We start from the raw sequence: 133,974 nt of genomic DNA, 5'->3' as shown, positions 1-133,974 counted from the left end.
TTACCACAACGCTTACTCTGCATCCGGTGCCCACAGCTTGCAACTCACATCTTTTCCCAAATAGGTTTTTGATACCAATTTCCAAAATTTGCTCTCCTTTTTTGCAGGTTATACCGACGGTAAGGATTAAGAATTGACACCGGGAAAGTCTTTACCATGGTATTAATTTATTTCGGAATTTAACATGTGAAAAAAAGTTAAATAAAGTTTTTCAAATATATTGACTGCTTTCTTGCTTCTGAATGTTATTAAAAAGGTATCAGATGAGTATTATTCCATTTTCTTTTGAAACGACTGCAAAAAATGATAAAGGGTCAGTGTCAGATAAATATTAAGGTTTTTTTTTGTGTTTTACATGCATACAAGCTAGGAGTTTCCAGATTGGTGCCGGTTTAGACCAAGTACTTTTTGGGTTTATATTTCACTGATACTCCTATTTCTAAGCTTTTCCTTAAATATGTCATTCTTGCCAAATACACCTAAATAGATTTCTAAAGGTGTCTCAGTGAAATATTTGGAGCAATCCCCGCCATCTCATAACAGTAGTGATTGATCCAAAAAGCGAATTTCTGGGGCTATTACAGGGTGATAGTTTCAGAAAGCAAATGATTTTGGGAGAGTGTTCCCATAGCTTAGATAACTTAGATTTGACCATATAATTGATTGATTTATCACTATTTTCAATAGTTTAAAAACTCTACCAAAATCAAACACAAACTCAAGCTAGCTATATTCCATTTGACATGAACTGGATTCATGGACGAGAGGTGAATAAACATGTAAAATTTATTGATGAGAAACAACATTACTTAACACCTTGCACGCACATGACAGGTACAGCCTATGGTCCGGCAGGTCTTTTTCACTTTAGGGGTTCACCCGCTGGAGACTTCCCCGTCCAGAGACCAGCAAAAGAAACTGCAAAGAAGAAAGAAGGGGTTAATGATCGGTGACTGTCTCCTATAGCCTCCCACCACCAGTCCCCCACGTAGTTCCATACTCACCCCAGATTTGGTTTTAATGAATGTGCTCGCACATGACAGGTACAGCCTATGGTCCGGCAGGTCTTTTTCACTTTAGGGGTTCACCCGCTGGAGACTTCCCCGTCCAGAGACCAGCAAAAGAAACTGCAAAGAAGAAAGAAGGGGTTAATGATCGGTGACTGTCTCCTATAGCCTCCCACCACCAGTCCCCCACGTAGTTCCATACTCACCCCAGATTTGTTTTTAATGAATGTGCTCGCACATGACAGGTACAGCCTATGGTCCGGCAGGTCTTTTTCACTTTAGGGGTTCACCCGCTGGAGACTTCCCCGTCCAGAGACCAGCAAAAGAAACTGCAAAGAAGAAAGAAGGGGTTAATGATCGGTGACTGTCTCCTATAGCCTCCCACCACCAGTCCCCCACGTAGTTCCATACTCACCCCAGATTTGGTTTTAATGAATGTGCTCGCACATGACAGGTACAGCCTATGGTCCGGCAGGTCTTTTTCACTTTAGGGGTTCACCCGCTGGAGACTTCCCCGTCCAGAGACCAGCAAAAGAAACTGCAAAGAAGAAAGAAGGGGTTAATGATCGGTGACTGTCTCCTATAGCCTCCCACCACCAGTCCCCCACGTAGTTCCATACTCACCCCAGATTTGGTTTTAATGAATGTGCTCGCACATGACAGGTACAGCCTATGGTCCGGCAGGTCTTTTTCACTTTAGGGGTTCACCCGCTGGAGACTTCCCCGTCCAGAGACCAGCAAAAGAAACTGCAAAGAAGAAAGAAGGGGTTAATGATCGGTGACTGTCTCCTATAGCCTCCCACCACCAGTCCCCCACGTAGTTCCATACTCACCCCAGATTTGGTTTTAATGAATGTGCTCGCACATGACAGGTACAGCCTATGGTCCGGCAGGTCTTTTTCACTTTAGGGGTTCACCCGCTGGAGACTTCCCCGTCCAGAGACCAGCAAAAGAAACTGCAAAGAAGAAAGAAGGGGTTAATGATCGGTGACTGTCTCCTATAGCCTCCCACCACCAGTCCCCCACGTAGTTCCATACTCACCCCAGATTTGGTTTTAATGAATGTGCTCGCACATGACAGGTACAGCCTATGGTCCGGCAGGTCTTTTTCACTTTAGGGGTTCACCCGCTGGAGACTTCCCCGTCCAGAGACCAGCAAAAGAAACTGCAAAGAAGAAAGAAGGGGTTAATGATCGGTGACTGTCTCCTATAGCCTCCCACCACCAGTCCCCCACGTAGTTCCATACTCACCCCAGATTTGGTTTTAATGAATGTGCTCGCACATGACAGGTACAGCCTATGGTCCGGCAGGTCTTTTTCACTTTAGGGGTTCACCCGCTGGAGACTTCCCCGTCCAGAGACCAGCAAAAGAAACTGCAAATCCAGCTGCTTGTAGGTCCCTCCAGAAATTATCAAGCAGGAATAGGCTGCGGAAAATAAAAAGGGGTTAGTGACACCTCACAGGGCCCAAACCCTCCCCTCCTTCCCCCAGGGGGAGCGATACTCACCGGGTAACTGCACAGTAGCCCATGGGAAAGGCATCACGCACCCACACCTGCCAGCAGCCCTCACACATCAGGGGTTCATCCGCTGCACACAGGATCCCGCTGCTTGTAGGTCCCTCCAGAAATTATCAAGCAGGAATAGGCTGCGGAAAATAAAAAGAGGTTAGTGACACCTCACAGGGCCCAAACCCTCCCCTCCTTCCCCCAGGGGGAGCGATACTCACCGGGTAACTGCACAGTAGCCCATGGGAAAGGCATCACGCACCCACACCTGCCAGCAGCCCTCACACATCAGGGGTTCATCCGCTGCACACAGGATCCCGCTGCTTGTAGGGCCCTCCAGAAATTATCAAGCAGGAATAGGCTGCGGAAAATAAAAAGGGGTTAGTGACACCTCACAGGGCCCAAACCCTCCCCTCCTTCCCCCAGGGGGAGCGATACTCACCGGGTAACTGCACAGTAGCCCATGGGAAAGGCATCACGCACCCACACCTGCCAGCAGCCCTCACACATCAGGGGTTCATCCGCTGCACACAGGATCCCGCTGCTTGTAGGGCCCTCCAGAAATTATCAAGCAGGAATAGGCTGCGGAAAATAAAAAGGGGTTAGTGACACCTCACAGGGCCCAAACCCTCCCCTCCTTCCCCCAGGGGGAGCGATACTCACCGGGTAACTGCACAGTAGCCCATGGGAAAGGCATCACGCACCCACACCTGCCAGCAGCCCTCACACATCAGGGGTTCATCCGCTGCACACAGGATCCCGCTGCTTGTAGGTCCCTCCAGAAATTATCAAGCAGGAATAGGCTGCGGAAAATAAAAAGAGGTTAGTGACACCTCACAGGGCCCAAACCCTCCCCTCCTTCCCCCAGGGGGAGCGATACTCACCGGGTAACTGCACAGTAGCCCATGGGAAAGGCATCACGCACCCACACCTGCCAGCAGCCCTCACACATCAGGGGTTCATCCGCTGCACACAGGATCCAGCTGCTTGTAGGGCCCTCCAGAAAGTATTAAGCAGGAATAGGCTGCGGAAAATAAAAAGGGGTTAGTGACACCTCACAGGGCCCAAACCCTCCCCTCCTTCCCACAGGCGGAGCGCTACTCACGGGATAACTGAAACGTAGCCTTGGGATAGCAGCCACGCAACAACAGCGGCAAACAAAGAACCGTAGAAAACCGAAGGAACAACGGCAACAGGCCAAAACACTAACGTGCCCAAACGGAACTCTAGAAAACATAAATTAATGAAAAGTGTCAAATATCATATAACTAATCAAACAAGCCACAAACTTTGGACTACAAATACTCACATTGGGCAAAATATGACCGGATGAGTCGAGCTCTCGCATCCACTCGTTCATTCATACCGGCGAGCAAAGCTGTTGAAAGGTCCCCATGCCGGAAAACCGCAGCATCCACGGTCACCGGCAAACGGTTTGCAATGCAAATGTTGTGTAAAATACAACAAGCATTAATTATGCCGCAAACCTTTGCCGGTGAGTATAAAAGGGCTCCGCCGGTCATGTCTAAACATCTAAACCGGCTTTTAAGGACACCGAAGGTTCGCTCAATTACTGCCCTCGCTGTCGTGTGAGCCCTTTGGTACCTTTCAGCAGCTTCGCCCACAGGATCAGATAATGGGGTCAGGAGCCAGTCCTTATTGGGATAACCCGCATCACCTATGGAAACCAAAAAAAAAAATATTACATTATTAACAAAGTCTGGATTTCAGGACAAATCAAAACCCCCCCCCCACAGCCAAAAAAAAACATACTACTTACCTAACAGCCAGCCGTCCGGCATTCGGCCGTGCTCGAAATCGGCATACAGGGCGGACTGGCTTAGAATGAACGAGTCGTGGGTCGACCCAGGAAAACCCACAAGGAGGTTGGTTATTTTCATTTGGTGGTCGCAAACCACCTGAACGTTCATCGAGTGGAAGTGTTTTCGGTTCCGAAAACATTCCTCTGATGAACGCGGTGGTTTAAACGCCACATGGGTGCAGTCGATCGCGCCCAAAACACTGGGAAACTTCCATTTTGAGAAAAAGCCAAATTTGATCTCATTCCATTCGCTGTCTTGATCAGGAAATTTAATATACTGGGTCGTTAATTTGCGGAATGCCTTTATGACCTGTGCTATACAGCGGGAGAGGGTTGGCTGTGAATAACCGCATGTTTGGCTTAAAGTGGGCTGGAATGTGCCCGACGCAAAAAAATGCAACGCACCCAACAGTTTCTGGAAACCGGTGAGTGCGTGATTGCCCCGTTTCCGTGCTACCAGGTCTGGCTCCATGAGATCGTACAGCATATGGATTGCCGCAGACGAAAGGCGATAATTAGAAATCACCTCCGCCTCGGTGAGATCACCCAGTTCACGCCGAGTACGAAAGTGGCGTGGACGTGGGACTGAAACCCGCACCGACTCACCTAATGGAGCTATCGCCGGAATACTAGTGTCATGTTCCATCATATCTACCTCCTCCTCCACACTGGCATTCAGCATGAAAACAACAATAGTATCCCTGAACAGCTCCATTACTGTAGTCAGTGTTAAAGAAATTGCAGTGAAATGCAAAAAAACGCAAATTACCCTACAAAAACGTTTCCAATACAGCAGACTGCAAAAGCTGTGTAATCTCCTCAAAGGCCAAACGAAGGAGTGAGGTGGGGAGGAGAATCATGGGTAAGTGAGGTGCACCATGGGTAAGAACAGTGCGTTGTGGGAGTAAAAAAAAAATACCAGAAAAAATTAAATATATATTGGTATAGCACTTCTACGACCATCACATCACACAAGGGCAGCAAATAATATTATATTACACTTGCAGAGTGAAATTAAGCACTTAAAACCAATTATTTCACAGGATCCTAAAAAAGATCACCATAAAAAGATGACGAGGGACACTCGGTGAGGAACGGCGATATGAAACAAGAAATAAGAATCGCCAACTTCACATTGAATACACTTTTGGCGATTCATGGGTGATTCCCGTCGACTACCGGCGAATCCCCATGAAAATTCCTATAGACAAATACCGGCGATTTGAAGAGAAACACATTTGGCGATTGGTGCTTCATTCACCAGTCGTCAGCGGCGAATAGACGACGTTGAATAGGGTGATTCGCTTATACAGCTCATAAAATCGCCGTCAGCCACGATAAAAACACAGAATCGCCATAAAACTTGGCGATTCTGGCTCATTGAATACCGCCCTATGAGCGGGAGTTGGAGTCCACCACTATGGGCTGCCGTAGGCTAAATATATCAATCTAGTGATAATTAAACATATTGAAGTATATAAAACTATTTTCTATCGAAAGTCACGAAAACAAGTAACAAGAAAACTTACAACTAGCATTGTGGTATAAGACCATAGATGTCTAGGTCTCCTAATCATTAACATAACATATGAGTCAACAAACAAGTTAAGGCATGAAAATGGGCAGATCTCACCATATGGTGAATGATGTCGGTCTCCCGGAACAGCAAAAGAAAGTCCAAACGAAACGAGGCTTGTTACTCCGGTGATTTCATTGTGTAACTCGTGGGGAGATGCCTTGTTTTTTTTTCTGGCATTCCATACCTCCCGCCATGGATGTAGTCCGTGAGGGTTTTCAGGTGTGTCAATCGATGGCATTGGTGGGTCCCACGGGGGGAGTTTAAATTCCTGAATCCCCAGGCAGGCACAGAATGTTGAAAGTTCCGAGTGATCATGAAGGACATGGAGTTTTCCAGAAGAGAATACCTGTAGGTTGAATTGGAAGCCCCATCATTATTTTAATTGGCGAGTGCACAGAGTTTCATTGAGGGGTTTCAGGTTGCGTCGCTGTTGGAGGGTATACCAGCACAGGTCCTGATAGATATGTATGGCTGTACTGTTGAAGTCCACTCCATCTTACAGGCGAACTTTTCTCATAATGGCCTCTTTTTGTGAGAAGCAATGGAGGCAACAGATGACGTCGTGTGGATGATCAGATGAGAGACCTTTAGGGCGCAGTGCTCGGTGGGCTCTGTCAAAGTTTGAGTCCAGAGAGGATTAGGATGTCCGCAGGCTACTTTGAGCGGGTCCGGCGTGCATTTCTGGGTCTAGAACCCGGGTCCCAGCAGCCAAAATCTAGGGCGAGTAGGCTGCAGGCTGTAACTGCCTGTCAAAAGGCCCTCCGGCTCCACTGTCGCTTGCGGATGGCCTCCGATGGGGTAGGCTGGGTCGGGGGGGTCCCTGGTGTTATGCTGGTCGTTGCGGCGGGGTTCTTTGGACGGTCACCCGCTGCAAAGCTCAAATCCCAGCCGTGATCACAAATTGAGGCCCCGGCTCTGGAGATGCAGGTAGGCCTCAATCTGCAGAAGCCCCTAGGGAGGGCTTCCCAACACTGCTACCTCCCACGACTTGCTTCTTGGGGGGGGTTGACGGTGAGCAGGCTCCGGGGGATCAGCTGGGTATCAGGAAGGGGTTCTGTCTGGGAAGTTAGTTTGGGGTAAGCTTATGTGGGAGCATAGGGAGGGTGCTTCTGACCGTGATGGCTGCCAGGCCACGCACCTTCCCTGTGGAGCTTTTGAAATGTGTTAGTTGGTAATGAGTGCACCTGAGTACTGTTGACTGTAAAGGTGCATACAAACGGTACAATGTTTTTGACCAATTTTGTTCATTTCGGCCATTCTGAACGAAATTGGTCAAAATATCTTTCAGTGTGAATGCGGCGAATGACGAGTGATAAAGCGCATACCCGCCAGTTGTTCATCAGGATTGTTCGTCAACTGTGCATGCAGCTCAATTTGGATATGTTTCAAAAGTAACCTAGAAACTGTACCTAGATCTTTTGTCAACAGCTGTCATCCAGGACACTGGGTTCAAGGGAAATTGGTCATCAATGTCTTTCAACGAAATTGTTTAAAAAAAAAAAAAAAAAGGGTACTTGTGTATTAGCAAAGCGCCCACTACACAACTTTTAGTGGGCTATTCTGTGTAGTGAAATTGCATTGCATGGCATGTTTTCGTGGCATGCGATGCGATCTCACTAGTTAATTTATTCACTGCTCAAAACTTATGCGATCGCATGGCACGTTTTCGTGCAGTGAGATGCGATCTCACTAGTTAATTTATTCGCTGCACCCTGACCGCGCATCGCATTACACTCAAAATCGAATGCGATCGCATGCGATTTTCTGTGCGTTGCAATTTACCACAAAACCTCCCAGTGTATATGTGATGCCACAAAACCCCCAGTTTATATGTATATGTGATGCAATTGTATTTTTCACACCCCCACTATCCACGTCACTCCGAAGCGTGGCGAGCAAAAGTGTTATGCATCCTCCCGACCTTTTCATACCCCCACTATCCACATCAGAGACGTGGATAGTGGGGGTACATGTGGATTACTTTACATGTATTCCGCGTCCCTTTGTGGTGCTCGCCACGCTTCGGGCTCGCTGTGCTCGCCACACCATATAAAATCAACTCCACACCGACGTGGCTAGTGGGGGTATGACAAGGTCGGGAGGACGCGTAATGCGTCTGCTCGCCACGCTTCGGGGTGAGGTGGATAGTGGGGGACACATTCACACCTGCCATATCATACATCTGACACCGTAATGACGACATTGGTTAACTGGAATTTACTTCATAAATTAAATAATTAAATATCATTAAATAATTCAATCACATTAATCACAATAAATAATAACAATATTAACAATAAATTAAGTAGAACAACATTAATAAGAACAAATCATGAACAAAAAAACTTAATAAAACAGTTACTCTGCCTTAGGAAGCAGCGAAAGTGCATGAAGCATATGCTCTAATGCGTTATCAGCTTCCAAAGTCTTCCGCCACATGAAGTCCTTCAAGTAGGACTGTAAATGGTGGTGTGCTGTGCCTCTCCGGCGCTGCTTGTGCCATTTGCATGTACGGGACCACAAAGTTATACCTATTATTTACTCGAGCATGTTGATATCCAGCCTGTTCCAACTGCTTGGTACTGCAGGCCTGCCAGCAATCTGAATAAATTGTTGTGCCCGGCTCAATGAAATCATTTATGGCCGCCATCAGACAGGTGGCATCCCGTTACGGCACCTGAGTAACGAAGCACTCACCACTTTCCCTTGAAATACCTCCAAAGATCCATTGCTCACAAACAAACTTTCATCGACCTCCACAAACTTCCTGGGACCGCCAATATGCCGCTGGGGCTGTGCCATAAGGTCCACGGGGCAGGCCTCCCGCATCCAATGATTGTAGAGGACCGCAGTTTTATTAGATATCTGCAACTGTCGCTCACAATAATAAATAGATGTGAGCTCCTCTGCCCAGGAATAGATTAATCTAATCAAGGTAAGGAAGGATAAGCGGCACCCCGGAAACCATTGCGCCACTTGTAGGCTCACCTGCTTGCGGCAGGATTTTATATGGCACCGCCACATGCTCTCTTTCACTGTCAAGCGCATAGGCTGCCCGTTACTGCAATTATTCTGCATGAGCGGCAGAAAATTGTGCTGCTGAAAGAAGAGAACAGCCTCCTACTTCGGCAAGCTGAACATATTTGTGACCGGTACAGCCATTTCTGACACTTCTGCAGCTCTGTGATGCAGCCATTCCTGTCGGTAATTTACCTCAGACTAAATCTGACAGGGAGCGGGAATACTACCTCTGACTGACTACGCATTTTACGTTTCCTACGCTGATTCTGAAAGCACAGTTACGCTAAATGTGTTACAGCCACCAATATACAAGTACCATATTAACTAATCGCATCGCACGGCACTATAACGGGACATGCGATTTCAGTACGCTAGCATAAGTATGCTAATTGGGCACCTGCTAATACACAAGTACCAAAAATTGTACCATGTGTATGCAAAAGGAGGCCGAGTAAGACGCAATGCGCTCAAGGTATAATGTTACTCCGTATAGCTCTGCTGAAACAAAATAAAATCGGACACACGGTTTAGCAAGATATTAAATTTATGTTTTTTAAAATTGGGAATATTTACATGACGACACAATAATTAGACAATTCGACACAATAATTAGACAATTTTTTTTAAAGAAAATAAATGAATACATATAAAAACTGATTAGCAATGAGGTAGCGTATTAGTGTTGGGTCTCCAGGTTTGATGTATCATATAGTATAGATATAACCTGGAAGGAATCAATGGGGCAGATGTATTTTAACGGCGCTTAACGCCGAAGCAGAAAGGGGCATCGACAAGATGTATTAACCTATTGCCTGCCAAAGCGGGGGAGCGCTAACTCCCCCCTCTTTGCGATGTCTCCTCCTGGAGATAGCGCATCAGTTTACACTGATGCGCTGTCTCCTATCCCCCAGCCGGCTTGACTGGGCATGCGCGGGATCTTGCTGCTCACGTGAGATCCCCAGGGCAGCCCACAGTGATGCTGACCGTTCATACATTCGGCCTGCTATTATTTAGATAGCAGTGCCGATATGGACAGGGGTGCATTATTAAAGAGGTTCCACAGAGTAGGGGGTTGATAAGCCGGGTAGTAACACCAGTCCTTAGCTTGTAGGAAAACACACATTTGTTAGTAATTGGCAGTACTTGAGAGGCAAAAGGGTAAGGTTATTAACAGCCTGTATGGTAGCGCAGTTAGAATTTCCACTGGCGCAAGCCTGGTTTAATGCTCACTGGTGATGATCATGCATCCCACTGGTTGATTTTCCAATACCCTGTAGGGAGCCGTTAATTGTAGTAACGGCAAGTAGCCATCCACAGTGCCGGCATCCAGGACTGTGCACAGTGGAGGAATGGGGAGCTGCTCACTCTCCCCAGTGATGGCAGCAAGCCCCGCTGGCAGATGTTTAGATACTCCATGGGGCGCCGTTAACTGCAGTGATGGTGGAGGACCACACACAATGCTGGCATTCTAGACCGCGTGTAGCAGGAGGAGGGGAAGCCGCTCACTCTCCGGTTGGGCAAGAGCCGGAGTGGTCGGTCTGTGATGGTAGTGTGTACTGACAGCAAAAGTGATTCAATATCGGTAAGAGGGAGACCCAGCGTGCAGTTCAAAGTGACGTCGGCGCGTTTCGTTCCCGTAATCAGCTGGGAACTTTCTCAAAATATTTGATGTGTGAGCATAGGCATACTCACATAGACGCATGCAGCAGCTGGTATAAAATCTGACCTCCATTTATTTTCTGTATATTTACATACCGTATTTCATTAATATTTTATTTAGCGCCTGGTCTGGTGAGACCACACCCACCCTGTCTACATATCCCCATTTCTTTTGTACCATGTGTATGCACCTTAACTGTGAACTGTTGATAGCGCTTAAGGACTGGAGTTTGCTATCCTTAGTCTAAATCTACACAAACACACAATTACTATACCCCAGGTAATTCTCTTCTCAAGAACTAGACTAGCCTCAATATTCACTGCAGCCCTAGACTTAATCTCCAGCCTCAACATACAATTTCATTATCTAAAGCTCAACCACAACACACCAGACCGGCACACAAATGTGATCCTACACTGTTCCAATTCCACACCTTCTTTATTGCCCATGCATTGGCTCCAAAACTCTGTCTTTGAATTAGATAGCTATATGAGACTTCCTCTTTTTTGCATGCCTATCCCATAAACTAACCACCTTCTATAATCCACAATCAACCCTTGGAATCATTGCTTTTATTGCACCCTGCTACCTACCCTATTAACTATGTTTCTAAGTTCTTTGGTTATTCCTTCTGTATCACATCTGCCCTCCGCCTCACCTGTTGAAACTGTTTCTCACAAGCAGCACACTTATCCTCCTTTAAGCACGTGCTTTTTTTCTAAAAAGATCAATTTGAACAGTGTTAGTGCTTCACTGAAGTATAACTAATATATGGATACAGCTATATGTAAAATGTTTTAATACAAATACCTATCATTCACATACAGTGGGGATCAAAAGTTTTGTGAATGATCTGGCCGCCCACTACTCCATTTGCGTAGAGGGCTATTCACGGTAGTGAAATTGCATCGCATTGCATGTCATATTGTATGGCATGCGATGCGATTTTCCTATCTAATGTATTCACTGCTCTGTGTCAGTGAATCCATTAAAAAGATGGGATGCGATAAAAAATCACATCGCATGCCATTATTGTATGGCATTCGATGCAATGAGATATCGGTTCTTATGGAGCATAGAATAATGCCATTTAATGGTAAAATGACATAATGTCATTTATTTTGCCCCCCCCCCCCCCCCCCCCCACACACACACACACACTTTTTAATATGCAAAAAGAAGCCAAGGAAAGATGGAAAAACCTCCAAAAGGCATCAAATTACAGATTAGACATTCTTACAGTTTGATTTTATTTCCAGCATTTACACTTTCAAAATAACAAAACAAAAAACGACATCTGTAAAAGTTTGGTCATCCTGCAGAGTTTATACCTTGTACTGCCCCCTTTGGCACGTATCACAGCTTGTAAACACTTTTTGTAGCCAGCCAAGAGTCTTTCATTTCTTGTTTGAGGTATCTTCGACCATTCTTCCTTACAAAAGTCTTCCAGTTCTTTGAGATTCCTGGGCTGTCTGTGACGCACTGCTCTTTTAAGGTCTATCCGTAGATTTTCAATTATGTTGAGGTCAGGAGATTGTGAAGGCCATGGCAAAACATTCCATTTAGGCCTCTTGATGTAATCCACCCTGGATTTCGAGGTGTGTTTAGGATCATTATCCATTTGTAGAAGCAAGCCTCTCTTTAACTTCAGCTTTTTCACAGATGACATCAAGTTAGCGTCCAAAATTTTCTGGAATCTTATTAAATTCATTTTTCCTTCTACTTGTGAAATGTTCCCTTAGCCACTGGCTGCAATACAACCCCAAAGCATGATTGATCCATACCCATGCTTAACAGTTGGACAGAGGTTCTTTTCATTAAATGCTGTGCCCTTCCTTCTCAAAACGTACCAAAAAGTTCTATTTTAACCTCATCGGTCCACAGAACTTGATTACAAAATGCATTGTCTATATGTTAATTTGCAAACTTCAAATGCTGATATTTGTGGTAAGGACATAGAAGAGGTTTTCTTCTGATGACTCTTCCATGAAGACCATATTTGTAGAAGTATCTCTATATAGTGGAATAGTGTACCACAACTCCAGTGTCTGCCAGATCTTCCTGGAGGGCTGTTCTTCCTGGAGGGCAATCCTGCGAGCTGTTCTATCTGATATTTTTCTTGGTCTTCCAGATCTTGTTTTAACTTCCACTGTTCCTGATGACTGCCATTTCTTAATTACAATTCTAATAACGCTTTGCTATCTTATAGCCTTCTCCTGCTTTTGAGCGTCAACTATTCTCAGTTTCTACACAACTGCTTAGAGGAGCCCATGGTGCTGATTGTTGAAGCAAGGTCAGATGAGTCTGGGCTTTTTAAGATTGACATCACCTGGTCTTTCCAGACGATGATTGAGAATAATCCATGATACTGCCAGGTCTCAGCTATCCAAGGGGGGAAGTGCATGCTATAAACTCTGCAGGGTGCCCAAACTTTTGCAGACGCCATTTTTTTGTTTTCTGTTATTTTGAAAGTGTAAATGATGGAAATAAATCAAACTTTTTTTTTTACAAGAATGTCTAATCTGTAAGAATGTCTAATCTGTAATTTGATTCCTTTTGGAGATTTTTCCATATGTCCTTTTCTTCTATTTGCACATTCAAATTATTTTTTGCCTGGGGTGCCTAAACTTTCGCTCCCCACTGTATATGCATTGCAATGACAAAATATATAAAATATGTACATCAAGAAGCCTATCCAGGGAAATGTTGTAACTGTACTAGTGGACTACTTGAGAATGGTGTCCACAATTAAAGTTATTTGGTGGGTTAGGCAGTGTCCTCACTGGATGCAGATGACGGTACTTGGAAAAGAATGCTTCCCCTGTATTCACTGGTCCAGTTAGGCAATAAGTATGGGTCCTGGGTGGGAAACCAAGGCTAGGAGGTCACAGAGCTTGGAGTCTTCCCTGAGTCTTCCTACCAAATGCTTTCATAAATATACCTTTATACTTCAATCTTAGGTACTCTACTTTATCCGATCTATACTCCTTTGGAAACTTTTTGTCTTTGTCGATCGGACTCAAAGGGTCTTATAGCTTCTCCTTCATAGTGGATTGATTTCCCATAACCTTCCTTGGAAAATCTGCATTTTAGCAGCGAAACGCATAGGTTCTTGCCCACCACTTACACAAACAGAAGCATTCACCCGACCCAAGTCCAGAAGTGGTCCAGTGGAGAATTGCAAGCTGCACCATCAAGCTAGCGGCAGCCATTCCTTCACCGTGGCCATCACAAGTTTGGGGGTACGCCACCTCCTAAGGACCCGGTAAAACTCCATACAGCCAAGGAAGCACCATCTCCTACTACTCACTGGACTCAACCACTCCATATCGATTCGGACTTCCCCAGTACTGGTGGACTCAACTAAAGGGTGACTATTCATATGCTCATATAAGTGCACTGAGCAGATATAATGACTTTTTAAAAACCCACTTTTATACCGGTTTCCCCTACTAACTGCCTTTTTTTATTGCATTTATTATGTACCAATCATTTGTGTTTGATGTTGTACTTATCTATTAAATATCATTATCTTTTATTATAAAGCTGTTATATTATACTCGTGGTCTTAGCGCAGTTATACCCTTCCTGAACCTTTCTTTACATCATTGGGAGTGACTACCCATTTATTTTAACTGCTCCTCGGTAAAAGCACACTCATTTCAAAGCGCCTTCTTTTGATATCTTGATATCTATTTTGATTTCCCATAACACCTTCCAAGGAGTTACATGAGCTCTCCTGTGAGGGGGGACATTGGAGAGACTCTGAAACTAGAGGAATGGGCTTCAATTTGAGAATCCGTTGACAGATTTATCTGTATCATAATTAGGGAAAATGCCTTTAAGTGCCTATAACTGTGGTACACTTACCACTGCGAATACACCACTAGCTAGAGGTTGAATATCCCTTATCCAAAAATCTCTGGATCAGAAGAATTTTGGATAACTGATTATTCCATATTTCAGAATAGTTTTTTTATTTCCTTGATGTATCTTGCATTTATGTTGTTCAAACACATGAAATACACACATATATTTTATTTGTGCATAAAACAAGGTTTCAAAACATGAAACAAAGTTTGTGTACTATCTCAGACACTGAATTTGAATGCTAAGCAATAATTTTCTTACACATATTTAGTGCCAGTTATATATCATGTCCTCAGTAATGTTGTTACAGATGTGATGTCCCCAGTAGTGACATTACATACCATGTCCTCAGTAGTGCTAGTTACATATCATGTCCCCAGTAGTGCCAGTTGCATATCATGTCTTTTACATATGTCCACAGTAGTGCCAGTTACACATGTAATGGATACTCAACCTGTACATACATGAATCTTTGCACGGGTTGACAGGAATCTGCTATTCTTGGATTTCCTTACATGCATCTCACCCACATTGTTAGCACTCACTCTTTGCTAACTTCGTCAACAGTTTTCCGCCCTCCCTTCTTTTCTTTACTATTAGTGTCAATATTTCAAGTTGATATAGGGACTGTGTGCAATTTGTTTCCCTAGACTAGAGATGGGTGTACATTGACAGGAGCCTATAACCAGGCAAAGAAACTTGGTGCCGCAGTGGCAGTTCAGACTGTGCGCTGCCAAAATGGCTCAGCAACTAGTCGTTTCTACTGAATATTACTAAAATAACCTTCACAATGTGGTAACTGAACAATTATATGCACAAAAAAGTACATCAAACTAAATATGGCAGTTTGAATAAAAAGTATATATTTTCCCTGTCAAAGTAAGAAACAGCTCCGTGTAATGTATATCAGTGAAGGGAAAAGGTGACATAATGGTATAAAGGAAGAAAAGAGAGGGAGAGAGTGATAAGATACAGAGAGAGGGGAAAAAAAGAGAGGGAGACAAAGACTGATTTTAGGAAGGGAAGCAAAGGGACGAAAATTCATATATGACATGAGTATCATTAGAAATAGAATTACATTCTTAGTTGTCGGGTGTTAGGAATAGGAGAGATAGAGGGGGCTTTGGATGATTCTTGAGGGATAAATACAATGTGGATTCTTTAAACTGTAACAAAGGAACCAAGTAGCAGTAATATTAGAAGTGTTATGTGAGGGAAAGTATATCAGATCCTCCATTTCCATGTAATAATTATTTTTTCTAAACCATTCTATAATAGAGGGGGCTTTGGTAGATCACCAGTGTACCGGTATTACAGCTTTCACCGCATTGTTAAGATGTCAGAGAAGAGAATTATTATACATTTTAGTGTTAACCGATGAAATGTTGAGTATCCAGAAGCCAGGATCTTTTCTTCTAACTCCCTTCAAAATAATCTGCGAACATTAAAGAAATAGTAGACCAGAGAGGAGTGAGGATCTAATATTCCCACCATATGTGTATAAACATCTTCAGGGCTGCATTACATCTCCTGCATTTTTTTTTTAAACTTTTGGAAACATCTTGTGTAATTCTATTGAAACCCAGTACCATCGATAAACACTGTTAAATAGATTTTCTAGGGTGTCTAGACCAAGAGCTTGCCTGAGTATTGCGGAAGACCACTTTCCAATCTATTTCCTGGACCCATCCCATGCACTTCCCTTTCCCAAGTCCCTGTGAAGGAGGTGGGAAAAGGAAAAGCATTTTCTATAATGGTAACATAGAGTTGAGAAATAGTATGTGTAGGGGATTGAGGGTCAACACAGAGACGTTCAAAAGAATTTAGTGCTCTATTTCAGTTAGGAGGTAAAAAAATGACAAAGTTGGAGATATTTCCAAAATTAAACTCCCTTAAGGTTCCATGAATCCTGTATGTCTGAAAATGAGGGAATCCCTTATGAGTCCACCAGTTCACCTATTCTGAATATCCCTGCCTCTGAACAATTTCTGAAGGAGGAGATTTGGAGACCCGGAGAGAACCTATGATTAAAAAGATAAGAAGTGAGGGGAGAAGAAATCATAGAAATATGGGGAAGTGTATGAATATGTTTCCATAACCTGAGAGAAGGGGATATTGTCAAATGATCTACCTTAGGCAATAAAGGCAACCATGGCATAATGTAGATCAGGCATTCCCAACCACGGTCCTCAAGGCACACCAACAGTGCAGGTTTTAGTGATATCTAGGCTTCAGCACAGATGGTTTAATCAGAATCCCTCAGATACTAATTAAGTCACCTGTGCTCAAGCCTGGATATCTAGAAAACCTGTACTGTTGCTGTGCCTTGAGGACCGTGATTAGGAATGCCTGATATACAGATACCCAGAGATTTGTATCTTTTGCATGCATCCATTCTAGTACTTGGTTCAATAAAACCGCTTGGTAGTAACTAGGGATATGAGGACGTTGTATACCTCCATTGTGTTTCCGCCTAAAAAGTATATCGTATTTGAAATGTGGAGATGTGTTTCCCCAAACAAAGTCATGTATAAGTCTCTGAATGGTCTGGAACCCTACTGGAAGAATATGTATAGGGAGAGTTTGAAGCTTGTACAAAATCTTAGTTCGTTTTGACAATATTTATCAGATGACATTGAGGCTGGGTACTTTCTGGATCCTTTTCTGGGAGAATGAACTTGTTGCCAGCTATCTCTCGGAACCTGGAGTGATAAGATTCCCAATCAGCAAGACTTATACGCTGCATATTTAATGATGATAGAAAGTTCGTAAGGTCTTCTGGCTTGTATAGGGTAAGTGGTTTCCCATTATGGGTGACCTGTAAGTGAAATTGGGAAACCCCTCCGGTATTTCAAACCAAGTTTACGTAAGGCATCGGTGAGTTTTAAGGTACGTCGTTGCTGTAAGGTGGACCAGGCTAAGTCAGGAAAAAGTTGATTATTGTCCCCGTTGAAATCTATGCTGTCAAGTTGGCGCATTTTCCTTAAGATGTCTTTTTGCGTATAGTAATGGAAATAATGATATTTATTTAGCACTTTTCTCCTAATAGGACTCAAAGTGCTTTACCATTGTCTTTACAGCTCAAAATTCAAAACAAGCTTAGCATTGGATGTCAGTGAAATTGCATGGCTTATCTTTGGACAAACCTCTAGGTCAAAGAGCATGATGAGCTTTTTCAAATTTCATTTTGTCAATATTTCCCCAAAAATCTTAGAAAGAGCATCTGTCTAGCTAGACTGTGGAACGTCTTCCGACAAGCCCTCTCACCCTAATATAATTAGTCTGCCACGATTGTCCAAATCTTCAACACGCGATTTCAACATATGTATTTTAGCGGTTTGGTGAGAGATCACGTCTTTAAGTTGGTTAAAGATGCTAACTGATGTTGATCTGTGTTTCTCTAGAGAGTTAATGTGCATTCCACGGGCAGACATGCCTGTTTGATGGTGGAAAGTAGGCAGATTTCCAAAGTCTAGAAGTCTTGTTTTTTGTAGGGAGTGATTTGATGTGTTTAAGAATCTAACTGATCTCTTTATTCAGATTGAGTCTATAGGGTCATCATATCTCCAGAGGCAGACGGTACATCAGAGGACATGGACAGGGCAGGTGAGGAGGGTTGAATTTATCAGGAAACAGGTCTGAAGTTGGAGTAGTTAGGAACTGTTGCATATCAGATATGCAGCCACTTATGTGTTTTGGATCCCATCTGGTTTAGTTTTGGATCTTTTGATTCTTCACCATGGGACTAATAGGTGTAACAAAATTCCAGCAGTCTAGAATTACAAGAGGTGACACACATCTAATGATAAATAATGCTTATAGATGGAGCATCCCCATGGGCCGGCCCCCATGTGCCTCTAGGTAGCCAGTGATGGCATTATCTGGGCATTCACATTAAAAAGCAGTGAGTGACATTATTGGATAGAGAGCTCCTCCCATTGAGCTAGGTCCCTATGAGGAAAATTGCTTTAAAGGGGCAAGTGAGACTTTGATGGTCAATAGGCCTCACTTCTTCTTGTCCTGCAGCAAGCAAGTGCCAAACAAGCCTTTTAATTAGTAGTGAGAAGGGGCAGCAGTTTAAAAATGCTACAGTATGCAGGCAGATATTCAAACATCCTCTCCTGTTATGTGTGCGATGCTAGAAAGCTACAGCCAAGATGGCCACCGCAGCCTCTCCAGGGAGAGGAATAGTCTGGGCTCAAATCCCTATTCAGCCCAGGATGGGGGAGAGACAGCCAGCCAATATGTGGAGGTCGGAGGGGGCGGCTTACCTCTCCTCATTCTCCGGGCTTCAATCCTTCGTCAGGACTGTTTTCAACAATGTTCAACATCTGACCTTGCTGCTTTGCCACTGTTGGAACATATCCAATGCTGTTTTTATCGTCTACATATTGTAAGTGTGGACATTTTGCACTATTTGTGTTTTCTATTATACCTCACCATATCACATGTATTGTGAGAACGGGAGCTTGCTTGACTGCTAAGACATCTGAATCTGCCATTTCACTGAAAATAAATGGTGATATAAATTTTATTATTCTTAAAGGTTATACACTGTGCGCTTTGGTCTTAATTCACCACCTGTGTGTTGTGATGTTTTGGTGTCTTTTGATATAGCTGCACTGTGTCTTTAATCACGCACATTTGTTGTAAACTCCATTTCTTTTACACTATCTAAGTTTGAAAGAACGGCAAGTGACATATGCTTACAAGTGGCACAACTGAAACGGCTATAACAGCCAGGTGGCTTAAAGATGGTATTGGGTGGTCTGGAGACCCCCATTCCAGTAATATCATTTTTCATTAACCAATCTTTGATATTAGCACCTCTTTTAAATGCTGCCAAGGGTCTTAAAGTACGATGCCCAGGTAGCTCATTATCAGTTTTGATGATCGGCCACAAGGCATTGGTCGCATGTTGAGGTATCCGTGCGCACTATTTTGACTGTGAGATTACTTGCAGCCCTCTGTTGCCAAAATTAAAGAGCAAAACACCCACTCGTTGATTGGACAGGTTTTGGAATAAGTAGGTCAACAGAATTGGCGCATGTAACTCAACAGTGGATATGTGAATAATCTGGACCCACAATGGGGATTGTAATTACCAAAAAAACAATTTTATTATACAAAAGATAACAATAAAAGTGCAATTGCATAAGTGCAAATGCAAGGAGAAAACAATGCAGTTTTTAAAGTGCAATAGGCTTGATGGGGGTAGTCTGAAGCTAGCCCACCGCACCACCCTGGAATGGTGAGATAAAGATTCAGACTACCCCCGTCAAGCCTATTGCACTTTAAAAACTGCATTATTTTCTACTTGCATTTGCACTTTTATTGTTATCTTGTATATAATAAAATTGTTTTTCTGGTAATTACAATCCCCATTGTGGGTCCAGATTATTCACATATCCACTGTTGAGTTACATGCGCCAACTCTGTTGACCTACTTTTTCCAAAATCAGTACACCGGATATATGTACTTACTTGGTTGATTTACTGAGATCGCTCTATCCTGCTAATACTTTGCTCACTATTTGCAGAGATATTGGACATTATATCCATTATTGCTCCGCAACCTTTAGGAGAATACACCACCCTCAATTACTGTATTCAAAACAGACAAAAGCCTTTCATTTACACTATTAAAGCAATCATTGAATGTACCAACATCAATTTGGGTTTTGGGGCACCACGTTGTGTGGGTACTAATATCCTTTTTAAACACATGTTCGTGTCACTAGTGTATGTTTGTATTATGTGTCTTTTATTTCGCTACTTATTTTAATAGATACTGTACATTATTAAAAGTTACGTCTTACTGTGTCAATCTCTTAGGTGCACCACATAGGGACAATTATTTTTTCCTTTGCACAATTATTTTGCCTGAATATATGTCCAGTGGTAGCACACCCCTTAAAATAAAAATAAAGATATACTTGTTATCTCATGACTGATATATTCAGGAGTCCACCAACCATACCTTTACCATCACTACCCTGTGCAATTAACTCCTTTTTCTCTCTGTTGCATAATATACTACAAATCTGAGTGCATGAAGCAAATAAAACACAGGATTTGGTCGTATTCTGTTCAAAACATTTCAGCGTGCAGCCCATGGTTAAGAGACCCTGACAATCTACAAATTCTTCATCTAGCATATATGCTCAGCACCCTATTACATTGCAGTTCTATGTAATCACTTCCCTGCTACAGATGGGAACATCTATAGAAGGCAGGCTTGTAAGCCACACCTAACTAGCCATGCCTATTGCCTAGTTGGGGGTTAGCTCACAACACAGCTAGGTGTTTCTGTGAGTCCTTGCACATTTAACTGTACAGATTTAGACAAAGGCATTTGTAGAGCATTTGCATGAACTCAAAGATAGACGACCAACAATAGATGCTGCATTAAGTTATGTGTACATATATGTATATGTGGCTTACATATATGTATGACCAGGGTGATACACTTGAAGGACCTTATTCTGATTGCTTCGGTCCTCAGTGCATTCGCATGGAGGACCGATGGTGTGCATCTGCGCAGACGCATTTCTGTGCAGATGCAGGGTGCGTGCACACACTGCAAACATTCTGTGCCTACACAGCGGGTGAAAGGCACCAGGCAGAGTCATTAGCATATGAGAATGCCCAGCGTTTCATGGCCGTTCCCATGAGAACGCTGGGCATTCTCATGCTAATGAGGCCGTGAAGCTGGAACGGGCAGCTGACATCACCGGATGTTTACAGACAAACATCGAATGATTTCTCCCCGCCTGCAAATGAATGATTGGAAGGCGTCTGATTGACTTGCAAGACTGCAAATTTTGCATGCCTTGCGAGTCAATCAAAGGTCCCAAGTTTCCAAGACCCCTCACCATAGTAAACACCTTTTTAGTTTTGTAACCATTCTTCTTCTTGGATATTTGTCTGAAAGAAAGATGACAAACCTGTAGGGTCACAGTAAAGCCCAGAAGCTGTATGACACCAAGCTACACTCGGTCAAGGTAAGATCCCTGGGAAATAATAATTACAGCGGGAGGTGTCAGACACATTGTCAGTTTTATTGATGGGGGCCCCCACCTCTCTGGCCCTGCGAAAAAGGAACACTTTACTGGAACCTGTTCAGGATTAAAGTGGTTCTCCTGCTACAAGACTATCAATACATCTATCCTGGAATTGGGTGGCCTTAACACATGTGAGGTATTTGTTATAGGCTCCTTTTACACTGTATTCCAGTACAGACTCTTAGAGGTTGATGCATTTATGTACTTTATATGTTGCTGTTTCTATTGGCTAATGTGAATGGTGAAAGGATACTTTGAATTAAAGCTGTAAATACCATATGGCTTTTGGATATTCTGTTTCTTCCTGCCTATGATGCCTATGGAAGAATGATACCTTCTTTTCATTACAGAATAGTGTAGTGCATCCACCCACTGCATGCATAGCAGAGTTTAGCAAAGCCTTATGGGTTGTACTGTGCAATTGCGATTCAAGCTTCAGAACAGCTTTTCCAATTAGAAGAGCTGACCTTTGTGGTTTGAGAACATTCAGGTTTATAACCTGGGCGTTATTCTTTCTCTTTTGTCCATCCTGGTGACACAGCTCAACCATGGGATGCAGGAGGGTCTGCAGGAGCAAGGCACTTATGCTGACATCTTTGAGAGGCAGGCTCCTCCCTTCTGCATCCCAGAAATCCTTAGTTCGTTTTAGGTTTCCACCCGAGTGGGTGCTGTGGTGTTTGGCTGCATTCTGCATCCGTTTTGTGTAGAGTAGCTAGGTGTTTTTTATTTTATTAATTTTCACTAGTTAGTGCAGGCACAGTGTGTTACTTCCACAGGAAGTTTATACACACTGGGAGCGCAGCAGAGGCTGACAGAAGCGCATCCTGTCAGCTCTCTGTGTGCAGAGGGGCGCTGTCTGCCCTCTCTGCACAGCGCTTCAACCACCTTCTAGTGAGGTTTACTGGGCCCCGGGGTGAGTCCTGAACCAGCTCCCTGCTTAGGGGGGGTCTTGGGGTATGGACCCCCAGCTATGGCGGCCACCATTTTAAGGGGTTTATAGGCAGAAATCCATAAAAGGAGTTAAAGCCTATTACAGTCCATCGCAGCTGGATGCTTCCAAGTGGTCCCAGAAGGAGGTGAGGAGAAACACTGGTTGGAGCGGCTGAAGGGGGGAAAAGGCGCCAATAGGCTTCCTTCCCCGCTGAAGCCAAGACTTGGTCTCTTCTTGCTCTCTGTTCTGGTGCCCTTTCTCTCCACACAGAGTATGTGTGTGAGGCTGGGGAAGATGGCACCAAGTGTTGGCCACATCTGTGACAGCGAGAAGAGCTCTCTGGCTTAAAGCTTGGGAAGCTGACGGCAAATCCATAAAGTCTCTAGAGGCCTTGGCTTTTAAGGGAGAACTGCTTTTTGGGGCAGAACTTTAGTTTAGTTTAGTAAGTCCATTATAAAGCTAGCCACGGGGGGAAAGAGCACTTTCCTGCCCACCACTTCTAAACATTCAGTGTCCAAGTTTGGGGCTTTTAAGCCGTCCTTTCCTTCCTCCTTTCGAGGGGGTTGCATCTAACAGAGGACAGGCAGGAAGAGGAAAGTTTCCAGCCAGTAAGGGGAGGGCACCCAGATCCCGTTTCGGGGCCTTTGCTAAGAAACACCCATCCAAGAGTGAGGATAAGTCCTCTGCATGACGGGGGGGGAGACTCCCCATTCTGGGTTCAGAGTGGGGGGGTCGCCTCCTGCAGTTTCGGGACAGGTGGAACATCTCCACCACGGACCCTTGGGTTCTCTCCATCATTTCTCAGGGTTGCAGAATTAATCTCAGCACCCCCCCCCCCCCCCCCCCCAAAGAGATTTCTTCCAACATCTCTGCTGCGGGAGTCTCGCTTGCAGAAAGCTCTCTTGGGGGGCGGCAACGTCTCTTCTCGAGAAGGAAGTGGTGGTCCCGGTAGGATTTTATTCCATTCTTTTCTTGGTCCACAAACCAGACCCATTCTAAATTTGAATTCTTTAAACCTGCACCTGTGGGTGGACCATTTTCGCATGGAATCTCTTCGATCAGTGCTGTTAAGTATAGAGTCGGGAGAATTTCAAGCATCAGTAGACATCCAAAATGCTTATCTTCATGTGCCTATCTGCAAGGAACATCAGTCCTTTGCGATAGGAGAGACTCATTTACAGTTCCAGGTTCTTCCTTTTGGCCTGGCCATGGCACCGAGAGTCTTCATAAGTGATGGCTGTCATGGCAGCGTCTCTCAGGCTAAAAGGGATAGTGATTCTCCCATACTTGGATGACCTCCTGTTCAAGGCGGAGTCGGCGGAGAAGTTGCAAGAACATCTGGCGTTTGCAACACAGTTTTTCCAAGACCATGGGTGGTTGTTAAATTTCCCGAAGTCTCATTTGACACCCACACAGAGACTTCAGTTTCTTGGAGTGATTTTGGACACACACCTACATTGTGTGTTTTTTCCAGAGTCCAAAGCGGTGGACATTCGCCAGTTGGTCCTGTTGATTCTGCAGTCCCCAAATACAACAGTTTGGCAGGGAGTGAAACTTCTAGGCAAGATGGTGGCAACCTTCGAGACACTGCAGTTTGTGAGGTTTCATTCAAGAACCTTTCAGTGGAACATTTTGTCCTGTTTGTCAGGGAATTCAAAGACCATGAAACAGGAATGGCTGTTGCTGTCTCAGGAGATAAGGGATTCCTTGAACTGGTGGACAGATCTGGAGTGTCTGCAGGGCGGTGGTCCTGCACCTAAGGTTGCACGGTCTGTGGTCCAAGGAAGTATCCAGACCGCCAATTGACATTTTGGCGGTCTGGAACACCCTTCGGCAGGCAGAGGACCTCCTGAATGGATCACCGGTACGCATTCAGTCGGACAGTACCATGGCTGTGGCTTACCTGAATCATCAGGGCGGGACTTGCAGCAGGCTGGCAATGCAGGAAGTCTCACGGATTTTCCAGTGGGCAGAGGGGAACGTTCCTACTCTGTCGGCTGTGTTTATTCCTTTGATCTAGAATATAGAAGCAGATTTCCTCAGCAGGGCAGAGCTACATCAGGAAGTCTTTCAGGAGATAGTGACTCTCTGGGGGCTCCCAGAGATAGACATGATGGTGTCCACACAACACTGTCAGGTTCCCAGGTTCTGCTCTCGGACCAGGGATCCGACCACGTGGGCAGTGGATGCCATGACAGTTCCATGGTGTTTTAAGCTCACCTACGTGTTCTCTCCATTTCCTATGATTCCTTGGGTCCTAAAGAGAGTGAGGACGCAGGAGGTTCAAATCATACTGATTGCACTGGATTGGCCTAGGAGGTTGTGGTATTTAGACATACTGAGGTTGTCAATGGACTCTTGGTGGCTTTCTCTTTGGTCGGACTTGCTCAAACAAGGACCGTTTCTGCACCTGGACCTAGCTCGTCTCAATTTGACGGCCTGGCTTTTGAAACCTCCTAACTAAGGAAGAAAGGTTTTTCGCAGGCTGTTATCCAGACTATGCTCAGGGCTCGCAAGCCTGTATCAGCTGCAAATTGCCATCGTGTTTGGAAGATCTACATCAGGTGGTGTGAACGACAGAAGGTACACACCTCTAGGTTTAAGGTCACTAGACTCTTAGAATTTCTCCAAGATGGGTTTTCAGCAGGGCTTAGCCTGCAGTCTTTGAAGGTACAGTTGTAAGCCTTATCCATTTTCTTTCAGAAAAGGGTAGCTCTTTTACCTTTTTGAGTCATGAGGATTGAACCCCCATATAGGTAGCTAGTGGCGCCTTGGGACCTGTCTTTAGTTTTGTCGGTGTTATAAAAACCTCAGTTTGAGCCTTTAAGGTCAGCTGACCTTAATTTTCTTTCTTGGAAACTTACCTTTTTGTTGGTTATAGCTTTGGCTAGGCGAGTATCAGAATTGGGGGCCTTGTCTTGCAAGTCTCCGTTTCTGATTTTCCATGATGACAGGGCTGTTCTTCGTACAGTACCTAAGTTTCTACCTAAGGTAGTGTCAAGTTTTCATTTAAACCAGGAGATTGTGCTCCCGGTGTTTTGCCCTCCTGAGGAGGCTAGAAATAGGGACACGTTGAAGAAACAGGACATTGTTTGCGCTTTGCGCATCTACGTCGAAACAGTAAAGATTATTTGCAAAACTGATTTGCTTTTAGTACTATATGATGTACATAAAAGAGGGTGGCCTGCTTCTAAGCAGACCATTGCCAGATGGTTAAGGTCAGTAATTGCTTTTGCCTACACTAATGTAGGAAGACCTATTCCTTCAAGGATTAATGCCCATACCAGCAGAGCAGTTATGAAGGACTGCCACCTGGTCCTCTGTTCATACCTTTACCAAATTCTGAAGGTTCCATGAGTTCCACAGTCTAAATTTTCATATTCTATTATATTGTAATATATTCATCTTCTTTCTATCCTATTGTAACCTGTTGCTCAATTTTGACATTTAATTCATTTTATCTATATTTTTTCCAACATTGTATTTCATTTTACTCATTCAGTATTATTTTCTCTTATCTTTGCCACACATTTATTGCAATCTGTTTCCCTCTTCACGCCTGCTCACATTTGCCTCACTTCTGACCTTCTCTGTTCCCTTCATCCTCTCACTTGTTGTTGTTTCTTACTTAATTGGATTACTCAATCAACCTGATTTTACCCACTTGTCTCCTCTCTGACAGTAGTTCCTTGCCTGTTACCTTCTCTCTCACTCTGTTTTCTACCACATCCTCGCAAATCTACTACAGACGCTGTCTGTCCTCCCAAATCCCTCTGTCTGCTTTCACTAACCTACCCTCTCACCTTCAGTTCCTCATGGCTGTTAATCTCTCAACTTCAATTTCTCCAACTGCTCCTCCCCCCTTCCATCCCATACCTATCCTGACCACTCGCCCCCGTATCCCCACCCTCCCAACGACCCCCCCTGCTTCTGCAATCCCAAAAACCTTATCCACATAAATACACAACCCACCCCCCCCCCTCTTTCCTGTGCACTATGGAACGCCAGATCCATCTGCAACAAACTCCCTGCCATCCATGACCTATTGATCTCTAGAGCATTCCACTTCCTTGCTTTCACCGAGACCTGGCTCTCCACCTCTGATTCTGTCTCTCCAGCTGCTCTCTCCTACGGTGGCCTCTCTTTCTCTCACACTCCCAGGCCTGACGGTCGCCAAGGTGGCGGTGTGGGTTTTCTCCTCTCAGCCTCATGCACCCACAGTGTCATTCACCCTGAACCCTCTCTCCTTTTCTCCTCCTTTGAGTCTCACTCTATCCGTCTATACTACTCCTACCACCTCCGTGTCTCAATCTACCGCCCCCCTGGCCCTATCTCCCAATTTCTTGACAACTTTGCCACCTGGCTTCCACACTTCCTCTCCTCTGACCTGCCATCTGTCATTCTTGGTGACTTTAACATCCCCTTGGATAACCCCGCTGATCCTGGCACCTCCAAACTCCTCTCTCTCTGCTCCTCTCTTGGCCTATCTCAGTGGACTACCTCTCCCACCCACATCCAAGGACACTCCCTCGATCTCGTCTTCTCCTGCTCTTGTTCCCTTACTGACTACACTATCTCGGCTTTTCCTCTTTCTGACCATCACCTCATCTCCTTCTCCCTCACTGCTTCCCCCTCTCCCACCCCCCCTCCCAAGCGCATTGTCTCACGGCATAACGTCAACACACTTGATCTTGCTGCCTTCTCAAACACGCTGTGTCCTCTTCTCGCCCTAATGTCCTGCCCGAACCTCGCCGCCTCCCTCTATAATGACACCCTATCTTTGGCATTGGACTCTGCCTGCCCTCCCTCCTCTATCCCCCTTCGATGCTCCAACCCCCAACCATGGCACTCACCTATCACCCGATACCTTAAAAAGTGCTCTCGCACTGCTGAGCGCTTCTGGAAGAAATCACGCTCCCTTGCGGATTATCTCCATTTCAAATTCATTCTTTCCTCCTTCAGCTCTGCCCTTGCTCTGGCCAAGGAATCCTACTTTAAGACCCTCATCCTTTCCCAATCATCCAATCCCCGCAGGCTCTTCGCCACCTTCAACTCCTTGCTCTCCCCCCCTCCTCCAGCTCTTCCGTCCTCCATCGTAGGCACTGATTTTGCTACCTACTTTTCAACCAAAATCTCCTCTCTCAGGACTGCCATCACTGCTGCCATGACCTCACCCTCTCCCTCCTCCCCTCCTACATCTCCACTCCCTTTCTTCCAACCCCTGTCCTCATTTTACCCCACCACTGCTGCTGAAGTCCACTCTAACCTTCAATCCGCTTCTCCCTCCACCTGCCCGCTCGATCCTATCCCCTCCAATATTATCCGTCGTCTCAGTCCGTCAGTCTGCTCTCACCTGGCTCACCTCTTTAATTTTTCTCTATCCTCTGGGATCTTCCCTTCCTCCTTCAAACACGCTCTTGTCTCCCCAATTCTCAAAAAAACAAATCTGGACCCCAACTCTCCATCCAACTACAGGCCCATCTCCCTCCTCCCTTTTGCCTCCAAGCTCCTAGAACGTCTGACCTATAATCATCTCCTAAGCCACCTTACTGCTAACTCCATTCTAGACCCCCTCCAATCCGGGTTCCGCCCTTTACATTCCACTGAAACTGCCCTGACCAAAGTCACTAACGATCTACTATCGGCTAAATCCAAAGGCCTCTTCTCTATCCTCATCCAGCTTGATCTGTCGGCTGCCTTTGACACTGTTGACCACCCTCTCCTGCTCAACACCCTCCGCTCCTTTGGCATCACTGGCACGGTCTTCTCCTGGTTCACCTCATACCTCTCCGATCGCTTCTTCTCCGTCTCCACTCCGAGCTCCTCCTCTCCTACTACCCCGCAGCCAGTTGGTGTTCCCCAAGGGTCAGTCCTTGGCCCTCTCCTCTTCTCCCTCTACACCACCTCTCTGGGCACCCTCATCAGCTCCTATGGTTTTCATTACCACCTTTATGCTGATGATACCCTAATCTATCTCTCCTCCCCCGACTTATCCCCATCACTCCTGTCCAAGGTCTCCGAATGCCTCACGGCCATCTCAGCCTGGATGACCCAACACTTCCTGAAACTAAACATGGCTAAAACTGAACTTCTAATCTTCCATCCCCCGAACAGCCCCTCTTCTCCCACTATCTCCATCAGCATTGGTGAAACCGAGATCACGTCCACCGACCAAACGCGCTGCCTCGGTGTCATCATTGACTCCTCCCTCTCTTTCACCCCTCACATTCGTGCTCTCTCACAGTCTTGCCGCTTTCACCTACGCAACATCTCACGCATCAGACCATTCCTCTCCACTGACGCGACCAAAATTCTCATTCACTCTCTTGTCATCTCCCGCCTTGACTACTGCAACATCCTTCTCTCTGGGCTACCTCTCACCCGCCTCGCACCTCTCCAATCCATTCTTAACGCTGCTGCTAGGCTCATCTTCCTCTCCCGCCGCTCTACCTCCGCCTCCCCCCTCTGTCTATCTCTTCACTGGCTCCCCATTCCTTTCCGAATTCTCTTTAAACTCCTCACCACCACCTACAAGGCTCTCTCCTCCTCCACAGCTCCCTACCCCTCTTCACTGATCTCTATCCACACTCCCTCCCGTCCTCTTCGCTCCATCGCTGACCGCCGACTGACCTTTCACCTCCTCCCACTCCCGTGTCCAAGACTTCTCTCGCGCTGCCCCCCTGCACTGGAACAACCTCCCGCCACCCATCAGGCAATCTGATTCCCTTACCTCCTTCAAGCGCTCCCTCAAAACCCACTTTTTTCGACTAGCCTATCCCTCCTCCTAACCTCTTTTGATCCTCCTATCCTGCCTCCGTTCCCCTCCGTTCCTACTTATCCTATTGTATTTCGTTCGTCCACCCACCTATTTTTAGTATGTTAACTCTTATGAGTAGGGTCCTCCTTCCTCACGTACTCACCCTACCTCATTACCTCACCTGTGCTCCTGTCCTGTTCTTCCCTTCCTCTACTTCATCTTCAGTCTCCTCGACAATTTTGACACCTACTTCTGAACTGATGCTGATTTTAGTTCTACCAGCTATACCCCTATTTATACTGTATTTTTCAACACATCCTGTACGTTACCTTGTAATTTTTTTTTTTGTTTGCTATGTACGGCGCTGCAGACACTTTGCGGCGCCTTATAAATAAACATACTACTGCTACTACTTCCACAGCGATCCCTCCCTTACGCTCAGTAAGTTTATACCGTTCATGTGTTGTCATTGGTTATTTTGATTGTGCATATTAATATGTTCAGGCGTTGTACTGAGTAATGTATCCTAGTGTGCTTAAGCGGTTGAACTGTGGAATTCTGGGAGGCAGAAGGGAGGAGCCTGCCTCTCAAAGAGGTCAGCATAGGTGCCTTACTCCTGCAGACCCTTCTACATCCCATGGTTGAGCTGTGTCGCAAGGATGGACTCAGAGAAAGGGATTTGAACGGTAAGTTCTTACAAAAATCCCCTTTTGCATGGGTGGGGGACACTGAGGAGATCTGATTGGATACCTATTGAGAAACTATGCATAAAGAAGCCCATTGAGGGAAAAAAATAGTTTGGGGCTTGAAGTAATTTTACAAAAGCATTTTACTTTACAGATCAATTGTTTGCTGTAGTCTGCTTTGTGTCACCAATAAAGCACATTTCAAATCTTTGTTTTTATTTTTGTGCTTTTATGATACATTCCTGCAGTTTTGGATTCAGTGTGTAATAGATTTGTGTGCAACACAGCCTAAAACAATCACTGGAATTGTCAGGAAGTGAAAAACTGTGACCAGAGCAATTTGTACTTCACAATTCCTGCATTGCTCCATACTTTTTTGCAATATGTGTTTACACACATTACGTAATATCTATGCAATGTGGGTTTTGAAAACAGTAAATGTTTAGTAATACATTAATTAAAACATGGTTTCACTAGTAGTTACTAAAATGATGGTTAAAAAAAATGTCCACTCAACTGATCCACATGACAGGCTTCTGGTGTTTTTAATCAAACATTTTCGTTGGGCAGTATTCAATGCTTTTTGGGAGCTGTGACATCGAGCAGTGCTGACTTGTTGTTACAGCTTGCAGGTCAGTATTCACTGACCCCCTGCACACACCTTTTCCACCTTGCTGGGTTTTTACAGCGGCATGGAAACAGCATGTGTGGCTGCTAAAACTGCAAGGCTTGCGGCTACATGCAGCGGGCTCCCTGCAATAGCCACAAGCCTCACTGTTTGGTGGAATCCTTGCTGTCCTCGCCGGCCACATTGAATACAGCCCATTGTCTAATACTAGGTACACACCTGTTAAAAAAATAATTATAGAGATATATACCAGCACTGATCAAGCTGCTGTTTTAAGTAGGTGCAAGCCAAACATTAAAACAAAGTTTAAAAATAAACAGCACTGCAAATACACAGGGAGAGTATGGGCCCTATACACAGGAGGAACATATTTTGCAAACACTCACCATCAAATGGTTTTCCCCATGTTTGCAACGTTGAGTAAGCCTTCAATTAATCAGCGATACGATGGCTGTGAGTAGATGGAGGCTGCTGCTGACCTCAGTGGTCCTCTCTCCCAAAGGTTAGTCAACGCCTGCTTTTCTCAGTGCGCTCCCACTCACCTTGCAAATGGCCATCTGTGGCTCGGGTGTGGTATGGGACTCCGACAGTCGGGATCCCGACTGCCGGAGTCAGACAGCATGGCGAGCGCAAAAAAGCCCCTTGCGGGCTCGCTGCGCTCGCCACGCTGCGGGGACGGTGGCTCGCTACGCGAGACACCTATTCTATTCTCCCTCTATGGGGGTCGTGGACCCCCACGAGGGAAAATAGCGGGTGTCCGTCGGGCACCCGGCTGTCGGCATTTTGACAGTTGGGATCCCGACATCGGGTAAATGACTGTCGGGATCCCGTCCGGCACCGTTGTGGCTCATGGACCATGCACATACGTGGTCATTCTGATGATTGTCAGGGCCTTGAACATTGTTATGCACATTACACATTATTCCGCACACCGTAATGCCCATATCACATTATGCCACACTTAATGACCACAGGTTGTGTTTCTTACACAAGGCCCCCAAAAGTCGTACTTACACGTTGCTCCCATTCCAGCCCAGTCTGGCATCTTCTGCCTTCACTGCTGCTGTAGGGAGAGGAGGAGAGCAGAGCACCTGCTGTAATGGGGAGAGGAGGAGAGCCCAGCACAGAAAGCATCCCTGCTCCCCTCTTGGTGAGTCCGGTGGACATTTCAAATTTCAGAGCTTGTTGTGGTTAACTGTGTCTGCCTGTCTGCAAGCTTTAATAGGTTGGAGGCAGCTTTTGAAATGTTTATCGGCAGAGAGCGGACATCAGACAAAGCTGACTGAAGTGGTAGAGCAACAGTGACAAGAAGGAGCAGCTGGGAGTGGACAATGGAGGTAAGCAGATGGCAATGGCCAGGAAAGGGGAACTCATAGGTGATAGGCAACAAGGAGCAGCCGAGCAGGTAACGCTGCCAAATGCACTGTGGGTAAGGCACCACTGGCACTTACCTAGTTATGGCCCTGATCCTGGCAGGCAGCACCAGTGGTCGAGTTGGTCTGATATTTTATATTATTTATTACGTTTCTTATATAGCGCAGCATATTCAGTTGCGCTTGACTATAGGAGACCGTGGTAAAACAAACTGAATATTTACAGACAGTCAAATGCTTCAGGCTTACAACCTATATATAGGGATATAAGACCAAACCAAAATTGAATGTCAAAATGTACAACCTCAAGATTGGTATTTAGAACAATTAGTAGAAGTATAATCACCTATCTTCTTAAACGCACCAGGTGAGCGGTAGGCTATATGGATAATAAAATAATGAATCTACTAACACACAGGGAGGGCTCCCAAAATCTCAGCTCAGTGGTCATCATGGGGAGGGCATAAAGATGAGTACACACTGCTAGATATATCTGCATATATAGCTACAGACTGGGCAGAGTGTCCTCCACACACATTTCCTGATCCGTCGGGACTGACATCACAAATGGGCAGGGGTATTTGCATGCGCCTGCCCACTCAGCTGTCAATCACCGATGGCACAAGGTGCGGCTGTATGGTTGCCCATACACATAGCACAATCTATGTGTTGCACAGCCAACGTGATATATCTGGGAATGACGCCATTCACTGATATATCGCTTGTACACACTGGCAGGTGGTGCATCAATGTATCGGTATTCAAACAAATGGCTGATATATCAGTAAGTGTGTACACTCCTTAACTCAAACTCACATTTACACTTAAGATAAGCAAAAGCATCTGATCAATAATAAGAATTAAGGTCATAAAAGAGAAATAAATAAATTTTCTAGTAGCAGCCTAAAAAGTATAGTCTTAAGAGGGGACAAGGAGATCAAGAGAGGGCCATAACCAAACTGGGCACGCACAGCATAGCTGTAGATCGCAATAGAAAGTGGAGCTCTCTAATCTGAAACATTTTTCAAATATATTTTATTAAGGATTTTTTTATATAATATGACAATAGCAACATAACATAAAAAATACAATCATCGATACAAAAGTGTCCAAGAAAAGTTATCATAAGAATTCTATGCAAATGTTCATGAAAAAATGACAATATTAAGAATGACAAGGGGTAAAACACACAAGACAAGGGAGAAGACAAAGAGCAAAAAGGCACACCAAGCCTATGGTATAAGGTAACAAGGGCATGATTATCATCAGAATTGAGGGTGAGACCATTTACAATATTCACATAAGATGAGAAGGTGTACAGTTAAACCGTGGACGGACGGTGTAATTGCCTTTTTCTCTCATACAGACGTAAAATCTCCAAAACAATTGCTGGTCCCGCAACCCTTCAGGATACTTGATTTCAAGGCCAACATGGAAATTATCTTTATATTTTTGCTTGTCGCTCATTAAGCATCTTGATTTTGTGATTTTATTTACATTTACTCCACTGATTTATTTATTTAATTTTTTTTTTGGGGGGGGGGGGGGGGGGGGCTCAAATGTTTTTTTTTTTTATTATTACACCATAGTTGTTTCCATAAGAAATATAACTAGATATGTTACACTCATTGTAAACAGCATTGTGTACATTCTGAAATTACGCCATAGTTATAAAGTTATTTCCCAAATGTCATTCACATTTGAAGAAGTAGGAAAAGCACTGTGGTCATAGTCTCATTTTAAGCATATCATTGTGTACAGTTAAAGGAAGTTATTTCAGAGGTTGAGATATATACCTTATACATACATGCAGTAAGCTTTCACTATTGTCAATCCTGTGTCCTGTAACAGAATCATGATCAACTCTGCAATGCAAATCCTTGGAGGGCTTCTCCTCATCTTAGCATTTGCAAACTGCAAGAAATATGAAAAATGTGAACTTGCAAGGGCTATGAAAATAAGCGGACTTGATGGATTCAGAGGTTACTCACTTCCAAACTGTAAGTACTTTTTGTTAGTGCCGACTTCAAGGTTTTAGGATACAAGGAAGTGAAAACAAAAGATTTACTGAGAAAGGTGGGCACACACACACACTACATATATTTTAGACTACAAAGCAAGGGCGTAACTACCATAGGTGCAGGAGGTGCAGCTGCTATGGGGCCCATAGCTGAGAGGGGCCCACTTTGCCTCTCAAAGTATAATGTGCTGCATACATTATTCAGCATTAGGTGATGAATAGGGGCCCTTACAAACTTTTGCGATGGGGCCCACATGTAGCTAGTTACGCCACTGCTCCAAAGACTGTATTAACACTTTCACCAACATTTAGGGGCTACTCTTAGGCAGGTATTCAATGACCTAATTCATCCTGTACAGCAAATTCTGTTTTGGATTCGCTGCACATTCGCCGGGTTCCGGAGGGCTGGTGCATTCGCTGCCAGCCCTTTTTCACCCCCTATTCAACGCCTACCTGCCTGCGCCGGACACTGTGGGGATAAAGGACGACTTGCAGGGACACAGGGAGAGCCCCCAGAGAGCTGGCAGGGGACTGGGATAAGGAGCTGCTGCACTCACTGGTCCCGATCCTGCATAGTTAATGATCGGTACCAGTGTGCAGTGAATATATGAATATTAATGAGTGGCTCTCAGCCCCCTGGTGGCGAATGTGTAAAATAATTTTTTAAATATATATTCATGTGCTGCAAGCACATGAATAAAAATAGCATGCCCCTTCACAGAAAAAAAAATCAGATTTTTTGACACCCCAAAAAAATACAAAAAACGCTTTATTTTAAAAGATCACATTGCAGTTCTCCTAAAAGAGATGAATGCAAAACGGTGAATTATGGCAAAAATCACTGGAGAAAGCAGTTCTCCATTTGAGCATTGAATACACTCTCAGGCAAATTTTACTAAAAACCCCATTGAAAACCACCGTAAAATCGCAGCGAATCGCACACAGAGAATTGGCAGACATTCGCTGTTCACTTGCAGCGAATTGTCTCCATTCAATAGGGAGAATCGTTTTTTCAAAGTAAAAATTTGCCGTTAGCCCGGATAAATGCGAGATTCGCTGTATACTACGGTCAATCTGAGGCATTGAACAAGACTTTTCTTCAGGGTGTTTAGAACAGACAAACCTATAACTACCTCAACATCAAAGTAATGCGAATGGTGAATGCGTTAGTAGTCTTTAAAACTCTGGGTGACATTTCATAGAATGCGATTTTATCGCACTTTTAAAATCACCTATTATCGCACTTTTTAAAATCACATTTTTGCCACGAATTTGCATATTTAATGAGGTGCGTATTCCGGAACAAAAAGTGCGATTAAGTATGATAATGTGTGATTTTTAGGAATGAAACTGTGCGATTTTTAGGCATGAAAATGTGCGATTTTGTGTTTAGAAAAAAAATGGCATGGGGTTCCCCCTCCTGAGCATAACCAGCCCTGGGCTCATTGAGCCGGACCTGGTTCCAAAAATACAGGGGACAAAAAGCATAGGGGTCCCCCGTATTTCTGAAACCAGCCCCGGACTCTTGGACCGGTCCTGGTTCCAAAAATATGGGGGGCAAAAAATCTTTTAAATAGAGTATATAAGCTGAAACATGAGCACTGTGACTGGTTAGCCTTGGACGGGGTACCTGGAGGAGTGGGGATCCCCCAATAAAGGGGTCCCCCCCCCTAGGCTTCACTCGTCCAGGGCACACATACACACACCTCACTTTTACACCAATATACTTACCAATCCAGGGTCCAGCCCTGGTCTGGGATGCAGTAAAAACCCCGAGAGGGTCGAAATCCCGAATGGGTCAAAATACCGACAAGGTCAAAATACCGACATTTAAAATCCCGACAAGGTCAAAATACCGACATATAGAATGTACAGGTGAAACAGTCAACATGTGTCGACAGTTTGCAAGGTCAACATGGTTTTTTTCACAGTTTTTTGACCCGGCATGTGCCGACAGGCGGTATTTCATGCCCTACCATCCACTAGGGCGTGGTAGGAGAATAAAATAGTGTGCCGAGCGCAGCGAGGCACCGCGCCCGAAGCATCGCGAGCGGAGCGAGGGGCCGCGGTTCACTTCCAGCTGTGTCCATGTCGACCGTTTTGACATTCGGTTAAAAAAACAGTGAAAAAACCCATGTCGAACTCCCGACCTGTGGACACAAAGTCATGTTGACTGTTTCACCTGTACATTCTATATGTTTGTATTTTGACCAAGTTGGGATTTTAAATGTCGGGATTTTTACCTTGTCGGGATTTTGTCCTTGTCAGGATTTTGTCCTTGTTGGTATTGTGACCCATTCGGGATTTTGACCCTCTTGGGATTTTGACCGTCGGGATTTCATACCGAATCCGCTGGTCTGTGTGCAACATTGCCGGCTCACCCCGCAATGAGAGCGGGGTGAGCCGGCTTTCTCCGGCGCAGCTATCACCTTCTGTAGTGCTGTCCCAGCATTACAGAGGCTGACAGTGTCTTCGGCTTATGCGTCTCCATGGAGATGCATAGCTCAGCCAATCAGGGCTGAGCTATGCGTCTCCATGGAGACGCATTGGCCAGTCAAACTCTCAGCCTCTGTAGCGCTGGGACAGCGCTACAGAAAGTGATAGCTGCACCGGAGAAAGCTGGCTCACCCCGCTGTCATTGCGGGGTGAGCCGGCTATGCTGCAGACAGTCCAACGCTGGATCCTGGATTGGTAAGTATATTGGTGTAAAAGTGAGGTGTGTATGTGTGTACAGGGCCGGTGCAAGAACGTTGGGCACCCTAGGCATATAAACCCAAATGCGCCACCCCCCCTGGCGCCAAGGAGGGGGGGGGGGAGTTGGGCAGGCAGCAAATTACTGCTGCGGCTGATCATCGGGGGGGGGGGGCTAGGGTGAGCCAGCCGCCTTTTACCGCTGACCGGGGGGGTGCGGGCGCAGATTGCCGCTGTCCGTGGCATCCAGGCAGGGTAGGGGCAGCGGCGGGTGCCACCTGCAGATTAACTCTAGGGGCCACCCACCGAACAGGAGCTGCCGCTGACCAGGGGAAGGGGGGGCAGTGGCAACCAAGCAGGGTGGGGGGCATCTGAGCAGATTAATTCCAGGGGGGGGGGGGCGGGGTACGCTCACCTGCTCCTTCCTGGCCTGGTACTTTCCTTCCAGGAGGCGCTGCTGCTGCTCGCATGTTGGAAGGCGGCAGGCAGCTCACTACCGCCCTCCAGTGGCTGGCGCCCTAGGCAAATGCCTAAAGCTGCCTAGTGGTGGCGCCGGCCCTGTGTGTGTGTAACATAAAGTTATACTTCTGTGTGTGTTTTCTTTTAACATTCTTTTTACAGGTGGAGTACAAGTCCCAGTGGGCCCATTAATGCCCCGCATGCTGGGACTTTTGGTTCGCCAAGTCCCAGCATGCGGGGGAGGTCTGCTGGCACTTGTAGTTCTCCTGCATAAAGCAATGTTACGTATGTGAGATTTAACACTATCAGGACTTCAGCCCTGGACAGGTGACGCCTGGGGGGACCCCTTTATTGGGGGGGTCCCCACTCCTCCAGCTACCCCGTCCAAGGCTGACCAGCCACGGTGCTCATGTTTCGGCCTGGGGGACCTTATATAAAAAGTGTCCCCCGGCTGTGGCATGACACTGCGGGCTGTTGGAGCCCGGTGCTGGTTTCAAAATACAGGGGACCCCCAGATTTTTTTGTCCCCTGTATTTTTGGAATCAGGACCGGTCCAAGAGTCCGGGGCTGGTTTCAGAAATACGGGGGACCCCTATGCTTTTTGTCCCCTGTATTTTTGGAACCAGGTCCGGTTCAATGAGCCTGGGGACCCTACGCCATTTTTTTCCCAAAAAACACTTTAACACATTTTTTAACACAGGACCATGCACAGTTCTCAATGATCTGTGCAGGGATCTGGCCAATTCACGTATCAGAACCTGGTCTAAATGTTTGGCGATTTTTAGACACATTTTCCTGAAATTGCATCTCATTAAATATGCGATTTGTATACTTTTCAATGGGAAAACATCTGGATGTGAGTTCCGGCGCGACGAAAAAAACGCACTTTCAGAAAGTGTGATTTTGTGGCAAAATCGCTGTTTTTCGCATCTCATTAAATATGCGAATTAGGGAAAAATGCGGTTTTGGCAGGAAATAAATCACAAAAATCACATTTTCGCATCTCATTAAATGTCACCCTTTGTGTATTCCCAAGAATGTCTTCTGTGTTTTTTCTATTTTCTATGGTTCTAAGTCTGTGTACACATGGGGCACTAGCTGAGAGATTTTGACTAAGCATTTTGCTTAGTCTAAAGGTCCATACACACTGGGCGACTATGCTCAGTGTGTATGGACAACGATGATCGCATTCATCTCTGGGGGGAAAGCCACTCAGTGCATACACACTGAGCGGCTTTCCCCCGGCCCAGCGCCGATGGAGGGGGGAGGATGGCGTTGTATAGTGGAGCGCTATGCAATGCCGTCCTGAAAGCCGCTAATCTGCTGGTATAACCAGCAGATGAACGGCTTTCCCGGCGATGCTGCGGCTTTCCCGGCGATGGGCGGCTTTGAGCTGAGTGCCGCTGAAACCTGCTGTTTTGTTTGAATTTCTGCTCAAAGTCACCCAGTGTGTATGGGCCTTAAATCACAATGTCGCTGCTGGAGCTAAGACGGCAGCCATCCCCAGCAGCAGCCCATGTGTACAGCCAATATCTAGTCTTGTCTATCTGTCAGGGCGATCGCACCACTGCGAGGCCGCGCATTGCTTTCACCCGCTGTGTACACATGGCGATTCAGCCAAACCTAAGCAATTTTGACAATGCAGTCTCTTATTCCAGGATCTTGACCAACTTTTTTTTTCTGTAAAGCTGATATAACAACTAGAAGACTTTTGCATAGTCTTATGTCTACTATATGCTCCCATGTATCGCAGAGTTTATATATGCTCCCAATTATCACAGAGATACTATATGCTCCCATTTATCACAGAGCTACTATATGCTCCCATGTATCGCAGAGATAGTATATTCTCCCCGTTATCGCAGAGATACTATATGCTCCCATGTATCGCAGAGATACTATATGCTCCTGTTTATCGCAGAGCTACTATATGCTCCCATGTATCGCAAAGATACTATATGCTCCCCGTTATCGCAGAGATACTATATGCTCCCATGTATCGCAGAGATACTATATGCTCCCATTTATCGCAGAGCTACTATATGCTCCCAGTTATTGCAGAGCTACTATATGCTCCCATGTATCACAGAGCTACTATATGCTCCCAGTTATCACAGAGATACTATAGATACTATATGCTCCCAGTTATCACAGAGATACTATATGCTCCCATTTATCGCAGAGATACTATATGCTCCCAGTTATCGCAGAGATACTATATGCTCCCAGTTATCGCAGAGATACTATATGCTCCCAGTTATCGCAGAGATACTATATGCTCCCAGTTATCGCAGAGATACTATATGCTCCCATGTATCGCAGAGATACTGTATGCTCCCATGTATCGCAGAGATACTGTATGCTCCCATGTATCACAGAGCTTGTCACTGATTGCACGCACCAAACTATGATTAGAGAGAGGGACCACTTTAAGGGAAAAAAAAATTCTGGTACTAGGGCATCATTGAATTACTGTGTACAAGCAGTGTGATTGTGTATGGATCATTGGATAGACAGCAACTAGGTTGACATGCATTAGGTCGACATGCAGGAAGGTTGACATGGGGTTAGGGCAACAGGGTCATTAGGTCGACAGTCAAAAGGTTGACATGGGTTTTTTCACTTTTTTGTCCCGATTTGTTGACACAGTCGACATGGACACTAGAAAAGTGCATTGCATCCCCTCGCATGATTTGCCGCCCTCGCCATGCTTCAGACACAGTGCCTCTCTACACTCTGCACACTATTTTCTCTTACTGCCCCTAGTTGGTAGGGCATAAAGTACCGCCTGTTGGCACATGTAGGCTAAAAGAAAAGAAAAACCCCATGTCGACCTTTTGACAGTCGACCTTCCCCATGTCGATCTAATGACCCTGTCGACCTAACTCCATGTCGACCTTCGTGCATGTCGACCTAGTGACCATATCCTGTTTGATTCCATGTAATAATTGTGCATACTTAATGCCACCATAATCTCTACAGGGGTATGTACTGCATTCTATGAGAGCTCATTCATCACAAGCAGAACAAACTTCAACAGGGGTGACAACAGCACTGATTATGGCATTCTCCAAATAAATAGCCGTTGGTGGTGTAATGATTTCAAGACCCCCAGATCTCGCAATGCTTGCAATATTAACTGCAATGGTAAGTTACTAAAAGTGCAATGTTTGACCTTTTATTTTTTTTCCAAGGTTTATGTAAATTATGCTATAGATGTTGCAGATCATGAATATAAGAAATATTAAAATAATATATCTTTATCTACATGACTGGTGGCAGATATTCACAGGGCCGGCACCACCAATAGGCAGCTCTAGGCATTTGCCTAGGGCGCCGGCACCTGGAGGGCGGCAGTTCGCCCCTCACCCCCAGCGAACTGTGTAAAAAACTTGCGGCCCCGGCGTCCCTGCAGTGCTGCTGGAGTGGTCAGGGGTGTCCGTGCCGCAGGGGTACCTGCGGTGCCGTCGTGTGTATAAAGCTGGCTGCGGCCGGCGGGGTCCCTGTACTGAATAGAAAATAAGTAGCGATATGCGCGCGGCTGCGCGGGAAGCTATTGTGTATTCTATTGTATTTCTACAACCAGGTTCGGCTCAATGAGCCCGGGGCTGGTTATAGCCAGGCTGCACGCTGTTTACTTATTTATTTATTCTATTTTATTTTTACATAGAGAAGCATCGCACGTATCTCACTGTTCCCTGCAATGCTGGTGGGTCTTACATATTTGGCTGCCAAATATAAATGACTTTGCCATTGAAAAATATGAATCTGGAGAATACGGCAGCTTTGTCAATTTGCTGTATTCTCCGTTTGTATTTTTGTCCGATTGCGGAAGATCATAGAAACATAGAATTTGGCAGATAAGAACCATTTTCCCCATCTAGTCTGCCCCTTTTTTTATCCTTCAGGTAATCTCAACCCTTTTTGATCCTTATTTCTTTGTAAGGATGTTCATATGCCTATCCCAAGCATGTTAAAATTGCCTCTACCACCTCTGATGGGAGGCTATTCCACTTATCCACTACCCTTTCTGTGAAGTAATGGTTTCTAACATTTCCCCTGAACTTATCTCCCTCCAGTTTCAGTGCATGTCCTCGTGTTCTATTACTTATTTTCTATGAAGAAAATGTCCCTCCTGTACTATGTTAAAACCCTTGATGTATTTGAAGATTTCTATCATGTCCCCCCTTTCCTTTTAGTCTTTCCAGGTAAGTTTTGTGATGTAGGCCATGCACCATTTTAGTTGCCCTTCTTTGTACACTCTCTAATGTATTTATATCCTTCTGGAGATATGGCCTCCAGAACTGAACACAATATTATAGATGAGGTCGTACCAATGACATATACAGTGGCATTATTACTTCTTTTCTTCTGCTACTGATTCCTCTCCCTATGCAACCAAGCATCTGACTAGCCTTCCTCATTGCTTTCCTGCCTTTAAGACACTTGATACTGATTGTGCCTGTTCGTACACGGGATTGGCCGTAATTGGCTTTCTTAGTAAATTTCCCCTTTCATAATCAGTATTGTATTTTTTTTTACAGCACTACTGTCCGATGATATCACTGAGTCTGTGAGATGTGCAAAACGTGTTGTGAGTGATCCAAATGGCATGAATGCATGGTAAGTAAGAGATGATGAAAATAAGCAGAAGACTGCAAATAGATAACCCCAAATCCTATTATACAATATAACTAATCATATGTCACATTAATATCAATAAAATGAAAGATAGCTAATGCTGCCCATACACTTGTGAGATATTGTATACAATCCTTCGATTTCGATCTTATCTGGCCAAGAAATCGAATGATTGTATGCACAAAATGTGTACCATTCGACGCAATCTGCGGCCACGCTGCTTGAATGTTGCGTCTCACGGTCTTATGTGCTGCACATAATATTTCTCGAATTGTATGTGCGGTCGAATGCTGTTTTGTGCGCATGCGATTTTTCTAAACGGCGACGTGCGATTCTTGAAGAGTTCTGGACACTTCTGGCCCCTCCTCTTTTTATATCGAACGGTGCATTCGATAAATCGCGTGATCGAATGCAAAATCGAATGCACTAAAATGCTTTTTTCATGCGATTTATCGAATGCTGGGCTTCAAGGGAAATCGAGATTGCATCGAATGCAATCGCACAAGTGTATGGGCAGCATAAGGGTTATAGACTTATTATTTATTATTATTATTAATATCATTTTTTCATTAATACACAGCAAAGTGTGCAGTGCCATAAAGGGTAAAGAAAAAAACAAAAGATAACTAGCAGGGCATAAATACAAAACATAACTGTTTAATATAACAAATAAATTCATAGCATTAGTACCTATGACTACAGATCGTTGAGGACAAAAAAACAAGGACCTCTTAGGGCTACTACTGAAGCTCAAAGGAAAATGCAGTGGAAAGATGAGGTTAAAAAAAAAAGCGGTACTTGTTTCCTAGCACGGCCACACCGATTTACATCGGGGTTGTCGTGTCGGAAAAATCGACCGATTTTGGACCCGATTTTTTTTTTTTAATTAAATGTAAATCGGGTCCCTGGGACCCGATTTTACATTGGATTCAATGTAAAATATTCCCAACCCCCCCAAATGTCACGGCGTACACCCCACGATAGACGCCAACCCGAAGCGTGGCGAGCGCAGCGAGCCCGCGAGGGGCGGCGGTGCGCGTCCTCCGACCTTTTCATTCCCCTACTATCCACGTCGGCGTGGAGTTGAGAATAGAATAGTGTGGCGAGCGCAGCGAGCCACCGAGCCCGAAGCGTGGCGAGCGCAGCGAGCCCCGCGAGGGGACGCGGATACCTTCACAGGTAAACGCGTCCCTTCGCGGACTTCACAGGTGTCCGCGTCGCCACGGACACCTGTGAAGCCCGCGAGGGGACGCTTATAACTGTGAAGGTATCCGCGTCCCCTCGCGGGGCTCGCCACGCTTCGGGCTCGGTGGCTCGCTGCGCTCGCCACACTATTCTATTCTCAACTCCACGCCGACGTGGATAGTAGGGGAATAAAAAGGTCGGAGGACGCGCACCGCCGCCCCTCGCGGGCTCGCTACGCTCGCCACGCTTCGGGTTGGCGTCTATCGTGGGGTGACGACGGGGACATCTAAAATGTGAAATGGGTCATATTGGCCCATTTCACATTTTTAACATTTTTTAAGGATTTCAATGTTAAAAAATCTTTTAACATTGAAGCCTATGTAAAAATCGGGGGCATCGCGTCGGGACCTATGTTAATGGTCCCGACCGACGCGATGCCCCCGATATTTTACCTTTCCCGACACGATTTCAATGTTAAAATATTTTTTAACATTGAAGCCTATGGGGAAATCGCGGGCATCGCGTCGGTCGCGTCGGGACCATTGTTAACGGTCCCGACCGACGCGATGCCCCCGATATTTTGTCCTAGCCGGCCAAATGGACCTGATTTCAAAGGAAATCGGGTCCATCGTATGGATCGTGTACCTTAACTAAAGGTACACGATCCATAAGATATGTGGCCGTGCTAGGAAACAAGTACCAAAAAAGCTACTAGAAACATATAAGGAGTCGCACCAGGAACAATTTCACTCTTCTATTAAACAAGTTCCACCAGTAGAAATGACCACTCCTGCCTTCTTGTCAATGAGATCTGATTTGTGTGGGAATCTTTGTCAAGAAATTCTACTGTGGTGCAAGTCTATAGATAATGCATATGTTTTGAATAGTTTTTTATATACCATTTTGTGCTTGCATTTTCTTTAACTATTTGGATTTTTTTAAACTTTATATGTAAGAAAACACTTTGAAAACATAGGGTGTGTCCCTCTTGGTGGATTTTTTGGGCCGTATTCAATTGTCATATTGCACCTGATCTCCCATCCAAAACGTCAGGAGACCGCAGGGCGATATATAATTGATTTTTTTTTTGCGCATAGGGGTTAAACCCAACCAGACTAATGAACACTCATACATCATGTCCAAACTAATGGGTGCTCAAAAGGGTGACTTTTCATAGATTTCAGGTCGACACCCTGTCACCCAGCACCCAGCATTCCAGGAGATACTAGAGATGGCGTGTGACACTCAACATTCATCTCCCCATGCATTGCCTTCCCTCAAAGCCTGCTGGCACCAGCGCCACTCCCTCCCTCCTGATGATGGAGGGAGATGATGGTGTGGCTGAGAGATGATGCAGGAAGGAGATGATGGTGTTGATGAGAGTTGTTTTATATTGTAGTGCGAGACAACAGACAATGTTAGATCAATGGTAATTTCTTATTGGTTACAGTAAATTTCATGCAAATTTTATTGTGCTGACATACAATGTCAAATAGCAAGCCCTAATAAATACTTCTTCTTCTGCAGGGTCGCATGGAGAAATAATTGCAAAGGAAGAGACTTATCCCAGTGGGTTCGAGATTGCAAACTTGATACTGCTGATGTGTAATTTTTAAAAGTGATCTTCCTGAAACTACACACCATCTTTTTTAGAAACAGCAGTTTCTGCATAATTGTATGAATTTTTACTATGATTATCGTCCAATAAGGACAGTGTATGGCCAGCATATGGGAGCCGCCATAATCATCTCTCTCTCGCTCTCTCTCTCTCTCTCTTACTCACTAACTATTTATGTAGCTATAGCAACACTTTTGTTTTCTTTTTTTTTATTCAAATTTAAGCTTTCACACTTTATATGCTTTTATATGTAAAATTCAGAAATGTGTAAAGAATACACAGGATATCTCCTCTTTTACAGTAATATAATATGACTCATGCATACCTTACATAATAAAATATATGCTTGCCTTATATACAAGTAGAATCAAGTACTTTTGCTCCAGAAATTCACCTTTGATGGGATAAAATGGGATATTGGCTGCAATTTCACCTAGGTTACATGATTACACGGGAACTAAAATGTTTATGTATTTACAGGGGAGACTCTTATTCATCATGAGTTTTATCAGAGTAAATTCACATTCAGTTAATTGTACTCTAGTATATTGATAAGAATTCAAAGAGAAAAAGCTTTTCAATTACAGAAGTCCTGACTAAAATATGATTGGACTAAAGCAGTACATACATGCAATACTGTACTGCACATGCAATTTTCTATTAGTGCTGTCACAGTGAATGGGATGTAATGAATACACAATACAAATTTATAAGTGGAAACCCTCTAGCGCTAAAACATGCACATTGGTACTTTCCTTTGCTGGTATGGATACTCCTATATAGACCGGTGTATGGTATGGATCGTCCTTGTACACCGGTCTATATAGGAGTATCCATACCAGCAAAGGAAAGTACCAATGTGCATGTTTTAGCGCTAGAGGGTTTCCACTTATAAATTTGTATTGTGTATTGTTGTTTGGAGGAGTGGTGACTCCTCAATAAGTGTTTTAAGACCCACAAGCTGCTGCGCCCGAGGGTGATCCAATAATTTTTCTTCTGTAGGGATGTAATGAATGTCTAGATAATATTGTTATGGTTTCAGAAATTGGGAGTTCATGAGGTTCAATCTGTTATTATAATCTGTGATTATAGTCAAAATCAATAGGAAGTCAGTACAAATCGCACCGTGATTGCCCACCCTCGATCTCGATTCTATACCAATGTGTTGCCCTGCAGCATGGGAATGTGCAGCACAGTCTATTTCTACTATGTTTGAACAAGGGCGATGCCCCCATTTAGCCCCCTCCCACCCAGTCGCTATGCTGGGACCCAGCAACTGCTATCGATTTATCAAATCAATATCACCATCGGCCGAATCACACCATGTGCACACACCATTAATGTTCAGTGTGTGGGGGAAATTTCCAAAGATTGAATGGCTACATATGGGTGCATTCGTACCCATTCATTCTTAAATATGGCCAGATCAGCTGTTTGGCTTATTTACGATCAGCCAGATTATTTGCCATTTTCATGAATGGCAACTTCAGCTGAATTGGGCTTTACGAATGAGTAAACCATCGATATGACTCGGCCGCATATGGCCATTAGTTCTATCATGGTCGGCTCATTTGTAACTAAGGGCCTTATTTTGGTTCATTCTTTCTGACAAAATCCTTCTTAAGGTGCGTACACACGTACAGATTTTCTTTCTGATCTATCTGGTGGGAACAAAAACCTGGAAATGTATGGAGCATATGACAATCAAAAATGTCCACCCAAAGGCAGGAAAACAGAAAAAAAAATCTGCTTTGATAAATTTGTTATATCAGAACGATTAAACAATTTGTCTGACTGGTCACTGTCTGTTTTCAAGTGTTTGGGAACAATTTTTTGATTTTCAGTTGCTCCCAGACATTTCCAGGTCTTTGTTCCCAGCAGATCGATCAGACAGAAAATCTGAACGTGTGTACGCACCTTTAGATGGGCAAAACCATGTGCACTGCAGGTGGGGCAGGTGTTAATTGTGCAGAGAGAATTAGATTTGGGTGGGGTTTTACTTCAAAGTGAGATCTATATTGCAGTGTAAAAATAAAGCAAGCAGTCAGTATTTTCCCTGCACAGAAACAAAATTACTCACCCAAATCTAATTCTCTCTGCACATGTTACATCTGCCCCCCCTGCAGTGCACATGGTTTTGTCCATCTAAGAAGGATTTTGTCAGAAAGAATGAACCAAAATAAGGCCCTAAGTAACTGCACGGATAGAGCAGTTACTTAGAGAAACGTTTTATACAAGTTAAAACCCGGGGCTGTCCCCGGTGCATACTTTCTTTTGGTGTAAAAAATAAGAATACAATAACACCTTTTTTTTGTAATCTTCAAGGTCCCTTATTGGAAATATTTATTTCATTTATTCTTGGTGCTAGGTCTTTTCCATGGTCTGTATCAGTGGTTCCCAAACTCGGCCCCAAGGACCCCCAACAGTGCATGTTTTTCAAGTCTCCAGACAGAATCACAAGTGAAACAATTACCTCCTTTTGTGTTAGCGTGTAATGAGTACACCTATATACCTACCAGGTGACCTGAAAAATGTGAACTGTTGGGGTCTATAGGATACATGCAGCTATAATAAACCTGTCAATGACCCTTGGTAATCTTTCATTGGGATAAAAAATAAACATGTCAATCTTGTGGAACAACAAGATACACGCGGAAAGGACTGCAAGACAAATTTGGACAGTACAGAAGTATGACATGATTGCCCATTTCGGCTACTCCCCCATCTCATAAATTTGGTGAATGGAATTATATTGATGATTTTTTAGTATAGAACTTACAGAGTTCCAGCACTCAAGGCTCTCACTAGATGGAGGGGTACCTTCATATACCCCTTTCACACCACACAAATACCCCAGGTCGATCCTGGGTTATTGCCGGGTTGACCTGGGATGGCATGCGGTGTGAAAGTGCCATGTTGAATATCCTGGGTTCAGCAACCCAACCTGGGATTTAGGGTGGCCAATCCCAGGATCGGGATCGGCGGGATCCCGGGATTTGGCCTAAAAAAGTCCGGGATTTCAATCCCGGGATTGGATTATTCAATCCCGAGATTGGATTATCCAATCCCTGGATTTTCGGGATTAGACTGCGCATGCGCAGTCTAATGCCGGGCAGCGTCTGAGCACTAGCTCAGACGCTGCCCGGCTCCCGAATCCTGACCCCTGCTTGCAGCGATGCGTAGCGTGACAGTAGAGGTCACGCTGCGCAGCCTTCTGCTGTGCACGCCCCCTTCCAGTCTCCTCCGCACGTCGCCCGCCTGCCTCTGCCCGCCCGCTTCCTTTCCGGCCTGCGGCCTGGCTGCTAAGAAGGAGGTGCACGAGCCTGGAGGCACCGTGCACCTCCGAACCCACTCCCGGCCGGCCACACGCTAATGTAAGTAAATGTGCGGGTCGGCCGGTGTGGGGGTGGGTATGTGTGGAGCAGAACTGTATTAGGGATGCCAATCCCGGGATTGAGCATTTTTCAATCCCTGATCCCGGGATTGAAAAAATGCCCCGGGATTGGCATCCCTACTGGGATGTAAGCAGTGTTATTACAGGGTCGGACCCGGGTCAAGGAACCCAGGTCCCTTTCACTTCTATGGAGGAGGCTGCAGTGTCACCTCAGTGCTGCCGCCTCTCCTGCCCCGCCTGACACACCGCTGCTCTGCCCACCCCCGTGGATGATGGCAGCAACCCGGCAATGAGCACCAAACAGCTCAAGTGCCAGGTGAGACCCAGCATTTGCAATATGAAATGGGTAGTGGTAAAATAAATAACTTTTAGGCTAAAGATTTTATTCTCGTGTTTGCCTGATGTGAGTGATCAAATAGTCTCTATAAAGAACTGTGGAAAATGTATGCACTTTATCTGTTAATAAATAATGGCAAAATTCCAGAGTAAACCTTAGAATTATCCATGGAGGACAAAGGACCCTTGGTAATTAGCGTAACCCTTCCTCTAGTGCCTACCACTTACCGACACGCAGCCCGGGGGGTGGGGGGCTTTGGGGTAAATAATCAAAAGTCCAGAACAATATAAAACATTTAAAAAGATATGTAGGCAACCTCTATGGGAGTACCAGATCTGTGTCTAATAAAGTGAATACATTTATCAATTTAATACTATCACATACCCTAATGGTGAATGTATGTTGTACTGCCATAAATTGCCTGTACATTTACACAAATATAGCCATAAGAAATATAGGTCTACACCAACTAGACGACAAGCTTTGGGTCGACACCACCAGGCCGACAGGCAGCAAGGTTGACATGGGTTTAGGTTGACATGGGTCAAGGTTGACATGTGTCTAGGTCGACACGGGCCTAGGTCGACAGGTCATTAGGTTGCCACAAGCATTCGGTCGACATGGGCTTGGTTGACATGGGGTTTTTCACTGTTTTTAGAGCTGACATGTGCCGACAGGCGGTATTTCATGCCCTACCATCCACTAGGGCGTGGTGGGAGAATAAAATAGTGTGCTGAGCACCGTGCCCGAAGCGATGCAAGGGGATGCGGTGCACTGCAAACTGTGTCCATGTCGATTGTGTCAACATTCGGGTAAAAAAAACAGTGAAAATCCCCATGTTGACCTTTTGACTATCGACCTTGCCCATGTCAACCTAATGCTTGTGTTGACCTAATGTCCTGTCCACCTAGACCCATGTCGCCCTTGCTGTCTGTCGACCGAGTGGTGTTGACCCAATGCTTGTTGACCTAGTTGGTGTAGACCTAAAAACCCACACCCATAGAAAGGAAGGTTCTCCCATAAAGGACAGTATTTTTATTTTTAAATCGCTGTGTTAATGGTTGTGTTTCACATGTAATTTTTTTGATGTGGTACATGGTCATCTCAAGAGTGCATGAATTAAGCTTTGCATCTATATTTGATCACTATTGATTTAATGTTTTTGGATGTCATTCTATCATACTTGCCTTGAAAACTAGTTTCAGGGAGATTATAGGTGGCAATAGAATTTTGCAGAGCGCCCCAGTGAGGGGGTGTTTCATACCCCTCCCAAAGGGCGTGTCTAGTTCCATATATAAGGAGATTGTGAAAAGAGATTGTGAACATGACACCTAGAAGTGTGGGTGTGTACTGCTACATCTGAGAGGAATCTTTTAATATTACTTACATATGTAGATGTGTCTGGAGTTGGTCAGTTGGAGCTGTCATACAGCCTGCCTTCGGCTCGCTCTCAGGATAACCCTTGACGCGTTTCCCCACCTTTTTAGAACACCTGAGCGACTTCCTCAGAAGGTTTAAACTCTATTGCCTTTAGCCTCTCTTAAATACCCAGCCGTTTCCGCCTTGCGACTGTTATCCAGGTATTTTCCAAGCCTCGATTTAGTTTGAAGCGCTTGCGCATTATCTTGTATTTTATCCAAGCCTCTTTTTCATTCAACTGTCCTGTGTGTCAGGACTCATTTTCAACTGTCTTTACAGAAGTCTTGGATCTGCTTTATACACATAGGACACCTCTATTCACTGCTATACTTTTAAAGGTATATTAACATTAGGAGATTCGGCATATAGATTTAGCAGTTTTGTGTCCATCATATAACGATAGTTATCTACATTAAAAATTAAAACCAACGTACCAGTACTTAGTATATTTCAATATCGAATAAATTTTATTTGGTTTAATACTTTGAAAATGTCACCACTGATCTTAAAGGGCATTAAATCGACCACTAAAAGTCCACAGGTCTTAGGTCGACACATAAAAAAGGTTGACATGTCTTTAGGTTGACAGGGTCATTACGTTGACACAAACATTAGGTTGACATTGGGAAGGTAGACAGTCAAAATGTCGACATGGGGTTTTCACATTTTTATACCGAATGTCGACACAGTCACACATGGACACCGAAGAAGTGCACCGTGTCCCCTTGCATGGCTCGCCATGCTTTGGGTTCAGTGCCTCATTATGCTCTGCTTCTATTCTCCATCCACATCCTAGTGCAGTAGTCAGGGAATGGGGGAAATTACCCCAAATGAAATTCCTGTGGGGTAATGGACGTCGTGCTGCCGAGACATGGCCGGGCATGCATATGAATCTATGGGGGTTATTCTGGTTCATTCACAAAGGCAAATTCCTTCTCAAATGGACAAAACCATGTGCACTGCAGGTGGGGCAGATGTAACATGTGCAGAGAGATTTAGATTTGTGTGAGTTATTTTGTTTCTGTGCAGGGAAAAAACTGGCTGCAATATTTTTACACTGCAATATAGATCTCACTTTGAAGTAAAACCCCACCCAAATCTAATCCTCTCTGCACAAGTTACATCTGCCTCACCTGCAGTGCACAGGGTTTTGTCCATTTGAGAAGGAATTTGCCTATATGAATGGCCAGCTGTGTCTCGGCAGCGCAACCATCCATTACCCCAGGAATTTAATTTGATTGTATATAGAATCTATATATAAAATCTATATGCATTGCTGGCTGTGTGTTATAGTACCAGTACTGTAATGTACAAGGACCTGACGCAGTGCAGTGTGTACAGTATAACATGCTTCGGTACTTGTTTCCTAGCACGGCGTCCATCGCATACCTTAACTTAAGGTATGCGATGGGACCCGACGGACCCGATTTTCTGGCTTTTTTTGAGGTTTCCCGACAAATGTAAAATCGGGTCCATCGCATGCCATTATAATGGCATGCAATGCGACCAACGCGACCGACCCGGTTTTACATTGTAAGCATTGTATGTAATGTTAAATTCCTATGTAAAATCGGGTCCATTGTATGCCATTATAATGGCATACAATGCGACCAGTGCGATGGACCTGATTTTACATAGGAACCAATGTTAAATGGCCCCCCATACCCAATTTTTTATTGTATACCCACCCTGATGGGTAATTTCTATGTCAAATGGGGGGCATTGATAACGCCACCCCACGATGAATGCCAACCGGAAGTGTGGCGAGCGGCAGCGGTACGCATCCTCCGACCTTTTCATACCCCCACTATCCACGTCGGCGTGGAGTTGTTTTTACATAGTGAAGCATGGCGAGCGCACGCAAAATACGTCTGAAGTAATGCGCGTCCCCTTGCGGAGGTCACTTCGGGCTCGAATGGCTTCGGGCTCGGTGGCTTGCTGCGCTCGCCACACTATATAGACTCAACTCCACGCCGACGTGGATAGTGGGGGTATAAAAAGGTCAGAGGACGCGTACCGCCACCCCTCGCGGGCTCGCTGCGCTCGCCATTCTTCGGGTTCACGTTGATCATGGTGTGGCGTTAACAATGGAGGGCATACAATGAAAAATGGGGTCTGGGGGGCATTTAACATTGGGGCCAATGTAAAATCGGGTCTCAGGGACCATTTAACATTGGTTCCAATGTAAAAAATCAGGTCGGTCGGGTCAATCGCATCGCATGCAATTTGGTTGCATGCGATGCGATTGACCCGATTTTTGCAACCCAATTGCATACAATTAAAATCGGTGGCGTTGTGCTAGGAAACAAGTACCTATGCTTCTTTGCATGATGCCCCGGGCCCTGCCTCCAAGTACGTCCGCTTCTTCAGTAGAGTCGACTAGTTGCTGCGCCATCTCACCAGCACATAGTTTGTACTGCCGCGGTGGTGCCCAGTTTTTTTTGCCTGGTTATAGGCTCCTGTCAGGGTATACCCATCTCTAGTCTATATCATCTTGAAATACTGACACTAATAGTTGCCTGGACATCACATTATGAATGGCTATACCCCACACAGCCTGGCAGCCATTGATTCGGATGATTTCCATGTATGGCTGTGTGTGGTATAAATTTTGTACCACACACACCATATATGGTAATAATCATCATCATCAATTGCTGCCAGGCTGTGTACCATACTAGCAGGATATATCATCAATTTCTGGGGATACAGTGTGTATTACAATTATATGATTCCTTTCAAATCAAGGGGGTTACGTCGGTGTATCTAAGTATATTTTGGGGAAAAGGTAAAAATATTCCATGACCCCTGCCCCAGTGAATGGTAGGGTATGAATTACCGCCTGTTGGCACATCAGTAAGAAAAAACCTGTGAAAAACCAATGTTGACCTTTTGACTGTCGACCTTCCCAATGTCGACCTTAAGCCATGTTGACCTTTTTCATGTGTCAACTAAGGCCAGCCGACCTTGCATGTCAACCTTTTCACTGTCGACCTAGTGACCGTATATTGTAGGATTACCACCCGTCCAGGATTATTCCGGACAGTCCGGTAATTAAGACCAGAATCCTATTCCCAGACTATACAAAGTTTGGGAATAGGCGGCTCATGTTCATCTCCAGGCCAATGAGGCCCTTATTCCATGCTTGCCTACACTTCCGATTGGGGGGGAGCTTGGCAAGATAATAGGCCAGCCAAACCAGCAAGGACAGGAGCCCTGACAGCAGAACAGGTCCCTCACCTGAAGTCGTGGCAGCAGCAGCGGTCTATCCCTACCCTCCCACACTCCTGCTTGATAGAAGCTGCACGCTGGAGGGGGAGAGACAGGGAGCTAGTGTGGAGAGCTTCTGGTGGGAAGACTGTCAGCTGGGAGGAGAGGCTAGGGGTGGGTCAGGAGTGCTCAGTCTGCAGGTAAGTGCATGTGGTTCTCAGCAGCCGTGTGTGTTTATAGCTTGGCATTGACCCCAATATATGTGTCTGTAGGTGACCCGTGTGTGTGTGTGTGTACGTATAGGAAGATACTATCCCTTCACACGGACACATGTGTGGATATATAGGTGATCCCTGTATGTGTGTGTCAGTGTAAGGTAGCTCTGTCCCCTTTGTGTGTGTAGGCTGACACTGGTCCCTGCATGTTTCTATAGGGACCCCTGTGTAGTGGGGTAACTATAGAGGGGTGCAGGGGTACATTTGATATGGGGCCCTGCAATTTCTGGGATTTGCGAACCCAACAAGTAACCCCACTGCACCGCATTTCCCCCCCCCCACCACCGTGGGGTCTGGGGGAGGCAAATGTGCTGGCCCCTAGCAGTTCACTAAGTTTTCTGATCACTCATATTGTAATCTTATATGATTTGACCATTATCAGCTTTGTGCCTTATTTGTAGATTAATAGCGATACTCACATATCCATTGTTAACTACACCACACCAAACCATATAGCATGCCTTGTTTTAATTATATTAACATCCTGATGTTATTTATGTATGGACTGTAGGCAGGGTTGCCAACCCTCCCGGAATGTCCACCAGGGTTGCTGACTTTAGGGCTGCCCTCTCTGGGAGAGGGCAGCTAGCACCAGGAGATAGGGGGCGGGGCTGACCGCTGTGATGAAAAAGGGGCGGGGCCAGATGCGGATCTCAACAATTTTTTTTTTAATTTCAGCAGTATACGCTCACCGCTGCTTGTGCCATCTCTCCCACTGCCGCTGCTCCTGATCTCCATATTTCAGGCCACTGTGTAATGAGTAGCTGCTGTATCCAGCGCTACTCACAGAGCCCCGCTGTGGCTTTCAATTACATAATAGGTCATGACATTGCGCTTGTAAGACCCAGCGCTTCATGACTTGGCCATATGCAGTCCGACTTTTCAGCTTGCAGGCTGAATACCCGGGAGGATCCTGGGTATTTCTGTGAGACCGGGAGAATGGGGCAAAAACCCGGGAGACTCCCGCACAGCGTCTATTCAGAGGCGCAGTGGCCGAAAAGGGGGATGCAGCCTAATTTGAATAGCCGTGCCCTCATTTGCATACACCACACCCCCTTTTCGGGCGCTTCAGTTGAAAAAGTTGGGCGGTATGCATTTGGCACATGTGCAGCTCATTAATCAGTAGGTGTATAGTGCAATAATGTGTAATGGACATTAAAGTGTATGTAGTTTAATGTGTATTATGCCCCTTTCAGACCGCACTTTGTAAACGGTATATTGCCGTTTTTTTACCGTTTTAAAACGGTAATCTGTGCGGTCTGAAGGGTGCAGGACCCCTTAACCGTTTTACAAAAGCCGATTTTGTAAAACGGTTAAAATGGAGGGTCCTACCCGTTTCAGACCCGGTATTTTTGCATCAAAATCGGGTCTGAAACGGTATTTAGGACTCAGCCAATGAGCTGGGTCCTAAATTCAGAGCAGCGAATATTTAATGAGCACTCATTAAATATTCGCAGCACTGGAGCCGCCCCCCGCGCGTGTCGCCCCCCCGGGCATGTGTCGACACCCCCCACGTGGCGCGTGTCGACACCCCCCCCACGCGGCGCGTGTGTCGACACCCGCCGTGCAGCCGGTACCTTCATTGTGTATCCCGGCAGTGAAGTATGGTCGGGGAAGCACTTATGAAAAAAAAGCGTCTTTCAGAAAATGGCTGCCCCATAGGAAAACCTGTTTTAAAAAACTGTCTTTCGTATGGGGGCAGCCATTTTCCGAAAGTCACTTTTCTTATAAGAAAAGTGACTTTCGGAAAATGGCTGCCCCCATACGAAAGACAGTTTTTTAAAACTGGTTTTCCTATGGGGCAGCCATTTTCTGAAAGACGCTTTTTTTCATAAGTGCTTCCCCGACCAACTGCAGTGCCGGATCACGCAACGGAGTTACCGGCTGCACAGGGGGGGGGTTGTTAGCCCTGGGGTGGGGGGGATTTGGGGGTGTTAACCCCCGGGGGAGGGGGGGGCGGCGCGCGCTGAAGACTGGCTTTGACCCTGTTTTTGGAAAGTTTCCAAAAACGGGTCTGCCAGTGTAAAAAAAAACGCACTTAAACGCAGTGTTGCAAGTAAGGGGGTACGGCGTGGTACGGAGTACCTGTAAGAAATATGTTGCAGGTACGCAGTACCACTTACCCTCTGACCCACTGTCAATTCTATTTTTATTTTAAGTCTAAATATAATGCATCCGCAGCCCGCCCACCCAGTGTTATGATTGGTGCTTAATGCAGCTACCGGCTACTGCTGATTTAGCCTGTCACACTGACAGGCATCAGTGGCGCTGACAGCATGAAGAGCAGGCTCCACAATTGTAAGCACAAGCTGCCTGGCTCTCCCCCAAGCAAGAGCCAACCCACCCCCAGTCATTCCCTGTTTCTCATTCACTGTCTCCTGATGCCACGCTACTATTGTCGTTTAGTCACTTCTCTAGCTTTGTGTGACCACGCCCCCTCACGATACATGGCCACGCCTGATTTTTGGTGGAGGCTATCAGTACCACCAAGAAAAAAATTCTACTTGCACCACTGCTTAAACGGTAATATACCGTTTAAGAGATGCGGTGTGAAAGGGGTTTTTCCTGGCAGACCCGTTTTTGGAAACGTTTCCAAATACAGGGTCAAAGCCAGTTTTGCGGTCTGAAAGCAGCATTACTGTGTTTGGCATAATGTGTAAAAGGTATTATGGTGTGTGTCATAATGTAGCCACTCCCCTAGCTTCATGTACCTAAGCCCCCTCATAACATGCAACCACTGGCATTTGAATTGTGACACCTGCAGGGTGTGCTACCAGTACCACTGAGAAAAAAATTCGGTACTTATGTAATATCTGGACTCCCGTTTTTCTTATGAGACCGCGTGCGCTCGCCACACTATATAAAATCAACTCCATGCGTAGTTGGATAGTAGGGGTATGAAAAAATGGGGTGCATTTAACATGGGAGCCCAGATAATACATAAGTACCAAAAATTCTACTTGCCCCACTGGCTAATACTGGCCCCCTCTGTGTTTGGGGTTGAGATCATTGGGTCTACTGCAAGTTGGTCGACATGGGACAAGGTCGACAGGTCAATATGTCGACACAAGCGTTAGGTCGACAGCCAAAAGGTCGATATGGGTTTTTCCCGTTTTTTTAGTTTCCAGGGCAGCGCATCCTTCCCGCTGCGCTCGGCACACTATTTTATTCTCCCACTACGCCCTAGTGCAGTGATTTTCAACCTTTTTACCTTGCGGCACACTAAATAAGATTTTAAAGTTGCCAAGGCACACCATGAGATCCCCACAGGGCAAAACACATTGGCCCCCACAGGAAAAAACCAAACCTATTGCCCCCCATATAAAAAACAATATCACTGGTCCCCACAGGTAACACAAATAAAATACATTGGCCCTTTACATGAAGAGAAGATACCAGTAAATAACAATTGAATTGGTGGTGGCTGTAAACTAGTTTGGGTATCTATAGAACTCGAGGCACACTTGAGAACAGCTCAAGGCACACTAGTGTGCCACGGCACAGTGGTTAAAAAACACTGCCCTAGTGGATGATAGGGCATGAGATACCACCTGTCGGCACGAACCCGGGTGACTTAAACAACCTCCACAGCCTCCCAACAGTGTGCAGCTACTGTGTATAGCTAACAACGGCGCATTTCGCCGATGCCTGCCAGACGCTCCCTCGAGATGATAATGTCATGATCTCAACAGTCTTTGTCTGCAGGGAGCAGCGGCAGATCGGGTGTGGTCATGTCTGGTGTGCACAACTGCACGGTGCAGCCAGGATAGTGTGCCGCATGAGCATCAATTCCTGCGGCCTCCCGGAGTACCGGGTGGCAGCCGCGCCCGCAGCAGTAGTCAATAAGTAAGCCACATGACATTGGTGTATTTTCCTGGGTGTATTATATCTGTGCCTTCTGCGTCACTCTGCATAAGTCATGGGCTAGGAAGAATAAGCCAAATGAGTGCAGATATAAATGTAACAATAGGCACTTGAATACATGTATTACAGAGGCTACACTGACTTTTCTGAAGCGGTTATGCCCACTTTTTTGGTGCATGGTGATAACAGCCAGCCAGCCAGCCGTACAACGGGCATTACGTCAGCGCGTGGCACCACCCCTTGCTTCAGTCCTGGGCGCACCCGCTGCTCTGACAACGGGGAGGGAGCCTGGCCGGACCGTACCATTTTCACCAAAAGAGTAGGAGGGGTCGGAGTACTGCGGGAGGTTTGCATCGGGAATGCGCTAACGGCCAGAACCGCTGAAAATCCTGGACTGGTCCTCGCAACCGCCGCTGTCTTCCCGGCACTGTTTGGTCGGTTCCCGCGGTGCGTGACGCTGGCTCTCCCGTGAGCTGCCCCTGCCCCCTCCCCGGCCGCCTCCCGCTGCTGCAATATGTTCAAGAGGATGGCTGAATTCGGGCCGGACTCCGGTGGGAGAGTTAAGGTAAGGGGGCCGGGACCCTCCTGCACATCCAGCCGTGGCAGGGTTTCCGTGCCTCAGTGGGCTGTGCCCGGGGCTTGTCTGCCCAACACTTGTGCAGGAGCCACTGCTACTAGTGCCGTGTTCTCGCTGCGATCTCTTTCTATGTGCAGCTGGCACTGTGCGTGTGCCCGGGCCCTCCATCCCCGCGTGCGGGGGACCCCCTGACTGTTGACTAGATAAAGAAATTATATTTCTGAAATCTAGTACAAAAAGTATGTGCACTTAAAGGTGCCCATACACGCACTGATCCCGGCGTGCGTTCTGGGCTAAAATAGCATTGATTCGCATTGCATGACTTGTGCATACAATGTGATGAAAAGCAAGTACAAAAAGTATGTGCGGGACTATGTAAAAACCGGACCCGTACCAAACTCCGGACCGCCGGACAGGACATCAAAATCTGCAGTCCGGAGCTTGAAAGGTCCGGTCCGGGGGGGTGTCTTGTCGGGGGGGGGGGGGGGGTTATGATAGCTATCACCAGGGTCATGGGGGAGGGGAGATTAACAGCCTCCCGGTGTGGTCCGGACCGTCCGGTTTTTGCTACATGCCCGGACCATACAGGGAGGCTTTATTCTACCCCCCCCCCCCCCCCCCCCCTCCTCCTCTACCTGGTGAGAGGTGTCACAGGCAGCCCCCCGGACAGGACACCCCCCGGACTGGACGCTACAAGCTCCAAAATTCAGAGTTTGATGTCTGGTCCGGCAGTCTGGGGGTTTTGTCCTGGTCCGGGTTTTACCCATACCCAGTATGTGCAGCACTAAAGCTGCCCATACACGGTCCGTTTAACAGATCCGTTCGGGACTTAAATAGTACACATCGCATGCCGTGTGCATGCGATGTGATGAACAGCTAGTACGTGCAGCACATACTTTTTGTACCATATGATGAGATGCGCGGGAGCGCGCATCTCATAGTACAGAATGGACGGTCCGGGAACGGACCGTCTATGGGCAGCTATACTTTTTGTACTGTGTGATGAGGTGCCGCGGGAGCGCGCACCTCAAAGCACAGATCGCACCGCCGGGTTCGGTGTGTATGGGCACCTATACTTTTTTGAGATGTGTGATGGGAGCGCGCATCTCATTGCACCCAGCAATGGAAATCCTACTGCTGATGGTTTTTCAAATATCAAAAATATTATCTATGCTTTTGAATGTAAGAAGGAAACTTTCATCACTGAGAAACACCTTGATTTTACTGTATTTTTCTTTATAGGGAATTACAATTGTAAAACCTATAGTCTTTGGAAATGTGGCTCGATATTTTGGTAAGAAAAGAGAAGAAGATGGCCACACTCACCAATGGACTGTTTACGTGAAACCCTATCGTAATGAGGTACCAGTAACACAGCTTATCTGTATTTTGTTTAGGAAATCTTACTATAACGCTGATGTAGACTCAAATGCAAGTTAGATGGGTACATATATGTCAGTTGGGCACCCACTAAGCTATTTGCTTAGTTTTCCACGACCCCTCGCGGGGCTCTCCACACTATATAAGATCAACTCCATGCCGACATGGATAGTATGGGTATGAGCGTACTAACTATAGTGGGCGCCCAACTAACGTGTAATAACGTTTTGTTGTGTGCACGGACATAAATGTGTATATTTTCTTTCTGTCAGCATACAAAGCTTTAATTCCCTAGCCTTCCTCAATATCTGTGATCACCTGCCTGTACTTGGTCTGCAAAAGTCATGATTGCATGTACCCATAACTCTGCATAGCCTGCTATACTGCTGACATACATGTACTGAGTGCGCCATTACAGCCTATGTACAATTTCTTAGGTGATTCTTGTTGTATGTGTCTAAATTGCTTTGCCCATAGACCAGGGGTTCCCAATCTTTTTCTAATCACGGCACCCTAGAGTATCAAAATTTTTCAAAGGCACCCCATGGCCCCAAAAAATATATATCAAATTAAGTAGATTGTGTTTAATATGTGCTTCTTAGGTTCAGTTATGTGGTAAAGCGCAGGATTTGGTTCTGATTGTACACATTTTATGATTGGCAGCCACCAGCACTGGTTTTGTCCAGAAATAATTGATCATAAATAATTTGATCGGTCCTGGACAACCAACCCGAGGCACCCCTGCAAGTGTCCCGGGGCACCCCAGGGAGCCTAGGCGCATAGTTTGGGAACCACTGCCATAGACTCTTTTGTGTTTGTTTTTGCACTGTGCATGCAAACTGTTCAGTACAAGATCCATCCGCAAAACTGTAGATATAGGCCACTAATATACTGTACTGTAGGGTGGGTCTTCCCACAGCTAATGGTGCTGCTGTTTCTTAGGGAGTCGTCAATTCACAAACCACAAAAACAACACCCACAATAGAATAAGCAACGCTCAAATAGTTGATGCAATGCATAAAAACAGTATTTTAATAAATGGGCTAATACAATATATCTAAAAAATTGCTCAGGAACTTAACTGGCACTTCAAGGTTAACACCTGTACTGGATCATATAGGCAGGTCCGTTAGAGTAAGAGTATATTCCCAATAGTCGTATATTACCACACTGGTCACCGCTGGAGGAAGGAGTCTGGAGAAAAGTTCACTAGGTTCAACATCCAGGTGTATAAGTGGGGTAGCTTGATGAGTGTGGGGCAGCACTGATGGTGTAGTGGTTAGCATTACTGCCTCACAGCACTGAGTTCATGGGTTTGAATCCCACCATGGCCTTAACTGTGTGGAGTTTGTATATTCTCCCCGTAATTGCATGGGTTTCCTCCTGGTACTCCGGTTTCCTCCCACAATCCAAAAATATACTAGTAGGTTAATTGGATCCCAACAAAATTACCCTAAACAATGTCTGTATGTGCGTGTGCGTGTACATGTGGTAGGGAATATAGATTGTAAGCTCCACTGGGGCAGGGACTGATGTGAATGTTGAAATATCCTCTGTAAAGCGCTGCGGAATATGTATGCGCTATATAAGAAACTGTTAATAAATAAATGAGTGATGGTACCATATAAATGTCCAGAGAACGTAGCAGTCCTTGTCGATCGTTCCTGAGAGCACAGTTCCAGGCCTTTAACAAAATAGCTTCCTGTGAATAAGTACACTTAAGGTGCCCATACACTAGTAAGATTTATCTTCAGATCTGGCTGGTTGGAACAAAAACATGGTTATGGATGAGTGACAGTTTGTCAGTTTTCCAGCATTTCCAAGCAAATGGTCAACTGTCATTTGCTCTCATCCATAACCATGTTTTTGCTCCAACCAGACAGATCTGCAGATAAATCTGCGTGTGTATGGCCACCTTTACACTGGTGCTTTTGTAATTGTGAAATGTTAGGATTATCCCAAAATTTTTCAGTCAATAGTAGATAAAGAATATCCACTTGGAAACCTTGTTATAAACAAAAAAAATGTATAGACTGTCACTAGGCAATATATTTTGCGGTGTTTTACAGTTGAGGTGGTGTCCCTATGGAGGTAATTTAAAGTATTACGGTGAGTCCTATTTATTCATTTATATAATACATATATATCACTTATTTCAGGATATGTCTGCCTACGTGAAAAAAATTCAGTTTAAATTGCACGAGAGCTATGGAAATCCACTAAGAGGTAATTTTCATCTATCTTTCAGTGCGTGTGTGTGTTTTTTTTTTTTTTTTTTTTTTTTTATTATAAATAAATTGACCTTTTTCTATTTTAATTATAGTGGTAACAAAGCCTCCTTATGAAATTACGGAGACTGGCTGGGGAGAATTTGAGATAATCATAAAAATATTCTTTATTGATCCAAATGAAAGACCAGTAAGTATTTCCCCAATTACATCACTGTGTTCCATACTCCTATACGTTTATGGTGTATTTTACATGCTTACATACATGTAGGCTATACTTTGGCGGCATTGTGTAAAATATAGTGTACATATATAGTACGGTCCATAAATATTAGGACATCAACACAATTCTCATATTTTGGACCCTACACCACCACAATGGGTTTGAAATGAACTGTGTGTGTGTGTATGTATGTATGTATGTATGTTTATATATGTGTGTGTGTGTGTGTGTATATGTATATATGTATGTATGTATGTGTGTGTGTGTGTGTGTGTATATATGTATATATATATATATATATATATATATATATATATATATATATATATATATATATATATATATATATATATATATATATATATATATATATATATATATATATATCAGATGTATCAGTCTGGCACTCCCGGGGTGCTGGTGCAGCTGCCGTGGGTGCCCTCTGGCAAGGGGGAATGTAGATCTCTGCTGTAGTACAATCAGCGGCACTCCGACGGACTGGTGTAAAGACAATTTATTGCACAATGGTGACCGACGTTTCGGGGACAACACTCCCCGTTTTCAAGGTGTACAAGACAATATGATAAGGAAAATAGGTACCTTAAATAGTGTGTGAAGAAAACGTGAACCCTCCTCTCAGCGTCCGTCTCCGGTGTTCAGCCCGGCTTCCGCCGACTTCCGCTGACGTCACCGGGTGTGGGGGGATTGTTTCCCTACATCCGTGCCCCGGTGACGCTTCTGGCGTCTGCTGGTTACCTAGGTGATCCGGCGGACGGTATCTGCATAAGAGAGTGTGGACATATTTAGGAGAATACAGATGATGCGTGAAATTATTGTTAAAATATGACATAGTGTATCTGGCCTGGATCAGGCATTATATATATAAAGTGCTAATAGTGCTGTGTGAAAATAATAACATCACTTTAAAAGCAGTACGGTGGTTGGCACTCTGTCCATGTTTCTGCTGGTCAAATTATTATGGTTATAACTCAGATAATGAACATATGGTTACCCAGGATTGGCTAAGAGTGTATAGGATTATTTAATCTATAAGAAAGATGGTTGTAGCAGTCCTGGTCCGTGGTGAATACTTGCGTGAGGGTGGTTGGGTAGAAGGGGGGGGGGGGGGAAGAGAAGGGGGGAAAAAAAAGGGGAAAAAAAGAGGAAATGGATGCGCAAGTGGGGCCGACATATCTGTGTCGGTTAATCCAGACGAGGTCTTCAGAATAGAGGTTTTGTATGAGGTTTTATAAAAAGATATTAAGGGACAGTCTCTCATTGAGGCCCACCGGGCTGCAGGAATCCAGCATGAAGATCCACTTCGTTTCCTTGCGAAGCAGGATTCCTTCTCTATCACCGCCTCTTCTGCTCCAGGGGACATGGTCTATGATGATGTGTTTTAAGTCCGACAATCTATGTTTCATAGCCACGAAGTGCTTGGCCACGGGTTGATCCACTACCTTGCCGGCAAGTGCGTTTTTTATAGCCGAGCGATGAAGGGCCATCCTCTCCCTCACCGATCTTATGGTTTTACCCACATATAATTTGTGGCAGGGGCGTGTGATTATGTAGACCACGTGGGTGGACTGGCAGCTGAGCACGTGTCTGATCTGGAATTTCTGGTCGCCCTTGGAGTTGGAGAATTCCTTGCCGGTGATCATGTGGGAGCAAGTTGTGCACTTCACACATTTGTAGCATCCCGGGTTTTTTTTGAGGAAGGTGTCGGGCTGTGCGGTTTGTGCAAAGTCGGAGATATCGTTGTGCACCAGAAAGTCCTTCAAATTTTTGCCCCTGGTGTAGCACGCCATTGGTCTAAGATGTTTCAGACCAGGCAATTCACCGTCTGTGGTGAGTATGGGCCACAATGCTCTGGTGGCTCTGGGGATGACAGCACTTGTGGTGTTATATTTTGATATCCATGGAAGGGTCTGTTCTTGAGAGCGAGGAGTTGGTTGTAAGAGATCTTCTCTTTTCATCTGTAATACTTCCTCTTTCTGTTGCAGTAGCCTTCTTTTGTGGTACCCACGTGCTTCAAACTTGGCAATTTGTTTATCCAGCTCCATCTTAGTGTTGTTCGGGTCATTGCTGATTCTGGCCACCCGGATCATTTGTGACCTGGGTAATGCCTTTATCAGGGCCCGTGGGTGGTGGCTGTTATGTTGAAGCAAGGTGTTCTTGTCTGTGGGTTTTGAGTAAACTGAAGTGCGGATCTTGCCTTGGCTGATGGACACTTGCACGTCAAGGTAGTTTAAAGATTCTCTCGAATATTGTGAAGTCACTTTGATAGGTGATTGTCTCTTATATATACCTATATATATATATATTTTTCGAACGTAATGGGACAAACTAAACAATCCTAAATCAAACTTTCACTTTTTAATACTTTGTTGCAAATCCTTTGCAGTCAATTACAGTCTGAAATCTAGAACACATAACCATACGCTGGGTTTAATCCCTGGTGATGCTCTGCAAATGTCTTCAGTTCCTGCTTGAAATGTATGCTCAATTGGATTCAGGTCAGGTGATTGATTTGGCCATTGCATAACATTCCACTTATTTGCCTTAAAAAAACTATTTGGTTGCTTTAGCAGTATACTTCAGGTCATTGTTCATCTGCACTGTGAAGTGCTGTCCAATGAGTTCTAAAGTATTTGACTTAATATGAGCCGATATTATTGCGCAAAACACTTCAGAATTCATCCTGCTGCTTTTGTCAGCAGTCATATTATCAATTAATAAAAGGAAACCAGTTCCATTGGCCGCCATGACACTAACACCACCTTGCTTTACTAATGAGGTGGTATGTTTTGGATCATGAGCAGTTCCTTTCCTGTTCTATACTCTGTCCATAAAATGTTGTTCCAGAACTGTAAAGGCTTTTAAAGATGTCTTTCCTTTTTTTTTTTTTTTTGAGGTTCACCAGTGGTTTACATCTTGTGGTGAACCCTCTATTTTCACTCTTGTGAAGTCTTCTCTTGATTTGTTGACTTTGACACATATACACAAACAACCTGGAGAGTGTTCTTGATCTGGCCAACTGTTGTGACGTGTTTTTTCTTCACCAGGGAAGTAATTCTTCGGTCATCCACAATAGTTGTTTTCCACGGTGTGTTTTGGTGTTGCTGAGCTCTCTGGTGCGTTCTTTCTTTTTAAGAATGTTCCAAACAGTTCATTTGGCCACACCTAATGTTTTTACTATCTCTCTAATGGGTTTCTTTTGATTTTTTTGCCTAAAGATGGCTTGCTTCACTGAAAGTGACAGCTCTTTGGATCTCCTATTGAAAGTCAACAGCAACAGATTCCAAAAGCAAATGTCACACCTGGAATTAACTCCAGACGTTTTACCTGCTTAACTGATGATGAAATAACGAGGGAATAGCCCACACCTGTCCATGAAATAGCTTTCGATTGTCCCATTACTTTTGGTCCCTTAAAGTGTGAGGCACATATAAAAACCTTTGTAATTCCTACACTGTTCACCTGATTTGGATGTAATACTCTCAAATTAAAGCTGAGAGTCTGCAGTTAAAGCACTTCTTGTTTGGTTCATTTCAAATCCATTGTGATGGTGCATAGAGCCCAAAATATGAGAATTGTGTCGCTGTCCCAATATTTATGGACCTGACTGTACATGGCTTGATTATACCCTGCAGTACTTCCCTGTAATGCCAGCTTTTTTTAAATTTCAGGGTGTCTCACCTACCCATTTTTAAAAATGTGCTCTCACTGAAGTGTCCCAGATTATTTTAGCCATTATCTTTTTCTTTCATATCTTTCATAAAATCGTTCAGTGCGTATGCACAATGTCGCTCAAAGGGAATTGTTCCCCAAAGTTTTTCGTCTTTTTCATATCTTCTAGTGTGCATGGTCCTCCTATATTCATACCTCCCCAGCGTGTGCCAGGAATTTGGGGTCATGGCCTGCAAATCGTGTTGCTCACGTGGGGCCAAGCCCCCTGTTTTTGTCTCTGGGGGGGTATGGCCAGCACTCTGTGAGCTCCTGGCCATGCCCTCAGCCCCTCAGTCTCCGGGAATAGACACTGTGTGCACAGTGTCTGTTGAATGCTGCTCTGCTCCAACATCACTGGGCAGGGGGGGCTCCTGCCCACCAATGTGGGACACTGCTGGCCTCAAGTGGGATGTGGGACCGCCCCCAAAAAAGGCTATGGTCCTGTGAAAATCAGAACAGTTGGGAGGTATGCTTTATTGATAACTGGCATACAACTCATTAGTGGAAATTTATTAAGATGGGCAACCAATCAGGTACTATCTATCTTCTAGAAGGTTCTAAATAAGTAGATTCTGATTGGTTGCCCATAGCAGCCTCCCATGTGAAATAGAACTCCTGTCTTAGTAAATTTCCCCCATTGTATCTGTAAACCTGGATGGAGATAGATATAGAAATTGTAGGGATATCTATATATTATATATGTCCTCCTATTTTATTTTCAGAATACTCATTTTTCTACTATGATTTCCCCATGGCAGCCATTACAGTGTGATGACTTCCCTCTCCTACCGCTTAAGCAAGACGTTTTCTAGGGACTGCACAGTTACTGGTTTATTGCCCTGTTCCTCCTCTTCCCTTCTCCTAGTTTAGACTAGAGAAGTTTGTTTTGTTTGTTCTCCGGGACTTCCCTCATGTTATTCCCAGCTATGCTCTTCTAAACCGCTGTTCTTTACTACACACTGAATTTACTACATTTGGAGTGTGGCCTCCTAGAACCCTGCCCACTGTCATGCTGCTACTTAGGTGGGACCAAACAGGTACTTTGGTTACCAGCACCCTTCAGTATGCATAGTGCGGAGAGTGAGCTTCTTCTGTGCCGAGAAGTACATCATCGGGAAACCAGGATGCATGTTACATTATGGCAGTTTTTGGTAAGCAGGACTGATCCAGGATAAACAGCATCGTGAAGTTAAGATGATCAACATAGAAATCCCTGTCTTAATGGGCAGACAAGGATTTAGTGCAACATCACTCTCGCAGCCCCAGTTTTAATATTAACAGCAGATGCAAGTTCTTCAGGTTAGGATGCTCATTGGGCAAGAAAGTTGGTCCCTTAAAGAAAAGTTAATGTTTATACAAGGGATGCAAGAGCTGTTTGAAAAGGCAATAATTTGTTTTCAAGATAAGTTGAAGGGCTAGATCTCGGATTTTCTCAGGCAATTTAACTGTGGTTTAATCAAAAAGGCGGTACCAAGGGCTGTGGGAGACTTCAAGTAATAAGACTTGGCAGAAAAGCATTTAAATTTCATTAACCTGGGAAAGAGATTTTCTCAGCAGGATGCAGATTCTTCCTAGAGAATAGAATTTGCTCACTGAGGTATTTTAGTGCATTGATGGCACATTTTGGTGATCCAGAAGTAGATCTGATGGCAAAACACTTAAATTTAGAGGTTAGAATCTTTTCTAGATATTATCTACCCAAACCAAGAGGAGTGGATGTGTTCTCCAGAAGATTGATGTTCTCACTGGGATATGTGTTCCCACCTTTTCCCTTAATTGCTCCTTTCTAAAGAAGATAAGTAAGGAACTAGCAGACACACTAGCAATTCTTCTATACTAGCTGGGGAGAGTTTGGTTCGTGACAGGAATGATATTAGCAATACAGGAGCTATGGGAATATTGACACTTACTTGCTCTATCAAGAACTGATATTCAATCCAAATCTGCCTGTCAAAACTCCATTTGATGGTGTGGATGTTGAGTCAAAAGTTAGAATGCAAAGGCCTGTCTGATCAGGTAATCCAAATTATTTGACAATAAAGAAAGTTTCATCACAAACATATTATAAAGTATAGAGTAAGTTTATTGAATGGATGGGATCTGTTTCCAACCTTTATACAAACCTAAACATCAATGGTTATGCAATTTCTGCATGACTGGTGTTTATAAGGATTGGCGGTTTCACCTATAAAGTGGAGATTGCAGCCCTAAACACCCCCATACACAATAGAAGATCCCCGTCGATATTGGTGGTGGTGCATACACACTTGCTGATGCCAGCTCCAAAGTGAGTGATGGCCGTGCTGCCACTGTACATCATTAACGACCCACTCCCTCGTCCAATCATATTCGGATGAGGGAGACCTTGTTAACGAGGACCTCCCTCGCCCAAACATGCTGGAAGGGGGAGGGGCTCATCAAAGTAATCGTTATCTTCTAATGTGTATGGGGCTCTAATTAAAATATTCTGCCAGGCCCTTTAAGGAGGATTTGTCCACAAATTGTTGGGATTTGAAATTAGTCCTGAATGCTTTGATGGTATATACGTTTGAAACCATTACAGGACGCTACTTTCAAATTTCCTACAACTTTTCATGTATTTCCTGTGGCTATCACTTCAGCAAGAAGTGATAGCCACTTAATGAACTACTATCCTTATAGGTGAAGGAACATTACCTTAATATGAGGTGGATGAGGTGATGTTGAAAAGTAATCCAACCCTTTTGACCAAGGTGTCTTCATTTAAATAGTATATTCTCAACCTTCTCTCCTCAGCCGAAAGATTGAGCCAAAAAATGTAATATGCTCGATCTCTTGAGAGAGGGAAGCATTTTAGGAAATCTAAACACTTATTTGTCCTTCTTTGTTTTGTTCAGCAAAACAAATAGAAATGATCACCTTTGTGTATTTGCAGTAATTTCTTCGGGAACTAGCAGAATTTTCACTCCCTCAACCTGGGCAGTGGAGACCTCATGGGCTACGTAGGTTCAGGCATCAATGAAAGATATTTATGTGGCTGCCCCTTGGTCTTAGTACACACATTTATGTGACCGCCACTATGGAGGTCATGTCCTACAAGAAGCTCTTGCACAATAAATAATATGATGTCAGCATATATGTGGTAGTCCTGCCTGTTTTCCCTTCCTATATTTTGCTTTGGTATATCCCACTGTTATGGCTGCCATGGGGATCGTGGAAGAAATTAGCGAATTATGCTATCAGATAATTCCATTTCTTTAAAGATGCCCCATGCCCTCCCATTGTATTGTTTCCAGGGTCCTTTGAATGGAGACACTCGCAAGACAAAGGGGAAGGGGAAGAGGAAGAGGAGGAGCAGGGCTAAATACAGCAGGTGGGTGGTTCCTAGAAAACTTCCTGTCTTAGCTGTAAGAGAGATGTTACCATATAGCAGCTATTATAATGGGATATCTCCTAAAGAAGTGCTTTATCGGTGAGTATAATTAGCTAATTTGTTTTTCTCCATTTAAAACTCCTCAGGTTACCTTGTACCATTTGCTGAAGCTGTTTCAGTCTGACACAAATGTGATGTTGGGGAAAAAGACCGTTGTTTCAGAATTCTATGATGAAATGGTAAGAATATCAGTTTTTGCAAGATGTTTTCAGGATATATTTCTGTAGATTGTTGAACTTTATCTACAACAAAAATACGTCCATCTGTCCTTTTATGTATGCTGCATGGGAAGTTAGCACATTGGTCCACTTAAAGAGAAGCAGAAGTAAAATAATCTCTCCCCATTCCCTCTCATAGCACCTGTAAGGAACGCTACCATTGTTTACATTTAAGCAAGGTCCCAGGCCTGGACCTTCAAATTACCTTTATTGGTTAAGTTCTGTCCATTTTGCTAAGAAAAATAAGTGGTCCTTCTTTGCCACAGAGATCAGTTGCTATGTCATTACTGGGACAGCAAAGAACATGTTTAGCATGTTACAGTAACTGAAAAGGTCTGGGGCAGTGGGAAACTGTTGTCTGTGATTTTGTAAGGTCTCGTACACACATGGCGTCCAAGTGGGTCCTGTTCAGCCGGACCCGCTTGGCTGGAAAGGGGGGAGGGGTCACACACAGGTGAAGCCGGATCCTGTAGAACAAGATCTGGCCACTGCCGACCGGATTTCAGGAGGAACAGTGCGGCACTGTGTTAACACATAGCCTTTGGAAGATGTAAAACAGTATCACGTTCCGATGATTTTACTTATTAGTATATGAAACAGATATCTCTTTTTGCTGTTGTATGGAGAATACTTGGCATGTTATCTGATAAATTGAATATACACTTGTGGTCCATAGATTATTGAGTGGCTGCATTTATGCACCTTTTTAAATAAGCCTGTGAAGCTTAACTGTTTGTTATCACCTGTAGATATTCCAGGACCCTACCGCCATGATGCAGCAGCTTCTGACTACATCCCGCCAATTAACCCTTGGAGCATATAAACATGAAACCGAATGTAAGTCTTGTATAGCAAGTAAAATACCATTTGATTGAATATAAACAAATTCCCTGATATTGGGGTTTTATATAAAACTAAGCCATTGCTGAAGTTAAATTTTAATGTGATTTTCCCTTCATCCATGGGGGACACTGGACAATAAAGTAATAGATGCTTGTTGATCTATATTCCCTTGTGAATTCTGAAATAATGATTTATTGGTAAGCACAGAAGTCCTGCTGGATGCTTTATTTGTGTCAATCCATACTTTCTTTAATATCTAGCAGAAAAAGTGAAAACCTAAAACACCAGAAAAGACCTCTGTTGAAGTACAGTAAATTCCAGCACTGGCTTTTTGGCTCATTAGCAGGTGGTGGCGTCAGAGGGTGCAGACAGTTTTTGAAAACAAATAAATAAGTTTTGGCATGATTGCTCTTTCTTGAAGATCATTGTAAGTCATATAAAACAATGTCTGATCTCTAAGGGTGATGCAACTTCTTCTTTTTTTTTGTTAGTTCCAGATTTGGAGGCAAAAACTAGAGAAAAAGTTGAGGCAGCCAAGAAGAAGACCAGTTTTGAAATCTCTGAACTAAAGGAGAGATTAAAAGCCAGTCGGGAAACTATAAACTGTTTGAAAAATGAAATAAAGAAACTTGAAGAAGATGATCAGTCAAAAGAAATATAAATGACAGTTCTTGCTGAGCGTTATGGATGACTGGACACAGACAGATTTTTTTTGTTTACTGTAAATATTTTTTTTTAGAACTATTTACCAACTAGTATTTACTTTTTTGGATTCTACAGACTTTATTTCTTGTATTTGATACCTTATTTTTTTTCTATACTTGTTCACAAAGGAGACCCCATGTAGACATGCATTAAAAGCAACAAAACCTGTCTTTGGAGAGAAATAATCTAATGTATGTTATTATTTTGAGTTATGGGTTTATATTTAACAGACTTTCTGTCAGTGTTCATTGACTGAATTGCTCTTAATCATTTCTTGCAATTCAAGTCTGGTATCTGGTTTGGTGTACTGCTTTTGATTATTCCAGGATGAAAGGCGAGGTATATGTATTTTAGAATTGCTCCACTCACCGCATATTTCACAGCCTATTGCCTTGAGGATAAGACACATAAGGCCAGATACCATCCATGAAACGTCTTACATCTGTTCCTACCAGTGCAATACAAGAGGAGGGAGCTCGCACTTGGCTGATGTGACCTATAATCTATATCATATCCTCTTACTTGTCTGTTTAATGTCAGGTGTAGGGGGTTTTGTATGTCAGGCTTAATATTTTACATATTAGATCTTGAGCCTATCATGTTACAAATGTAATCCTGTTGGTGGCATGATGTGGTCAGAGGACTGTGTATAGGAAATAATCCTATTTTTTTATGTATTTCTTAAGGGTTCCTGGTCCTACAGGGTCAACATCTGGGTTGTAGGTGGATCTAGAGGACTGGACCCAGATTATTCTCCAAAGCTTTAGGCTTCCCAGCATGCCTGGCTCCTTTCCAGTATAACCCCGCCTCCAAGCTAGGTCACTTAGTTTTTTTGTTGGTGCCTGCAGGAAGCAGGTGCACCAGTGCTTTTCTCCTGGGATTGCCTCGATTAATCCCAATTTATTATTATTATTTTTTTTCTAGATTTTACTTTTTGTATTTCTGTTTTTACACCTCCTGTCACCTCCCAGGGGCGCACGCAGGCATAGTGGATGGAAGAGGAGCCCAGTGCAGCACTGCCAGAGGGTAAGCATTCTTTCAGAAAACAGAAATCACTGTCCCCGCTGTGGCACTTAGGAGATGGTCCACAGCGCTGCCGTGGACACTGCCCCATGAGGCAGGAACTCCACTAGAACAGCAGGGCTATGAGCGTAGGCTGCAGATCAAATCCCCATAAGGGAAATCGATCTCCATTTTCAGCAGCCTCCGTTGGGGGAAGTTCTGCACGGGGGGAGGCAGTGCTGGCCTGCAGTTCCTCCCTTCAACTTTAGATGCCAGTTCACATTAGTGCTCTTGCCAACTAGCTGCAGGTTTGTGCCCTCAGACACTGGCAGCCATCTTCACAACGTTGTACAGGCTCCTGGAACACTGGGCACAGTCTCCCCTGTAAAAGTGTAGCCTGCTGACAGGTTTTTACTGCACTCGCTGTCCTACCCTGCCACTGGCATATGGTGTAGTTGACCTATTTACAGTAGTTTGTACTTTTATATTGTACTGATATCGTGTGTGTGTGTGTGTGTGTGTGTGTGTGAGAGAGACTGACTGTGCTGACTTTACTGTCCTGCATTTCTCCTGTGTATATTTTGCTATCACTGTGTTCACCTGGGACCAGGTGTACTAGGAGAGTGGTAAAATGTCATACCACTCGAGGGTCACTGTCAAGGCATAGAGCCTCACATGTGGCTAGTATCCCGGTTGTTGCTGGCATGTCTAGTAAACAGGAATATTAACTGGCAGCTTCCCTGTTATCTGTTAAGCACATTATGCATGATAGCCTCTGTATGCTAATTATTCTAGGGGAGGCAGAAGTTTGAGGAAGATATCTCCTGAGGGGGAGGAGGATAGATCTGTGACTGTGGTTAATGTTACAGAACAAATAACCACGTTACATGCAGTACCTGTGGCAAAGAAAATGGATGTGTTTAAGTCACAGAAAGTGGTTAGGTCTTGAGTTTCCACACGCTGATCACCTTATAGAAGTCAGAACGGAATTCTGGAAAACTCCGGGGGGAAAAATTCCCAGTGCCTAAAAGGGTAGTCTCCCAGTATCCACTCTTGGTAAAGGTTTGCAAACCTATGCAATAGTTACGTGTGAATCGCCGGTGGATTCACACGTAACTTGCCTGGTTAAAGCTTCTGTTTTACCTGTCACTTCAGCAGCTTGAAACAGTGTCAGAAATCTGTGTTTAGCCTAATCGGTGCAGTGTACATGTCTACTATTGCAATGTCTTTAGCAGCAAAAGCAGTGCAGGATTGAGTTAGTCATTGAGCCTGAACTACTGGTGGATGTGTCACAGGAGTGTGTATATTACACGTTAAGGAGGCTGTTGCATAGAGGTGTTACCCTTCTCAGGGGAAGTCCTCTTCGGAGAGGAGCACTATAAGATTGTGGCCTTTCTGGCGGTGGCCAAAACAGTTTTTTTTTTTTTAACTATCTTCTACTATTACACACTGGTGAAAAAGGTACTACCTTTCATCCCTAACGATAGGCTAAGGTTTTTGGCTGACAGGCTTGGCTATTTTTGCCGGATCGACTTAAGTCTAGACAACCTTGGTCAGCTAGACAGCCTTCTAAGCCTGACAAAACCACTGCCTGACAGTGTGGGTTTACCTCTGGGGGACTCAAGGGTGGGAGGCTGATTTCTCTACTACACACAGGAATGGCTCAGGACAGCATTCGATGCCTGGGAGAGCGAAGTTGTGTCCTTCAAGGGGCGTCTCTCTCGACAGTTTATTCCAACACACCTTCCAAAAGATCCACAAGACTGCTTGCTTACAGCAAGTGGTGGAATCTTTACTTCAGTCCAGGGTGATTCTACCGGTGCCTCCGCATCAGCAAGGACAAGGTTGTTACTCGACCCAATGGGTCCTATAGACCCATACTAATTTTGAAATCTATAAACAAAATTGTGAAGGTGTCAAAATTCCGCATGGAAACTGGAGGACCATAGTGTTGGCAATGGAGTCAGGCGATTACATGGTATATCTAGATATCCAAGATGCCTATCTGCATATTCCCATTGTTCAGTCACATCAGTGGTTTCTCTGCTTTTCCATCCTACTTCAGAATTACCAGTTTCAGGCTCTCCTGTTTGGGTTGGACACAGTGCAAAAGATAATGGCTGTCATGACTGCTTCTCTGAGATTTCATACTTGGATGATCTCCTGTGGCTAGCGACCTCAAGGGAGACACTACTCCGCCACCTTCAACTTACCAGGGACTTTCTTTTAGAGTCATTGGTGGCTGATGAACTGGAAAAGTCATCTCTGGTTCCGTCCAAGCAGATGTTACATCTGGGAGCCCTGCTGAACTCCAATACCCAGTGGTTAATACCACCTTTGCACAAGTGCCAGCGGCTATAGAATACGATTCACCAGTTTCTTCCACTTCCTAGAGCAACGTTACATCAGGCCATTTACATTCTCAGCCTGATGGTGTCGATATTCGACATGGTCAAGTGGGCGCAATTTCATTCCCGCCCATTGCAAAGGCTGATTCTGACCAGGTGGGACGGTCGGCCTCAACACCTTAGGTTTCAAACAATGTGCTTCACAATGACAGCATGGTCATCATTGATCTGGTTGACCAACAAAGTTCATCTGACAATAAGATGACCCTTTTGGATTCCATAGTGGGTTTGGTACTTATATGTTAGTTGGGCGCCCACTAAGCTATTTGCTTAGTTTTTCACATCCTCTTGCGGGGCTTGCTACGATTCAGGCTCGGTGGCTCGCCACACTATATAAAATCAACTCCATGCCGACATGGATAGTGGGGGTATGAGCATACTAACTATAGTGGGTGCCCAGCTAACATAAGTACCGTGGCTTCTCTTCACCACAGATGCAAGTCTGGGGGGGCAGTAGTAGAATCCCGGTCCTTGCAAGGCAAGTGGACTCTGACAGAATCAAGATTGTTAATCAACATATTAGGACTGGGAGTAGTCTTCAACACACTACAGTCTGGACATGGACCGGTCTGCCCTGCAATCAGACAATGCCACCACTGTAGTGTACATAAATCACTAAGGAGGTACAAAGAGCGTATAAAAGCCACAAAGGAAGTATCCATACTTTAGTGGGTGGAGTGTTATGTACCAGCCATCTCAGCAGTGTTCCTCCTGGTGCTTCTAAATTGGGAGGCTGACTTCTTAAGTTGCCAGGACATATACTCAGGAGAGTGGTCCCTACACCCCAAGGGATTTCTGATAATAGCCAAGAGATGGGGAAAGCCAGACGTGGATCTCATGGCGTATCGCCACAACCACAAGGTGCTGCTGTTTAGGTCCAGCGATCCTTGCACGACATTCATAGGCTTTCTGTGGATCCACCATTTCAGCTGCCTCCATGACAGGATCTGCTCATTCAAGGTCATTGCTTACATCCGGACCTGAATTGGTTAGCTTTGATGGCGTGGCACTTAAGATTGCTGTCTTAAAGAGTAAGGGTTTCTCTGACAAAGTAGCTAAGACTTTGTCATAAGCCAGCGTCAGAACAAATTTACTATAGGATGTGGCACACCTATTTCTTGGTGTAGCTCTAAAGGTTATGATACCAAGGTGTTTAAGGTTGTGAGACTATTGGCCTTCTTACAGCGTGGCCTTAATATAGGCTTGCATCTGGCATCCCTTAGGGTACAGGTCTCTGCTTTGTCTGTATGGTTCCAGAGACGAATGGCATCATTGCCAGATATACGTACCTTCTGAGATACTCAGGCTCCAACCACTCTACACGCCTCCAGATTCTCCCTGAGATTTGTTCAGTGGTTCTTAAGGTTCTGTCTAAACCTCCATTGGAGACATTGTCCTTGGTTGACTTGAAATGGCTAACCACTAAGGTGTTTTTGCTGTGCTAGGAGGGTAGCAAATTTGAAGCTTTATCCTTTCACTCCCCAGTCTTGTGTTTTACACCTGATCAGGGCTGTCCTGCAGACAAAACCTTCACATTTGCCTAAAATAGTCTCAAATTGTCATATTAATCAAGAAACTGTGGTAACAGCACTTAATTCTTTTAAACAGTCTTTGGATGTGGTGCGGGCCCTTAGATTTGGTTTGATTCACATAGATAGACTATTAGATGCTCAGATTCACTTTTTGTGTCTATGTGTTTCACAAAAAAAGCATGACCTGCTCAAACAAATGTTAGACTGCTGGATTAGACTGGTCATTGCTCATGCATATGAGCAGGCCGATTTCTCTTTACCTACTTCTATTTCAGCACACTTTGTCTGTGGATCGCTCGTGAGCTGCAAGTCATGGCGTTTCTGATGAACAGTTGTGCAAGGCGGTAACGCAGTCCTTGGTCTATACATTTCCGAGGTTCTATGCCACATTTGCTTTCCAAGATACTACTTTCAGTTCTTTTTCCGATCCCCCAGGCATCTTCCAACCCGTAATTATACAGCTTTGGGACAGCCGATGTTAACCCTGTGGGACAAAGGACCACTGAAGAACCTACCTTCGGTTAGTTCCTTTTCTTCAAGGTGTCCACTCTGACACGCCTGATGTAATGGTGGCATACGCAACCATGGTCATCAGTCCCTTTCCTCTCTGTATGAGTGAATGTATTACCATGCCCATAATCTGTCTTCTTTACTTCACTTCTTCCTGCTGGGACTTGTTAGCTAAACTGGGTGACCAAGCATGGAGGCAGGGTTATAGGTGAGACAGGCATGCTGGGAAGCCTAAAGCTTTGGAGAATTGGTGACTGGTTCACTGCATCCTCCTACAAGTCCAACACCCGGTGGGCCCAGGAACCTCAAAGAGGGAGTTAACCGAAGGTAGGTTTACCATAACTCCTTTTTATCAAATCAACCTATCTGCTTTCGTCAGCAGTCATAGGGAAGTAACTCTAGCTGGGACATGATTGTTAAGGGGGCTGCTTCTGAAAACAGTTAGCATGTTTACCATATCCCTAATAGAATTCTGACTGATGGCATATTGTGACTGGCATCAGGATCCTGCCACAATGGAGAGTCATATGAAGATTAGGGTTATGTTGTGGAAGGATAGGCTGTAGGGAAGGGTATACTTACCAAATTCTCTTTCAGATTCCAGTGTCAATATTCTGATTGTCAGCAACCCGTATGCCTTTGATCTATATATATGCCTGGTTCTTTGTATGTATGGGAATAGCAGGGCTCAGTCAGCTGTTGCACCGGCATGCTATGTGTTTTGTCAGTTGCGGATACTTTATGCACATCTTGCAAAGCAGAGTAATAACGGTCACACATGCTTGCAGAGGTTATCACAGACTGGGCCAAACTGGCCTGTGCAACATGCTTTATTTCTATTTTTGAGCTTTCACACCTTGAAGCTGTAGGTCTTGGTTGTGAATTATCCCATGTGTGTTTGGGTAGTGATCAGTTAATCCTTTAACTGCAGTAGTGGTGTCCAAACATGGTCCTCAAGGCTGCCCAACAGTATAGGATTGAAGGAGATTAGTGCTTAGACACCAGTAAATTGATAGTTCAGCCCAGTTTGATTTTGCTATATATATGCACAAATAGAGACATGCCTAAAAACCATGGACTGTTAAAGATTGCATTTGGGAAGCACCGGGCTTCAGGTCAAGAGGAACACATTTTGGCACAGTGCTTGGCAAAATCAGTATTCTGTCTCTTGAAAGTATTCTTTAAAAGTAATATATCAACTTCTGTGAAGAAAATAAGGTAACAAATATACAACCCTCATCTGAAAAACTAAAATAGAATGGAAACATTATTTCAAAACATAGCATATACTGTAGGGTAGAGTTCACTTAAGCTCAAGGAGATGGTTAGGAGTGTGGTATGGAATGCATTGTCACTGTTCCACAGACAATTTGAATGGCTTTGCTTGTTTGCTACCCCATAGGATACCTAGTACTTTTAAGCCTACATAGCAAGCATTAATATCTTGCATGTCAGATATAAATATGCTACATCCAGAATACGGAAAATTACAGTAGACTTCATACCAATAAAAGACAAAAGCAGCACAGCATAATTACCAATTCAGACATTACCAATGGATTTGTAATAAAGGTTCCATTCTGTGACCAACTGCAGTCCATAACTTGTATTGTGGGTTTACTTTTAAAGAATTCTGAAAAGCCACAGAAATGCTTTATTACTTTATTATCAAAGCAGCCATTATTTTAAAAGTATCAACAAAATACAAAAAAAAGAAATATTTTTATTAAGCATTTTCAGAGTTTTTAATATGAAGTACAAACTTTTTTTTTTTGATGGCTAAAACAGTCTACAAATATATGTAATGAATAGTTTTGTACAAAGAGCTGATCATTTCACGCAGCAGTGACTTACGACTGGATTTCATAACCTAAAGGATCTAGTTGCATGTCTAATAACATAAGAGACGATTCTCTCAGCTTCTGCAGCACCTTCTTCAGTTCAGACTTTGAAAACACCTGTGAACATAATGGAAACTTAATATTTCTCACCTGCAGATAGGACTCGTTCCTGTTAATAAAATCTGGCGACAACTGTAGTGTAATCATGAGCAGTTCTCAGCTTTATTTTTTCATTATTAATTTGGAGTTTGCAGGTGAAGGGACCATGACCAATTCTACTGTATCAACCCCTTCAGCGGTGAGTTTTTCTGGGGGCAGGAGTACCCAAATAGGACAGGTTTTTCCTGTCCCAGAAAAACCGTCCACTGATGGGGTAGATGGTTCCCAGCGCTCGCCTCCCCTCCTGTGAACTCCTCCAGCGGTCTTTAGCGGAGCTCCCCTGCCAATCATACAAGCACACTGACCGGCAGCAGGCTCGGGGATGTTCGGGGCGGACTCGGGCGCCCGAACGATCCAGGGTCCCCCGAACCGTGCAGAACATCCCTGAGCCTGCCGTCGTCTCTCCCGAAGAAATGGCGGCGGCAGGGGAGCTCTGGCGTACGATCACCGGAGCGAAGGTGCGGCGGCGGGGGGGGGGGGGGGGGTGTTTCGCAGCTGGTGCACACCTGTAGGTTTGTGGCATGGCCAGAAATTTTCCGGGACTGCCCGCTGCAGCACCACAGCATGGCCTGGAAAATTTATGGGACTGCCACTGAAGGGGTTAAATTCACTACTTTGTCCATTATCTCTCTCTCTCTCTATGGGCCCATGTAAAATGTGCAGAGAGAATTAGTTTTTGGTGGGGTTTTCTTCAAAGTGAGATCTATATTGCAGTGTAAAAATAAAGCCGTCAGTATTTTCCCTGCACAGAAACAAAATAACTCACCCAAATTTAATTCTCTCTGCACATTTTAAATCTGCCCCCTGCAGTGCACATGGTTTTATCCATCTACGAAAGAATTTGCCAGAAGGAGTGAACCAGAATAAGGCCCTATGTCTAGTGTCCATTAGTCCCTGAAACACTGCCATTTGCAGGTAGAGTGTGAAACTACATCTTTTTGTCACACATGCATAAACACAGAAGGTAGCAGACTAGCTTTCGGAGCTTTTGCTTCGAGCAGGCTTACTAGTACTTGGATATGTAATAAGATGATATGAAGAACCAATGGGATAAAGCAGTCCCTCAGCAGAATTTGACTGTAAACATGCACAAGAAGGAACCATGAATGCGTATTAGCTACCTACCTTATATAACTTTTGATTTTCAGAGGAGATCACATCAGCCAGTCGGAGACAATCCTGGTATTGCTTAGTGTTATGCAGCACGGTGTGCAGCAAGAAGCACATCATTGGCAAACAGAGACTCCGTAGTCGTTCCATCTGCTGTTTACGTTCTAAATCCTCCTCTGCATCCTAGTAAAACATACAATAAGTGAGTGATATAGGAGATTACATTTCTATGTGAATTTAGTTTATCTGGATGCTTAACTAACTGCAGATTATATATAGAATGGAACCAACATGAAAAGGTGGTCACAACACTGAAAACGAGGTCTGATCGCATTTTCCATATGTGCAAAGCTGCAGAGGGCTAAATTTCCTGGATATTGTACCCGATAAGGTAATGCCATCTATAGATGTTGCCTAAACAAAGCTTCTTTGAGAAAAGTGTCCAGAGAGGGATCCCAATGACCTCCTCCAAGGCTTGCGAATGCCCAGGCCATAAACCCGGAAGCACTTCTATCACAAAAGAAAGCTCTTATCGGAAGTGCTGCCCTTTGCATTTTCTAAGCTAGGCATGTCCAAACTATAACCCTCCTGCTGTTGTGATACTACAAGTCCCATGATGCCTTGCCTCACAGTATTGCTATCAGGGAATGCTAACACTATTACAAGGCATGCTGGGATGTGTAGTTTAACAACAGCTGGAGGGCCACATGCCTGTTCTAAGTGAACTAGTGAGATTGCTTAGCAAATGTCCTGAAATCGCCCTGTTGGTAGGTCCCATTTGACTAGGCTAGCAAGTAGAAGTATAAAAGTAAACATCTATTTCTCGGTTTGTAAAATAAACACTGTTAATGTTCCCTGAACACCGGGATTGAGAAACACTTCTTTGAAACAGAAGTCTAAAAGTAAACGTCTATTTCTCTACTTGCTACTGCTCTTGCTTGAATGAATGAAGCTTTCACTTGCTGCCAACTGAGCTTAAATTAACCCATTGCTGCCACACTGGACTTGCTTACTATTCAATCCTGCTTAAATAATGGCACATATGATTTTCTGCAGAAAGTCAATCCTATGCTAGAGGATAGTTATATTTGCTGCATGATTGCCACTGAATTCTGATAGCTGAGATTCCTGTGAACTGATGTGTCACCAATATGTGATTTCACTGTGTATCAGGATGGTGTGAGATGCTAGTGAAACCGGAAGTAGATGTACACTTTACACAAATTTAATTGACCTATTAAGACTTTTCAGCAATTAATTGAACCATAAGGGGGATATTCAATCACCGTCGAGCATCTCCCGTGGGGGAGATGCTCGACGGGCCCTATTCAATGCTGTCTTCCCCGACAGCATTGAACAGGGTTTCCTGGCAGAACGAGCCCGACATCTCTAGCTGTCGGGCTCGTTCTGCCGAGAACAGCCGGGAAGTGACGAGCTGCCGGCTGCATCTCGTCACTTCTCGGCCGCAACTCGTGGCCACGCCCCCTTCTCGTCCCGCTGCAGGCGGGACATTGAAATCCCGCCTGCATGTTCTTGGTCGAGCTGACCGAGAACGGGACTGGGTCACGGCAGGCGAGCAAGCTCGTCTGCCGTGACCCGAAGATTGAATACCCCCCTAAGTGTCCCTAGTACAGAGTTATCTTGTTCTCTTTTTGCTAATAGACCTTTGTCCTGACTGAGCACCAACTACCATCCAGGTTGGCGCCAACATTTAACAAGTTGCATGCAAGTATGATTTGATTGTTACAGTACCTCAGCTGTCCTGGGCTTGCCATCTAGTGGCAACTCAGGGTATAGGAAACATTATCCAGTGTGCAATCCTTCCCTATCTTTATTTCACATGGTTTAATATTAGATAGCATTAACAAGTAAGGAAATGGTTATTGAGGACTCAAAAAACAAACATTGATTTGATATAATCTCAGGAACACAAGAATTTCAATCTTGGACCCAATGGTTTCTACATTACTTACAGGAACTACACACCACATGTAACCACTATTACTGACCCTTCACATTTGTGATCAAGAAAAGGTGAAAAAAAGATATATTAACATTTGGAAAACAGAAAAGGTTACTTACATCTCTGACATCAACCATCCAGCCTCCATCGACAAACAACAAGACATTATAAATTTTCTCTTTTACATCGATGCTTAAAACATCTAGATGATTCTTCCAAGTACCATAATCCATCTGAAAGGAGAAAACAAATCTGTAAAAAATAAAGTGAGCACTGCCCCGTTACCAACATGGGGCACTAGCGGGCCCCTGCCCCATTACCAACATACGGCACTAGTGGGCCCCTGCCCCATTACCAACATAGGGCACTAGCGGGCTCCTGCCCCGTTACCAACATAGGGCACTAGCGGGCCCCTGCCCCGTTACCAACATAGGGCACTAGCGGGCCCCTGCCCCGTTACCAACATAGGGCACTAGTGGTCATTTGCCCTGTTACCAACATAGGGCACTAGCGGGCTCATTGCCCCGTTACCAACATTGGGCATTAGCGGGCTCATTGCCCCGTTACCAACATTGGGCATTAGCATGCTATAAATATATTAAAGTATAAAGCATTCATTTGTAAGAATGACTTTAAACTCATGGAAGTGGGAAACAGCAATAATATAGATTGACAATACAATATGCAGTTAAATTATAATGGCAGTGATTGAGAAACCCCTGATAAATCAGCTGCATTACCTACTTGCCACTTTTATAGCAATACTAAATGTAACATACACATAACAACAGTAGAAACAAAAAAAGAACAAAGTCTCAGTCCGGTAAGATGTAGAACACTAGTCTGTGTTCTTTTGAATTCTGTTTAACTATTAAAATGCTCTCTAGGGATGTAATTTGTCGATGGGAACGCTTTCACCTACAATAATGTAGCTAGAAATGTCTGCTATAGACTGAGGTAAGGACATCACTCAGGTAGACTCTGGGATGGAAGCACTCTCACACGAGGATTGGGATGTGAGAAATACTGCTGATGTATTGTGCATAGTAGGGATATAGTGCGATCTTAAGCTGCAGAGGGACACGTGGATAAGAGCTGCCCAATCAGCCCTTGGCACTCAGCACCTCAGGAAGACACTTTCCTGAAGCAAGTTTGGAGAAAAATCTTCTGCTGAAAACCTGCACTTGCTTTTGTACAAGCCAACAAACAGAAGACTTCTTGTAAACCACACTTGAGCCTCTACATTTCAGTAAATAAAGTCCAAGTACTGTATTGTATTTTAAAATAAATAATACAAACATCAGATGGTTAAATACTTGCCTCATATTTCTTTTCCTTGTGTTCATAAGCCACTTTCTCAGTGAAGGTCGCATTCTCCACCAGCGCTGGCTTCTGCGGAGGAGAATTCATGTGCTTGAACCACTCACTGAATGCTTCATGCGCTTCCTGCAAAAGGGAAAAATATGAATACGCTATGGGTCTGATGAATAGTTGTAAGCTATTCCAATGTTCACACAATTGAGCAATTACTGGTGGTCTGTGCATGCATCACTGCTGCATCACAGAGTCTAGTTGGTTTGCAAAAGCAAACTCCTTTAATGGACACAAGCATGTGTACTGCAGGAGGGGCAGATGTTACATGTGCAAAGAGTTAGATTTGGGTGAGTAAATTTGTTTACGTGCAGAGTAAATACTGGCTGCTTTATTCTTATACTACAATTTAGAGATCAGATGTTACTTCTGCCCCACCTGCAGTGCACATGGTTTTGTCCATTAAAGGAAAAGAAAATGATATTTAGCACTGATTGATATTAAACACTGCAGCTCGTACCTAAGGGGGATTACCAAACCCCTTAAGGAGGTACAAGAAAAATAAAGAAGGTGGTACAGCGCTGTGTTTAATATTAAATTTGTATTTTTATTAAAAATAATTTCACAACATTAATTGTATCAATGTGGCCAACATTGGGACAAACAAGACTTACAAACATATAATGGACTCTCCCCTCAAACAAAAAAAATATATATATAGGATCCTTTGAACTCAGTCAATGGTTAGCAGCATACCTCCTGAGGAAGCCGCTGACAGTCCAAGGCGGAGAAACGCGTAGAGGATAAGGATTGGGGAGAGAGGCTGCCGCCTTACAGAGCCACCTTACCATCCCAGATAGGACCGCACCAAAAATCAGCGGTCAGAGAGGTTTGGTTGGAGACTGCAGACTGGACCCTGATTGCCCATCCGGATACAAACTTAAGTATTGACTTAAATGATTGTGCACTTTCATAAGCATGAGTACCGGCAATTAATCAGAGGCTAATATTACTAACTTTTAAACAATACTAACCCTCATTGACTATAACCAAGTTGCATGGTGCTAACCATTGACTGAGTTCAAAGGATCCTATATATATATATTTTTTTTGAGGGGAGAGTCCATTTTATGTTTGTAAGTCTTGTTTGTCCCAATGTTGGCCACATTGATACAATTAATGTTGTGAAATTATTCTTAATAAAAATACAAATTTAATATTAAACACAGCGCTGTACCACCTTCTTTATTTTTCTTGTCCATTAAAGGAGTTTATGGTTGGTTTGCAAAAGCAATTAGGCCCAGTGATTGCATTGCGAATACGGTCACAGCGAGTATTCATTCTCAACTGATTAACAAGGAGCAGCTGTTTTGTGTAAGGTAATGGGGAGTGTGTGTGTGTAGCGGGACAGATTTTTTTGGGGTGTGTATCAGCCGCCGAATGCGATCCTGTACACAGGAAGCCTATAGTCATTGTCTGAACCGCAGCATCCATTCTGAATGATCATAGATTCACTCAGGAGTTTGATATTTTACTGATCTGCTTCAATGCTGTAAAGGTGTATGCAGTTGTGGGTAGCTCTAAAGGCTATGGTGGGTGTCCTTATACAAATCCTGCTGGCTGGTACATTTTTATATTTTCGCACATCTTTAGAGTCAAAAATCCCATTTGCGGCAGCATATGTGTACAGCTATGTATCAGGCCCTATATTTATAGAACTGCTCTGATTTTATTTTCCAAATGTTCTCACCAAGTAAGCTCTTATACACAGATGCTCTCGTATAGCATTGTCATCCTCCGCTGGCAGCGCACTGTCCATCCCTTGCTCCTCCCACTGACTGTAAATTTCTGCTATAGAATCCTGGGGGATTTTGGTAAAAACTTCTTTTGCAGCTTCATGTTTTTTCGATTCTGCAAAGTTACAAATACATGAGAGCCTATAACAAAAATCTGTGTCGATTTCAAATAGTATACATAAAAAATTACCACTTTCTACTCTACTCTTAAAGTATTGTATACTAAGTATGGCATTACAAAGACCCTCCGCATATATATCTGCAATTCATAGGCAGTGTAAAAGGTGGTTATCCCCATTGCTGTATCCCACTGTAAATGATGAAGTCAGGCATTTCCAGGAAAGTCAGTCTGTCTGCCCCTCCCCTTTAGAATGTAAGCTCTCACAAGCAGGGCCCTCTTCCCTCACGTGCCCTTCCTACCACCATCTTTGATGGCACCAAATCCTGCAGATATCAGCCACCCTGACACTTATTTCAGTGTTGCCTGCTGATACAGTTGAATACAATAGAGGACAAGCACAGGGTAAATAAATACAGCAGCAAGCAAGTCACTGTTTTGCTTATTCATTTGTATACTCGGTAATTGGGCGCTACAGATCCCCTTTGGTGCCATATAAATAAATAAGCCAGGAATTGCTCCTTCAGTACACATATTTTTAAAGTGCTAGTATTTCTTCATGAAAAATATATAAGTGGCGCAGTAACAAGAAATTATGACTGTTCTTTTTATTAAATGGATACAAAGTATATTTGTAAGGAACACACACACACAATTCTGTAAGAGAGAGAAATACAAACACACACACACGAGATCACATACCCAAAAAAGTCCTTATGATAGCATTGCTCTGTTTTAGAGCTTCAGCCCTTTGTGCAGGATCAAACACCAGCCAGTCTATCACGTCAATCCTTGCCCGGTCCTCCTGTTGCCAGGAAGATTAGTGTTAGTAAGTGGGTTGATTGTATACAGAATACATACGGAATAAGCACTAATTATGTACTTATATGGTGTCATTCCAATAGTGGCAGCAGTAATTCAAGGTAGTGGGTCATGTCCTTACTTCATTGATGGCAAAGTCCACAGCTGGTGCAATGTCAGAAGGAGTTATTTCACCACCATCTCTTTTTCGTATGTTTTCAACCACCGTCTTTGTTATTGCTGCAATATCCAAACCTTCAAATAAAAACAAAATAAATCAAATAGAAAAATAAAAAGAGAAAACAAAATAAAGCAGATTTAGCAGGACACAAACTCGCAAAGTTGGTAGGAAGCCCCCTCTCCACAGATTATATTGGATTTGTACATTGTAACAACCTGCTTCCCTAGCTAGCTCCAGACACTGATGCCGCTGCTCTGCTTCAGTCACGTTCTCCAGGAACTCTGCATACTGAGAGATGCTCAGGCCTTGTGGTAGGTGGCTGACATAGAAAGCAATTAAAGTAATGTGCTTCTCTTTCACAAGTCTCTGAAATATAGAAAAAAGAAAGTCAAAGTAACATGTGCAATTATATTGATTCTGTGCTTCGGCACAGAATAACTCAAGACTCTTGTAGTGTAACGGAATGTACTCATTCTCTCCAGCAGGATGAAATGCAGAATAGATCTTGTTTTCTTAAACCCAAAGCTGGGTACACACTGTGTGATATGCCACTTGGTTGGACCAGCATATTGCTCCATGTGTGTGTACGCGCGCACTCCCCCGGTCACTTGTGGCGGGTGTGGATCGTATGGTCGACAGGCAACTAGGTCGACATGGGTTTAGGTCGACATGGGGTTTTTTTCACTTTTTTTACCCCAATGTTGACACAGTCGACATGGACACAGTTGGAAGTCAACCGCAGCCCCTCGCTATGCTTTGGGCACACTATTTTATTCTCCCACCATGCCCTAGTGGATGGTAGGGCATGAAATACTGCCTGTCGGCACAAAAAAATGAAAAACCCAGTCGACATTCGTCCCCGTCGACCGAAGTCGGGTCGACAATACGACCGTATCCCCTTGTGACGCTAGATTTTATGTTCTGCACATTACACCGAGCGACAGGTTAGTGAAGGATGGAAGAGTGATTGTTCTGTCCTTCATTAACATTGCTCCAGTGTTTATGAGTGATCTGGGCTGACGTGGGGTGTTTGAACGACACCTGGTTGCTCCAGTGTGTTCCTGGATTAAGTCACCAATGGTATGCATAAAAATAACGACATCCCTACGGCTTACTTTTAACAGACTTCCCTACATAGGTGAGCTGAAAGTTATCACTGTAGATTTTTCTCATTAAAAGACCTGTTACTTATCATTTCAGCGCATACCGTAACAGGCATCTATCATTGTGGGGCACATCGGATTGCCTGAACCCTTGGTCAAAGCAAGTGATTACATAAAAACCCTAGCTACTGCTGAGCGATTCCCAATAAAAGCATCAGGTTATTACATTGTGTACCACAGATTACACCATGGATTTAATATGCCATCCTATACCACCCAACAAAAGCTCACCTTTATGTAAGTCTTCAATACTTCCACAGACACTTCTTCCTAAACATAACACAATACACATTACGTGTAGAGCCACATCATAATTAACATAAGTACATATGTTACAGCTACATAAAATGTTCACCGTAATTAAAATAGGATGAATCGGGAGTCTATTTCATGTTTAAGTCCCAGAAACCAGGGACAGGGGAGTGTGCATGCAAATAGGTGCTTTATAGAGAACATACATGCGGCAGTCAGGCCATATGGGCAAATTGCAGATACACACATGTATATCCACGTGGCAATGCAATTACAATAAAATGATGCAAGGATCATCATACTTTTGTTTTGTATAATATTTCTGTGGGAAAAAAGGAATTACCTTAGTTTGCAGTCCTAACGTTCGGAAAAATAATATGAGGTGGGTCATGAAACGCAGTAAGTGACCGAGAAGCAAAGGTTTCTTTTTTGATAACCATTCGTTGAACTCCTCCATTAAACCTAGAACAAAAATATTCACCACTGAAACAGGGCCACACCTCAGCAAAAACACAGTAAAAGGGAGTATGATGTGGTAGAGATTGTGTGCCCTGAATGGTACTGTAATATACATTTTTATTTTCATCCCATTAACCCCACCTCAAAAAAATAAACAAACTCACACCTTGCAGTCACTTACCATCTACATCCCCAAGGATAATAAACTTCTGAATTATATGATAGTGTTCTTTATTTTCTTCCAACACTCTCTGTAAAGAATGGATGTTATAGCATACGCAAACACATGGCATATAATTTCAACCAGTTACTTATAACCTTACCTGTTACTATTGGAAGATGAAGATTACAATAATGAAAACTGCCTCATTAACTTTAAGTTGGGGTTGGCAGAATGGTGCATAACCGCCTTGATCCTACCTTTCTATTGTGGTGGCACAAGGTTATGCAAAACAGAAAAAAAAAATCTATACTACCCCACATCTGGTATTTCCTTCGCATGGAATACAAGACAAGCATCCTTAATAACTCTTGCAAATAGCTTATTAAAGTATGGAGAACATGGATATCTCACCAACTAGTTTTTTCCTCTTTAACCCCTTCCTGACAGAGCTAGTTTTTGCGTTCCTGACAGAGCCATTTTTTTCAAATCTGACATGTCTCACTTAAGTGGGGATAACTTTTTTTTGCTTTTACTTATCCCAGTGATTTTGAGATTGTTTTTTCGTGACACATTGTACTTCAAATTAGTGGTAAATTTGGGTCGATACAGTCTGTGTTTTTTTGTGAAAAATACCAAAATGTCGTGAAAAAATGGAAAATTTAGCGATTTGCAAAATGTTAAATTTTCTGCTTGTGAGACAAATAATCATACCACTCAAAATAGTTAATAACTAACATAGACCATATGTCTACTTTATGTTGCCATCATTATTTCAACTTCCTTTTAATTTTTTTGGACACTAGGAGGCTTACAATATGAATAGCAAATTCTCAAATTTTCAAGAAAATTTCAAACACTGATTTTTTTAGGGACCAGTTCAGTTCTGATATGACTTTGAGGGACTTGTATGTGAGACACCCCCATAAATGATGCCATTTCAAAAACTGCACCCCTCACAGTATTCAAAACAGCATTTTGGAAGTTTGTTAACCCTTTAGGTGTTTTACAGGAATTAAAACAAAGTGTAGGTGAAATTTCAAAATTTCATTTTTTTTGCAGATTTGCAATTTTAATACATTTTTCTAAGGAACACAGTACATTTTACTAGAGAAATGTGACTAAAAATTGATTCCCCCAATTCTTTTGTTTTCAAAAATATCCTATATGTGGCCCTAGTGTGCACGGTGACCAAACCACAGGCTTCATAATAGAAGGAGCACCTACTTGATTTTGGAGCCTCCTTTTTATGAGATTATTTTTTAGGCACCATGTAGGTTTCTAGGCACCATAAGATGCTAAAATTTAGGAACCCCCCCACAAGTTACCCCATTTTGCAAACTACACCCCTCAGGGAATTCATCTAGGGGTATAGTGTACATTTCAAACCCCCAGGGGTTTCACCAATTTTGATACAAGTGGGCAGTGAAAAGAAAAATTACATTTTTTTACACAAAAATGCAGTTCTGGCTCAAAATTTTTCATTTTCAGAAGGTATGAAGGAGAAAAAGCACCCCAAAATCTGTGCCCCAATTTCTCCCGAGTACGGCAATGCCTCACATGTGACCAAAAAATACCAGTTGGGTGCATGGCAGGACTCAGAAGGGAAGGAGTGATTTTTGGATTTTGCAGCTCAGATTCTGGTGGAATTTTGGTGGGTGCTATGTCGCATTAGCAAGACCCCCAAAGCACCAATACAGTGGAACCCCCCCACAAGTGACCCCATTTTGCAAACTACACCCCTCAGGGAATTCATCTAGGGGTATAGTCTACATTTCAAACCCCCAGGGGTTTCACCAATTTTGATACAAGTGGGCAGTGAACATGAAAAATTACATTTTTTTACACAAAAATGCAGTTCTGGCTCAAAATTTTTCATTTTCAGAAGGTATGAAGGAGAAAAAGCACCCCAAAATCTGTGCCCCAATTTCTCCCGAGTACGGCAATGCCTCATGTGTGACCAAAAAGTGGCAGGACTCAGAAGGGAAGGAGTGATATTTGGAGTTTGCAGCACAAATTCTGGTGGAATGATGGTGGGTGCTATGTCGCATTAGCAAGACCCCCAAAGCACCAATACAGTGGAACCCCCCCACAAGTGACCCCATTTTGCAAACTACACCCCTCAGGGAATTCATCTAGGGGTATAGTGTACATTTCAAACCCCCAGGGGTTTCACCAATTTTGATAAAACTGGGCAGTGAACATGAAAAATTACATTTTTTTACACAAAAATGCAGTTCTGGCTCAAAATTTTTCATTTTCACAAGGAATGAAGGAGAAAAAGCACCCCAAAATCTGTGCCCCAATATCTCCCAAGTACGGCAATGCCTCACATGTGACCAAAAAATACCAGTTGGGTGCATGGCAGGACTCAGAAGGGAAGGAGTGATTTTTGGATTTTGCGGCTCAGATTCTGGTGGAATGAATGGTGGGTGCTATGTGGCATTAGCAAGACCCCCGAAGCACGGTGAAATTATGAACCTAATATTCCATAGATGTGTGGTATATTTTAAAACACTCCTTTATACATAGGCCGGGTTTGTCGGGGCAAGTGTCACACTGGAAAATAGTTTGCTTTCTTATTCCCTTTTTATAGCAAACTTTGCACCTTTTTTGTGTCCTGCCCTTTTTTCCAGTGGAGGGGATTTCATCAGGAAAATGCTGCCCTGGTACAATACGGGGGCCAGTACTAGAAGTACTGGGGCCCTCTGCCTGCTGGTTCCCAAATATTAGGCCCTTTATGACTTCCTCTTGAAAGTGCATAAATGTCCCCCTCTGGCCGGTAGAACGGAATAGCACGTAAGCGTTATACAGTGCCATCTGGATGATATACACGGCCACCTTCTTGTACCAGATTTTTGTTTTCCGCAGGGCACTGTACGGCTTCAGTACCTGATCTGAAAGATCCACTCCGCCCATGTACCTATTGTAATCCAGGATACAATTAGGTTTTGAGGTGTGGGTACTGGTACCTCGTACAGGGACGGAGGTGGTACTGTCTCCGTGAATTGTTGTCAGTATAAGGACATCCCTCTTGTCCTTATATTTGACCAACAACATATTTTCGTTGCATATTCCCCTGCTTTCACCCCTTCTCATTACTTGGGCAATGTGCGTTTTTGGGAGGCCTCTTTGGTTCTTGCGCACAGTACCGCAAGCTGCTGTACCTCTTGAACCAAGGGCCTTAAACAGGGGGATGCTAGTGTAAAAGTTATCCACATAGAGGTGATAACCTTTATCCAGGAAGGGGTGCACTAAATCCCAGACAATTTTCCCACTAACACCTACGAGGGAGGGGGGGCATTCTGGCGGTTCAATTCTTGAATCCTTCCCTTCATAAACCCTAAACCTGTGGGTGTACCCTGAGGTGCTTTCACACAGTTTATACATTTTTATGCCATACCTTGCCCTCTTACTGGGAAGGTACTGGCGGAATTTAACCCTTCCTTTAAAATGTATAAGGGACTCGTCGATACAAATAAATTTTTCAGGGATGTACACCTCTTCAAATTTGGCACTGAAATGATCAATGACCGGCCTGACTTTGAATAGCCGGTCAAAGGTGGGATCATCTCTGGGTGGGCACTGTGCATTATCGGTGTAATGTATAAATTTAAGAATTGTCTCAAATCGAGTCCGGGTCATGGCCATACGGTAAAATGGAGTACTGTACAGAACATCTGTACTCCAATATTGCCTAATTTCTGGCTTTTTTACTATGCCCATATGAAACACCAGACCCCAAAACGTCATCATCTCTACTGCATCTACAGGGGTCCACCTAGCAAATGATGACGTGGGGTTTTGAGCAATAAACTGCTGGGCATATAAATTAGTTTGGTCCACCATTAAATTTATAAAATCATCAGAGAAAAATAATTTGAAAAAGTCAATTTCTCTGAGACCTGTGGAATCAAATTGGATTCCTGGCATGGCCAAAAACTCAGGAACCTGGGGCTCAAAATTGTCTGGTGGTGGGGTCCATACGAGATCAATTGTTGGGGGGGGGGGTCTCAGCTGCTCTACGGGGGTGTCTTTGAGGGGGTCCCTCATCACCAGAGGAGGAAGAGGAGCTTAAGACGAATCCTTCAAATTCCCCGCTTGCATCACTGGCTGTGTCAGAGTCAGAGGCAAGCATGGCATATGCCTCCTCCACTGAATACATTCTCCTGGATGACTGGGAGGACATTTGGGAGGACATTTGGGAGGACATTTTTATTTTTGTGTTACTGGTAGTGAAATGTTTCAACACGTGTATAGTGTAGGGGGGGGGTACAAACTTTATTTCAACCTGGGGGGAATGTAGTGTGTAATGTGTATGTAGTGCAGAAAAAAAAAATACTTTATACCAAAAAAAAAAATTGAAGGGGTTAAAAAAAAAAATTGAAGGGGTTAAAAAAAAAAAAAGGTCCTGCGCCAAAAATTGAGCACAGATGTTGGTCAGTAACGTCTGTCACTGAACAGCGCTCAAAGGCAACAGGAATTTGATCAAAAAAAATAAAAAATAGATCAACCCTGTGCCGAAAAAGCTGATCAGTGATGTACGTCACTGATCAGCGCACAGTGGCCACAGGACACCCACAAAATCACAGTGTGTGTAAAAAAAAAATTAAAAAAAGACCACACAGCACCCACAAAAAAAAAAAAAAGGTGATCAGTGATGCGACACTGATTACCAGTGAGGGGCAGCAGGTGCACAACCTTTGGTGCAACTGGCAGCAACTGACAGGTATATATAAAAAAAAAAAAACCTCTGTGCCCCCAAAAAGTTGCTGATCACCTCAGATATGGTGATCAGCACAAAAGGCGGGGGTAGCAGACACAAAATATACACTCTCTATCACTCTCTGTCACTATCTCTCTCTATCTCTCACTATCTATCACTATCTATCACACTGCAGCAGCAGCACTGACAGTTATATGTATAAAAAAAAACCTGCACCCCCAAAAAGGGGGGGTAGCAGACACAAAATATACACTCTCTATCACTCTCTGTCACTATCTCTCTCTATCTCTCTATCTCTCACTATCTATCACTATGACACTGCAGCAGCAGCACTGACAGTTATATATATAAAAAAAAAACCTGCACCCCCAAAAAGGGGGGGTAGCAGACACAAATCTCTCTATCTCTCACTATCTCTCACTATCTATCACTATGACACTGCAGCAGCAGCGACAGTTATTTATATATAAAAAACCCCTGCACCCCCAAAAAGGGGGGGTAGCAGACACAAAATATAGCTCTCTCTGTCACTATCTCTCTATCTCTCTCTCTCTCTCTATCTCTCTATCTCTCTATCACACTGCAGCAGCAGCAGGAAGTCTCAGGAAGTCAGATCCAGGAAGCGTCCAGCACGCTACAAGCAGTGATCAAGTGATCAGGTAAGGTATTTGCAAGGATCAGGTAAGTATTAGCAAGGATCAGGTCAGTATCACGGCAGATAGGCACGGTGACCGCTCTGCACGCTACTCCAGACCGGAATGGCGTCTGCAGCGCAGTCACCGTTAGTTTAAATGTCGCGCCTTGGCTGTGATTGGTCCGTGGGTCCCACGGACCAATCACAGCCTTGGGGGCAGGTGGGGTGAGGGTGGGGTGAGGTGTCATCGTCACCGATGACCCCCTCATGCCCCCTGACGCCCGGCGGTGATTGACACCTGTGTTACCGAGCGTCTGATTCGCTGGTAACACAGGAAAACGCTGTACACTGAACAGCCAATCACAGCGATCGCCGACGGGGGGGCGACATCGCAGCCCCCCCTGGGCATGCAGGGACATGTCTGCTGTCAGGGACAGCAGACATCGTCCCTCTGTCACTGCGTCTCGAGACGCAGTGACAGTTTAAAGTCATGACGTACATTTATGCCATGTGTCGGGAAGTACATCCCGGCCATGACGTAAATGTACGTCAAATGTCGGGAAGGGGTTAACGTGATAATTCGAGCAGCCAAATTATTTTGTTTATAGCTTTAGTTTCTTACTTCCACTGTGATTAACCTGTAAGATGGAAATTAAAGTAACTACATACCTTTTTATCAGTAGCCTGAAGCTCCTCGAAGACGTTCTCTAAAGTCCAGCTAGAAAAGAAGACCAACAAACATGCATTATAAACCACATAGATTAGATGCTCAGCCACACAAAAATAGCTAAATAACTTATCGTACTTTGCTTCCAAGTAGTCTCTGGGCAGCTCATCTTCTTCTGTAGAGAAAATAAATGAGGCTTTGATCTCCTGCTCAACAAGACTGTCCACCATCACCCGGAAATGGGCCCAAACTGTATCTTCCCAGGTTTCACATACAGGAAGGAGCTGGAAGCCAGAGAAGGCATCAGTTTCAATTCAGCAGTTTTTTTAATAAAGGGGCAGATGTATTAAGCCTGGCGAAGAGATAAACTGAAGAGAAAGTGAAAGGCGATAACACACCAGCCAATCAACTCCCAACGGTTATATTTCAAACACAGCAGATTGTCTGGTGCGTCATCCCCTTACACCCACTTTATCTCTTCGCCAAGGTTAATACAAAGATTGTTCAATGTAATATTGATAATATTCTTAGGTCATTCTGTATAAATAAAAGGACTGGGGGCCAGATGCACTAAGCTTCAAAAGTGATAAACTGGATATTTATAAACAGACAACCAATCAGCTCCTGCCTGACATTTTCCAGCTCCAGCCTGACATGTCAGGCAAGAGCTGATTGGCTGGCTGTTTAACATTCTCTATTTTATCACTTTTAAAGCTTAGTGCATCTGGCCCTGGTACATTTATAATAAGAGGAAATCATGAATCCTATCAAATATATGAAACGGACCTGGTTATTTCTCTCAGTGGGCCAGATGTACTAAGCCTTGAAAAGTGATACAATTGAGTGTTAAATCACCAATCAGCTCCCAACTGTCATTTAAAAAAATATTTTAAACATGGCAGCTAGGAGCCGATTGGCTATTAGTTTATCACTCTCCAGTTGATCACTTTTCAAGCTTAGTACATCTGGCCCGCAATGTCAAATTGGACTTGATCAGTGGAAATGGTTTGGCTTATACATGTAATTGGATAGGTTGTAAATACTGTTGCACAATGTACTTCATAAATCTTTTAAAACTTGATGAATCACATGCATACAGAACATATCCACGAATGCATTTTACAGCCCTAGGTCAAATATTGTAACCAGGACCAGTCTGTGTAGACACATTCATCATGTGGCCACTGACCGTGATTGCGTTGTGTCCCATTTGTTACAGTCATGAACTGATAGGATGCAGAGCTAGTGTCAATAATGCCAGCCATTCCTCATTGCAGAACAGGATCTTCGCAATGGTGGTGATCAACATGTTAAAATATACAAAACATCCTTTCTATAGATACACATGGCTTTTTAGTTATATTCTTCAGTTTACTGTCCATGCAAAAACATGAAAAATGAATTTCACCCAACTGCCATTCCTTTTCATTTCTATAGATAGAAACTTAAATGTATTTTTCGAATGGATTAAGTGAAAGTAACTTAAAGAATGTGTCTTTCCTGTTTTTTGATACATGGGGAAGTTTTAGAGCAACTTTTCCCAACTTCAACACAATCCCAGATTATAGTGTGTGTCTGACAGAATGGTATTAAACGTGGACTCTTAGGTGATCCTACCATGGCAATGCCAGGCAGAAGAGAGCCAGACTAGCTTTCATGTCTGTGTAGATCATTTGCACTTGTGTAAAAGATAGAAAAAGCATATAATACTTGGATACAAGTCCTGAACTATATAAATGCATATATATTGTGCATTGCGTTTAATATTCATAAATGGATCTGATGTTTTAGTTATATAATGGGCGTCTATGAAAGTGTGCCAGAATTTTAAGTAAAATGACATTGCGACTTACTAGTACAGATATGCAACAGTTAAAATAGAGAAAACAAACCGAACCATATAATTATAAATCCAATCTAGAGATCACAGATGGGAATAAACTAATCCACAGCCAATTTGTGTGGGTTCTAATACACCTATAGTGTTTATTAGAGGGCAGTGAGGAAAATAAGGTGTGACATGGATGAACATCAGCAGTGAAACGTACAGTTTACATTCTGTAAGCTCCTTCTAACAAAAATATCCTCCACATTGGGCAAAGTCTGTCCAACCGTTCTCTCTGCTGCTTTACCACTTGACTTACAATGTGTGCAATAACACACTATAATCAGAGCCAAATTAAGGCTCAAGGGGTGCCCCCAAGGACAAGGGTGTGGTGAGGATGAAGTGATTAGTACACCTGTGCATCTGCTGGGTTACCAGCAAAACATGCACTGTGTGGGGTAATGAGGACTTCCCTGACCACTGGCATAAACGGTGGTGCTATATAAATGCACACATTATCTCTTGTAAGAATGTGAATATGAAAACCACACCTGCTTAAGATTCCCACTGAGTGTGGCATAGATCGCTCTTTCGTATCTACTGAACTGTTCCTGAAACAAACAAAAAAGGAAGAAAAAATGTGATTGTAACAGTTTCCAACAGCACTTAGACACAGCAACCATACTGAAAGGGTTATGGCATAAAATGTTGAGAAAGTCAACACTAAAGGGGGTATTCAATCTGTGCCAATATTTCCCGACACACACCTATTCTATGCGGTTGCTAATGACAGCATTAAAGGGTGACAGATCTGATTTTTATTTATTTTTTTAAGTTGGATCGGTTGTCAGAATTGGCCACGGATTGATTAATTCACGGCTGTTTTTTTAGAACCTGCGGCCGTTTTTTGCCAATCCGACAGTCGGAACATTGAATTCAGACTGTACAGTAACATTTTTTGCATGCATCATCTGGTTGAGAAACCTCTGTTCTACTGGAACGGTATTGTTTCCAAAGTAATTTAGATCATATTTTCCAAATAAGTAATTCAAAGTAGATAAACCTCCATAGTTTTATTATTGGGTCTCTTTTGCCAGCACTACTAACATTTAGTGAACTCTAGTCTGAAACTAAGGGTAAACCTGTATCTAATATCACCGTCTGGCAGGAAAGACCCAATGAACGTCCCCAGCAAGCAACCACACTGCCTGGGGCTGCCCCAGTGATAACACAGTGTCAGGACTACTTGGAAGTATTATAAAATAAATAAAAGCCAACTGTTTACAGTGACAACTTACATCATCTGCCATACGCCAGCAGCAAGCCTTCCATACGCAGCGATACGGGTTACCCTCCACTGGCTGCAACTCACCACCTGCGTGACAAACACTTGTTAGTGAAAAGGAGGCAATAAGCTCCATTTACAGTACATAGAGGTGATCAGTCTCAAAGGACTGAAGCCAAAGTTAAAGGCTATTGGAACAGATTACCTCTATTTATATTAGGGTCATGATAAAGTTTCCACCCTTCCAACGTTGCTGCTCTCCAGGCTTGACCACATCTCTTACATAAGCGTTGTGCCTGACAAACATGATCGATAAATTACTACACCATCCACTCACTAAAAGGCAACAGACATATACTACATTCCAGAAAAATCAAACATATTTCAGACATAAATGAGTCTGTGGTAATTTTATCTTAAAGGTCCATACACACTGGGTGACTATGCCCAGCGATGATCGCATTCATTGCTGAGGGGAAAGCTGCTCAGTGCATACACACTGAGGGGCTTTCCCCCTGCCCAGCGCCGCCGATGACGGGGGAGGGCGGCTTTGCATAGTGCAGAGCTATGCAAAGCCGTCTTCAAAGTCGCTCAGCGGCTTTCCAGGCAATGATGCGGGAGTGTGCAGCAGCGCTCACCGCTGGGGCATACACACTGGGCAGCTTGAGCTAAAAGCCGTTCAAACCTGCTGTTTTGAGCGACTTTCAGCTCAAAGTCGCCCAGTGTGTATGGGCCTTAAGACGTATTATGTTGAGATAAGATTTCCAGGTACTTGTGTATCACAGCGCCCGCGAAATCGGCTGCAAATCGCATGCAAAAACCGGATGTGATTTAGCGGCCGATTTTCTGCGTTTTCCAGACGATTTGCATGCTACTGCATCATTGCACACCCCCACTATCCAAGTCAGCCCGAAGCGTGGCGAGCGGACGCGATTACGCGTCCTCCCGACCTGTTCATACCCCCACTATCCACGTTGGCGTGGAGTTCATTTGGTACTTGTGTATTATCACGGCGCCCACGATGTTCATCGTACTGCATCTCATCGCATGCAATATAGCGGCATGCAATGCAATTTTTAATTGTACAAGCACCCTGATGGGTGCTTAAAATGTTAAATGCACCCCCATTGTCAACGCCACCCCCTGACGTGTATTCCGCGTCCGATCGCCACACTACGGGATCATTTTCCATGTCCGCTCGCCAAGCTTCGGGCAAGGATGGAATCGCATGCAAGTCGGCCGAAAATCGCATAGCGGATCGAATCGGCCGCAAAATCGTATGCAATTTACATTAAATTGGGCGCCGTGATAATACACAAGTACCGATTTCCACATACCCTCTCCAAATTAATAAAACTGAACATTGCAAACCAATAACCTAAAATATGAAGTTATGCATTCATATATGAGGCATACTGTACATAAGACAGGTGTGTAATACATTTCCCAAAGCACAGGGTATTATATTTACAAACAAAAAAAACATTACATTCTTTCAAAGTATTCATTGCTTAGGCCAAGCCTTTAGTGGAGTATCAAGTGGATGGATACAGATAAGGGTGTTAAACTAACTAATAACAATACCGCATTAATTTTATTACGGACAACCAGTAATATTTTAAGGTTTATTATTTTTTTATTAACAGTTTATTATATAGCGCAGCATATTCCGTTGTGCTTTACAAAGGGGACAGTGATACAACAAAACAGGATATTTACAGACAGTCAAAATGTAGGAGGGCCCTGCTCGCAAGCTTACAATCTAAAGGGAAATAGGCATTGATACATAAGGATAGATACTTTATTCTTTAGTGCAACGATTCCACCAGAATGCAAGGTTCTATGACTGGTTCTGGAATTTGATAAGCTTGCCTGAAGAGATGAGTTTTTAGGGAACGCTTATAGGTTTGGAGACTGGAGGAGAGTCTTATTGTGCTTGGGAGGGCATTCCACAGAGTGGGTGCAGCCCGAAGAAAGTCCTGCAGTCGGAAATGTGAGCGAGTAATGAGTGTGGATGAGAGACGCAGATCTTGGGAGGAGCGTAGAGGTCATGTTGGATGATATTTTGAGATAAGAGAAGATATGTATGTTGGTGTAGTTTGGTTTATGGCTTTGTGTGTAAGTAAAAGAATTTTGTATTGAATACGCTAGACTACAGGTAACCAATGAAGTGACTGACAGAGTAGCTTTGCAGACGATGAACGTCTGGCTAGGAAGATTAGCCTTGCAGCTGCATTCATAATGGACTGTAGTGGTGAGAGTCTGTATTGGGGAAGGCCAATAAGGAGACTATTGCAATAATCAATGCGTGAGATGACGAGAGCATGGATTAGAGTTTTTGCAGTGTCTTGTGTAAGGTAAGGGCGAATTTTAAATATGTTTTTTAGGTGCATGTGGCATGATTTTGAGACCGATTGAATGTGGGGTACAAAGGAAAGTTCTGAGTCAAGGATAACACCTAGGCAGCGAGCTTGAGAGGTAGGAGTGATTGTCAACTTCTCAACAGCGATAGAGATATCAGGTTGGTAACTACTATTTATTGGTGGAAATATAATTAATTCTGTTTTTGAGATATTTAAACAGTAAGGTTTACAAAATTTCGTGGAGATCCTTTAAACTTCTGAAATAAAACTGTAAATAATTTAACACACAGCATAATAAAACCAACAACAGTGGATGCTCTTACAGCATCATCAAAAGACTGTTTCTGGTAGTAAAGTGTATATTCCATGTACTGAATTTATGTTTTTACCTGGTAAAATCCTTTTGTTTGGAATCCATAGAGGACACAGGCTTTCACATAAGCCAATAAATATCCACCGATTCCAAGGGCTCAAAAGGGAGACAACTAAATAGCTTAAAGCACTGAAATCAAGTTCTATAAAGACAGAGGGCTAGATGTGGAGGACATAACCGCAGCATCAATGCAATTAGGATCTGGAAGAGTACAGAAAGGGTCCATACTTGCACTTTTTAAAACAGTCAGAGACCCAAACCCGGCTGCAGGATAGGTAAAAATGACCTGGGGTTAAGGCCCCTAAATCCGGTGATAAATCCTTGCAGAACAGGGTTTATGGGTGTGTAACAGGTTACAAATGACGGCACGGGAGAACTCCCTTAGCTCTCAAGCCAGATGTATCAAGAGCCATCCCATCAAAGAGATGGCCCAGATCCAGATAGAGGCAGGGCCTTGAGACATCAGATTTCACTGCAAAGGAACACACAGTGGAGCATGAAAGGAGAAGCAGCTGATATCAATGTACCAAGCTTTTCACGGCCAAATGGGCAAAAGTTGGAAAAATGTACACGAGATGGAAGAACCACCAAACCGCTAAGATGTCCATCAGAAGGGGTCCCGAATTTTTGGTGCATTGGTAGATCAGTTGAACAGAGATGCCATCAAGGTGATGTCTGGTAAGCCCCAGCGATGAACCAGGAGTTGAAAGGCATCAGGATGAAGTGGACACTTGCCAGACTGAACATAATGACTGCTTAGAACAGGCATGCCCAAACTGTGGCCCTCCATCTGTTGTGAAACTACACCTCCAAGCATGCCTTGCCATAGTTTTAGCATTCCCTAATAGCAAAACTGTGGCAAGGCTGGAGGGCCATAGTTTGGACATGCCTGGCTTAGAAAGTCCACTTCCCAATTCTGGATGCCTGCCATAAAGAATGGCCAAAGAGCCAGCAAATTAATATCTTCCAGCTGAGAATGTAATTTACCTTTCTCATGGCGCCGCCCTGATGGATGATGGACCAGACAAAGTGGCAGAGCTAGACAAAAAGTTGGAGAAGCAGAACATTGATCTTGGCTCTACACCAACCAGGGAAGAACTAATGACAGGTTACTGCCCCCCACTATGAACACTCGCTACAGTGGTGAAAAGAACCCCCTCCTGAACCCAAAAGGGTCATCCCTTGTCCAAGTGGGACCTCTGAACCCACCACAAGAGGGAGTTCTGAGAGAGAATCATGGTCTGCATTTTGCTTAACCAATGGGATTTGTTCCGTCAGACTACACCTCCAACCTCAGGGTCCAGGAATGAAACTGGGCATATTCCACCATGTCAAAGAAGACCAGAGAGCCCAGGCGAAGTGAATTGATACAGGGAGCCGCAATTATATCGAGCTGTGACTGTGTGCTTAGAGGGACCCAGACAAAAACTCAGGCGCATTCGCCTCTAACGAAGGGGGTTGGTGGACTTCCAGTAAAACAAGAAAAAAAAAAAAAAAAAAGCAGCCCCTGTTGGCACCAAATTTAAATCTAGGCTGCCCGAGGGTGTGTGGGGTACATGGGAGAAGGAGCCAGAGCTGCTGCTGGGTAGAAAAAAAATTGTTAACCATTGGGCGTCTGGCACCTCCTCATTGTCTATAACAAGTGTCTAAAGCCTGCGTTCCCTATAAATCTTAACGGAAATGACTAAGAACCTATGATGGCCCTTCCCAAACATGCAGGAGAACCCAAAGTGCTATTATAAAAAGGCAAAAAATACATAAAATTACCAAATAATGGTCTAGAAAATGTTCATCAGTGGTCACAAATAAAAGTAGAGCAGACTGTATATAATCTAACCTTTGGTTGTAAAGGGTGAAAGTGTAGTCCATTTGGCAACACTAAGGGACTTCAGGTCCCTATTCTAGAAACATTTAAGCGAAAATTCTCACAGATAAAGCCAGGTCAGGTGAAGGATTTTGCCATTAGGTAACTTAAGTATACAAGATACATTGGGGGAAATGTAAATGTGATGTTGCTATGGGCAACCAATCAGAATCTACTTATTTATTTAACACCCCCTAGCAGACAGGATCTGATTGGTTGCCTATAGCAACATCACATGTGAAGTAGAATACACATCTTAGTAAATTTCCATCATTACCTCATCAGTCATTCCTGCTCTGATCAATGCAAAAAGGTATTTCAGAAGTCTTATATCATCTTCACGATCAAGATCATCCAAGGGAAGCTTTTGTCTAATAGGAGCATCAGGATCCTTCAAAAAGTCAAAGCAAGAAGAAAATGATGAGAAAACACATTTCATTTAATTAATGAGTAAATCTTAAAAACCAGAATTATCCTGTATAACATTTTTAAATGATCATAAAAGAATTAGAGGTCATGAGATTGGGCAAGATAGGCAACATTGGTAGAATGAGGCAGCAGTGGAAAAGGCGATATGCGGGGGAACAATGGAGAGTCAAACTGATATACATTAGTATGGCCCAGTTTCATTGTGTGTATCAAAAGACTTGTGTCAGCGGTTCTAAGCAGAAAGAGTTAAAAGATTTCCATATTACAACTCTTCGGGTTTATACGTACCAGTTCAGAGACCAATGGCCGACTGCTCCCTAATGCTGAAAAACCTCTCTGCTTCAACGTGTGGAGAGTATTTTCCCTAGCAGAAAAAGATTGATTTTATATTCTGTGACAAAACACATTTATTTCTGATAGAAAACATTTCATCTGCTGACTGAACATACCAATATTTATGAATATATTACTACAGACTAATACACGCACACACATGAAAGTAACATATGCTATTTATAATGTGGTCGTTTTAGAAAAGCCAGTTGCTGTCACTTATTAAAACTGATGACAAGATTTACAAATGGTCAATATCCTTCACTCTAAAGTAGAAGAAATACTTGAATACATATTGTACGAATGATTGTAATCTAAAAAAAAACAACAAAAAAAACACTGAACACTGACTAAGGAGGCATAAACACTGGGGCGATTTTTGTCCCAATTCTATCTCTGCCTAGATCGCTTAAAAAAATCAGTACGGATCGCTCAGTGTTTGTATGCCCTGAGCGATGGCGATGTGTGGTCCAGCACGCCGCCATTGCCTGACTAGAACTTGACTACATGTAGTCAAAATCTAGTCAGATTGCCAGTGTTCTCAGAGAACAATGGTTAGCACAGATTGTTCAGCAAACATCGCTGGTGCATAGCATGCGTCAGCGATATGTGCAGAGTGACCAGTGATAAACATCGTACAGCATAGGGCTTAAGTCACCCAGTGTGTCACCCAAGGGCTTAACCTTTTGATCACATCTTCAGCATGAAATTTGACACCCTTCCCTGCAAAAAATAAATACAATAGAAATTCTCTCTTAATAAGTCATCCATTTATTTAATTACATACCAGTATACTGCTTTGGCATAAAACTCAATGTTTTCAGAGAAGTCCCCAACATCATCCTTGGCAATGCTCTCCAGCCAATCTACTACCAGCTAAAAGAAAAAATATATATATTTTCCGTAACGCCAATTTCAAAAGAACACAAACTGGAAGTACAAGAGCTACAATTTAAGAGCCTACTGTAATGATACTTTGGGTAACCTTTTGAGTGCCAAGTGAATTTGTCAAAATAGGTGTGAAAATTGCCAAGCAAACATTTATATTCATCATAATGACCAGTAATGTTTACCTTAAGGTATATAGGAAATATATATTTTTTTTTTACACAACATTTTTTATTTGGATTTATATAACAAAATGTGAGATGCTGTCATTTTTAGTGGATATTTTGCGCAATACCGCCCAAAGGGTTAAGACTGAGGTATGTATTTAGAGTTGGTCGTTAGGTCCGTTCTGCCAGAAACAGCATATTTTCCACCTAAACAAAGAGTCTAGTTGAAATAGACTATTCAAGGTAATTTTTTTGTAGACAGTCTAAAGCATTCCGCCTGTAGACTCATTTCACTTGCCTGTCTAAATGAGTCATTTAGACTTTTTGTTGCAAATTGTCTAAACTCAGTAATGTTAATTTGATTTAGCCTATTCAGTGTCAGATTGAAAACTGTAGAATCAATTTAGACAATGTGAACTAGACAATTTTTTCTGCCGAAACTAGTCTACATAACATCAAATATATATATATTTTAAAATGAATCAATGTCATTGTGTTTGTAAATATATTTAGGTTTATTATTGCCCATATAAATATATTTAGATTTTTTTCCCCCATTCTTTTTTTTATTCTCTCTGTCCCCATCACACCTGCCCCATCCATGGCATTTTAATGGCATTTAAAACACACAATGGCCCCCGTAGCGCCACACACACACAATTAGTCATTAGCGGGGACCCGGCTCGCAGTGAATATTAATGAGCGGGTCCTCGCAAATTACTTATGCGGCTGTCATCACCGCTATCCCAAGCAGTGATGGAGCAGGCACCTGCTCATTAATATTCACTGCAAGCGTGGTCCTCCCTCTGACTACTGCTGCAATGCTGGGCGGCGGGCAGGGTGCTGTCAGGCAGAATGTACGTCTGTTTGATATTCCGCCAAAATGCTTTCCACTTGAAAAGCATTTTGAATAGTTGGAATATCAAACTGGCGGAATTTGTTCTAGCTCAATACTGCTTCTGGCACTTTCAAGAAACAACTCTTGTTCACGGATCTTTGAGCAGAAGCACTACCTTGAGGTTTATCCAAGACAAAAGTCATGTTGATATCTTACTTTGTTGATCTGCCCACAATTTCTGAGCGATGTATATTCATGCATAGTATAATTGCCTACATAATCCGAAAAATTTTGTTCTACCCAGTGAATGGTCCTTGTGGTTGCCTTCATTGATATTCGTGCATCCCTAATACACAATTTTGGCATTGCCCAATTGAATTCTCAGGAACTTTCCCCACAAAAAATGCTGTCCCTGAATCTAAAGCCCTGTACACACCGGGCGATGGATGCCCTGTGCTCAGATCGCTCAGAACACATGCGATGCACCTGCATCTGTTACCTATGCTTATAGGCAAAGGCTGCAATCTAAGCAGGATAGACATAGCGTGCACTGTCTATTTCTGCAGGCCGATGGAGCGATACGCGCTTCATTTCTAAGCGATTTAGTCAGACCACTAAGAAATAGAGCTTAAATTGCCTTGTGTATATGCCCCTTAAGCAATTAAGTCCGACTTTATTTGTAAGGAACAGACCCTGAAATCATCAATGAACAACAGCTCAAAATTCTCTTGAAGGCTTGGCAGAATGACGGTGGCTGTTTGTTCCACAACCAACAGTGGACTAAGTCCTGCACCCCGAAAGACAGATAAAAGCAGCTCATATTCTGAGGAGTGGACAAAATGTATTTGGTTTCATCCCAGTCTGCTCCATCTGGAGATGGGTATACTAAAAATTGTGTGTAAAAATAGATTAGGATGATGCATTATATGCAAAAATCCTATAAACTATCAACTACCCTGGACAGGTTAGTAAAAGAGGAAACCAAAAGGCAACAGAAATAAAAAAAATGTAGAAACCACCTTTCTAAAGAGTGGGGTCTATCCACCACTTGTAATGGCAGAAGGATGAAGGGAAAAATATAATTGTTGTGCAAAAAAGACATTGATCAGATCAAAGCAACCAAGCTGCAACAAAAATGTCAAAATTAGCCGTAAAATTGATACATTGTATCAATATGCAAAGTTACAATAAAGGCTTGATTAGCCCTTTCTATTCCACGCATTACCTGGCTCTGACGCACAAGTGAATCCCGCTCAAACAGTTTGTCCATGATCATTTTCTCACTGGCATTTGGTGCCTAAAACAACGAGAGAATAAAAGCATTCAGTAAAGTTCCAAAGAGAACATCAACCGTTAAATAAATGACTGAAACAAACTAATTCCTTAAGGTAAAAACTTACCGTATATACTCGAGTATAAGGCGACCCGAATATAAGCCGAGGCACCTAATTTTACAACAAAAAAACTGGGAAAACGTATTGACCCAAGTGGGAACCTCACTCGAGTATAAGCCGAGGGGGGCTTTTTCAGCATAAAAAATGTTCTGAAAAAGTAGGCTTATACTCGAGTATATATGGTAAGTGCGAAATTAAAAAAAAAAAAAAAAAAGGAGAAAGACAGGCAGTAAAACTGCATGGACCTGGTAATGTGCAGACCACGTTTACTGGGAGCAAGAGACAGTGGCATATGGTGTGTATACACCAACTGAGGAGTACAGGATCACCAAACATAAAAGTGTACTTAAAAAAGTAGATTGGAAGTGGGCAGAAAGATATGGAAAAGGTTTAATTTGACCAGCGCAACCAGGTGCAGAAAAAAAAAAGCTCATGCTAAAGATTTAATTTCCTCTGCATAGGTCACAGTAGTATTCAAACATAACTGCTAAACAACTACACTATGGGGGGACCCATTTGGAGGAGAGGTTTAGAGAGGTTAAAAACCTCATGTACCTCACGTCTAATTTCAGATTACCTTGGGTACTCGTGTGCTACTGATACCTGTGGTATCCAGCACATGAAAAAGAATGGTTGCAGGATTTTCAATGCTGAAACCCTTTCACTCATGGGAGGAAAAAAACAAACAGATATGCGCCACCCTGGGTGTCTCTATAGGCTCTGTTGACTGGGGAGGGGGCTTCTGGAAGTCGGGTCAGACAGACGCAAAGGCTGCTAGGAGATTTTGTTCTCGCAGTAGCCATCTCTGGTGGGGGCAGAATCCCAACAAGGGATGCAGAAGACCCCACTTCAGAAGGTGAATAATTACAGCCCATTAAAAAACCCTCTAATTACTTAAGAAGTCTTCAGAAAGGGTTGTCGCAAGGGTCCCAGAGCAAAGTCAGTGAATGATTTTCAGAAAATTCCGACCAGCTCTGGAGATACATTATAAAAAAAAAAAAAAAAAAAGATTTCTATTGAAATCACTGCATCCTATTTTATGCCCCACACCTTAATAAATAAAAAAAAACTCCATGACCCGCTCCAGGGTTTTTTTTTGATCATATGACATCGCCCAGTGTCAACACAAATATTGACCACTCAATATATAAAAAGAAGATTTTGGTACTTACCGATAAATCCATTTCTCTGAGATCAGCAGGGACCACTGGAATCACATCGGGTATTAGAGCTGGGAATGCTGGGAGCTAGGCACTTCTTAATAATAATTAGGGGATACTGGCTCCTCCCCTCTAAGACCCACAATCCCCCAGTGAGGAAATTGGCCCACCAGAGGAAAGGGTTACAGAAAAACCATAACAAAATAACCATACATACAACACGCATGTATCGGACCGGGCTGCAACAGCAACCACAACAGGCAGAATCCAACAGCCGGGCGGTGTCCAGTGGTCCCTGCTGATCTCAGAGAAATGGATTTATCGGTAAGTACCAAAATCCTCTTTTCTCTGACATGCAGCAGGGACCACTGGAATCACATCGGGGAGGTTCCAAAGACCAAGCCCCGGGAGGGAGAGTGCTGGGGATTCTGTAGAACCAGACGACCAAAAGTTGAAGCCAAAGCTGCAAAAGTATCGAACTGGTAAAACTTAACAAACGTGTTCTGAGACGACCAAGTGGCCGCTCTGCATAGCTGAGAGATAGAAGCCCCTCTCTCAGCGGCCCACGACGTACTCACCGATCTGGTAGAGTGAGCCGTTAAGGAGACAGGAGGCACCTGTCCCGCATGAAGATAAGCACTACGGATCGTCCACTTGATCCATCGTGCAATTGTTTGTTTTGACGCAGGCCACCCCCTGCGGAATGCGTCAGAGAACAAATAAGGAATCCGATTTGCGTATAGACCTGGTTCTCTTGACGTAAATCCGAAGCGCCCTGACCACGTCCAAGGAGGACTGCTCCGGCGATTCTCCTTGAAAGGCCGGAACCACGATAGGCTGGTTAATGTGGTATGAGGATACCACCTTCGGAAGGAACCCAGCCTGGGTACGCAGTTCTGCTCTGTCCTCGTGGAAGATTAGATACGGAGGCTTACAGGACAGAGCACTCAGCTCCGAAACCCGGCGAGCTGAGGCCAGGCCAGTAAAAGTACTGTCTTCCAGCACAAGAACTTCAGATCCACCCTGTTCAGTGGCTCAAAGGTCTCAGACCTCAAGAAGGCTAGTACCAAGTCCAGATCCCAAGGGGCTGTGGGAGGCACGAAGGGAGGCTGTACTCGAAGAACCCCTTGAAAAAAATGTCTGGACCTCAGGAATGAGGGCCAATCTTCTCTGAAAGAGAACAGACAAGGCTGAGACCTGGACCTTAAGAGAACCCAGTCTCAGACCCCCATCCAACCCCCTTTGTAAGAACAACAGAAGGCGGGACAGTTTGAATACTCGGAAAAGCCAGCCCTTAGACTCGCACCAACCCGCATGAGCGCCATATTCTGTGATAATGCGCTGCTGAGGAGGGCTTCCGGGCCCTTAACATCGTAGGGATTACAGCTCTTGGAATTCCCTTCTCCCGCAAGACCTCGGTCTCAACAGCCACGCCGTCAAATGTAGCTGTGGTAGATTCTGATGAAAGAAGGGTCCTTGTAGGAGCAGATCTGGTCTGAGGGGCAACCGAACTGGCTCGTCTGCCAGTAACATCTGGATGTCTGAGAACCACGTCCTGCGAGGCCACCAGGGTGCTATGAGAATAGCCTGCACTGGTTCCCTCTTGAGTCTCTTCAGTACCTGGCCCAGAAGTGGAAGTGGCGGGAACAGGTATACAAAGCTGAACTCCCACGGAGTTGACAGAGCGTCTGCCGCTATGGCCTGAGGGTCTCTTGTACGTGCCACGTATGCAGGTAGCTGGTGGTTCTTCCGAGACGCCATCAGGTCCACCTCGGGAACTCCCCACCTGTCGGTGAGCTCCCGAAACACCTCGGGGTTGAGAGACCACTCGCCTGGGTGAAGGTCCTCCCTGCTGAGGAAATCGGCCTCTAGATTTTCCCGACCTGGAAGGAACACTGCTAGCAGAACTACTCCTGACCGTTCTGCCCACTGAAGAACCTTCTTTACCTCCTTCATGGCCATGCTGCTCCTCGTGCCGCCCTGCCTGTTCACATAGGCGACTGCCGTGGCATTGTCCGACCTTATCTTTATGTGTTGACCCTGAAGGAACTCCTGAGCCTCCAACAGAGCATTGTAAATGGCTCTGATCTCCAATACATTGATGGACAAGCGGCTCTCCTGCAGGTCCCACCTGCCCTGGAGGCAGAGATGAAGCACTACGGCACCCCAGCCGCGGAGACTTGCGTCCGTTGTCAACACAATCCAGTCCTGGACTGCAAACCGACGACCCTCTATTAGGTTCCTTCTGTGTCTCCACCACAGTAGTGAATGTCTTGCCTCGGCCGACAAGTGGATCCTTTTGTGCAGATTCAGGTGCGAGCCCGCACCCTTTCTGAGAAGGTCCAACTGAAACGGTCTTGAGTGGAAACGTCCCCACGTCAGAGCTGGGAAGGCTGCCACCATCTTCCCTAGCAGCTGAGTGCACAGATGGAGACTGATCCTCTGTGGAAGCAAGATCCTCTGCACTAGGTGCAAGATAGCCTGGATCTTGTCTTCCGGCAGGAAGATTCTCAGAGACTCCGTGTCTAGCCAAAGGCCTAGGAACAAGATCCTCCTGGATGGAATTAAAGAGGATTTCTTGAAATTCATTATCCACCCCAGGCTGGTGAGCGTCTGAGTAGTTAACCTGGCCTGACTCTCCAGTAACTCCCTCGTTGGGGCCTTGATTAGGAGATCGTCGAGATAGGGGATTATTGTCACCCCCTGACATCTGAGGTATGCGACGGCTACTGATAGAGTCTTGGTGAATACTCTGGGCGCTGACGATAATCCGAAGGGCAGAGCCCTGAACTGAAAATGATCCCGACCGATGGCAAAACGAAGAAAGGCCTGGTGAGAGATCCAAATCGGGATGTGTAGGTAAGCATCCTTGATATCCAATGATATCATGTACTCCCCTGGTTCCAAAGAAGCAATCACTGAGTGGATTGATTCCATCTTGAATGGCTGATAAGAGACTAACAGATTCAAAGGCTTCAGGTTGAGAATGGGCCTGACTGACCCATCCGGCTTGGGGACTACAAAGAGGGTTGATTAGAACCCTGTGTTCCTCTGAGCTGCTGGGACCGGCATGATGACCTGAGCCTCCAGCAAGATCCGAATGGCCTCTAGCAGGCTCGTTCTCTTTTCCTGAGATGTTGGCAGAGCCGTTGTGAAGAACCGTACCGGAGGAGAGGAATCGAACTGAATTCGGTACCCCTCTGAAACCACCCTGCGAACCCAAGGATCCTCCGAAAGGGAGAACCATTGGGTTCCGAAGGCCAACAGGCGGGCACCTACCGGTAAACTGTTGACGGAAGCTGGTAAACCGTCATGCCACCGGCTTCTGCTGGGGTTTAGGTTCCTGGACTCTTGGAGCAGCCTGAGGACGGGCTCTGGCTCTGGAACCTCTGGAGGACTGGAAACCTCTTCCTCTGCCCCGAAAGGGGCGCTGAGTCCGAAAGGACTGAAAAGACGGACCTGTGAACTGTCTTCTAGGAGGAGGAGGAGCTGCCGACGGTAAAAATGCCGACTTCCCTCCCGTCGCCTGTGAGATCCATTTATCTAATTCAGGCCCGAAAAGGATGTCCCCGGAAAAGGGGAGACCCTCCACAGCCCTTTTAGATTCCGCGTCCGCCTGCCAAGAGCGAAGCCAGAGGGCCCGCCGTGCAGAAATGGCGCTAGCTGAAATTCTAGAAGAGATCAAGGATACATCCTTAGCCGCCTCTCCTAAGAACATAGCAGACTCCTTAACATGTTCAGCCAAGCAGCGAATCTCATCTATAGGCATACCTGTTTCCAATCCTTCAATGATTAGCTCCGCCCATTTAACATTTGCCCTATTTACCCAGGCCGAGACTATAGCCGGTCTGAGTTGAGTCCCTGCTGCTACATAAATGGCCTTGAGAGTAGCCTCCATCTTTCTATCTGAGGGATCTTTCAAGGCCGAAGCCCCCGGGACTGGCAGAGTTGTCTTCTTGGACAGACGGGAAACTGAGGTGTCCACCGGAGGTGGAGTCTCCCACTTGCTTAGGGCGGCTGGTTCAAAGGGATACAGAGAAGGAAAACGTTTGGGAATCTGAAACCGTTTGTCCGGATTCCTCCATGCAGCCAGAAGCTGATCCTGATTTGGACAAGAAAAGACCACTGATGTCTTCTGAATTCCGCCAAACAGATCAAACTCCTGCGGTTCTGGTCTGGGATCCTCCGGTAACCGAAGTACTTCCTTTACCGCCATAATAAGAGCCTCTATCCCTAAAGGAGTAGGCTCTCCCTCAGGAATGGCATCCTGAACCTCCTCCCATTCACCATCCTCCATTTCATGAAATGGATCCTGTTCCTCCTCTAAATCATCCTCCACAATAATAGCCTGATAAGGTCGCTTATTGCTGGATGCAGAAGGCCTCTCTGGTCTGGTCATGGAGTTAGCTAACCCCTCCACAGACCTTGCTAAAGCTGTAGCCCAAGATGGCTCCGCTCTGCGAGCCAGCGCCAATTCAGAAGCGAGTTTTGACATAGAACCCACTAAGGTTGTGGCCCACTGGGGCGCCTGAGACCCCGCCAGTGATGCAGATTCAGCACCTGAACATGACTGACAGACGGTGGCATTACCTTCAGCTGTGTATTGAGAAAACTTTGCTGTACAGACAGTACAAGCGAAAACCTTCTGAGAGGCTTTGGACTTGCCCGTCATGATCCCTGCTCGCCCGGTCCAATACAGCGCGCGATACAGGATCTTGCAAACACACACACACTGAGTACAGATACACCTCTCACAAGCCAAAAACCCCCGGGTTCCGTGAGACCTGGAGGAGAATGAGCCCTATTACACCAATACCAATACAGCGCAAAACACTGTGTCAGTAATAAAACTTTTAGAGCCTTCTAAGCTGCAGTCACCTGTGAACAGGAAAGAGTCAGCCTTACTGTGTATCTGCGTAATGGCCGCGCCATGCCCACCTCCGTTTTACAGCGTGTCCCCTCTCCCTCCTAACTAGCCAGCCTGTGGCGTCCTGACAGCGTCCAGCGGCACCCGCTTGCTAGCGCTCACTCTGTGCAATACCCCCGGCACTTAGTTCTGTCGCGTGGCATAGAACACAGGTACGCGCCGTTTGCAAGATGGCGGCGCCTCACTCGCTGCCGAGACCCGCGCACAGCGCGGCTGACAGGGAAGCAGGGGACGGCGTGTGGAAAGTGCGCTCAGCGCCTTACTCACCACCGGAGGCTTCTCCTTCGTGACTGGCGTCCCCTTTGCTAGAGGGGCGGCAGGAGCACGGAACCCGTGCAGGCAGGCACCTTTAGCGAGGTCCTGACTGACGACCTGGAACTCCAGGGGCGCTGAATGCCCGGACCCACACCTTTCAATAGGTGGGGAAGGGATTCTATCAAGTGAAAGATGTAAAAATCTATTATATAGCCAAAGCTAGAAAAAAAAAAATGTGCAGGAGCAGAAAAAACTGTGACCTAACTCCCTGGCACAATTTTCTCACTGGGGGATTGTGGGTCTTAGAGGGGAGGAGCCAGTATCCCCTAATTATTATTAAGAAGTGCCTAGCTCCCAGCATTCCCAGCTCTAATACCCGATGTGATTCCAGTGGTCCCTGCTGCATGTCAGAGAAAATTGTATCATGTAATCTCCTACCTTTTTAATTATCTGTAAAATACTTAATTTGTTGCATTACGGTTTCCAATTGTAAAGCGTAGTGGAATATGCTGCACTATATAAGAAGCTATTAATTAATAAACAAACAGTGTGTATTGGAGATTTAACTGACTCACCGCAACCTCAAACATGTTTTCATCCTCTAATGCCGACTGTATCCGGTCTCTAAAATTAAAAAGACAAAAAAAGAATTTGTACTTGGAAATACTTTTACCCAAAACCTATGAGGAAGACACACTGACACATCTATTGCCTGGATGCATTGATAAGAAACAAATTTGGGCTCCTGGTTTCCATACTTTACTCCAGATTACATACAGAAACAGATGGGGTGAATCCATATCTGGCATTCGCACCTACGTCTACTCAGCAATCTCTCCACTTCTCTGCTCTCAAGTGCTGTAGTTCCCTGGACTGGCTGGATTGAAAATCTGGTAATGTATGGAAGCAAATGATAATCAAAAATGTGCCCTCAAAAGCCGAGAGTGGGCAAAGCTGGTCGTTTAGATAAACTGGTTAAATCACATGGATTTAACCAATTTGTCTGAACAGCTTTTTTCCATTTTCCAGTATATGGGCACAAAAAGGTCAATTGCTCCGATACATTACCAAATGTTAATTCCAACTACAGATTGGACAAATCTTATAGTGTGTATCCAGCATTAGGGTGCTTCGAAGACCACTATATTAGTAGATTCCCCTTACTTTGCAGTCTTAACATTTTCTTGGTTTCTGGTAGTGTGTGAAAAGGTAAAAGGAAGGAAAAACCAAACCTGTAGAGAGATGCGATCAGTCTCCACGTAACCATTTCTTGGCGAAGCAGCCATAAGACACTGGCAGTTTTGGAAAACTTCTGCTGCCCTGGAGTGACACGGGTGACAATTTTCTTAAGTAAATTGACCTGAAAAAAAATAATTATGTTATGACTATTAAATACCTCATTTTTAAAATAGACTGACAAGTCAACTAAGGGGGTATTCAATCCAGGGTCCTGTCTGCTGGTACATCCCGACAGTAGGAAACGTTTTCGGTTCGCTCACATGTTTAGCGACAGACAGGATGCAATGTCCCACCTGCCGATTGGCGAAAACGACTGCTTTTAAAGTTGGCTCCATTCTGTCGTGCTGCATCTTCAATGCCATCAGGAATGACAGCATTGAATAGGCATCCACCGCAAAAAAAAGAAAAAAGTGGAATGGCTAGAGGCAGGGAGGGGGATGTACCTGTTCGTTGCACATAGATTCATAATCTCCTATAAGGTCAAACACTTCACTGGAAGGAAACTTTTGGAACGAATTCAGGAATTCCTGGTAGAGACTCATTGTAGCTGAAAAAAAAAACAGAAGCAGTGACAGAACGCATGTTTTTAGGTTACATTAGAAAGAGATATTGCTCTATCACTTACCACTTTCTCCCGGATCTTCCTCTCGCATCATGACTGCACTGAGTGTGACATCTTCAGTGAAACTGGGAGAGTCAAAAGAGGTAAAAGCTCCTGTCCACTGAGGGGAAAAGGAGGCTGTATATGCACCGTCATCCATATTGGAGAGCTGCAATCAAGCAAAATAGAAACAGAATAAGTTCTAAAACGGGACCACTGCTGCACATTTCCAGTTTAAATAAAAAGACAACCATTTCTCTCTAATGCAATGTATTGTGCAAACACAAAATCTACATTCTCTACATTATCAGTATCTCTGAGAGGCTGAACACAATGAGCACAGATAAGTATTCTGGAAAAAAGTTAAAAGCAAAAAAATGTAAATAGCTTGCAATTTATATCGATAGAACAGTTTAGAGATTCTGTAAAAGATCTGCCTTTGAAACAGAAAAAAACAATAGGATTACTGGCTAAGCCTTTTCTATGGTTCCATAGGGGACATTTCCTCTACAATAGTGGAGCCTTGGCAACAAAGTGTTAATGTTTGAACAGCACAGGCTGCTCCTCTCCTATACCCCACAACCCGTCTCCAACAGACAGTTTTGGCTACGACCATGTTGTCCGACTGGTCTTTTACAACCTTGCCCTTCCTTAGATGATTCACTTGAAAAAAAAGCTCAATAGAATGCCTGGCATTCAAGAATATTGATGGGAAGGTGGCATTTCTGTGCTGTTCTCATCTACGCTAGAGAACATGTAGTGAAAAGTCACAGCTCGCATCTTTCGTGACCAGGACCCAATCCGGAAACAGAAATGGTCGTCTCATGTCCAAGTGGGAGAATAAGTGAGGAGAGCAGGAAAAAGGTTAGGGGATGAAAGTTAGATTTGAGTATCATCAGCATTGAATTGATATTGGCAGTCAAAAGAGCTAATGCGTTCACCTAAAGAGGACATAAAGGGGTAGATGTGATAACGGAGGAGAAGTGATGAAGTGCCTGTTACTTTATCACCGGTCAATCAGATCCTGACTATTAAAGTTACAGGCTGGGTTTAAAAAGGGACAGTTCTTTGACTATTACTATGCTCTTAAAATGAGATCCTTGGTGCCGCCTTTGTTTTCCCCCACTTTTTCTCTCGCTCTCAAATTGAAAAACACAAAAAGTACAACCCAGATTTCTTATCTGACTTATGTTCATTCTATTTTTGAACTGGGTGTATGATGTTTGTTAGGATGCGGTTTTCTAAATTTTCAATAAAAACAGATTACAAAAAAATAAATTAAAAAAGGGACAGTTATGAGCTGATTGGCCATTGATAAAGTATCAGGCCCTTTATCACTTTTCCACCGTTATCACTGCTTCATACATCTACCCCACAGAGAGAGAAGGAGAGGACCAAGAACAGAACATAGGGGGACACCTGCTACCTACTGTTAGTGGAAGTGGGGTTGGGGGGGGGGGGGGGGGGGGGGGGGTCATGAGAGGAGACAGAAAAGGAAAAGGTCAGAGAGGTAGGAGGACAGTCAGGAGAGGCCAGTATTACGCAAACCAAGGGAGTGAGGGGTTTGCAGAAGGAGAGGGTGGTCCATAGTGTCAAAAGCAGCAGAGGTAAAAAATTTGCAAAAAAGTAGCGGCCTTTTCATTAGAGCCTCACTATGGGCCTTATTCTAGTTCACTGACAAAATCCTTCTCCGATTGACAAAACCATGTGCACTGCAGGGGGGCAGATGTAACATGTGCAGAGAGATTTAGATTTGGGTGAGTTCTTTTGTTTCTGTGCAGAGTAAATACTGGCTGCTTTATTTTTACACTGCAATATAGATCTCACTTTGAAGTAAAACCCCACCCAAATCTAATTCTAACATCTGCCCCACCTGCAGTGAAAGGTTGTGCACCCTTATGCAACCGAGGTGTTGCAGATTTTGTATTTTACTTGCAAGAGCAAATAAAAAAAAAAAAAATGTACAAAAAAAATAAATAATAAGTCCGACATGATTATCGTAATTCCAGGCTTTACATCAGAAAAATCTAAAATTCCAGAAAATGTGTAAACATTTTATAGCCTTTCAAGATCAATGTTTTGTATTTTGTTTACTGATAAGCTTAACTGCACAGTTAAGCTGATCAAACTGGTGTACAATAAATGGAATAGCTTGTATACTTTTCACCTATAAACCGCAACTGCAGTTCTGCATAGAATAGCTTCAGTTTTATAGGTCAGAGGTTCTCAACCTCGGTCCTCAAGTACTCCCAATTTTTTCCAGATCTTTACACAGAATCACTGTGGATCTTTTAAAATGTGTCAGTGAGTACTGAGTGCACTTGCTGAGTGACCTAGAAAACATTAACTGAACTGTTCTCAACCTTGGGGTACTTGAGAACCAAGGTTGAGAACCGCTGCTATAGAGCATGTGCTTTAACCCCTTCAGTGGCAATCCCGGGAATTTTCCGGGCTGTGCCTCAGTGCACAGTCTGGCAAGCCCGGAAAATTCACGGGATTTCCCCGGTTTAGAGCCGGGCAGCGCTGCTGAGTTCAATCACTGAACTCAGGCATCTTTGGCGCTGCCCGGCTCCCTCCCCTCTGCCGTGCCTCCTCCTCCCCCCTCCGGGTTTTTCTATTGAAGCTGGCGTCAGGGACGGGGGCGCAGGTCCGGGCAGCGGCTGATTGACAGTTCAGCTGCGCTGCCCGGATCCAGGGAGGCAGTGGTGTTTTTTTTTTTTTTAAGGGAGCGGTCCCCATAAAAAAAAAAAACTCACATAGTGGGGAGCAGACCCCCCCCCAAAAAAAACACCACTGAAGGGATTAATGTGCAGCTTTGCCTTCAAAAAACACAGTATACAAACATGTCCATTTGACGACTTGCAATCCCTGATGTTTTATAGTTTCAATTGAACCTTAAAAGGTCCTTAAATTAATGTTTTCACTTGATAGAATATGTGCTAAAAAAATAAATAAAAAAAAACACCACTGAATTCATACTACGTAACTGTATGCAATATTTAAAACCAGCAAGAGAATAGAAACGTGCCTAGAAAATAGGTTTTAAAAAATCTGTCCCAAGTAGCATTGGAGATGCTATTAGGAAGGGACTATTGCATATTTTGGACACCTGTTGCATATTGTGGACAGGTGTACATTTGTAATTGCCAAGGTCACTCGTGCCATAGCCCCTACCTTGCTTACCTACTTCAAAATTACCTAGACATATCTCGGTCTCAAAGCTCAATCATATGGCATATAATCAATGCAACAAAATATCAGATCACACTCAACGGGAAGTCTGCAGTCCCACCATCTTTTCTCCATAAAAGTAGCAAGATGGAGCATAGAAAACAAGCAATAGATAATATAATTGACGCTTTCTCCTCCATATGGTTGCCTTGGCTGACCTTTCAAAAATGCAAGATCTTTTGGGGCTGTACATTATATGAATGAACCACCTTGACCTAGTGGATTTTTGTACTCACTATACGATTGTAGGTGTCTCACCTTTATTCATTCGGCTCAAACCTATACAGTACAGAAATCATTACTAGGGTATATCCAATTATTTTGCCTGATGTATTTGTCTGTCCCCCCCATTCATTTTTTGGGTTTAAATTAAAAAAGGAGAGAAATAAGGAATTTGGTACTTACCGGTAATTCCCTTTCTCCGAGGCAGCAGGGGACACTGCAGTCTACACGTGTGGGATAGTGTGGGTGCATTGGAGGAGTCGGCACTTTAAGAAATTTGAATACAGCTGGCTCCTCCCCCCGCTATCCCCCAGCAGACTCCAGTCTTAGAAACTGTGACCGAGAGAGGATAGGGGCCAGGGCTCGATCCCTGGAACAGAGGAGACACTTTGCAGAAGAGAAAAGATTAGCAAGAATAACTCATAACAAGAACTCACAACTTGCAATCGGCAAACATTCAATGTTAAAGTAAAACAACTTGTAAGATGGCAGGAATAAAGCGCTGGGAGGGCGTGCAGTGTCCCCTGCTGCCTCGGAGAAAGGGAATTACCGGTAAAGTACCAAATTCCTTATTTCTCCTCCCAGCAGCAGGGGACACTGCAGTCTACACGTGTGGGATAGTACCAAAGCACTAAACCCGGGAGGGAGAGCGCTGAGAATCCTGCAAAACAGCTCTGCCGAAAGATGCCTCCTCACTGGCAAAGCTGTCAAACTTATAGAACTTGGCGAAGGTGCTAGCACCCACCCAAGTGGCCGCCCTACAAACCTGTGTGAGCGAAACACCTCTGGCCACAGCCCACGATGTGCTTACGGCCCTTGTTGAATGGGCGGAAATCCCTGAAGGGAGGACCTGGTTAGCCCTAGCGTAGGCCTCCTTGATTGTGAGGCACAACCACCGAGCCAGCGTCTGCTTGGACGCCGGCCAACCCTTCTTTCCTGCTCCATACAACACGAAAAGACTATCCGTCTTTCTCCACGATGCCGTTCTGGAAACGTAGATACGCAGAGCGCGCACCACGTCCAAGGATTTCATATCTCGTGAAAGGGCTGGAACCACAATAGGCTGGTTCACGTGGAACGACGAAACCACCTTCGGAAGGAAACCCTGGCGAGTTCTGAGTTCCGCCCTGTCCTTGTGGAAAACCAGAAACGGGGAACGACAGGAAAGAGCCCCAAGCTCCGACACCCTGCAAGCCGAAGCCAGCACCATCAACATGACCGTCTTCCACGTCAAGAACCTTAGATCCACCGAATCTAAGGGCTCAAAAGTATCCGATCTTAGGAATTTCAGAACCAACTCCAAATCCCATGGCTCTGACGGCGGAACGAAGGGAGACTGTATACGAACAACCCCTTTTAAGAAGGTCTGTACCTCCGGAATTAGAGCTAGCCTTCTGTGAAAAAACACCGATAGGGCAGACACCTGGACCTTCAAAGACGCCAGTCTGGGACCCTTCTCTAAACCCGATTGTAAGAACTCCAAAAAACAAAAAACGGGAAAGATGAAACACTGCCCTTGGTACTGATCTAGCTTCGCACCAGGCTATGTAGGATTTCCAAATCCTGTGATAATGAGAAGCGGTCACCTCCTTCCTAGCTTTCAGCATAGTTGGAACTACAGACTGCGGTATTCCACGTCTCCTTAACAAGTCGGCTTCAACAGCCACGCCGTTAAACGTAGAGACTCTAAGCCGGGGTAGATGAATGGTCCTTGTTGTAGAAGATCCTGTCTGAGTGGGAGACGCCACTGCACATCCGCTTGAAGAAGCTTGAGGTCCGAATACCAGGCCCGTCTCGGCCAGTCCGGGGCAATCAGAATTACTGAAGCGGACCCTCTTTTTATGCGCTTGAGCACTCTTGCTATGAGTGGACACGGCGGAAACGCATATATCAGCTGGAAATCCCATGGGATGGAGAATGCATCCCCCGCCAGAGCTTCCGGATCCCGAGACCTGGCACAATACCGAGGTACCTTCCGATTCAACCTGGAGGCCATCAAATCCATCTGAGGCATGCCCCACCTGACCGTCAACTGATGAAAAACCTCCGGATGAAGGGCCCACTCTCCCGGGTGGAAGTCCTGTCTGCTCAGATAATCCGCCTGCCAATTCTCCACACCCGGCAGAAACACCGCAGAGAATCGGGGAACAAACGCCTCGGCCCATTCCAAGATAGGACGCACCTCGCGCATGGCCGCACGACTTTTGGTTCCTCCCTGTCGATTTATGTATGCGACCGCAGTCGCATTGTCCGACTGGACTCTTACCGGACGTCCCCTGAGCAAGTTGTGTGCCTGACCCAAAGCCAACCTGATTGCTCTTAATTCCAGGACATTTATCGGAAGACTTGCCTCCTGGGCCGACCACCGCCCCTGAAAAGTCTGGTTGAGAACAAAAGCTCCCCAGCCCCTGAGGCTGGCGTCGGTGGTCAGTATCGTCCAACTGCATGGACTGAAACTCCGGCCCTGGAGTAAATTGGGAGTGTGAAGCCACCATTGAAGTGACTGACGAGCTGCTCTTGACAGGGTAATCTTCCCATGTATCTGTAGATGCGACCCTGACCACTGTGACAGTAGGTTCCATTGGAACGTTCTGGTATGAAATCTGCCGTACGAGATGGCCTCGAAAGAGGCTACCATCATCCCCAGCATCTTGGTGCACAACAGGATCGAAACTCTGCCGGGAGCTAGGACCTGTCGAACCTTTGACTGCAGCGCCGCGATCTTGTCCATTGGAAGAAATACCGCCTCCTGCGCCATATCCAGAATAAGGCCCAGAAATTGAAGCCTCTGTGTTGGATTGAGTTGAGATTTGCCGAAGTTCAAGATCCAACCATTTTGGACCAGAAAAGAACATGTGGCCAGAGCGTCTGCTATCAATTTGTCCTGAGAAGCCTTTATCAAGAGATCGTCCAGGTACGGGATGATCGTTATCCCCTGTAACCTGAGTACCGCCACCATGCAGGCCATGATCTTGGTAAAGACCCTGGGAGCGGACGACAGGCCGAAGGGCAGAGCCCTGAACTGGAAATGAGAAGCCTGTATTGCGAACCTTAGAAACCTCTGGTGAGGTTCCCAAATAGGGACGTGCAAATAGGCGTCCTTTATGTCTAGCGACATAAGATATTCTCCCGGTTCCAGTGATGCAATCACGGACCGTATGGACTCCATCTTGAACCTGTTGTAACAGATGTATTGATTTAGATCCTTGAGGTTTAGGATAGGCCTTACGGAGCCGTCCGGTTTGGGGACTACAAACACATTGGAGTAAAACCCCTGTCCCCTCTGATGTTCTGGCACCGGTATTATTACAGAAGCGTCCAAAAGCTTTTGAACTGAATCCTGTAAGGCTTTTTTTGTCTGATCCAGCTTTGGAAGGCCCATTGGAAAGAATCTTACTGGAGGTGGCGCTGAAAATTGAAGTCTGTATCCCTGTGTAATAATTTGCAAGACCCACTTGTCCCTGCAGTGAGTCTTCCAAACCTGAGGGAACAACAACAGACGAGCGCCCACCCTGGATTCTCCCACTAGAGCCGGAAGACCGTCATGCCACGGTCTTGTCGGAAGCCTTGGGCTCCTGGCGACGTGCTGGGGCAGCAGCGGCCGCTGCCGTTCCCGCCCCTCTACCTCTGCGGCCTCTAAAGGCTGTAAAACCTCCTCTGGGCTTGCCTCTAAAGGCAGAGGAGCCTCGAAAGGACCGAAAGGATTGAGTGAGGGACCACCTCTTAGGCGGAGGAGCGGCTGTAGGTAAGAATGTAGACTTACCCCCCGTGGCCTGGGAGATAAGTTTATCGAGCTCTGGCCCGAAAAGCATATCCCCTGTGAACGGCAAGGCTTCAACAGCTTTTTTAATTTCAGCCTCAGCCTGCCATGACCTCAACCAGACCGACCGTCTGGCCACCACAGCTGACGCAGAAATTCTGGCTCCTAGAGTCGAAATGTCTGCCGCTGCCTCACCTATGTAAGTTGAAGCATCCCTGATGCCTTCCGCCATAGGCAACAAATCTGCCACAGGCATATTTTGCTCCAGACCAGCCACAAGCTCAGCAGCCCATTGCTCCATGGCCCTGGCCACCCAAGCAGAGGCCAAAGCAGGACGCAAAAGGACCCCTGCCGTGGAATAAATGGTCTTTAGTGAGCAATCTAAACGCCTATCCTGCGCCTCTTTCAAAGAGGCCACCCCGGGGACAGGCAGAGTGGCTCGCTTAGATAGCCTGGATAGCGAGATATCCGGAGTGGGAGGAGTCTCCCACTTGGCCCTGGATTCAGGAGAGAAAGGATATAGTGTCCTTAGGCGAGCTGACACCTGGAATTTCCTATCCGGACACTTCCATATAGAGAGGAGAGGAGAGTCTAATTCCTCCGAATCCGGGAAACACAACTCCTGTCTTTGAGAGCGTCCAAAAATGGACACCTGGGGAGTAACCTCAGGCTGCTCTAATTTCAGAGTGGACCTAACAGCTCTAATAAGCCCCTCCACACCCTGTGATTCATCCTCCCCTACATCCAAGGGTTGGATATCCTCCACAGGGGGAAGAACCTCTCCTTCCTCTATAATATAATCCTCATGGTCTGAATCATCAGCCAAAAACAGAGAGGGCATAGCCTTTCTTTTAATTACAGCAGCAGGCGAAGGTCTCTTAGCAGGACCTGCCATAGACTGAGTTAAAGAGTCCACTGACTGAATTAAAGATTGAGCCCAAGCAGGCTCTGCAGAGGTCAGTCTAGAAAGCTGAGTCTGAAACACCTCTCTATCCTTCCTAGAGGCAGCCATTTCAGCATTCAGATTAGACAGCAATGATTGCAGCACCTCTGAGGAAACAGCAGCTGCCTGCACAGGTGCTGCAGGAGCAGCAGTAATTTGAGAAGCCTTATAGCAAATCTCACAGAGGGAGCACCCTCTAACATGTTGTGTGTATTGCTGCTTACAGCTCTTGCAGGAATAAACCTTCAAAGCAGCCTTAGATGAAGTTGCTTTTCCTGCCATCCTGCCCAGTAAATGTAACAATACTGACAGACACACAAGAAACACCCCAAAAAAACAGCCCAACAGCAGGGAAATACCCAGTAAAGTAGCCCTGAAGTCTGGCAAGTTACAGGGGAAGAGGAGCCAATTAATAACCCCCGATTCTTGTGTGTGTAATGTACCCCTTAAGACTTACAGTGTCCCTGTAGTCCGCTGGGGAGCGCTGAGCTGCACAGGTAACAGAGGTCCCGTTTTGTACAGCAACTGCAGAGAGAGAGCACCGTAAAAGCCACCTCACAGCTCAAAAGCTCAGAGAGAAGAGAGAGAAGCAAGCTCCGCCCTCCTATCTTACGCTGTGGCATGAAAACTAAGCCCGCCCCAAACAGCCGGCATACTGGAGGGTGCGCTGACGTCACCACCGCGACTCAGCTCTTTCTCTGCCACCGACCATCGCGCTTAATGGCCGCCCCCTGTCTGGCGCACAGCGCCCTTACTTGTCACCGGCGTCCCTGGAGTTCGGGGGAGATAGCCCAGGACCCGCGACGCACACCGCATGCAGCTGCGGGCGGGTCCCCGGAACGGAGGCTCCGGTGGCTGGACAGTGGAGGGAGGCTGCATGCAGGCCCGACCATGTCCCTCCAGGGTCCCACGTCGCAGACAAGGCATTCCCAGCCTGTCTGTGTCCAAGTATATATAAAAAAAACAAAAAAGAAATAAAAAGCCTAATCTCCTTAGGAGACATAGCCCGGGAGTCCGACTCCTCCGGGCACTTTTTCTAAGACTGGAGTCTGCTGGGGGGAGGAGCCAGCTGTATTCAAATTTCTTAAAGTGCCGACTCCTCCAATGCACCCACACTATCCCACACGTGTAGACTGCAGTGTCCCCTGCTGCTGGGAGGAGAAAGTAAAGTGTTTTAAAAACTAAGTGTGCTATTGGCTACTTATTATTCAGATTATTAATAGTTTTCTTGTATATAACAATGTTACTTTGTAGCCAACATTTGTTATATTAAGTGTCACTGACAGAAAACTATAGCAGCATCTCCATGTGTCATGAATAAAGACCACAGACTTTTCTATACCCATTACAGGGGATTTGAGTTTACAAGCTCTAGTGCTGGGGTAGCCAACCCTAGTCCTCGAGAGCTACCAACAGTGCATGTTTTGCAGGTCTCACAGAATCACAAGTAAGCTAATTAGCTCCATCTGTGTATCTTAAAATGTGTCAGTGATTAATGAGTGCAGCAGCTAGGTTGTCTGGAAAATGTGAACTGTTGGTAGCTCTCGAGGGCTAGGGTTGGCTCCCACGGCTCTAGTACAACTTTAGGTCACAAATGTGGTTTTTGATTAAAGTTTTTCATTCTCGTTATATACCATAACACCACCAGAAAACCATTTGCATTTTGTGGAAGTACTTACCATGGAAACGTCCCTGAAACGCCCAGGAGTCTGAATTAAATGTGGCGATCGTACTGCGGAGCCGATTATTGCAGACATATCTGGAGGCCTTGTGTTCCAGGGCTGTGGAGTCACTAGGAAGGGGGGTGAAGATTACATATATACAATTTATCAGTTCTTACCACAATTGTAAAGTGTGATTAACTTTAAATAAATGGGCCCAAAACAGAAGGTTATACATTCACAAATAAATGCAAATAGCCTTACTAAAGAAAAATGAGCCAGTAAGTAAAGTAAATACATATCTTGGTTATGCTAGCCACATATGGCTAGTAAGGAAGCAACACAAGATGGCTTAGGCTTTGTATAGCTGTGAACACATTAGACAACACCACCACAAACTATGCAATGACGTCACTTAACACAAGCTAACCAATCCTACTTTGGTGTCGGAGGAGAGATCCGGGAGTCCTCTGAGTGGTATGGCTTCTTATTGCCTTACTCCCACTCCAGCTCTCATCAGCTGCAATAATGCATTAAGGAAATGCCAAAGATGAAAAATAACAGTACAATGCAAAGAAAATGAAAATTAGATTAATCTAGCCATGCTAATAGTCTATAAGGATTAATTCAGATTGCCTGAGTGATCCATACTGGCAGAGGCTGATGGTGCTAATTGATAAAATAACAACTTTGCACTTACTTTGTTTTTAAGCAGTGACTACAATTTGACTGACCATTGACCGTCATAATCCAATAAGAAGGGAGGGTCATCTTTCAAGCAGCTAGGGTTGTGCACAATACAACACAAACAAAACAAAAAAAAAGTTTTGTTTATATTGTGTTCAAGCAGGTGGTGATACTGCAGAGATACACTGTAGCTGCTCTGAGCGAAGCACGAGGACCACCACCTTTGTTTCATGCTAGGGTCGTGCAGCCTACAGCCCCCTTTTCCTAGAGCAGCCCTACTATTATCAGCACTGTAAAGAAGATGGTGTATTTGTAGTGTATAAGGCTGGGGAATTATTTCCTGGCATGAAGAATATCAATTCTTCCTTTATTTACACGAATAGTCAGGACATGTGTCCATGTATATGTTAATGGTGGAAGTGAGAAGACATGGCAAACCGTGGGTCCATTTAAAGAAAAATAAATGCTGAAATACAAGGGCATCTAAACATTGCTGAGAGCAGGTGCATTACAGTGCAAGTTTACATATCTTACATAAAAACATGGCATTGCAAGGGAAGTCTTCATAAGTCTTCCCTTTATACTAAAAGGCATTCAATGTAATGTAGGAGGGCACTGTGTCCTAGCAAAATCCAACAAATTATTTCAAACAATATATTTTTACATAGAACCATCCAACTGTGGTTATTCAAGAAACCTAAAAACAAGTAAGGATACCAGATGCCCTTGGATTGGAGCTTTGGCGTCTGGCAGCTCTGGAGGTTTCAGGGTCTCGGATGACTGGAGAGGTCATATACTCGAGTGTCCTTCTGTAACAGAATAGAAGTTTGCACTCAAATGAATATGCTAGATTTAGGCAATAGAACCAGAAAACTGTGACAGAAGACATCAAGAATGTGATAACCAGAATTTTTCTACTCTCTAAAAAAGGTGTTGTAATGACTGAAACAATTATGTCATACTATGAGAGGGGGCAAATACGCATTATAGCACGTATATATACACACTCTAAATTGCAGACCAGGGACCCACTTTTACTAAATAAAGTATGTCTAAAGTGGCGCCAGGGAGTGGGAGACCTGCGGCAATGCCTAGCACTTAAGAGACTCACAAGAGTGCCAGGAAGCAAGAGAGCCAGCTGCAGGAGAGCCCTGTGCCGGTAAATGGGAAGCCACTGATTAGGGTGGCCAATCCCAGGAACGGCGGGATCCCAGGATTTCAATACGGGATTGGAGTATCCAATACCGGGATTTCAGGATTAGAGTGCGCACGCTCAGACGTTGCTGGCTGTACCCGACCCAGGTGTGTGGCCTGCGGAGTATGACCTATGACTACCTTGCTAGACAGGCCGCATTGTCACATCCCGCTACCAGCCACAGCATCGCTTCCCAGCTCCCGGCCATACATCCTGCCGCTCTGATGCTGCCGCCACACCGGACCCCCAGCACCGCTACTGCTGCCGTTGTGAGGGCGACAGGGCTTTTTTTTTTTTTACTTAGGTATGCCAATCCCAGGGTTGCACATCCCTACTGCCGATGCTGGTATAAGGAGACCTGCCTCTCTTCTTTAACCTCCACCCCCCCCCCCCCCCCATATCTTTATCTTTCTTCTCCCGACACTTCCCCTTCTCTCCTCTTCTCCCTCTCTGACAGACCCTCCTCCTACACCCCTTTCTGTCCCTGACACACACACTCTTATTCTCACACTTTCACTGATACCACTCTCTCTCTCACACTCCATTCATGTATGAAATGGATTGGCGATGGTGATGTTAGAGTTGAATTCCCTTTGCATTTGGTGGAAGATTGGCAACTAAAAATACTTTTATATGCTTCATTTACTTAATTTAATTGTGAACAAAAACAGTAATGTTTAACCCGCTGCACCTTACGCCGGCTGCATCCCTCATAGGTTTGTATGGGGGATGTAAAGCTTATCGCCATTCTACGATCAGGAGCCCATAGGCTACAATGCACTGCCGCCATGTGGTCAGCTGAGAGTATCACAGGGACAGGGTCCTTTTGGAGCCCTGTCCCTGCAAGTGGGGGATGATACGGGCAGTACGGATGGTGTAATGGTTAGCATTACTGCCTCACAGCACTGAGGTCATGGGTTCAATACCCACCATGGCTCTAACTGTGCAGAGTTTGTATATTCTCCTCATGTTTGCGTGGGTTTCCTCCGGGTACTCTGGTTTCGTCCCACAATCCAAAATATACTGGTAGGTGAATTGGCTCCTAAAAAAATTAACCCTAGAATGTCTGTGTGTGCGTGTATATGTGGTAGGGAATATAGATTGTAAGCTCCACTGGGGCAGGAACTGATGTGAATGGTCAAATGTTATCTGTACAGGCTTGGTTTGAAAAATGACAGCTAGGAGCTGATTGGATGGTGATAAAAACCAGACACTTTATCACTTCACCAAGCTTATTAGTTCTACCCCTGAGTTTGAAAAATTACAAAAGCTGGTTGGTAGTTTATATCCATCCACTTTATCTCCCTCCAAGGATTAGTACATAGTGGTCTTTTTTTGCATAGGTATACAGCTTACTTCTTCACCAATGCATTGCAGGAAGCTAGATTGACAAGATGTATTAAAATCTTGTCTGCCAAAGCGTGGGAGTGAAAACTCTCCCCTCCAGCTATTGCGGCCAGCTCCATCACAGCGCATCAGCATCCCCGGCCGGCTCGCTATTATCGTGAGATCACAAGACAGTTAGGAGCTGAACACATGACAGGTGGGAGTAGAATGGCTGGAGCACCACTTATCATACTCAACGAGTTTTAATCACTCGTTAATAAATAATCCCCATACTATTTTACAGCCGGAAATTCTCTTGATAAAACTGATCGTGGAGTGTGATGCTGAAATACCAATAATACGCATATCACAGAAGAACCTCCTAGAAACTATTAAATCTATAGCTTATGAATAAAAACCCAGATAGCGCACTATACATCCGTCCCTACGTAACGTAGAGAACTGCACCTCATCCCCGCCGCATGGAGCCTAAGTGGGGACGTACTAAAAGGAATAACAGCCTAGTGCCGAGCACACAAGGCCAGTGAGAGACTACTTGTAAACCTGAACAGTACACGCCATAGCAGGTGCCCCTGCTAACTCAGGGAAGTCAAGGACATGTGACAGCTTCCAACATGCTCTGTATACAGTATATGTAGTGGCCATGCCTGTCTCCGTTCTTACCGCCCCGGAACAGCCTGTACCGGGACATCGCTCTCATCCACAGACAGCCTGACGGCCAGCTCACCTGTCCATGATAGTAGCTCACTGCTACAGCTACAGCTACAGCAGCCACAAACTTCCCGCCAGGCTCCTACTGATGACATCCACACCAGGACTGCTACCCGCCGGACACTCTACAACGCTAGACGATCCACTTCCGGTGACATATATCACGTGCCGCCATCTTTGTTAAGGGAACATTCCAGCAACTGTAATGTGTACTACACTCATTTTCTTATGTTACACTCATGTTTCAGTAAATAGGTTGTTTTGTTTATGATCCATTTTCTCATTGGTGTAATATTCATTAAGTTGATGTTGCAATTTTACTTCCCAATTGCTCCCACTGTAGGGTTACCACCCACAGCCCACCCACTGACCCGCACCCAGCCCTGCCCCTTGACCCGTCTTATGTTGTTGTTGTTTTTAACCTTTGCTTCAATTTCATTCTTGATTTTGCACACCATAATGCCAGTTACATGTTACATCACACACAGTAATGCATACCCTCCAACAGTTGAAGGGCAGAAATCGGTACACATTTAGGAAGGGGCGTGGCCATGGATAAAGTGGGTGTGTCCTTGAGTAAAAGTGGGCGTGGTCTTGTCCCCAGCCACCCTGACACAGCACCTGATGTGGTTTGGTGGGCTGCTGGCATATTAAACAAGTATACTTATTTAATATGCCAGCAGCCCACCAAACCACATGTGACATGAGCTGCAGGCCTGGATAGACAAGACTGGAGTGATTTTCAAAGTGCAGCCTGCTGAGCAGAGCCACCTACTTGCTTTGCGCTGTAGGTGATGTGTGGCACCGGCTGAGGCTTTGGACGGTCCGCTGTAAAGTCGGATCTGTGGGATGGATACCCCCTCATGCGTGCCGCGGCTCAGCTGCCCACCGTACCCCTCTCCCCCACAGAGATTGGCGTCCAGACAAACAGTGAGGGCAGAGACGGCCTGCCGCCTTTCCCCTGACTCTGAGTGCGCGGTGCCGGCGCGTGACGTCATGACGCACGGCCCGGCCCGCAATGCACTCATGGGAACGGGAGGGGGAGAGGGGAGAGCCGGCGGACCAAGCAGCACACGCCGGAGCGGGGCCAGGGAGCTCCAGGAATGATTTCACGGCACACCCGCTGTGATTGAAAAATCGGTATATTCGGTACATACTGGATTTGCCGGTACAGACTGTTAAAAAACGGTACTGTACTGGCAAATTCGGTACAGTTGGAGGGTATGGTAATGCCAATTACACATTATACCAAACACCGTAATGCCCATTACACGTTATATTAAACACTGTAAGGCCCATTACACATTATGTCACACACTGTAATGTCCATAGAAAAATTAGAGCATATGGTGAAACGTAAAATATTAACGGTGCACTGTTTTAAACGGGATTTCTACTGCAGAACATCGTAGCTGCTTGCACTGTTTCAAACGGGGTAATCCTATTTCAGATTTCTCCTGCAGAACATTGCTTGCCTTTAAATCTATAAAGGCTGTTATTGTTTTTCCTGTGCTATGTCAAGAACTTAGAAATATTGGGATAGTGTTACTGCTCTTACACAGGGTTGCCGACTTTATTATTCTCCTCTCCGGGAGAAGCCCGGAGAGGAGAGTTTTAGCAGCCGCCCAGGGGGGGGGGGGGGGGGGGGGGGCTTAAGAGTGACATCACTAAGCCCCACCCCCATGATGGTAAAACACCAAATTCACGGATCTCAGTGGAGTGGGCGGGGCTAAAATGACACGATTGTGCCGTTTTAGCTCCGCCCACTCCTCTGAGACCCGATGATTGCAGCATTTTAATGCCGCGATCCGGGGGACAGCGGGGGTCCCCCCTGAATCCGGGAGGGTTGCCCACCCTTCCGGGGGGCCGGGAGGGGGTCCCGATTTTCGGAAGACTCACGGAAATTCCGGGAGGGTCGGCAACCCTGCTCTTACATTTGTTAGGTTTGATTAGCACCTTTTTCTGGTGGGGGAGGTGATTTGGGAGGGGCAGCTAATTCAGGATGGACATATGTCTCTTTAGGCTGATATATTGAGTATTGGTTGGGACATCAGTCCTTTAGGACGTTAGGGGTCTAGTGTCTGAAGGGTAGGGGTCTAGTGTCTGAAGGGTCTAGTTATAAAGGGTCATCTATAAATTAATATCTGCATATACCGGCATTAAACCAAAGAAAACCAGAAGGAAAACACCAAACCATCATTACTTCTGAAAGACTGCATTATAACCACAAAACTCAGGAACATCATGTGGCCTTAACACGCCTTTGCCATGAGAACACCTGGACCAGGCCCACAACCCCTATGGCTGAGAACACCAGGACTACCCCTCATGGTGAGCATGGAGCTGTGAGGGGAAGCACCAGGGCCAGCCTATGTAGCTATACTTCCCCCATACTTGAATGTGCCCCCCACTTTCTCCAGTGGGCAGCTCACACAGCTGTAAGGGGCACCAGTGTCTGGTGTGTCATCACTTTACACTTTATCTCCACTTTTTCTCTTCACCAGGCTTAATACATCTGCCCCTGTATACATAAAGGTGCCCATACACGTTACAATTATTGTATACGATATCACATCTCATCGCATTGCATAGGTTTTGCTATACAATGAGTATGTGCAGCACATACTTTTTGTACTAGATCTCATCTCATCGCAAAACCTATGCAATGCGATGAGATGCGATATTGTATACAATAATTGTAACGTGTATGATGGACACCTTAAGTCCAGTTCCACTCCCAGGTTTTCTCATCAAAACTAATATTTGCTCTAGTCCAGTGGTTCCCAAACTGTGTGCCGTGGCAACCTGGGGTGCCACGGAGCAATTGCAGGGGTGCTCTGCGTTGGTGGTTCAGGACCAATTCAGGACCAATTCAAATAGTCAAAACCGGTGCTTATGGCTTCCAATCATAAAATATGTAGAAAAGCAAAAGAAACTCCTTTCCCTCACCACCTAAATGAACCTAAGGATAACATATAAACACAATTTATTTAGTTTAACTTTTCTCTAACGTACTCAATAAGAAACTATTCTCCTAGGGGTGCTACAAAAAAATTGTAGTACTATAAGTTGTTGTGATTTGAAAAAAATTGTGAACCACTGCCTCAATAGACATTGAATCAACTGCCTTAAGAGTACATATCAAATATAATCGGAGTGGGAGCTGGTACCCAGGAGCATAAGATAGCCAAATTCATTTACAATGCCATTCTATCACTGGCCACCAAACATTATTCCCTTTGGTGGGTACAATTTGCAAAGCCTGGTAAATTCCTGATGCAGCCCTGTGGGTAGGTTCTGGTGACATACATACAGCCTCTAGTTGAATCTGATAGTGTCATAACGTCCAACATCACCAATTCCATTAGGAACGAAAGGGTAGATATACGGTAGGTAACGGCACATAACCCCTCCATTGATCCGAGTGAAGGTGCATAGCGCAGCAGTCTGGTGTTGATGCAATGTCTCACTTCTCAGTCAGCTCTTAGTAAAATCTCACAATATCTCCTGTGCAGCCGAGAGCCATCAGATACCGCAGCCAGATACAGCACTGTCCCTGCAGCCGTAAATATCGATAGTAGCAAGTGTCAGAATAGGCTGCGCTGCTATCAGCATGCTATCTTAAAGCTAGCAGTGTTGATGATGACAGAAGCACATAATCGCTCTGTCATGGAGCATGCTTCTCCTTCATACGTGGGGATAAGAAATACCAATGCTAGGAATGGAGATGATATCGCTTCCCAAACTGGGTGCCTTGGGATACTCAGGGGGCTTCCTTGGATTGGTGATCTAGGACAAATTTATAATAGTTATGGACAAAGCAATAGGCAAAACCAGATTTTGTGGCCACCAATCATGGAATATATGGGAAAAAAAACATAATCTAGTTCCTCACTACATAATTGATCCTAAGGATGACATATAAACACAATTTACTTAATTTAATATTTTTTCTAAATTTATCAACAAGAAACTTTTGACCTAGGAGTGCCGTGAAAAATATTCTAATAATCTAGGGCGCTATGGTTCAAAAAGGGTTGGGAGCTACTGGCTTAACCCATGTAATACTTTCTGCAACATTTGGGGAGTGGTTGCTGCTGTGGCTTCTTATAGCTACAATTAGCACAAATGTTCCCAGAAAATCTCCCTGGAAAAACTCTAACAGATCAAAAGATTTTCTGCATCTTGGCTAGCTTTCAAGCTAAATCACATGCAACTTTATACTTAACTTCAGCAGATCTAAGATAGATAAATACAATAAACCTATTTATCAGCAATCCCTTCAATTGGAAAAGCAAACAAACAATCTCCCTGCGGCTTACAGTGACCTCCTGGTCTGGGATAATTTTTATTCCATGCTTTCAGTATAGCTCTTAATAGAGAGTGGGAAAATGTTCTTGACAAATTTCTTTTGCTTTAAGTTCTTCTCGGCAGAAACCAAAGGGGTCTATTTATTTAGCCATTAAGAGAGAAAAAGTGGACAGAGATAAATGACCAAACAGCTCCTATAATTTTTTCAAAAACAGTTTATAACATGTCACATATGAGCAGACGGCTGGTGCTTTATCTTCATACACAATAATTGATCTTCAAGGCATAATAAGCCCCCCAAAATCCTGAGGTGTGAAACAACCCAAACTATGCCAGAAGGAATCTCACTACATTTCCATGATTAGTATAAAATACATAGACCAGGACTTCAGTAATAGAACTTCCCATTCTCATTCAGCTCCTTCTGGCAGTGGACAGGCACAAGCAAGCATATATAGTACATGAAGTTCTAGATCAGATCAGTGCACTACTATTGTCGCATCTTACGATCCCACTGATTTTAAGTGTCAGCAAACACTCAACATGCAAGACTATACAAAAAAAAAAAATCAATTCCACGGATGCTATTCTAATCAATAGATGTTCACAGTCTACAAATCGGTTGGAGCCTTTTTTTTCAATTACACAATATTTTATTATTATATAACAAGTAAAACAACACTCTAGATACATTTGTATGTTGTATTTTCAGAGCTCTTATCCTATAAGGTGGTCCAGACAAATGGGCATATGTAAGGGAGAAGGCATTCATCTTAACACGCCTCAATACTAGAACCCTTTTTTTTTTAGTATTATTATTTAAACCAGTATTTTTCCCACTATGGAACATGCAGTCAAAAAGCTCTGGATGGTGGAATACAATAATATAACTGCAGGGGGGCAGATGTAAAATGTGCAGAGAGAAATTAGATTTGGGTGAGTTATTTTGTTTCTGTGCAGGGTAAATACTGGCTGCTTTATTTTTACACTACAATATAGATCTCACTTTGAAGTAAGACCCCACCCAAATCTAACTCTCTCTGCACAAGTTATATCTGCCCCCCCCCCCCCTTCTGCAGTGCACATGGTTTTGTCCATCTAAGAAGGATTTTGTCAGAAATAGTGAACTAGAATACGGCCCATAAAGAGCATGATTGAATGAGCTCCCAGGCATAGGAGGGACATACCCAGCGGCGTAACTATAGCACCGCAGCCCCCCGCCACCGGGGGGGGGCGCTGTGCATGTGGGGGCGCCGGGGGCTGCAGTGCTATAGTTACACCCCCCCCCCCAGTCTGCTGAATGGGGGCGGCCATTTTGTGGTGGTCCTCAGCAGAAGAACGGAGCCGCCGGGACCAGCGAGATAGGTAAGGCTGCGGGGGATTGGGGGGGGGTTTGCAAGGGAGGCGGGTGCTTGGCAGGGCGGCGGTGGGGGGGGTGCTTGGCAGGGCGGCGGCAGGGCGCCCCCCCTAACGGCGGGGGGGTGCCCAAAACGTAACTACGCCACTGGACATACCCAAAGGGCCAATCGGACTGATATCCTGCAGACAGTGGATAAAGTTCCAGGAAGGCCTGGGAGCTTATTTAATCATCCCATTGTTTGTTTATCGTGAACATCTGTTGACTAGAATAGCGCCCGTGGACCTGCGGGTGAATTAATTTGTATAGTTTCAAGCAACAGAGGGAAAAGTGTTAATAGAATGTAAGGGCATGCCGCACTAAAGCCACCCAGCCCAGGGGCACCGCACCCCACACCACTGTTACCCTAAATTGGGTCTACAATTAGTCAGCAAGGAGCCACATGATAATGGCTCCTTACTTGGTATATCTGAACTAAGAGCTACCTACCTTGGAGCAACCCCAGACTACTCCATGTGGCATATCAGGACCTGCATCTCCGCCTAATACAGGCTCCTCTCTGCCTCTCACAACATACATACAGATAGTGTATAGGTGCCCCTGGACTGGTTGGGCTGGGTGGCTTTAGTGCGGCATGCCCTTACATTCTATTAACACTTTTCCCTCACTAACACTATATATCTCTTATTTTAATTACATTTCATTTATCTCTCTCCTTATGTATAGCTTCGGCTTCCTATCACTAATTATTAACACTTAGTATCTCACTGGCATGCCGCACTGGGCCTCCTAGCTTATGATAGTTTTTGGGGTGCCACACCCTGCACCTAGATATAGCGCTAGGGACCCCCAATATACAGAGAAGCCTTGACGCGGCTTGGGGGCATGTCATACACCTGCGCAGGTATATGTAACCAATATCTCTGAATTCTATTATCATGTAGTGTTCAAGATTGGTTGCTAAAACTATTCAGTGTGCCGGGGAATCAATGTCTTGTTACTTACTAAGTATTAACCCCTCCCTTGCATGCACCTGAAAAGTTTTACTGAACTAATTTGAGCATCTACCACTATCTGTATGTATGTTGTGAGAGGCAGAGAGGAGCCTGTATTAGGCGGAGATGCAGGTCCTGATATGCCACATGGAGTAGTCTGGGGTTGCTCCAAGGTAGGTAGCTCTTAGTTCAGATATACCTTGTAAGGAGCCATTATAATGTGGCTCCTTGCTGACTAATTGTAGACCCAATTTAGGGTAACAGTGGTGTGGGGTGCGGTGCCCCTGGACTGGTTGGGCTGGGTGGCTTTAGTGCGGCATGCCCTTACATTCTATTAACACTTTTCCCTCACTAACACTATCTCTTATTTTAATTACATTTCATTTATCTCTCTCCTTATGTATAGCTTCGGCTTCCTATCACTAATTATTAACACTTAGTATCTCACTGGCATGCCGCACTGGGCCTCCTAGCTTATGATAGTTT

General features: G+C 44.6%; 3 protein-coding genes across 4 annotated transcripts; 2 read left to right on the top strand and 1 right to left on the bottom strand.

The window, feature by feature from the left end:
• The first annotated feature begins 33,618 nt into the window (after positions 1-33,618).
• LYZ (lysozyme) lies at positions 33,619-44,884 on the top strand. The gene is made up of 4 exons (XM_083182510.1): positions 33,619-33,906; positions 40,059-40,223; positions 41,621-41,699; positions 44,430-44,884. The coding sequence occupies exons 1-4, from the start codon at positions 33,762-33,764 to the stop codon at positions 44,509-44,511; spliced, it is 471 nt and encodes a 156-aa protein (XP_083038636.1). The 5' UTR covers positions 33,619-33,761; the 3' UTR covers positions 44,512-44,884.
• A 12,420-nt stretch (positions 44,885-57,304) lies between these two features.
• YEATS4 (YEATS domain containing 4) lies at positions 57,305-70,519 on the top strand. The gene is made up of 7 exons (XM_083182509.1): positions 57,305-57,584; positions 58,839-58,958; positions 61,136-61,202; positions 61,300-61,394; positions 68,655-68,747; positions 69,536-69,623; positions 70,121-70,519. The coding sequence occupies exons 1-7, from the start codon at positions 57,534-57,536 to the stop codon at positions 70,288-70,290; spliced, it is 684 nt and encodes a 227-aa protein (XP_083038635.1). The 5' UTR covers positions 57,305-57,533; the 3' UTR covers positions 70,291-70,519.
• A 6,970-nt stretch (positions 70,520-77,489) lies between these two features.
• Positions 77,490-126,974, bottom strand: NUP107 (nucleoporin 107). 2 transcript variants are annotated; one of them, XM_083182508.1, is made up of 28 exons: positions 126,842-126,974; positions 124,290-124,381; positions 123,325-123,405; positions 122,904-123,016; positions 113,093-113,237; positions 112,911-113,014; positions 112,461-112,588; positions 111,804-111,852; positions 104,718-104,789; positions 102,387-102,475; positions 101,555-101,630; positions 101,115-101,228; positions 96,443-96,533; positions 96,251-96,327; positions 95,504-95,563; positions 93,266-93,411; positions 93,130-93,178; positions 87,122-87,191; positions 86,825-86,943; positions 86,461-86,499; positions 85,282-85,432; positions 85,028-85,140; positions 84,787-84,889; positions 83,921-84,081; positions 82,180-82,305; positions 80,979-81,092; positions 78,912-79,079; positions 77,490-77,744 (listed from the first exon to the last, which is right to left on the bottom strand). In XM_083182508.1, the coding sequence occupies exons 1-28, from the start codon at positions 126,847-126,849 to the stop codon at positions 77,637-77,639; spliced, it is 2,766 nt and encodes a 921-aa protein (XP_083038634.1). In that variant the 5' UTR covers positions 126,850-126,974; the 3' UTR covers positions 77,490-77,636. The 2 variants fall into 2 exon arrangements, with proteins under 2 accessions (XP_083038634.1, XP_083038633.1); XM_083182507.1 differs by having other exon boundaries at positions 126,778-126,935.
• Positions 126,975-133,974: the final 7,000 nt, after the last annotated feature.

This window comes from Crinia signifera, chromosome 4, assembly GCF_055691185.1.
Source record: "Crinia signifera chromosome 4, ASM5569118v1, whole genome shotgun sequence".
NCBI classification, from domain to species: domain Eukaryota; kingdom Metazoa; phylum Chordata; class Amphibia; order Anura; family Myobatrachidae; genus Crinia; species Crinia signifera.
Note: the sequence above shows the minus strand (reverse complement) of the source record. Positions and strands in the feature narration are given on the sequence as shown.

What these genes read in the sequence shown, in the direction of transcription:
- LYZ (XM_083182510.1), top strand. Translation starts at nt 33,762, where the DNA reads ATGATCAACTCTGCAATGCAAATCCTTGGAGGGCTTCTCCTCATCTTA. An exon ending in AGGTTACTCACTTCCAAACT is followed by an intron (nt 33,907 to 40,058) that starts GTAAGTACTTTT and finishes TAATCTCTACAG; the next exon opens with GGGTATGTACTGCATTCTAT. An exon ending in TTGCAATATTAACTGCAATG is followed by an intron (nt 40,224 to 41,620) that starts GTAAGTTACTAA and finishes TTTTTTTTACAG; the next exon opens with CACTACTGTCCGATGATATC.
- YEATS4 (XM_083182509.1), top strand. Translation starts at nt 57,534, where the DNA reads ATGTTCAAGAGGATGGCTGAATTCGGGCCGGACTCCGGTGGGAGAGTT. An exon ending in ACTCCGGTGGGAGAGTTAAG is followed by an intron (nt 57,585 to 58,838) that starts GTAAGGGGGCCG and finishes TTTTCTTTATAG; the next exon opens with GGAATTACAATTGTAAAACC. An exon ending in TGAAACCCTATCGTAATGAG is followed by an intron (nt 58,959 to 61,135) that starts GTACCAGTAACA and finishes CACTTATTTCAG; the next exon opens with GATATGTCTGCCTACGTGAA.
- NUP107 (XM_083182507.1), bottom strand. Translation starts at nt 126,920, where the DNA reads ATGTCATCAGTAGGAGCCTGGCGGGAAGTTTGTGGCTGCTGTAGCTGT. An exon ending in CACTTGTGCGTCAGAGCCAG is followed by an intron (nt 102,476 to 104,717) that starts GTAATGCGTGGA and finishes TTTTTCTTTTAG; the next exon opens with CTGGTAGTAGATTGGCTGGA. An exon ending in TATCCTTGGGGATGTAGATG is followed by an intron (nt 86,944 to 87,121) that starts GTAAGTGACTGC and finishes TTTTTGTTCTAG; the next exon opens with GTTTAATGGAGGAGTTCAAC.